General features: G+C 43.2%; 1 protein-coding gene and 1 long non-coding RNA gene across 10 annotated transcripts; both read left to right on the top strand.

Moving 5' to 3' along the window:
* Positions 1-51,103: 51,103 nt before the first annotated feature.
* Positions 51,104-128,575, top strand: LOC147464311 (SH3/FCH domain protein). 9 transcript variants are annotated; one of them, XM_086513907.1, is made up of 4 exons: positions 51,104-51,293; positions 51,366-51,445; positions 126,919-126,974; positions 128,339-128,575. In XM_086513907.1, exons 1-4 carry the CDS (start codon positions 51,277-51,279, stop codon positions 128,423-128,425), a joined length of 240 nt encoding a protein of 79 aa, XP_086370033.1. In that variant the 5' UTR covers positions 51,104-51,276; the 3' UTR covers positions 128,426-128,575. The 9 variants fall into 9 exon arrangements, with proteins under 9 accessions (XP_086370033.1, XP_086370058.1, XP_086370024.1 ...); XM_086513932.1 differs by having other exon boundaries at positions 127,876-128,575; XM_086513898.1 differs by having other exon boundaries at positions 51,353-51,445; positions 127,842-128,575.
* Positions 121,645-124,793, top strand: LOC147464312 (uncharacterized). The gene is made up of 2 exons (XR_015188319.1): positions 121,645-122,109; positions 122,261-124,793. It is a non-coding gene; the product is annotated as an uncharacterized LOC147464312 (long non-coding RNA).
* Positions 128,576-144,179: the final 15,604 nt, after the last annotated feature.

Here is a 144,179-nt window from a genome sequence, read left to right as displayed (position 1 = left end):
GTACCCAATCGACATTGTCTGACTCAGCCATTCCGGGTAGGATATCCATATAAGGAGAGTTCTCCCCAATATCCGTGTCGTCGTTACACGTGTAACAATACTGTAATGGAGTTGAGTAAATTTTTGTGTCTGATCGATTATCAATGATGAATTTATTTCCTAGAGGATACGTTCGACCACTTAAAAGATCAACTCGAATGACACAGTCTTGGAACTGTAAGTAGACGTGGTTTTTGGACCAGTCATGCACCATTTTTGCTTCCCTCATGAATGGACACCCTAAGATCATCTCAAATGACATAGGATGCTTGGAAAAATCCATAACAATGAAAGTCTGCCTTACCTTGTGTCCCAAGACCTTGATTCTGAGATCCTTTAGCATTCCAATAGGCGTAACAATAGATCCATTAGCCATTTTTACCACTACGCTTGTGGCTTCAAGGTGAGGTCGCCCCATAGACTCCCAACAACTCTTTGTCACCATGCTGACTCCCACACCACCGTCAAGGACCCCCTTTACAATTAATCCTTTAGTAGTGATTGGTAGAGTAGCATTAGATTCATCATCTTCAAAGTATTGCCCCAACTTGTTAACAGGTACTTCAATTACAGATTCATGTCCCGCTAGGTCAGATGGTGGTGCTAAATGTTCCTCATCATTCATTACCGAGTCAGGTTTGTTCAGATGTGCAAACTGTGGTAATCCGGCCTGTAATTTTCCATTGAGGAAGGCTCGAAGAGCTGAGACTAGCTCGGGGTCTTTATGTAGTTTGGACATGATGGTGGTTCTAACTTCTGAAGACATGAAATCCATCAATTTGGCAACATTTAATGGCATCTTGTGGGACATAGGACCCTAACAAGAGAATGGTGAAGATGGAATCTCCACTTCCTCAAGGGGGTCGGGCTCTCTAGTAGGAAAGGTGTGTGTCCACTTTCAGATGTCCCACCCTCACTCTCTTCCCGAATGATACTGGGTATAGCTAACGGCCTGTAGTTCTTGTGAGGTTGAACTTGTGTGGGAAACACTGTGTCCGACATCTGGATATGTTTGGGTTCAGGTTCTAATGTTCGTTGAGTTTCTTCCACCAAACCCCTCAGTTGTTGGACTTGTTCAATTTCCACTGTTGGGTTTGGATAGGTTCCAATCTTTCTCTTGCAATCCTCATTTATTGTCTCTCGTGGCTTATCTTGGGAGTTTGCAACTGGGTGGTTTAACTTTGAATACTCTTTTGGTGTTCGTTGTAATTCCCTCTCCTGATCCTCCTCACTGGCTTTTTGTTTTGTAGTAACAGTTTTGGTCTCCGTGGTCTCTATCGAATCTGAGTCATCCTCAGGGTCATTCATATGCACGGGATGCTCTCTTGTCCCTATGTTAGTCTTTGAACTAGGTTTTGAGCTAGAAGCATTAAGGGATTTCTTTCTTCGTGTTTTCTTCTTTCTCGCTCGGCCAATGGATGTAGCATCTCTCTCTTCGAGGATGTAATTTTGCTTTTGGAGCATCGACCGTGTGAGTGCATTCACTGGTGCTATGTTTATAGTTGGTGGTGTCCCATCAACAATCTCTATTAAGTTCAATGGTGTGATTTTCGGCGCGTTTGGATTGTTAGGACACTGTGCGATCAAATGATCTATGCCACAATGATTACAAGTGAGTATTGGCATTGCCAATGCACTCCCTTGACTTGTTTGCATTAGTGCAGCATTCTTTTGCATTCTAATGGGGCACTCAGCTACTCGATGTGGTCCACCACATTCGTAGCACTGAAAAGGTGGTCTCCTGGCAAAACTATAAATGTTTGGGCCTCTTGCTGCTAGCGCAGTAGCTTGATATACCATACAGTACATGGGACACTCCTCAAGCATGTCGACTCCATAGGTGATACTAGAGTCTATGTCCTCTTCGCAATCTACATAAGTACTAGATGACTCGCAACCTATTTGGTTCATAGGTGAAACTCTTGGATGAGGGGGTTGCGGTCCTAGCACTGGAGGTGGCAACGGTGTCGTTTGGACCACATTTTGGGTTCTAGGGACCATGTGCTGTAATGGCAATTGTTGCTCCATGGGTGGGGTAGGCATCAATGTAGGAACTCGAGGTGAGTCTGCCCAAGCTATAGGCAGTCTATTTTCCATGATGCGTTTAAGCATTAGGCAATCCTTCGCTTGATGGCCATACCTACCACACGCGTTACAAGTCCCATTAAACTTTATTCTGAAAGTAGAGCATTCACTCGTAGTATGTGCGCCCAAGCAAATTGAGCACCATTGTTGCTCCCTTCTTGGATACATATGAGTGTTTTGTGGAGCACGATTACCCCTAAGGCTTTCTTGGATGGCCTTGGTGAGATCTGCCAAAGTCATCTCAGATATCGTTTGCTCTTTCAGGATTTGATTTATCTTCATTGGCTCATGCCCTGACGCTTGCGAGCTACTAGACTTCGGCTCGGCGGACACTCTTTCTCCTGCAATCATTAAATTATCCTCCAATTGGATTGCATTCATGGTGACTGCTTCCCAAGTAGTGATACCTCTAATGACTAGGCCATTATAGATACTTTCATGTCGTAGTCCCCTAATGAATCTATCGAGCAATTGGTTGTTGTTGAATCGCTCGTTTGGATTGCATCGAGAATTCAAATTCTTTAGGCGACTAATGAAGTCTCTCACGGATTCACCTTCTTCTCGTTGGGCTTTCTGGAGCTGAGAGGCTACACCCCAAAGTACTCCCTCTCGTATGTATTCTTTTAAGAATAGTCTCCTAAGAGTAGAGTAGATCGTTTTCTCTTCTACTCTTAAGGTTCTATACCAATCTGCAGCCTTTCCGCTTAGGGTCAAACTCAAAGCCTTACACTTATGTAGCTCATTGTGCTCTTCCAAGGAATCGCACACATGTTCAAAGACTTCCATATGCTTTCTAGCATCTCCGTCTCCACTGAATTTCTGTGTGAGCTTAGCTACTTGAACTGCCTTGCTCCTAGGCTCTCTATCAGGTGCACTACGCATGTTTTCTGCAATAGAGTGACCGATAGTTTGAGAAAATGTTGCCAAATCTCCTATTTGAGCAGGTATAATGGGTGTATGTGCTCCTGGAACCACATGTGAGATGGGAGTTGGCCTTGGCCTTGGCATACGCGCGGCTCTTCGGTCCCATATTTTGTATGTGCTCCTGGAACCACATGTGAGATGGGAGTTGGCCTTGGCCTTGGCATACGCGCGGCTCTTCGGTCCCATATTTTGTATGGTGGTGTACCAGACGGTGGTCCAAAGTTTACAGGCATGGCCCTAGGCATAGGGGGTGCCTGATATGGCATGTTATTATTAAATGGCATGGCTCCACTTGTATAAGAGCTTGGATAATGCCATTGTGGATTATAAGCTCTTGGAATAATTGGAGGTGTAGGAGCTACATGAGGCTGAGGTACGACAGGTGCACACGATTGATACATACATATAGGTATAGTTGGGGGCACTGTGCTACTAGGCATCGGCGCAGTGTTAACAAATGAACTCCATGGTGTACTTCTTGTCATGCTCACCACTGGGATATGCATGGTAGCCGTAGTGTCATTAAGAGAAAGATGAGCTAGATCTGGGAAGGTAAAGCTGCCACTTGTGGGCTCATATTGTACTGAGGCTCCTCGCGAAACAACATATGGAGGATCAATGGGGCTCACTGAGGGAGTCTCCATTTGTGATAGGGTTGGTTGGGTGGCCTTTCCCGTATCCAAGAATCTCATTAGGCCTGTTGAAGGCATGTTGATCCCTGTGTTCTGTCTTTCTAACTCGACAATCCTATGGAGGACATCACAGACTTTCTGTTGTTGCTCATCTATGCTAGTAGCACCCGATGTGGATTGTAGAACATCTAACCAACCCACATGATAGGTGTGTCATGTGTGCGGATCAGTTAAAGCTTCTACTTGTAGGTCATACTCCCAATTTTTGTTTAGGAATATCCCATCTAGGCCTGGAGTGCTGGAGGTTTCCCTCGAAGTGGAAGCATTATTGCTCCCCATCGCTTGCCCCTCCGTGACTGCTACCTTGGGAGCACTCGGTTGCTCGGCTGGCATGATTGTTGTCATAGGAGCCTTTGCTTTCAGGGCTCGACTTTGTTCTAGCCTTCGTAGGTTCTCAATTTCCCTCTCCCTTGTTGCTTGCATATAGCGTTCGATCTCTTGTACTCCGGCAAGACTCCTACCATCGGGTAGTAAAACCTCAGAGGGAGATAGTCCTAAAGGATCAGGAGGTGCAGTGGATGGAACATTCACATGCACACTCTCAAGAAGCATAGGGTCTATTTTAGGCATAAATGACGAATTTACTTCCCCACTCCCTTCATTTATTTCATTAACCGCATGTTCGGAGCGAGTAGCTCTACTAAGGGTCTCTTTTAAGCGGCTAAACACGCTGGACCCGGGCCGTGGACCCATGGCATGCATGTCTTGACTTGAACTATCAGGGTTTGGTGTAGGATACCCCTCCATGACTTCGTAGTCAGAGGAAGAATCACTAGACGCGATATGAGGATCTTGGGTCGCGCTACCCATAGTCCCAGCCGAAGGTCCAGAACCTAGGGTGGAGGAATAATGGGTGCCCGCGTAAATGGAGGCACGACCAATATGCTCGTACTCTAACACTCGTCCAGAGCGTAGGTTCATATGTCTTGGATCCCCTAGAAGTGTCAGTGAGTGCCCGTGAAGGCTGCTCACCTAGTAATTTTGGGTGTTTTGCAACCCAAGACTTTTCTTATTTATTTATTTTTTGATTTTTTGGTCCTTTTTTTCTGACCCAGCTATAGAATAGAACGTATGATAGCTCAAAATGAGCGTCTCGGTCAGAGGGACGTGCCGTGCTTTACAGCCCTCCGTTTGGTCACTTTATGCCCTCGGAATCCCTAAAATCGTCAATTTCTAGTAGGGAACTAGGCCCAAATTAAAAAGTCTAAGGATTCAAGTGGGAAGAGAAGGGAGGAGAGTGGAGGACTTGCCCCACATGCTCTCATTCCCTCTTGAGGGGGTAGGGTATATATATAAGAGTGAGTCTAGTATATATCATAAGACTGAGGACTGAGGCCTGGGCTTGGGCTTGGGCTTGGGCCCGGGCTTGGGCTTGGGCTTGGGCAAATGATCCCGATCAAAATTTTAGTGTAGCCCCCCAGTCACTCACGCTTAAATATTTTCGATTTTTTTAAAAAAGGTTTTTTTAAAGGTTTTTTTTTTTTGAGGCGACGACCGCGCGCGGTTTAGGTGACCCTTTCTTGGCCACACACATTGTCAACACCTACCTAACCTCTCTGTCAACATGTTGCTCACAGCTCACAGACAGCTCACTACCTTATCTACTTACTAATAGTGCTGCTAACCCCTAACTAATCTACTAACTAATTTGTTAACCACTCTGCTAACTGCTTACTGATAGTGGGCTAACTGCCCACCTACTTCCTCTCTCACTACCTTACTGTGCAAAGACTGTGTGCAGGCAAACCTTGACAGAAAACTGTGTACAGACTGTGTGCAAACAGAAATTGCTAACTGTCTACCTACTTATTCATTCACTGCGAACAAGCTAATGACTACTAATTGTGCAAAGACTGTGTGCAAACAGAAAACACAACATTATGCAGAAATCACAGAACTTGCAGACAATACAGAAATTAACAACTTGCAGAAAAATAACTCATTCCTCTTCCTCTTCCTCTTCTTTCCTACTACAAACAACTCATAGGAGAAGCACAAAGTGCCTCTTGGGCTTAGTGCAGGGCGATTCCCCGGCAACGGTGCCAAAAATATGCGCTTCTTACCGCACTGTCGAAGCAAGGGACTTGCCTAACACTGTGTGCGAGCCACAGACGGCTCCAAGCACACAACTAGCTTAACTAGTAAGCTCAAAAGAGGGCAATGGTGTGTCACTCACCGTTCTATGCTGCTGCCGTGGAGGATTCCTCGCCGCGAAGAAGAAGGAGACACCGCTACGTCGCGCTCAACTGCTTCACCGCCGTCGTGCCGCCGCAATGCTCGATCGCACTCTCTCTCACACACACACACACACACACACACACATACACACACACACAAGGAGGTGAGGAAGAAGAAGATGGAGATGGAGATGGAGCAAGAGCACTCTTCTATTGCACAAATGAGAGAATGAGTGAATTTTAGGTTTAGTTGGCTTTTATATGAGCTCACCCCATTCACACTTGGGCGCCCATGCTTAGCCAACTAATCCCTTGAATGTCCCAGTTAGAGTGCGCCTCTCATCGGCGATCACTCTTACCCTTTTCCTATTGGACTGACAAGCCCGGTACGTGACTCTACCAAATAAATAATACAATGTCCACCGTAGGTTACAACGTCCGTCTCGTAGGTGATAGGGTGTCCATGAGCCGTGAGGGTTAATACCTTCGTACGGATCCTTTTCTTCTTTCCTTATTGAAGAGATGCCTATTTTGGACGTCTCACAAGGAGGCTTCCTAGATACTCTCTATTCTTTGGTGGGAGTTTGGAGAATCCCATGAGCACGTAGCTGCCGTTGCACTTCACTTTGGAGGGATGGATTTCCCATAGCTTGTTGAAGGCTAGTAACAAGGTAAATAACAAGCATAGGGGCATCATTAGTAGCATGTTCATTAGCAAAATCAAAGTTATCAACATTAATTTCACTCTCTTTACTATTGTCAGCCACTCTAACAACTGTTAGGTGTAAAACTTTTAAGCGTACTTTGGCACTTCAAGCCCTAGTTACTATTCCTCTTAACCCCTTTAGAAAAGCACTCAAGCTCCTGTACCCGTGGCTCGAATATCATTAATTGCAAGGAATAGAAGAGAGGGTCCACCAAAACAGCACCGGCTCCTGTCAAGCTTCTAATAGCCTTTGCTTTTCCAACTCAACGTATGGGTAACCTTTGTTCCTAAGTCTGGTTATTCAGAAGACGTTCCTCATAAGCTTTTATAAGTGTTTCTAGAGGTTCATTCACTTTTCAACTAGTACGCATCCTCCCAAACTTGCACTTTTAGGTTTTCCAACTATATTTAGCACTGGTGCTACCTCATGGGTCTCCTTTTCCTTGTTGGCTTCTCCTTCTAGTTTTCTCAGTTTTTCCTTGGTTTGTTTCAGCTCGTCTTCTTGTTCCTTCCTAGCTTTCATGTCTATGTTCCTAGCCTTCCAAGTGTTGCATTGACTTTTTCGTTCAATACTAGGCGCATTTGTTCTAGGTTGCTCAATTATTGGTTCTTCCATTTCTTTTTGAGCTTGCACTCTTGTGACAACCTGTATAGGTATCACCATTTCATTTTCAGAACCACTACCTGACGGGATTGCCTCTAATATGTTCAACGTTGTTTTCACCATTTTATTTGGGTTTTTCAAATAATCATTAATCAAATGAGAGATGCCACAATCTGGAAACTATACATTCACTCTAATGATCTCCATATGAGGACGATCTTTCATAAGGTGGTCACCACCACACTTGTAGCACGGTCCTAACGGCTGCCACGATGCTCTCAGAGCTACTCTCTATGGATAGGTAGGCCTTTGTCCTGCTAAGCCACCATTGGCTATGAGCAATAATGTTCTCTCATCTAAGATGTATCTGCCTTCTCCTACAGCGTGAGCTATTCTTGGTGGTCCAACATTCCCAATCATGCTCCAAGGTTCTAGTGCTTTCGGCTCTTCGGGTGGATAGTATGTTGAACGAGCCATATATCCACTCGGCTCTTTGTAATATGTGGGCACAGGCACTTATGCTTGTTCCTCCGGTTCTTTGACAATGGGTGCATACCTGATGCCTATTGTTCTTGCTCCTGTGAGACGTGGTTGTTGTCCCAAAACTGGTTGTGGTTATTCTATCCCTATTGGCCCTAGTAAATTTTCCATTGTATACCTAGGAATTGGTGGTAATTGAGGAGGTGCTACTTGGGCTAGTGGGGCATACTATTGCTCTCTCACATATCCCTTGTTGTAGTAACACTCTTCCGTCACATGATTTGTCCACTTTTGTTCGATGGCGTACCAGTAGGTTGCTTAGTGTGTAGTTCTTTTTCACTAGGTTTAGTTGTTAGCTGGCATAATAGATAGGAAAATCCATGGTTCCATCTCTTGGTTGGGCTAAGATGCAACCAATAGCAAAACTTGAAGCATCCACATGCACATGGAACATTTTGTTCTAGTCTGGAGCTTTCAATATTGATGATGTGGTCAAAGCATTTTTAAGCTTCTGGAATGATTTTTCACATTCATTTTTCCTTTCAAATTGGGTGATAAGGCTATAGATGGGTTTTGCTATGACTGCATACATGTAAATAAATCTACGGTAATAGTCACAATGTCCCATAAATGCCTGAACTTCCTTGATAGATGTTGGTCTAGCCATTTCAGCAATGACTGCCACCTTCTCCATGTATGTGGCTATACCAATTTTTTATACAATATTTTCAAGAATTTTGCCCTGTCTAACCATTAATACGTATTTTTCAGGATTTAAGAAAATCTAATATAGACGGCATTTCTCAAAGACGCACCGCAAATGTTTGCAATGACTCTCTCTTTTTGTGGAGTGTACACAAAGATCATCCATGTATACTTCTAGAAAATTCCGCAGATATTCCTTAAAAGCATGGCTCATTAGCCTTTGGAATGTTGCTGGTGCATTGGTCAAACCAAAAGGCATGACCCGATAAGAAAAAATTCCCCCATTCTGTGGTGAAAGCCGTTTTATGTTGATCTTTAGGATCTATGGTAAATTGGTTGTAACCCAAGAATCCATCCAAAAAACTATAAGCCTCCTTGCCATCTACTCGTTCTAGCACATGGTCTACGATAGGAAGAGGATAGTTATCTCATATAGTGGTGGCATTCACTTTCTTGAAATTTACACACACTCTGAGTTTGACATTCTTTTTTGGCACCACTACAATAGGTGATACCCAATCAATGTGATCTATTTTTTAGATAAACTCATCCTCCTTGAGTTTCTTGATCTCTTCCTTGATAGTTTTGGCAAATGTCTCGTTATAGGTGTATGATCTTTGTCTGCTCGGCTTAGCATCATCTCTCATTGGGACAGTGTGCTGGCATATTGCAAGATCCAACCCCTTGAGGTCTTTATATGACCAAGCAATGACATGCCTATACTGTTTCAATATATGAATGAGAATCTCTTCTTCTTCTTGCAATAGATCCGTGGCTATGTAGGTGAGTCTTGATTCTTATTCAGGCTCTGCAAGGTCAATTTGTTTGACGTTCTCTAGCCCTTCATAGGATTTCCTTGGTTCTTTTGGTCGTTGCAAGGGTTGCTCAACAATGATCCGTCAATCTTGCAAAGTGTATTTTTTATAATGAGATGGAACATTGATTGCTCTTGGTTTGTCACTATCCGACTCTATCTCTGTGGTCTAGACTTTTTTTAGGGTCCATATTAGCTCTTTGTATTTAGCTTTGCATTCGGTTTTGTCATAATTTAGATATTCTTTTCATTTGGTCTTATTCGGCTTGCACAACTTTTGTTTCATTTTTTTTATTGCTCTGAATGTTTTGTGTTTAGATATCTTCCCATTATCTTGTCTTTTATGCAGTCCGCTGTATCTACTTTCATCAAGAATTGAGTTTTGTTTTCTATTGCATTTTTTGTGTTCCTTTTTAGGTTATTGTCTCGTTTCCTACGATACCTCTATTGGCGTCTTTGATATTGGTTTGAAAACTCAAAAAGCCTTTCTTCTCCTCCCTTGAGTATAATTTTTTTCCTCATGTGCTCTTTTTTAGAGTCTCATTCCTCTGTTGTAATTGTTTCTTCTTCCAACTCATCCATGGCATCACAGTAGTGATTAGATAAGACATGTTGCTCCTCGATCATTTCAATAAATACCATCTGGATCGAGACTATATCATAGTCCTCCTCATTGCAAAAGTGTGTAGGTGTAGATTCATTAACACACACATCCATAGTGGCCAAAATCTAAGTCCACTCAAAAGGTATGAACTAATGTTCAGGGAATGGTTCAGGTATGTAATCTATATCATTTACTTCTCTATCTAAAATGCAGTCTTCTCTTCGTAAATTACCCGATTCAAAAGCCCCACACATCCATATTGTAGTGTCTTTGTGTATCTACCACGACAATTTAGTCTCTGCTAAAGTTTAGAATCCAATTCTAGTATAGATGTCCTCATCAAGACATCCTTGTAAGAATGGTCTTTCAAATTTACTCGGATAACCACTTGTTTTAGGTAGAGATAATTATTTCCCCAATCTTGAATCAATTGTATTTGTCTCATGAATGATCTTCCCAAGATGATTTTATAATTGAGTTTATTTCCAAAATCTACAATGGCAAAAGTGTGTTGGTAGTCAATTCCACATGAGTTGACTATCACGTTTTCTAGTAAGCCTATCGGTTTCTCAATGTGTCCATCTGCCAATTGCAATTTCATCCTTGTTTGTCTGATTGCTGGTTTTCCCCAAGCTTCCTAGACAGCTTTTGTTGTTATGGCTATGCCTGTCCCACTATTCAAAACACCCATGGTTGGTATGTCATTGTATTGTACTGGAAGGGTAGTGTTTCCCTCGTTCCCTTCACATTCCCCTCACATTACTCTTCTACTTTGTTCATGGGCACAAAGTAGACAAGTTTAGTCTGTGTCTCCTTGTTTTGTCAATTTTTTAAGGTATGTTTGGGATACTCCCTTTAATCCCATCTTCTCCATAGCGGTTTAAAAATCTCCCCATAAGGTGTGGTCGAAACTTCAGTAGCTCACCCAATGTGATTGTGCATTGAATTGGAGTTGACATAATGGATTGCAAATTTGTCACGTACAAGGTTTTTTTTGGTCTATTTAGTTTTCTCATTTTGCAGACCACTGATATCTCTTCATTCTCACCTAAGTATGAAGGTAGCATCCACAATGTTCTAGATTTTGTTAAGCCTGACTGCTCTGATCCCCAATCTCCATACAAAGACTTCTCATATAATTCCATGGGTGGTCTATCTAGCCATACCTCTTCAATTGGAGCCAATTTCAGAGTCAAAATCCCATCTTTTACTTCCCTAACTCATTCCCATAGGTGGTTTGGCCAATCTTCTTTGCCTATTGGTACTCTATCACATCCTTCCTCACTATCAAGAACTATCAAATTAGGTGAATGTGTGTCATCCTCTAAAGTTTTCAACTCTCCCTTCTCTTGTGTTTTTTCTATGATCATCTTAGTCTCAAGTTATGCTAGTTTCCCTATGGTTTTCAACTGAGGTTTCTGTTTTCCCAGCATGGATTGCGTTATTTGCACCAAGTTTTTGTACGTTTCTAATCTAGCTACTTTCATATCAGGTGTTGGATATTTTTTTCTTTTGGTTTCCAATGTTTGACCAGCTTTCAATCCAGCTTGGAAATCTTCCAAGGCTGTGTTGATTGGTCTATAAAATTTGTCGACCAATATCGATCCTGCCAATTTTGGTTCCGGTTCCTTAAAGTCTGATGACAAAGTCTGCATCTTTTCCTCTACCTTCTTTCTTCGACCCACTTTTATATTTTTTGTCTCTTGATCTCGTAATGTTTCCGTCGTTCTTTTCTGGAGCCTTTGGATGAATTGTTGGGTATGTCCAATCCACTTGTACTTTTCTATTTATTCCCCTTGGTATGTGCCCTTGTCATTATTTGAACTAGAATTGCGGGTTCTGATTCTAATGAATTGTGGTATAACTTGAATTATGTTTATGGCGGTCTTCCCTTTGTTTATTGGATTCCTAGGGTAGTCATCACAAAAGTGTCCAACCTTACGACCACACGCTCCACAATATGCCTCTATAGGTTTTGCATTCTTATATGGTTCAGGAAAATAATTTTTCCAATGGTCATCCACTTCACAGTAATGGCAGGTTTTGGTTTTCGGTTTAGGCATTGGCTTAATCATAGGTGGTCTAGCTCCTTGGTTTGCCATGAAGTAAATAGATATCGTATCCTAAGGTGATTGATACATTGGCTCTACAAAGATCAGAGTTGATTGATATACCATTCTTCTTCTACACCCATTGCTACAAAACTCGTTTCAGGCTATGGTGTAACGGGTACTAGAGCCTGTTCATCCACTTGTCCCTCAGGCAACATATACTTCACTAGTATAGCATTATTTCCTGGGAGTGGTGGTTGCTAGTCTAACATTGGTTGTGGTCTCTCTATATTCGTGGACAATATTTATATTGGTGCCACATTTGGCAGGTATCTATACATGGGGTATCCTTGTGTTCTCATTGGCACATACTGGACATTTCCATCATATTTAGGCTTGTAGTAGCACTCGTTTGTCTTATGGTTTGTCCATTTTACTTCAATGGCACACCATTTCAATGGTCTTTGTTATCCCATAGGTTGTCCTTGTGTTGGTCCCTATCCCGGGCCTCTCATTGGCATCCTTTGCATGTTGGTCATCATGTCGTTCATGCGTTTAAGCATGTCTTCTATAGCATTGGCAGGAACTGCAACAATGGGTCCTACTTGTGCTAGCACAGTGGATGTATTTTTCTTGCTCTATGAATCTTTAGTAGAGCTCTCCTCATTGAAGATCTTGCAATTATCACTCAAGTCAATTGCGTTTAGTTGCATACTTCCCACGTCATGTGTTTTTTCTATACAAAATAGCGTGTAATTTTTTGTTTAATAGTCCCTCTAGAAATAGTGAGACAAGCCTTTCCTTGGTTGGGATCTCCAACTCCAGACATCTATCTATATAATGTTGTAAGCAGGGGCTAACACATGCTACACCAATTATGCACCAAGCTAAGGATGTGCTATTGTGCATAATATTTCCTACTCATTGTATAAGGCCTTGGGCTCGGTTAGGAGTTCCAAATTTGTAAGCTTAGGCTAAAAGGGATAACTTTATCCCATTGTTGAAGGGCTTGAAGCCCAAAATTGTAAAAGAATCCTATGCTAAATAAGAAGTCATTCTTGGGTGAGCTCTCTTCTTTGTAGAGTGCATGGTCATCATGAGGCTCATGGGCTTTCCATGCCCATGTAGCTCTTGATTTCTAATAATCAATTGTAGTTTCTTTCTTATTAGTCTTCTTTGTTTCGATTATGTGAGTGAGATTGTATTTAGTGTGATGTTAAAACTCTAATCCCTTTTTTAAGTTAATCTCTTCTATCCACACCATTGGCCATGGTGTGTGAGGGCTATGCATTCCTTCTCTTTCTCTCTCTCTAGCATGTGTGCATACATAGTTTCATTGAGGAGATGGACCGGAATGGCCACACTAATGTGAAGTAATGTTAATTGCATTCTTGTGTAATTGTGTGATTAGGAGTTGTGATTAGGGTGACTGATGTGAGAGGTTAATTTCCATCACATGATTGTGTGCAACATCATTAGTATGTAGGATTGTGTGGTTGATTAGAGGAAGCCCCTTCCATGGCTTCTCTCTATGATGGGTGGAAGGATCCCTTGAATCCTCTATTTCAATGCATCCTATGATGCTTGTGCCTTCAAGCGCTAGCCAGGTTACCGATCCATGGATTTATGATTTTGTGTGGGTTGTGATTAGGTCATTGCTACAATGCCTCCCCACATTTGGCACCGCTATCGGGGATCAAAATCCTAAGCTAGTGAGGAGAGGATATTTAGAATAGAGTAATTTTGCTACTAATTTCATCGATTATTTTTTGTGTGTGTGTGTGTGTGTATCTCAAATTAGTGTGATTTGATGATGTATGCAAGTAATTTAAACTAATTTTTGAGTTATAAATACCCCAATTTCACTAGTTTCTCAGTAACCATTACTGATTTCGCTTCATTTTCATACTAATTGTACTAATTTCATACTAATTTTTGACTAACTTTGCTAACCTAACCACTAACCTTTGAAGTATAATGTATGTTCAATCCCCTTATAAGAGGTGGAATCAATACTTTATCAAGTTTCTTTGTACTGATCCATGCCTAATCTATTGATTTGAGTGGTTGATTTTTGGCCTACAATGGTCAATTTTTGGGCCAAAAATGGAAGATGCATACACTTGTGTCTGCAATGATGCATCTTCGCGTGGAGCAAAGGAATATCTTGGAGTGTGATTACGATGTAAGTGAACTCACTTGCTCATTTCTTCTTGATTGATTAATGTGGTTCATTGTGAGCTAAGCACTTTCTAAAATTAGGTGTGTAAATCAAGTCACCTACATTTTGTGCTTAATTTGAATGAATTGGAGTGAAATTTATCGTCAATTTTGACTAATGAACTTTGTGTATAACAAGATAATTCTTAAATGTCATCAAGAATTCATGTGTGTGCATAAAGATCATTGTGTGTGTAATGAACCAAAGAGGGAAAAAACTGCCATAAAATTCAAGTGTGTATGCACCTAATCTTGAGTGTGTGCATGCATAGAAATTGATGAAATTGATGATATATGAGTATGAAATCATGTAAATGACGTGTATGTTAGGCTAATTCAATCATTGAATAAGCTTAAATGTCAAAAAATTGAGCAAAATTGGAGTGTGTGTGCTCAATTGAAGACCACTTGATTCTATGATTGATGGTCAATTGGGGCACCCAAATGCTTTTTGATTGTGAAATCTGTATGAAATGTGTGTGCAAGCATTAGGGATAGACCTAATTGCATTGCCAATTGAGCCAAATTTGAGTTTTTGTGCTTAATTTTGGAAGTGTGTGTGCTGCTTGATTAGGTTATTTAAGATTATTTTTTGAGAAATTGAGAGTGTATGCATTCGCTTATGCTTGATCAAGCATGCAATTTTAGCGTTGCAAAGAGAATTTAATGGATTAATTACAATAGTTTTTGGTTTAAATTTGGGCGTCTGTGCCTACTCAATGGCATTGACCATTCAATTAGAGGATGAATGATTGGCATTTACCAATAATCATGATGATTGCAAGAACCAAAGATTGGTGTGTGTTGCATGTGGAAATCAGTATGGATGACTCAATTCATGCATGATAAGGAATGGTTGATGTGCAATTACATTGCAATGTATGCCAAGATTACTTTGATATGGTAATTTTTTGTTGAAAAAATTGATTCTGGGGACAAATGCAAGCTTAAATGAAAAACCTAATTAGGTTTGGATGATTATGCCTGTTGGATGTGAGCAATTATCAAGTGGCATTAAGGAGATTTTTGATGTTGGATTATATTAGTGTAATGTTAGATCTCTAATCCCTTTTTTCAGTTAATCTCTTCTAACCACACCATTGGCCATGGTGTGTGAGGGCTATGCCTTCCTTCTCTTTCTCTCTCTCTAGCATGTGTGTGATTAGTGTGTGTTCATACATACTTGCATTGAGGGGATGGACCGAAATGGCCACACTAATGCGAAGTAGGTATGTTAATTGCATGCTTGTGTAGTTGTGTGATTAGGAGTTGTGATTAGGGTGATTGATGCGAGAGGTTAATTTCAATCACATGATTGTGTGCAACATGATCAGTAAGTAGGATTGTGTGGTTGATTAGAGAAAACCCCTTCCATGGCTTCTCTCTATGATGGGTAGAAGGATCCTTTGAATCCTCTATTTCAATGCAGCCTATGATGCTCGTGCCTTCAAGTGCTACGGGTTACCGATCCATCAATTGATAATTTTGTGTGGGTTGCGATTAGGTTGTTGCTACAACACCTCCCTTCAAATGCTTCATCCAACGCACACTATCTCAGATAGTTTATCCTTATTTTTTTTTGAAATTGTAGATTTGAAACACCGTACTATGCTTGATTCCCATTTTTGAGCAAGCAGCAATAAATATAATTGCCAAAGTTGGTAATTCATTTGTTGATCTAGGAGGTATGGTCTAAAACCAAGTTACAGATTTTCCTTCTAACATCATTCAAACCCCTCAATTTGTGTATGGAAGTCGATTATGTGTTCAGCCCTCAAAACCTGTCTGTTGAAGCTTGCTAAGTGGTCATATGGATCCCTTGATCCACTGTATTTTTTGACCCATTTTTGGAAATTTGCTGGTCTGACTCTATGATTGTGTTCAACACCCATTCTCTCTCTTCTAGCTGGTGTTTCTCCCATTAAACCTTCAAACCAGCTGTTTGGAAAATCTAAATCATGTGGACCTCTCCTTGTCCTAGTGTTACTCATTCTTCCCCTCTTTCCATCACTGAGGTGACTTCCCCTAGCTATGCTTCCTGTCTAATTGACCATGCTCACATAGGCTCTATCATTTGGACCTACATTCTGTTTGGTTTCAGGTACCGTTTCGATAATCACTTCTCTGATCGAATATACCTAGTATTTGGTATGTTCAATCTCCTTCGTAGTCATCATAACAAAATTGTTGCTAATAACAATCCCTAAAGAGGTGGACATGTAGTTCTGCTAAACCCTTCTCCTTGATCTTGAAAATATACACTATCTTCAAGGGTGTCACTTGTCCTGGTTTGGCATGTGCAGTCCTGATTAGATCCGTGACAATGTTGGCTTCCCAACAATAGACTCCAAGAGTAGGTTGTCAGTGGGTATGCGCTTCACAGGTTTGGTATCTATCAAGTCATATTCTAATTCTAGCACATGTGGTCCTTCTTTCATAGCCTTATTAGGAATCAGAGTGTCAACCTTCAATCCCCATTTGTCTACTAAATCAAGATCTTGTATCTTGAGGTAGTGCACCCCATTTCGGTCCATATAAAAGTTGTCTTGTTTGTTCGCCCTAAATTCCTCCTCGAGCTTGATGGTATGGTCATCTACCCTTATGAAAAACTCCTCACTCAAATCCAAGCAAATCAAGGCTTTGTACTTGTTGGTTTTGAAGAAGGTGAAGGTATGCTTCACCTTGAGAGAGGTCTCAATACCTGATTGAGTTGAAAAAGAATACATCTCAAAGCTTGAATTGGAATGTTTGGCACTTCTTCCAAAATAGTGTGTAATGGTCTCCCTTGGTTTACACTCTCTTTTGTGGATGCTCTACTTCTATTCTCTCCTAAGGTACCAAAGTTTCTCAAAACTCTACCAGATCTTAAGTTCATATATGGGCTCACACAACTTAATTGAATAGATACTTCAAACTTGGAAAGTTGCCTTTGGTTCCAGATAGTGCTTCCGCTCCTTGTCTAGACCTTTTTTGAAAAAGTCTGATTCCTTGCACACCAACAGTTCAACCATATGTGATTTCACAATTGTCAATCTGAAGTCACAAAATATCTAACAATCCCCTCCGACCACTTGTTGACACTCACAATATGCCCTAGCTCTGAAATGTTTCACTGGCTATCTTGGGCGCGCCTAAGATGGATGCAACTCTATGTCGTAGAAAATTTCAGTTGGGTGGGGTCCCCACAGATCTCCTTGGTCTCAAATTCACAAAAAATGCCTTTTTTGGTGAAAGATTTATCTTCAACAAGCCTAAAATAAATCTTCTCTATTTCAACATATTTTTGCCAAAATGTGACTTGTGTAGGTTCCTATATGTGATTCAAGCTTGTCATATGAGTTTCACAAAGTTTAGACAATTTACTAGTGTTTTGTCACCCTTTTTGGTCCCGTTGTAAAGGTTTCCAGCTTTCATGGTGTTTTTTACCCTTGCACGGCTCCAAACTTGCTCAAGAGTTGTATAATGGTCTAATTAAGCCCCGTGAGTTGAAAATTTGGTAAAATACCCCATCTGGATGGAATTCTATCTTCGGCACGCCTAAGATAAAACTATACAAGAATTTGACCTTTTGCAATTTTTGCTTCACAAATTGATTTTGCCACAAGTTCTAGGATTTATCCATACCCTGGTTTCAAGATTTAGCCAGAATAAAATTTACTTTTATTAATTTTCTCAAAAGTTGGTGGTTTTTTCTAGATTTGGGTTCGACCAGTCTTTCAATGATCCAAATGTTTCCAAAATCAATGGAAATGGTCTAATCAGGTTGGTCTACCACCTTGCAAGTTCAGTTTCATGATGTCAGTCCCAGAAACCCCCTTTCTATCTTAGGCATGCCTAAGATAGATTTCACAATTTTTTGGTTTTCTTCAATATACCTTAGATTAGATGCAATCCTGATGGTTTTCTACTTAGCCTACTCCTACTGAACATGAAAAATAGAGTGCAAAAAGTGGAAAATTCAACTTTCGGTCTCAAATCTCTACTTCCTACTTAGGTGACACCCTCACCGACCACTAGCTAGCCTCAAGGACCCTTCACCTAGTCCATGAAGGAGTACGAGCGGAAGTGCGACGCGAGAGAGAGTGCGAGAAGAAGAGCACGACGATATGGTGAACTCGCTCTATTGTAATGTGTAGAACATAGTGAGTTCTTATTAGGTTTTTACAAAAGAATATGTGTACATACCTGGCAGCCCGCCCACTTACCTGGGCGACCACATTGGGCTTTATACCCCAAAAACCTCCCACTTAAAGTCCAATGTGGTACTTTAAGTGTGAGAGAAGCTACTATACAAGCTAATATACAAGAGATGTAGAGAAGTGATGTACTACCCTACACCTAACTGCTTGAGAAAATGCGCAAAGCTCTCTGAGGGAAGTCCTTTTGTAAGTAGATCAACAGGATTTTCTGTGGTGTGAACTTTGACAAGCTGAAGTTGCTTATCCTTGAGCATTTCCCTGATGAAATGATACTTCACATCCACATGCTTTGTCTTTGAGTGATAAACTAGATTGCGAGCCAATTTTATAGCACTTTGACTATCACAATATAACACATGCATCCCTTCTTTGATTCCCAAATCTGTTACTAGTCGATTAAGCCAAATTGATTCTTTGCATGCCTCTGATGCTGCAACATATTCAGCCTCTGTAGAAGACTGAGTAACACAATCTTGTAATCTAGAACGCCATGATACTGCTCCACCAACCAATGCAAAGACATACCCTGACGTAGACCTTCGGTTGTCTAAGTCACCTGCATATCTGAGTTTGTAAAACCCTTTACACTTAGCTCCTGACTCCCATAGCATATACGCATACTCTTTGTAGCTTTCAGGTATCTCAATATTCCTTTCACTGCCTCCCAATGTTTCTTGCCTGGGTTTGACATGTATCGACTTACTACTCCCACTGCAAATGCAATGTCTGGGCGAGTAGCAATCATTGCATACATCAAACTACCCACTACAGACGCATATGGAATCTTATCCATTTCAGCCTATTCTTCCTCACACACAGGACAATCTTGTTTGCTAAGTTTCACATATGGTGGCAATGGAACACTCAATGCCTTTCCCTTCTCCATATTGAAACGTTGCAAAACCTTGTCAATATAATCTGTTTGAGATAACCAAATCAACTTCTTTGATCTGTCTCTCTCAATGTGCATACCAAGTATATGACTTGCCTCACCCATGTCTTTCATGTCAAACGATTTTTCCACCTTTGACTTCAAAGCTGAAATTTCTTCCAAGTGTTTGCCAGCAATCAACATGTCATCCACATATAAAATAAGGATCATCCAACTGCCATCCTTAGCCTTCATTGTATATAGACAGTGATCAAACTCACTACGTTTGTAGCCTTAAGAAAGCATAAACTTGTGGAACTTATGGTACCATGCCCTCGGTGATCGTTTTAAGCCATAAAGACTCTTTAACAACTGGCATACCAAATCTTCCTTGCCTTTCTCAACAAACCCTTCTGGCTGCTGCATGTAAATTTCCACATCTAAATCACCATGCAAGAACATTGTCTTGACATCCATTTGGTGCAACACCAAATCTAATATGGCAACCAATGCAAGAAAGCATCTCAATGTAGTCATCTTGACCACCGGAGAGAAGACTTCATCAAAGTCAATGCCTTGTTCTTGCTTAAAGCCCTTGGCAACAAGCCTTGCTTTGTACTTTGGCTGACTAATGCAAGAAAGCATCTCAATGTAGTCATCTTGACCACCGGAGAGAAGACTTCATCAAAGTCAAGGCCTTGTTCTTGCTTAAAGCCCTTGGCAACCAGCCAATTGCCAATTCTCGGAGTCCTTTTGCACTGCTTCCTTGTAACATGAAGGCTCATTGCAATCAGTCAACATGACATAGTTCATAGATGGAACAAACCTATCAGAAGGTCGCGTGACACGTCCAGATCTACGCACAATAGGTGGCTCAGGCTCAGCCACAACCTGTGGTTCCAATCTATCCTGTCCTTTCTCCTCTTGAGCCCTGACATTTTGTCTTGCACATGCAGGTCCATCTTCTTGGAAGACAACTCTTCTAATCTCCTCAACCCTCTCTGGTTTAGAATGATATTTGGATTCATTAAAGTGAACATCATTGCTGCGGACAACCTTTCTGGATTCGGGATCCCAAAGTCTGTACCCCATCTCACCAAAATTACCATAGCCTAGAAAGATGCACTTTCTACTCTTTGGCTCAAGTTTGTTCCTAAATTCCTTTGGAACGTGAGTATATGCCTCACAGCCAAAGACTCTGAGATGCTTGTATGAGGGCATTTTTCCTGACCATACCATCTCTGGCACTGAATCCTTCTGCAAAACCTTGCTAGGAGATCTATTTACAAGATGAATAGATGTTGATACAGCTTCAGCCCAAAACCCATTTGGCAGTTGTGCATTAGACAACATACTTCTGACCTTCTCTTGTATGGTCCTATTCATCCTCTCAGCAACACCATTTTGAGGAGGATTGTAAGGAGCATTAAGTTCACGTTTTATACCTTTTGACTCACAAAAGTCCTAGAAGGCCTTTGAAACATACTCTCCACCATTGTCAGTGCGTAAGCATTTAAGCTTCTTGCCACTCTGATTCTCCACAAGTGTCAGAAACCTTTTGAAAACACTAAACGCTTCATCCTTGTGCTTGAGAAAGTAAACCCATACTTTCCTCGAGTAATCATCTATAAATGTCATAAAGTGACAAGCTCCCCCTAGAGATAGGTTAGGCATAGGTCCACACAAATCACTATGAACAAGTGCCAACTGTGTATCTCTTCTACTGCTTCTATGCTTATGTGGCTGCTATGTTTGCTTACCATACAGACAATGTTCACAGAATTCAAAATCATTAAATGAAAATCCAAGCAAATAACCAGAACGAGACAAGATTTCCATTCCCTGCTTGGACATATGTCCTAACCGGCTATGCCACAAAGAAACGTTCAGCTGCTCGGTTACATTGATTACATTTTTAGAGACATTTGATACATAAATCATGTAAAGTCCTCCAGACTTTACTCCATGTGCTACTGTCATAGAACCCTTGGATATCTTCCACATGTTCTGCCCAAAAGTGGTGACGTAGCCAACATCATCAAGTAAACCTGTGATGATCAAGCTCTTTGTAATTGCGGGAACATGTCTCACATTCTTCAGCGTGAAAGAAGAGCCATTCTGAAACTTCAATTGAACATCTCCAACACCTAAGATCTCACATGTCTACCCATTGCCTAGCCGAAAATGGCATGCACAGAGCTTTGTCGAAGCCGAACGGTGGCCGAGATGACTTCAGAATGAAATTCTGAGAACACCAAGCCCTTCCGACTTGCCCACAGGATTTGGGGCCGTGTCTTCGCCTGTCGAATCTCACTCCAATCTGAGCAGGTGACTCTGGTTTCCTACAAATGCTGCCCCGAGCCTTGATCTGAGCTCTGATACCAGTTGAAGGAGTATGAGCAGAAGTGCGACGCGAGAGAGAGTGTGAGAAGAAGAGCACGACGATATGGTGAACTCTCTCTACTGTAATGTGTAGAGCATAGTGAGTTCTTATTGGGTTTTTACAAAAGAATATGTGTACATACCTGGCGGCCCGCCCACTTACCTGGGCAACCACATTGGGCTTTATACCCCAACAGTCCATCCTACCAAACTAATGCTCTCAAAGTCCTTACCAAGTATCCCTACTCTCAAGCACCTCTCAATCGTGATAAAGTCAAAAAATATGTTACTCTAGCCAAAACTAGTGAAGTAATGGAAATTTAAGCGAATGCTTTGGGTTTTTCTCTTATTTAGGTTGCCTCATCCTCGGCAACAATGCCAAAATCACTACAAGAGGCTATTCATATGAGCGACGCTCACACAGCGACGCTCAAAAAAAAAATTCCCGGCGTCGCTATGAGCGTCACAAATATACAAGTAAATTTGCGACGCTCATAGCGACGCCGACTGGGCTAAAAAAATAACAGAGAGCGCCCAAAAACTCAGATCTCAGATCTGAGTTTTTCGGCGCCCTCAAGCAAGGAGCAAGTAACGCTCTCCCTCTCTCTCTCTCTCTCTCTCTCTCTCTCTCTCTCTTTCTTCTCCACACACACACACACACACACACACACACGAGGAGAGGAAGGAGAGCCAGGTATGCTCCTTCCCTGTCCTCACTCTCATGTTCCCTTCCCCTCTTTCTCTCTCCCTCTCTCTCTCTCTCTCTCACACACACATACACACACACACATAGTGTTTTTGAGAGAGAGAGAGAGAGAGAGAGAGAGAGAGAGAGAGAGAGAGTACAAACATAAACAAAAACGCACACACACATACATAAACAAAGAATGCACACACACATTGAGAGAGGAAAAGAGAGAGAGAGCATGCATAAACAAAAAACGCACACATTGAGAGAGGAAAAGAGAGAGAGAACATGCATAAACAAAAAACGCACACATTGAGAGAGGAAAAGAGAGAGAAAACATGCATAAACAAAAAAACGCACACACATTGAGAGAGAAAGAGAGAGAAACTAATTTAACGTCGTAGGAAACTAATTAAAATTAAAAGACCTAAAGATCTAGCCGACGAGGAGTTGAACTCAAGATCTATTATTCAAGAGGGAAATGGCATAACCAACCTATCATACTTGGCATGGGTGATAGAAAGGTTATACCATTTATCTCTTTTTATTGGCACACACATCCACACACGCGCACACACACAAGAAGAAGAGAGTTATAACGTCGTAGGAAACTATCCTAAAAGACGTTAAAGATTAGGTTAGATGTAGACTTACGTTAAATTAGATTTAGGTTTATTTAAGTTAAATTAGATTAGATTTAGGTTTATTTTTAATTAGATTTACGTTTATTTACGCTAGATTTAGATTTACGTTATATTAGATTAGATTTAGGTCTCCATAGACTGCGATGCCTGCATGAAGCGGGTGAAGAAAGCCCTCAATGGAATATAGGGTATTGCTGCCTTCACTCATGGTGGGCTCCGTCGATCCAAAAGTACTGGTGAAATGTCTTCAGAAGATAGGGAAGAAGGTGGATCTTCAGGGCGGCAAGAGTCACTACATCCCCGACACAATGACCGTCTAGACAACCTCTAGTCATTCAACAGCAACTTCAAAGTTAGTAACAAGAGCAAGAACGGTCTAAAGGGCCAATTGCTGTCGTCAGATGTGGATGGAGATGAGGTAGCGTCACCGCCGGAAGTTAACTCTCACATCTTTAGTGATGAGAATGCCAACTCTTGCCGAGTTATGTTAAAAATTATGTGTTAAATCAGTTTTAAGGTTCTTATAATCCCTGTTAGTTTAGTTCTTTGTTTTTAATATAACATAATTTACGTTAGATTTAGATTTATGTTATATTAGATTAGACTTAGGTTTATTTAGGTTTATTTAGGTTTACCCACACACACACACACACACACACACACACACACACACACACACAAGAAGAAGAGAGTTTTAACGTCGTAGGAAACTATCCCAAAAGACGTTAAAGATTAGGTTAGATGTAGACTTATGTTAAATTAGATTTAGGTTTATTTTTAGTTAGATTTACGTTTATTTAGATTTACGCTTATTTACGTTAGATCGAGTCCACGCAAGAATTACTTACGGTTTAGGGTTTAGAGTTAGACGAACAGTGAAAAGATCTACTGTGAAAAGATGTTAAGATGCTGTGAAGGGCAACAGCTAGAGAAGAGGCAAAGGGGTTTTGTCCACTACATGCAGTATCATGTACACGTGGGTCTGTAGATTTCTTGTACCCACAAATATAGGTATTGACCAATAAAGACAAGATTATAACCCGGTGGTTCTGATCTCCGTGCACCTCTAGACCGAGGTGTGCGGGGATTGGACATGACTAGAGAATGTGAGGTAAAGAGAGAGAGAGAGAGAGAGAGAGAGAGAGAGAGAGAGAGAGAGAGAGATAAGACGAAGAATGCCAATAGAATATTAAATTTGTTGTCCAGGTTATAAGATTTTTATCCTCACTATGAGTAGTGACGAGGATGTGGGACCGTCCAACCGAAACACCTATCTCTCAACGAGGGTCTTATGTCCTTGTAATCAATGCAAGCATGTTGTGCGACGGACAAGACGTGTTTCTTTGCAGCACGTTTGCGAATTTGGAGAGTTTGATCCATCTATTATAGATCGAGTTGTTGCCAATTATAACTCGTCGGACTCTGACGCTAGCCAACAAGCAGCAATCTTGCAACCCAATAGACGTGTTCGCAGGCGCTTTGGTCAAGCAGCATATGTGAGGCCACAAGATGTAGCCTCTGACAACTCGGGGGATGATCATGCAGAGCACATTCCCAACGAGGCAATGTTTGAGCCCGAGATTGATGAAATGATCGAGACGATCATGGATTTAGAAAGGCTTATCTATGATGATATGAAAAATGAAGCCGATACGCCATTGTATAATGGAGCACGTATGTCTAGATTGAAAGCACTCCTGGTTCTTCTCAACATGCACGCAAAGTTTGGATGGAGTGACACTAGCGTCACAGCACTTTTCAGGTGATCTATTACAATTAGTTTACTTTAATAAAACTCTAAATGTATAATGATCTGATAGATTTTTACACGACTGTATCGTATTTTTATGTTGTGTAGATTGCTTAAAGAGCACATACTACTAGCTGACAATGTGATGCCAGATTCCCGAGATGAAGCAAGAAAGATTTTGCGAAACTTGGGGATGGATTACAATTCTATCCACGCTTGTCCTAATGACTGCATTCTTTTCAAAGGGGAATACATAGACATGGAGAAGTGTCCGAAATGTGATTCCGAAAGATATCGAGTAGATCTCCACGGGACAAAAATTCCACAAAAGGTGTTGCGACATTTTCCTCTGCTTCCTCGCATCAAGCATTTCTTCGAATGTAAGTCCATGGCCGCCCTAGCCATGGCATGAGGAGAATAAATCTTCGGATGGTGTGCTACGAATTCCTGCAGATTGCGCAGCCTGGAAACATATAGATGGAACATGGTCGGATTTTGCCAGGGAAGCTCGAAATTTGCGCTTAGGCCTGGCTATGGATGGCGTAAATCCATTTGGTCAAAGATCAACATCTTACAGTGTATGGCCCGTTGTCATCGTCAACTACAACATTCCCCCGTGGTTGCCTACGAAGAAGGGGCACCTATGGCTAAGCTTGATTGTGCCAGGGCGATATAAAGTGGGGAATATGGATGTGTATCTTCGTCCACTATTGGAAGAGCTACAACAATTGTGGATTGGCATAGAGGTGGTGGATATGAGCCGACACACAGGACGACGGAATGCTTTGATCAGAGGCATTCTAATGTGGACCATGCATGACTATCCCGGGCTAACAAAATGCTCAGGTGATCTATTGACACTCCTCACTCAGACACTGTAAATCTTGTTTTTTCCCATAGTTGATCTATTATCATGTGTATACATACAGGGCTTCAAACAAGCGGATACAGAGCATGTGTCACATGTGGACCTAGACTGAATGCACGTAGGGCGCCCTCACTGAAGAAGCAAATCTACGAAGGTCATCAAGCGTATCTTCCAGAGAATCATGTGTTACGCGATGGATTTTTGGGAAGAGAGCCACCAAGGATGTTTGCACAAGCATGGTTAGAGCAAAAGGAGATGTGCGATGACGGATTGCCTCCAGGGATGAAGGGACTATCTCTATGGTACGAGTTACCATACTGGCCCCGACTCATGATCAATCACTTGCTCGATCCAATGCACATATTCAAGAATGTGGGTAATCTACTATGGGACCATCTGACCGGCAAGAAAGATACTTTGGGAGCCAGAGTTGACCTTAGAAATGTGGATCGTATGGAGCAATATTGGCCGCAAACAGCGTCTGATGGATCGATAAAACTCCCTAAAGCACCATGGATTTTCACAGGAGCCCAAGAACGCAAAGTAAAAGAGACCATTCGATCTTTGCGGACCCCCACTGGCGTAATGCACTCACTCCAAACGTGTTTTACTAAAGAAGGAAAGCTTACCGGTTTGAAGTCACACGATTGGCATAAAATGTGTCAGGTACGTTCATAGTGGACTTTAATATCATTGCATAAAATGTGGACTTTAATATCATTGCTGCACATACTTTACAGTTTATTTTACCGGTTGCCGTTGAGGGATGTTTGTCTCTCGACATCCGTAACACAATCTACAAACTTGCAAAGCTGGTGCAATGGATCTCACAAAAGGAGATCAACATAGACTCCATACCATTCGTCAAACTAAATGCTGCGGAGCTTGTGTGCATGTTTGAGAAACATTTTCCTACTACCATGCTAACCATTCAGGTGCATCTTCTTGTTCACATAGTTGATGAGGTGGAAATAGCTGGCACAGTTCATTCCAGATGGATGTTCTTCTTAGAACGTTTCATGAAAACGCTTAAGGGATATGTGCGTCAAAAGGCACGTCCGGAGGGTAGCATGGCAGAAGGTTGGTTGGTATCAGAGTCCCTAGTGTACATTGGAGAGTGGCTAGACGGATTTGATAAAGCCCGGGACACGCTATGGCAAACCATAGATAATGAGCGCATATCTGGGATTTTCATGTGCAATCTCGGTGTTGAGAAGAAGATGACGGAACATCTAGAGGCTAAAATCAACCGATTTTGCATGCTTCACAATCCAGTGATGCAAAAGTGGATTTCACAATATGAGGATGCAAAGCAAGAGCGACAAAGGGCACGAATCGAGTGGAGACGGGGAAGACAACCACCAATGCACTATCCGACGGTTCTGGAGAGCCTACCAACCTTCATGAGCTTAAGATGGTTGCACAACCAATTGAAAAGCGCACAACAATGCAGTGACGAAGTGACTGAGGAAGAGTGGGAGTACTCTCGGGGTTGCGCGACAAAGGTAAGTTTGCAATGTACGACTAGCTAGTGACTTTATTTCTAAACGTTTGAACGGCCACTCATAATCTTTGTTCGTTGTAGTATAAGTCATACACAGCAGCATGGTGTAAACGAATTTTAGGGTGGAACGAATCGACAAAAAGTTATGTGGCTCTGGCAGGTAATATTTCATCCTATAAAGTCTACATCAAACTGGTGGTACGTCATAGAGGTAGCCCCTCGTAGTGCAAGGACGTATGAAGGCTACCATGTGCCAATCACAACGGCATCAATGGAGGAGATCAGAGAAGATGCTCAATCAGAAGCCGCTGCGGTGGTGCCAGACGAGCATCAAGATGCTACTACTCTATATGGGGTGCATGCAGAGGAGCTACAAAATGAAACAGAGGATATGTGTTTAAACGGAGAGCTCTATATAGATATAGGAAGTTATGCTGAGTTATGCGAGGATGAGAGAGAGATCTCTTAAAGCCACAAATATTGTATTTGAACAATTTTGCTCCTTGTTGTAAAAGCTCTGGCTCTCTAAGTACCTTCCATGGTGTATAACGCTCTTTTCTACTCGCGCTCACATCTTTTGATTGAAAATTCTGAGTTTTCGACTTGCCTCTTCTATCACTCAATTCATTGCGTCATTGTATTTATATGCGTCATTACGTCATTGTATTTAATGGTCTTTGCGTCATTGTCTACTCTATTCATTCAATATTAAGTTTAAATATTCGTGTGTTTAATGCAGGTATGAATGATGAGGAGTTTCTTTCTTCTTTGTCACCGCAGCAGAGACAGTGGTACGTGGAGCGTCATCGCTCTGGCGCATCATCGCGCGTTCCTACTCCATCCGCATCTCCCTCTCTTTCGGAGCATTCGGCGCGCTCCGAAGCTTCGGCGTCGACGAGACGAGCTTCACACTCGTCTAGACACCAGCACTCTAGTGGTGGCGGTGGCGGTTGTTGTGGGGATTCCGCCACCGATGCCTCCACACCGCCTCGTGTTCGACAAGGCTCTTTACCCTCCCCTTCTTTGCCCGCCCCCACACGAGCCACAGCATCGCCATCTTTGCCAGGTTTTGCACGGCTGACTGTTCCTAGCAGCTACACACCTCTACCGACTCCGCCAGGAGCCACCCCACTCGACACTCCTCGCTTCGGGGCCCAGACGCCGGTGGAGACACCTGACGTCCGTACCCCCATCGACACGCCGCTAGAGACCCCTGCCGGGACACCCAGGTTCACACGTCACCGGCCAGAGGGCTTGCCTTACTCCGTCGACTTCAGCGGCGGCATCATCATGGATGATGACGGCAAGAAGGTGATCTCGCGCATGCGTGGTCTTTGCTCTCAGCTGTTTAGACACTACATACTAAACAAATGGAGTGAAGTACCAAGTGATTTAAAAAACAGAGTCATCAGCATACTTCATGATGAGTTTTCCGTTCCAACACGGGATCAGCGCTTCAATGAAGACCTGATGAAGATTCGAATGCGCGAATACTGCAAACACAAGCGTTCCGAAGTGCAAAAAGCAATCAAGCATGGGTGGAACAGGCCAGATTGGCTGGCCAAAGAAGATTGGAAGAATGCGAAGAAAGCAGCGCGCGAGAATCCCGACAAGTGGAAGCAACAAAAGGATGCAGCCAGAGCGCGAGTAGAGGCAGGGAGCTCGCACCACTTGGGGAGCGGTGGATGGGCATCATTTGAGGCCGATTTTGTAAGTGTTTTCGCATTGCTCTTTATGTTCGATAGTTTAGGGTTTATGAGTTTTTTAATTCTAGCATAATGAATTCTTTGTATGTTTTGACAGTGGTCGATGACAGGACGTGATCCCACACCGTACGAGCGCGAGTACGCAGGTAGGAAGGGCTTAAACGCCCTGATGGACATTCTCAGTTCTCACGGCGGCATGGTTAGTATTAGGGTTTACTCTTTTCTATTTTTTGTATTGTTTTATAAATGTCGTTATATGTTTATACTTATTGAAAGCTGTCTTATTGTCTTTTTTTGCAGAATCCGACAGATACACCGCTTGGATGCGATGAGACGTCTGACTAGACGACGTCAGTTTAGCCGTAGCTAGATAGCATTAGTTTAGGGTTTCTCATAGCTTATGTATCATGAGACGGATTTTATACGTCTTTTTGAACCATGTATATTATTACATTTGTCACCGCAGTTCATTTTGCCAATCAATTCTTTATGCCTATGATGTTGTACAATTGTCATTATTACATTTGCCAATCAATTCATTTTGCCTATGATGTGTACAATTGTCAATTTTACGCTTGTCAATTTTGCAAACAATGCGTCTTGTGGGTGACTATTTTGGGTCTATTATCTACCCTTGCACTTTTTTAAAAAAGTGAATCAAGTACAATATGGTTGATGGGTGGCAGGGCATTCAATGCCCTATCACCAAAAAAAAATTCTCTCGGGCGTCGCTATAATCGTCGCTATTTATGGCTCTAGAGCGTCGCTATAGACTTCTGTGTAAACGTCGCTATCACCGTCGCTATGTCCGTCGCTATAAGCGTCGCTATATAGCGACGCTTATAGCGACCGTCATAGTGACGGTGATAGCGACGCATATAGCGACGCTCTCGTAGCGACGGTTTTAGCGACACCGGGGGTTATAAAAACCCAGTGTATTTCCGTCGCTAACAGCGTCACAAGAGCACACAACCTCTTGTAGTGAATGCCAACCGACTACGAAGCCTCACTATATCGATGCTAGCAAAGCGAGAACCACAGGCATAAAATGTCAATCCGTGGGATGGAGCTGACCCGACTAGTGCATGTGAACTACAAGAGATAGCTAATCTCTCGGAAAACCCAAGTCCAATGTGCTCTTGCCTAGATTGGTCTCAGATGTGTGTCAAACATCAAAAGCAACTTTCCTTACCGCAAGCCTAACCCAATGAATTTGTATAGCTATGATGGTCCGAATGCAATTAAACTTGCAACCTAGAATATGCAGAGTATCCTCAGCATCCCCACATGCTCAAAAGTCATTTCTTACACTAAAAAAAAATCGCACCTAAGATAAACGTCCTATTTTGGTAGGTCAATTTCAAACTCCGAAGAACTCTATAGCTTTCTTAGGATGTGCTCTATCTATCCCTATGGTCAAAAATCAGTTTAGATGTGTGTATTGTGTGTAGGGAATGAAAATAGCTCATAGATGGGCATGCCTAAAAACATAACTTCATCGTGTAAAACTTACATAGAAAGAGAGATCTTTGTAAGCCCTTGGTCCCTTTATACTCTTACGATATTTCTCATTAATACATGAGGTTGTGATACAATCAATGGGAATAAAAATAAGAGTGATGTCCTTTTGATGCTTTCATTAGCCAAGCAGCTAACATCTGTATGGATTTGTTATTGTAGTCTTTCAATGCATGTATCATTGTCCGGTTGATGGCTAATCTTGATGCATGGTTTTTACCATGATGTTTGAAAAGAGTATGTGTGCTCTGATCTGGGTATATTTTTGTATTTGTATACGAATGTGCATGTGTATGAGTGCACATAAGTGGGACGAAATAGAGAGATACTTATCACGACAAAAGTTTGAATTATAAACCCTTAAAATTGGATTGTTGCAAATGAATCAAATGTAAGCCTCGTTGTCCGGTTTGTTGTTAAGCTTGTTGCTCGACATATATCATAACGTTTGAGAAGACTACATGTGCAATGTTTTGGGTGTATTTTTGTGCTTGTGTATGAGTGTACATGAGTGAGGTAGAGATAAACCTTGGTTGTAGCATTGTCCAGTAGGTGGTTGCTTTGTTGCTTGACATAGATTATGATGTTTGAAAGAGAGAGAGAGAGAGAGAGAGAGAGAGAGAGGAGAATTTGAATAAAGGAAACTATCACAAGAGATGCTAAAGCTATATCCGATGAGGAGAGTTGAACTCTAGACCAATTATTCAAGAGAGAAATGGCATAACCAATCTACCACACTTGGGTGATAGAAAATTTATTTCATTTTCCTCTTTTTTTAGCTCACATACACCCATCGCACAACACACACACACACACACACCCCTGAGAGAGAGAGAGAGAGAGAGAGAGAGAGAACATATATATATATATATATATATATATATATATATATATATATATATATATATATATATATATATATATATATATATATATATATATATATATAGGGAGAGAGGGAGGAGAGAAAGAGAGAGAGAGAATCTTTTTGAAATTTGCTCGTCGGATTCCAAAAAAGCGCTCGTCGAAAACTTCTTGGCAAAATTATTACGTCTAAGTACACGTGCGGGCGGCCGAACATGGTGAGTGGACGGACTCTAGGTAGGCACATAAGCCTTTACCCCAACAACTAGGGAATCTATTGAGGCATCATGTAGCAAGTGTAACGCATCCCATCTCTCAAACCACTTCTTTATCTCTTGCATCAATCTTGTGCTCAAGATCTTGCTTTTATACATCTTTTGAACTTTTTTACTTGCTTCCCATGTAGTTGTTGAAAGTTGATGTGAGGGGTTTTGATGCATCTTTATCATGTACTCCACAACCCTTTTCATGCCCATAACCTCAATCAAAAGAGATCTCGACTCATGAAGAAGAAGCACATACGATGTTGTGTCTAAACTTGGAAAAAATTTGTAAGAAAACGTTTTTGGACATTCGCAAATTCTTTCCAAGTAGACTTTGAGATGCTCCCACCCCACACTTCAACTCCTTAAAAAAGAACAGGTGTCACCAATGTGTCAGAAAGGTGCTTCTTGAGAACCCAACATTGGCATCCCCTGCATTACACATGTTCTCAAATGGATATCCAACTTCCAGACAACACATAGCACATTCATGCCACTTGTGATTGGCCGAAACATCAAGGCCAAGATACGTAAATCTCTCAATAACTTATAGTGTCTCATTGATGTACACAATGCATGGCTTCTCCTTATGGCTAGTTTTCACAAGCATAACCTTTGTTTTGGATTCATTCACAATTAGCTCACGATGCAAGCAAAAATTCCCTAGGAAAACCATAAGCTTTTGTGCATCCTCTAAACTGTGTGCTCTATAGAAGCATTACATCATCTACATACAATAAAGCATGATTATCGCATTGCAAATAGTAAACTCTTCAATGCATTCTTGTTGCATAAAGTCGAGTACCAATTTTCTAATTAATTGATGCATAGACCAAAGAGAGTTGGTAACAATAGAAATCCTTGTTTAACCCTAATAGTGCTTGTAAAAAGTTTTGAAATTCCTCTTTCCATGCGCAATTGATATATCACCTTCTCATAGATTCAAGAAACCACAAGCATAAACTCACTTGGCACTTGGAGTTATTCCATCCTTCTCTACAACTTGTTATGCTGAATCAGATCAAAGGTTTTCTAGAAGTCCATGAAGCAACAATACAATTGCTTGCCTTTCAACCGACTTTCCTCCATGAGAATGCAAAGAGTGACAAGATGGTCAATGGTGCTATGGATTCAACAAAAACCCGTTTGTCCTTTTTCATTCTTGCCATTCTTCCTAGCCCGTCACACACATCCTCAATATTAAAAAAAGAGGGCATACATGGGAGTGAACCATAAAATGGTATCTTTGCCTACAGTGCATGTACGTGTCCATAAGACTCAAGTCACCAAAACTCTCAGCCCGCTCGTCCTTCAAGTTTCTTAAAAATCTTCCATATGCATCTGCCTTTTCTTGGACTTGAAAAAATTGACGCTTTACTTCCCATGCTCTTCACTTCTCTTGAATCAATCCCTTGTATGCATGCAAATGACTTTGATAGTTATCTTTGTCCATAGTTGCATTTAGCTTTATCAAGAACTTTTGAGCATCTTCACACTTTTTATCAAACCATATTTTGTTGTTGATACCATTGGCATGCTTTATGGCAAAGCATTCTCTAGCACAAGAACAAATTACTTTCTTGAAAGCTTCCCATTTAGTTTTCAATGGTGTATCATATTGAAGCTTTGTCATCCATAACGTTTTCTCAATCATTTCAATATCAATTGGTCTCCATTTGAAATCCATACAAAGAGATAACTTCTCTTCCCTTTGGCTGAGATTATCATGCTTAGATGTTTCTCCTCTTGTAAGGTCAAGTCCAATGGTTTAATTGTGGGTTCCATTGACCAAGTGTAAAACTCTTTATTTGATACATGATGGCTTTGGAAAGTAGAATATAATTACACTATCTCCATTGTGTTTTTAACATATAAATCCATCAGCTTCACTCCATAAAGATATACCATTGGAAATAAGTATACCTGTACTATTGCACATGTGTAAAAGTAGCTTTTCGTAGTGATCCGGCTCTTTCTAATCCATTGAAGTACAATCATACAAGTAAGCTTCCTCCAACTCCCTTGAAATGTATGGCATATCAAATTGTTGTGTATCATATTGTAATGTTTTTATGCAGACATTCATATCCCCAAAGGTAATAAAATCACCATGGCCGTTAAAATATACAATGTCCTCCTCTAAATAAACAAACAACTGATCTCTATCCATGGAAACATAAAAGGGGGAATCATGAGGAGGATTGTAGCAACCCGCTACATAAATAAATGCTCGTTTTGGTGTCATAATTAAAAGCCATACATAATGTTAGGGGCTCACAACCCTAACAAAGATTCAGTAAGAGAGACATACAATGCAAGGGGGAAAAATGACAGTAGACTGCCGATTAAGTCACAAAACTGCAAAGCATATAAACAATAGACACTAGAGAGGGGAAAAGGGGAACACACCCAGAACACAACACAATGCCTCACTATAGCTCAGGGTTTACACAACCCCCCAATCCACTAGAGTTCACCTTCAAAACTCGACACTATTTGCAAGCAAACCATTGCCTACGCACAACCATATGCACACATGCTTTGCAATGCTCCAAATAGACCCAATCATCCCGCTCTGCCCAAATCACAGCCTTCCACATGCACACAGCCTCTCTCTATCTCGCTTTGCATGACAAATTTTGGGGGGGGCACACACACTGACACACGCCCAAAAACGCACGCACACAAGCAGAGAAGAGAAGGGGGAAGGGAGAATTGACGCCAAAAGACAGCAATGATGGCTTCCACTAACATCAACACGACCGTGTACAAAACCAATCCTGAGTCGATGCAATCCTTGGCCAGAAAGCATAATGGCAAAAAAGCCTAATGGCAAAAAGCCCTTTCCAAATCATGTACATCTACTTTTATAGGAGTTGGCTAAGTCCAAAAAAAGAAAAAAAGGAAGCTCCCCAGCTCATTCACTTCAAACTTGAGCTCCTTTTGGTATTTCTCATGGTTTCCACACATCTAGCACCCCACTTTGGTATTATTTTGCATGCTAGACACCTCGCATTGTTTTTTGTCCGCCCGGCTCGGCCCTTGGAATTGTCCAATTGCCCTTTGGGCCCTCTTTGCACATGGCACTCCCCTTGGGCTCTCTCTCTCTCTCTCTCTCTCTCTCTCTCTCTCTCTCTCTCTCTCTCTCTCTCTCTCTCTCTCTCTCTCTCTCTCTCTCTCTCTCTCTCTCTCTCTCTCTCTCTCTCTCTCTCTCTCTCACACACACAAATGTAGATTGTTGGGGGATACCTCCCCTAGCACTAGCGATATCGCTAGTGGGGGGGGGGGCTTTTGCTTTCAAAAAGTGGGCGGCCTCTTCACTGGCGCAGGAACCCAGCCCATTGCGGGCTTCTGCCATGTCATCAACCTGCACGGGACCGCCGCCCAATGAGCACCACCAACTGCCATCGCCGCCACCTTCACCGCCCAAAGGACCACCGGCATCACTGCCCTGCAGCGTGCGCATAGTGCCACCCATAGGCCCGCCATAGCCCACGCCAAGGGGGAGCTCCCCTCTCCCTTCTTCTCTTGCTAATCGCCCTCAAGGCTTGGCCTATAAAGACTCTGCCTGCTTGCTCCTTTTTTGCATGTGGGCTTAATGCCCTGCCATGTGGCACCCCCCGGGCATTCACCCCCAAACCTTTAGAAAATTCAAGCTTTTTTCCACAAAAAAAAACCCCTAGCATTGCAACTTTTTTGCTCCTTTTGACTTGCAGCATCTTCATGCTCACATGCTCAATGAGCAGTCTATAAAGCCAGGTGGGAAGACCTCCTTGCCGACTTTGAACCCCTCGGCCTTGCTACATCTTGATCGTCCCAAGACCGCAAACCAAGGTTGCTAAAAATCGAGAAAAACCATCTATTTGCACTCCACCGCCAAATGCTCCCAACTTCACCAGGCTGTAGCTCGGTGCTCGAGGCTCAGAATCAAGAGCCATTGATCCCTGTTGATCCATTACATCACATAGCACCTTCTCGAACTCTGTCAAGGCCCAAAAAAGCCAGTTGGCATGACTCCCCATGCTATCAGGTGGGCACCAACTCGGCCCCCCAGCAAGAATTCAAATGGCCATAACCTGCAATCCGATCTGCAATCCGAGATGGGTATGCTCCATAATTCAAGTGCTACATGTCTATACATTGACAGCCACTTGGGACACTTGTCATCAGCAGCCCTATCCTTTGAGGATCTGCAATGCACTACATCGTCAAACTCAAATATCTTGGGCTCCGTAGCTCTGTTTGATGAGGCATTTAGACTTGCTCCTTCAACACTTCAAGCTCTACATTTCTAGGCCCAAATATTGCACCTTGAACCTCCTTCATCTCCCACCCAAATTAGCCCCCTTTGGAGCCCTTCTTGGCCTATAAAACGCATCAGCCATAGACATCCGTTGCTATTGTCTACCCAAGATCTTTATAGCTGCTCTTACCCTTTACCATGCATTTGCAAGCCTGTACATACCTGCCGATGCCATCTTCTATGGTCGACCAAGTTTGGCTGCACCACCATTGCCCACCCCCTAGTTGAGCATTCATGCTCAACCAAAAAAGAGCTTTATTCCACTTCTAACTGTAAAACTTGGCACACACTATCAGAAAACCAAGACCATATATACATAGTCTTATTGTAGCCTACTGCCAAACCTTTAAGTGGGTTGCCCCACCCTTTGCATCACATAGCTTCCGCCTGAATCAAAAACCTGACACTGGTACCTTGTATAACCGCTTACCATAGTGCTACACGCCAGCACATAGACCATCATGTGTGTAGACCATCCATGGCATGCCTTCAACACTCCATGCATCCCTCCGCAAACTGCCCATTATATACCGAGCAACACCAAGCATGTACCTAACAACAAGCTCAAACACATGTCTGACCCTCACTCCCAACCAAGTAATGTGGAGGCCTCAACCATAGACCCATGTATCTGTTGAACCATCCACCTCACAACAGTATCTACAGCCATATCCATCAACCAAAGCTCACATACCTTCAGTGGAAGCAAAGCTACTGCCCGGGATTCTCCTTGATCTATCACCACTAGACATATTTGCTGCATCGAAATCTTCACAGTCTTTGGCAGCACAACCTCTTCTTTGGCAATACACTCGATTCCAGCATCATCAAGCCCTCCTGTTGCAACCAGCTACTTTTCAATGTCAATCAGCTCCACTTGCCTGTCAGTTTCAACTTCTTGTGCTTCAATCACCTCTTCTACCGCTGCATCATGCTCTACCAAGGTAGAGAGAAATTCTCCCCACACTGCATCCTCTTGTTCATCATCGCTGGATAGGGCCACTTTATCCCTTGTGACAAGAATCTGCACCATCTCCGTCTGCATGCCTCCATCGATGGGCATAGACTCCTCCACTTGGTCTCTATCAAGCATATCGGCTCGCTCTATTCCTTGCTCTTCTTGAACATGGGCTATTGCCATATCATTAAAAACATAACAAGGCAGATTTACCTTTACTAGTGCAGGTTCTTTAAAATCCGTTTCTTTGCCATAGGATGTGGATTCATCCGCTCTATCCTCCTCACTTGTCTCCCTGCAACTCAAGCTTGTATCTTCTCCCTCATCGGCATCATCATATACCGACTCCATGTCTGCATCTTCATCCGCCTGCTGCTCCACAAATGCTTGATCATCTTCATGACTTTGCTCACTTTCTCCACTTGCTTCTAAACCCTCTGTATCTGTACCCTGACTGCACTCTACTATCTTTTCATGCAAGCCTTCCACAAGAACGGGCTTTACCTCTTTAATCCGCTCTGGAATCTCAACATCTGCTACCGCTTTTGCACCTTGGTTCACCTTACATGGGGCTTCTCCTTGTTGACAAGCCTATCCACCCTCGGCACATGCACACCAAAAACCAAAAACCTCCAAGGAACATAACCAACCATGGGCCTTACCTCCATATGCTCTGCACTTCGAACAATTGGAACCACCTTTGGTCAGACCAAAGAACACTCTACTACCGCCACAACAGGCACATTCTGTCGGCTTCAACACGCCCAATTTGAGCTTCCCCTTTACCTTTCTACGCTTAATCTTGGCAAGATATACCATGTCTTCATATGTATCAACACCGTCTTCCACCTTTTCTCTAATACTCAAATGCAAGCACTCTAGTAGCTTTACTTACATTCTGGCATACCGCCTTCAGCTTTGCACCAGCTTCCTCTACAATAATCACTTCTCAAAACCGCTCCATAAACTGATTTTGCAGCTTCTGCTATGATCCTCGATCCCTGCTCTTTAAACCATCAAACCAAATCTTGGCTCGTCCGCACATCAACAACGGCATCGTCTGCAGCTTTTCTACATCCATCAACATGTGCATTGATAGTAGCCATAGCTTGAAATCTGCTAACCAATCCTTGAAATCTTCAACGCCCGTAAATATGGGGGGAACTTGGCTCCACCATCTCTGCCAGCTTCAAACTCAGCCACTGAACACTTTGACCATCAACCAACCGCTTTGTTGTCTACCAAACATTGCTTTAGACCTCAAATCGGAGCATCAGACAACTCCTCAGTGGGGGCACCAAAAGATGGAGAGGGGGACAGGGGAACACACCCAAAGCACAACACAATTCCTCACTATAGCCCAGGGTTTACACAACACCCCAATCCACTATAGTTCACCTTCAAAACTCGACACTATCCGCAAGCAAACCGCCATCTGCACACGACTATACGCACACACGCTTTGCAATGCTCCAAACATACCCAATCATCCCACTCTACCCAAATCACAACCTTCCACACGCACACAGCCTCTCTCTATCTCTCTTTGCACGACAAACTTTGGTGGGGGGCACACACCGACACATGCCCAAAAACGCACGTACACAAGCAGAGAAGAGAAGGGGGAAGGGAGAATTACCACCAACAGACAGCAATGATGGCTTCCACTAACATCAACACGACCGTGTACAAAACCAATCCTGAGCCGGCACAACCCTCGGCCAAAAAGCATAATGGCAAAAAAGCCTAATGACAAAAAGACCTTTCCAAATCACGTACATCTCCTTTTATAGGGGTTGGCTAAGTCCAAAAAAAGAAAAAAAGGGAGCTCCCTAGCTCGTGCAGTTCAACTTGAGCTCCTTTTTGTATTTCTCATGGTTTCCACACATCTAGCACCCCACTTTGGTATTATTTTGCATGATGGACACCTCGCATTGTTTTTTGTCCGCCCGGCTCGGCCCTTGGAATTGTCCAATTGCCCTTTGGGCCCTCTTTGCACATGGCACCCCCCTTGGGCTCTCTCTCTCTCTCTCTCTCTCACACACACAAATGTAGATTGTTGGGGGATACCTCCCCTAGCACTAGCGATATCGCTAGTGGGGGGGACCCTTTTGCTTTCAAAAAGTGGGCGGCCTCTTCACTAGTGCAGGAACCCAGCCCATTGCGGGCTTCTGCCATGTCATCAACCTGCACGAGACCGCCGCCCAATGAGCGCCACCAACTGCTCGCCGCCACCTTCACTGCCCAAAGGACCACCGGCATCACTGCCCTGCAGCGTGCGCATAGTGCCGCCCATAGGCCCGCCATAGCCCACGCCAAGGGGGAGCTCCCCTCTCCCTTCTTCTCTTGCTAATCGCCCTCACGGCTTGGCCTATAAAGACTCCACCTGGTTGCTCCTTTTTTGCATGTGGGCTTAAACGCCCTGCCATGTGGCGCCCCTAAGGCATTCACCCCCAAGCGTTCAAAAAATTCAAGTTTTTTCCCAAAAAGAAACCCCCCAGCATTGCAACTTTATGGCTCCTTTTGACTTGCACAATCTTCATGCTCACATGCTCAATGAGCAGTGTGTAAAGCCTGGTGGGAAGACCTCCTTGCCAGCTCTGAACCCCCTAGCCTTGCTACATCTTGATCCTCCCAAGTCCGCAAACCAAGGCCACTAAAAATCAAGAAAAACCATCTATTTGCACTCCACCGCCAAATGCTCCCAACTTCACTAGGCCGTAGCTCGGCGCTCGAGGCTTGGAATCAAGAACCGTTGATCCCTGTTGATCCAAGACATCATAGAGCACCTTCTCAAACTCTGTCGAGGCCCAAAACATGCCAGGTGGCACAAGAAGTTTACTTAACCATTGATGCCAGGGTGACGCCAGTTCTAGTGGGCTACTCTATCAGCGTACCAATTTTGCCAATTTACCGAGAGTCACTATCTGAGGGTGGACGTATCAATTTGCCAATTAGCCAAGAGTCACTATCTAAGAATGGACTTATCAATTTGCTTCCCACTAGGGAGGCACTGGGGAGGGGTTGCGTTGGGAGTTGGGAGACCAGGATAAATATGGGAGGAGATGTACACCTACAAAGCCATTGTAAAACAATGTAGTGAAATCAAGGAATTGGATTTCGCTCACAGATGGGGTATGATTTTAAAAAATTAAAAATAAAAGTCACGTGAGATTATTAGTAACTTATGCTAAGCTGCTTGGCAAAAGCAAACACCGAATGGGAAGAGAATTGAATGAGGGCGAGGCTTGGACAAGGGCGAAGGGTGAGACCTGGCGAGGCAGGGTGGGGGTTAATGGAGAGGTAGGTCCGAGGCAAGGACGAGATCTAATGGCAAGGCAGGGCTAAGGCGGGGTCTAATGGCAAGGCAGGTCCAAGGCGAGGGTAAGGTGAGAGGGGAGGGCGAGCGATTGTCCAGGCAAATGGCAAGTAACCAACTGAGGTGAACGGCGAGTGGTCATCAGTAAGGCGAGGGCAAGTGAATGGCCATTGAAGCAACCAGAAGGGCGGTGGACCAACAATTGAAGGGTGAGAAGGAGAGGCCACTTGCAACCACCCAAAATAGAAGATAATTTGAAAAGGAAACATCACACTCGGGAGGAGCTTGAGAAAGACAGGACATATCCACTCGTTAAGAACAGAACAACTTGCCAGAATTCAAACCGTGCAATAGGCTGATAGGTAAGTGCGATTGGTAGTTGAATTATGAATGCATTTCCATATTGAATTGTAAAAGAACCTTTTGAAAAGCACCACCATAAGCAACACCCACTCAGTGAGACAATCAAAGATGTAGTAGGTAATGAGGACATTTAGTGCCAAGAATGTTAAAGGAATAGCGTTAGAGAAGAGTGATATGGCAGAGTGACCCAGAATTAAGAATAGGTGAGGAAGATAAAGAGTATAACCAGATAGAAAAGAAACTATCGGAATTAAGAATATCATACACTTGCTTTGCACGAACTACATGAGGGAACAAAGAGGCTACCATCAAAACTTAAACCCATCAACACCAAATAGACCTACTCATATAAAACAGGTGAGGAAGCAATTATTGAATAGTGAGACTTGGCTCAAACCAACAGAGGGAGAAAGCCAATAGATATTTTTAAAGGGAGGAATGATAGCACTTAATCCGAGATCCATTGATTAGGGGTAGAGGGAGGCCTTCTAGGGTGGATAATTGGACAACCCCTTGGGGCAGAATCTCCTGCACTTTGTAAGGTCCTTGCCAAGTAGGGGTGAGCTTTTTGGACTTCCTTTGGTAGCGAGCCTGATAGAGTAGCACTAATGAGTCAGACTTGAATTTTGGTTGGCAAAGATGACGATCATGACACGCCTTACGACGGAGTTGTTCTGCTTGGAGTGTATTGGAGGCTAACAAGCGACTCTCTTCCAATTGGGAGAGATGAGAGATGTAGGTAGATCCCATACCCCAATCAACACGAAGACTGCCTACCCGAGGGGAGCCTGAGTTGAATTGAACGGAGCTATGGCTTCCAAACCAAAGGCTAGTTGGAAAGGGGTGTGAGTGGTTGTCTCTTTGAAGGAAGTGCGGTATGCCCAGAGGGTAACATGGATAGCTTGAGCCCATGATGTTGGATGGAGATGGCATGCTTTCCATAGAAGGGTGATTAGAATCTTGTTCATGATCTCTGCCTATCCATTGACTCTAGGGTAATAGGCACAAGATTTGGGATGAAAAATCTTGTAGTTGGAAAGCAAAGTCAAGATCGGCTCATTAACAAAGTGATCCCCCTGATCACTGGTGATCTCTAGGGGACATACAAACCTTATAATATGTTTTCGTACAAAAACTTTGCTACAGTATTGCTAGTGCAATTAGTTGTGGCTAGTACATGTGCCCACTTGGTAGAGTAATATGTAGCCACAAGCAGATACTTCCGATTACCTGGTTGAGCTAAGGGAGAAATTGGACCCACAAAGCCTAGCCCCCATCTCTCAAATGGTAGAGTAATATTAGTTGTGGCTAGTACATGTGCCCACTTGGTAGAGTAATATGTAGCCACAAGCAGATACTTCCGATTACCTAGTTGGGCTAAGGGAGAAATTGGACCCACAAAGTCTAGCCCCCATCTCTCAAATGGTAACACACCATCGAGACGTGTAGAGGACGGCTGGACTGCTTACTTGGTTTCATTCCACACCACTAACAAACATCACAAGCTTTGACATAAGCAATTGCATCCCTGAATACATAAGGCCACCATAGACCACTCTGTAGAATTTTTTGGGTGGTGATGTGACTAGGGTAAGTGCCACCAATGGAACCATTGTGGACATCCTCAAGAATATGCTCAACTTCATGGGGAGAGACACATGCCTCATAATACCATCCGGGCCCGACTTGTAGAACTAGCCTCCAATGAGAGTGAATAGTTGAGAGTTCAACAACAACCTACGATAAACCTTTAGGAGACACCACATGGCCTAAAAGTGTACCTTCAGTGACCAAAAAATGGCATTTGTTTGGATTGAGCTTTAGACGTACCTCCCTACACCTGAGGAAGATGGCAAAGAGTTGAGCAAGGTGCTCCTCTAGATTCTCCACTGGGGTTGAACATTGAGCACCCGAGAATGTTGAAAAATCATCCATGAATATGTGAAGATGATCTGTGAGCAAAGGAAAAATGATGAGATATATTGTGTGATTGAAAGATGGTGGAGCATTTTTCAGCTCAAAAGACATTCTGGTGTAAATAAAAATACCCCAGAGAGTCACAAAAGCCATTTTGAGCTGATCACCCGGATGGATGCCCAACTAATTGTAGCCACTGAACCCATCCATGAAACTGTAAAGTCCATGCCCTAACACATCTTCGAGCGCACACTCAGTGAAGGGTGTGGGGAAACCATATGGGATAGTTACCTTGTTCAGAGCGCGGTAGTCGATGCACACGTAGATTTTATTGAATTGCTTCTTACGTGCTATGACAATGGGTGATAACCATTCAGAGTGTTCCATTGGAAAATGATACCTACTTCTTGCATTTGACAGCTTTTGCATACTTACGGTTGAGCTTGTAAGCTCGGTCTCTGACTGGCTTAGCCCCTTCAAATAGAGAACTAGTATGGATGCCCAATTCTGGTCGGATTCCTTCCAAATCTTTGTAAGACCAAGCAAAAACATCTTTAAAGGAGTGCATAAAGGAGACTACATGATCGAGTAGTGTGGGATGATCCCATAACCAAGTGGCTAAGAGGATGTGCTCAGGGTCGTTAGGGTCACCCAGGTTGCTTCTCTGACCGGGCCAAGAGGTGTAGCTAGTGAGGGTGCATTAGAAGATGAAGATTGAGCCACCTCTTGGAGCTTTGAGACATCATGGGTTGGTGTCTGATCGATGTGATAATCAGCATACTCCTCTTGTAACAATCCTGGTGGAAGCTCCTCGAAGGGTGAGTCCTCAGACACAGCAGAGTGCTTTTGCATGGGCAAGGAGTAAGGGGAGAGGTGAGACGTTGTTGAACTCTTGCAAAGGAGATTTCTTCCCTCGTCTATGCTCTGTTATATGTTCACCAAGGCCAATGGATTCCATCACGGGGGCAACATAAGTACAATCCTCAATGACTGTCACACTTGCTTGTGGATGATGTAGCTCATTGGTCTCATCTAGAGGAGCAAGGAAAGAGGGTGGATCTTTAGGCAAGGGTTGAATAGAGACCACATAGCATGGGAGCAATGTGGTAGCCTCCAACCACTGCATTAGATCTTCATCGGACCCGTCAGGTGGGGTAGGTTGCTCCAGGTCGGGGTTGGACTCCACTGACAAAGAACTATGATGAACTACTCGATCCATACCTCCTTCGAGTTGAATTGGTTTCATTGGAGAGTCAAGAGTATGTATCCACATGACATCGTTTCCCCAATCATGAAGTGCTTTAGTGTGCCGCAACCATGGTCTACCAATGAGCAAAGGAAATCCTCCCTCAACCTTGGGGAGACGAACCACAACAAAATCCAAGCTAAAGGTGAAGTCTTGTACCTACAGAGGCACCTTGTCCACTATGCCCATTATTGGGTAAACGGTCCTATTGGTTGGCCAATGTAACTGTGAACTCCAATATCACATTGATGCCAAATCCACCATCGACGATGACATCGGAGAATTGGTGCCCAAGAATAGATATAGTAAAATGAGGACTCTTATCTTGGTGAGGGGAGCGATGAGATAGGAAATCATATAGGACTCTGAGAGCTATACGGGGAGGTGTTCACCACTAGGCCACCCTGCACCCGTGTATAGAAATTAAATGACTGTAAGGGTGTCACTTCTTAGATTTGCATTGAGCTTTAGCATGTTGTAAAGGGAAACTTGTTGAAAGGTGTCCTTCAGGATAGTATCTATTGTAGGCTTCTCACTTTTGGGCAAGGCGTGTTCTAGGACTTTGATCTGTTGCAAGTCAGCTACCACTTCCAAGAAGGCCCCATCAATATCAAATAGCATAGAGGTCGGTGGTTGATGGCACTAGGGGGTGGTTTGTTAGAGGTTGCAGACGGACTAGGTTGTTGAGGAGGAAATGGAAGAGCTGGACCTCAGGAAGACTAACGCCTAGGGCTGCTCATTGTGACCTAGTGAGGACACCAATCAGCTCCTCCACTTGCCGCACCCTATCCTTAGGGGTAACCACATGTGTAGCAAGTGAAGGTTGAGGAATGGTGCTTACCGCAATTAGGTTGATCTTTGAAAATGTGAACTCTTGTTGGTTTTGACTGAGGTTGGAAGATGTGGATGCCCTTTGCTTGAACATCTTTACTATAGTGATCCTTAGCCTTAGGGCAATGACAACAAGGCAGAGACCCTTCAGGCAAGGGATACTTTCTTTGGTAATGCCCATATTCTCCGCACTTGTAGCACAAAATACGGCAATTGGATGGACGAGGTGGGGGAGGAGGTGGTCTTTGCTCTTATTGCATGGGGGTGGAAGCTGAGGTGTCGAAGCTCTAACGACCTAAGGGGGCACTAGCATGATAAAAACTTTGAGATGGAAAGGCGGTTTGCACACCTTGCATAGTAAGAGGGGTTGTCAGCAGAGGGGCATGTGGTTTGGATGGCCATAGGGAGAAACCATATTGGCTGCAGGATCCAAGTTGTATTGAAGCATAGGGGTGAGGCTCTGTTGTAATTCCCGCAGTCCCTTCAGATAGTAGCACTCCTTGTCATCATGGCCGGACTTCTCACATAAATGATAGTAAGCTCAAAGCGGGCATTCCTGCGAAGGACGCTCGAGAGAACGGCAGGAACTACACCAAACCATAGCCTTAGAATCATGATGAGCCTTGAGCTCGTCTAGCTCCCGCTTGATTTGGTCCAAAGCTTCTTGATGTGGAGACTTCTCCTGTCAAAGAGATAATGACCTCTCCTCTTGAAGAGCTTGTTGTAGCTTCAGGGTTTCGAGCTCCCTGCATAAAGAAGTCAAAGGGTCAGAGGGACTTTCCAAAAATACTAAGGTGGTCTCTACCTGAGGGGGGTTGGTGAAAAGCTTCTTAGCCCCTTCTATCCTGGTAGCAGCCGTGACAAACTCCTCCAGAGTTGCTTCAATTGGAGACTCTCTCGAAGCTCTTGCTGAGAAGTCTTGGGAAGAGCCTTCTCCACCCATTTCTTGACCATAAGTTCTCCTGGTTGTTGGGAAAGCTTTGCGACTGGAGACTTTGTCCTTGTCATGAGTTCTACAAAAGTCTCATGCGACTGTAGCAGTAGGTAGGCATACTCATCCAGAACCTTCTCTTGGAAGTCCCCTGGTCTGAAAGCTTCACAGAATTGTTTTCATAATGTGGCGCAAGTTGTAAAATGGTTCTCATCAAACTGGTTGTACCATTTATTGGCTAAGCAATCCAATGTTGACGGGAAGAGCACAAGGTAGACGTCTTCTCTGTTGAGCCCACGACCCCTACAGAGAGAGACAAATCTCCTAGCTGATCATCTGCATCCTCTGTGGAGAGTCCTCTGAAAGTCAAAAACTTTATGTTCACCTTAGCTAGGATGCTTGTGAGCTCCTCCATGGCTTCATGTTGAGGAGCTTGTTGCTCAAGAGCTTGCTGTAACACAGTGTGCGAGAACTATACTGGGAATGGTGACCTAGGAGGTGAAGAACTAGAGGGAGTGGAGGTAGCCGCATGGGAAGGTAGGGGTAATGGGGTTGGACCCTTTGATACTTGAAAATTTGGATCATGATGACGCTATGCACCAAAAGCCTGTATGCAATAGAGGGTTGCCAGATGCAAAAGTGAAAGCAGTCAAGGTAGGCTAGAGATTCTGTGGATGGTCGAGGGCTAGGGGCATGAGCAACAGTGGTGCAGATCTAAGGGCTATATACTTGCCTTGCATAAGTTTGCACGCACATGATAGGTCTCTCTCTCTCTCTCTCTCTCTCTCTCTCTCTCTCTCTCTCTCTCTCTCTCTCTCTCTCTCTCTCTCTCTCTCTCTCTCTCTCTCTCTCTCTCTCTCTCTCTCTCCCCAAAGAAAAAAACAAATAGAGCAATACTCGCTCTAGAGCTCTCCACACAATAATTGTGGTGATGTGAGGTTTTGTGATGACTTGCATTGAGTTCCAATGCTTTGGTGGATATGTACGTCAAAGGTGGTGCCCTTACAAAAGCACATAAAGTTATTGATGTGGAGTACATCGATTGAAGGATATACTCACCATGACTCTTGCAAGGAAGCTTTGGGTTGTTTTAGTCCAATGTGAAGGGAAGGCCTCTTTTGCTCATGCTTGCACCTTCAAGGCATGTGGCCTTATGCAAGACCTTCACATGGGCGAGAGGATTCACATTGAGATTAGGAGGTCTTGGAGAAACACGCTATGATTCTTTGCCTGATATGTGTCTCAAATATGGTACTCTTACAAATGCACAAAAAGTTCTTGATTAACTTTTTGATCAAAATTTTATCTCTTGGGAACACGTCGACTACAAGATATACCCAAGATGGTTGTGGCAAGGAAGCATTTGGGCTATTTTAACTAATTTTGAAGGAAGGCATTTTGCCAAATTCAATCACCTATGCTTTCACCTTGAAGGAATGTGGCCTTATGCAATACTTTTGCATGGGTGAGAGGATTCATTGATGAGATTATGGCATGGTTGGGCAAGGAAGCTTTGACAATTTTAACCAACTGCAAAGGAAGGCCTTTTACCAAATGCAATCACCTATGCTTGCGCCTTGAAGGCATGCGGCATTATGCTAGACCTTCACATAAATGATGAATTCATGATGAGCACATGGGCTCTTGGAGAAACATGATGTGGAAATGCTTTGGTCGATATGTATGTTAAATGTGGTGCCTTTACTTGCATTGAGTTGCAGTGCTTTGATCGATGTGTACGTCAAAAGTGATGCCCTAACAAAAGCACATAAATTTCTTTGATGTGGAGTGCATGGATTGTAAAAAATGCTCATGATGAATATCGCAAGGAAGCTTTGGGCTGCTTTAATCCAACGTGAAGGGAAGGCCTTTTCCTTGATTCATTTGCCTATGCTTGCACCTTCAAGACATGTGGCCTTACACAAGACCTTCACATGGGTCAAGGGATTCACAATGAGATTATGGGCTATTGGAAGCCTTGGGTTGTGTCAAGGAAGCTTTCACCAAATGCAATCACCCATGCTTGCACCTTGAAGGCATGTAGCCTTATGCAAGACCTTCGAGTTATGATGAGATTAGGGGCTGTTGGAAAAACATGTTGTGCTTGGCAATGCTTGGTTGATATGTATGTCAAATGTGGTGCCCTTATGAAGCACATAAAGTTCTTGAGATAAGCTTTCCATTCAAAATCCCATCTCTTGGAAGACGTCGATTGCAAGATATGTCAAACATGGATGTGGCAAGGTAGCTTTGGGCTGTTTTAACCGAATGCAAAGGGAAGGCTTTTGGCAGATGCAATTGCCCATGCTTGCACGTTGAAGATATGTGGCCTTACACAAGGCCTTCACATAAATGAGAGAATTCAGGATGAGATTAGGGGTCTTTGCAAAAACATGCTATTCTTGGCAGTGTGTTAGTTGATATGTCCGTCAAATGTGGTGTCCTTACAAATGCACATAAAGTTCTTGAGGAGACTTCTATTTAAAATCTCATCCTTGGAATGTGTTGATTGTAGGGTATGACCAACATGGATATGGCACAAAAGCTTTGGGTTGTTCAACCCAAATGTAAAGAAAAGGCCTTTCACCTAATTCAATCACTATGCTTGCACCTTGAAGGCATGTGGACTTATGATAGAACTTTACATAAATGAGAGAATTCATAATGTGATTGATGGCTATTGGAGAAACATGATGTGCTTGGCAATGCTTTGGTCGATATGTATGTCAAATTGTTGGGGTAAGGCAATGTGCCTTTGCTCGGGACCAAACATCCGGTTTTCGACCGCCCCATTGGCCACTACCTTCCTCGTTCATGCACATATATACTGAATAAGGAACTCCTCACTTGGAGGTCGGCTCCACCCACAAAACACTCTCTTCCCCTTCTTCCCTTCTCGAATTTACACACATGCATCTGTGCACTCATCAACTAGTATCAGAGCTGCGGTCTTCCAACCCACTTCTTGACGTGCGCACGAGTGCTTCTTGGTGAGCTAAGGTTCAAGCTCTGGGAGCTTGGAGCGGAGTTGACAATGAATAGATTTAGGAGTTTAGACCAGAGTAGCAAAATCGAGCAAAGCACAAAATTTGGAGCAGGGAGATTTTGGGGGAGGTTGAAGCCAGTGACGAAGCAAACATCATTGCATTTTTTTTTGCTTCAGAGTGTCGTTGTGTGTGCTGACAAAGTCTCCCAAGATTTATTGCCATACTCTGGTTTCTTGATATCCACATAGTAGATATGTGTGATAGTTCAGAGTTGATAGTGACGACTCATGAGAGACGGCGGTCTTGTAGTTGTTGATATAAGCAATCTTGGCATTGTGGTCACACAGGGCACGTTAGGTGCCACTGTTTTAGATGTATGAGGTAGCAACAGAGATGTATGCGAGATGCAGATATGGTTTTGACACATGCTAGAGCAGTGGCTTCATGTGCCAATGACGGTGATGTCACATTCACCGTTAGCATTCCTCTTGCTTACATGTCTTTGAGAGGTGGAACTTCTCTTTGTTGATTGCTAGATGAGGATGCAGTTTTCCACGTCACACCACATTGTGAGAGTGGTTTAGCACTTTCTCTAGTGGTAGCTTTGGTCGTGTACACTTGGCCGATGGTTCGGTGTTTGACACTACAAGTGCACAAGATGTTTACTTGTCGTTACTTAGTGGTGCATCATATATGCTATGACATGAGCGCTATGTTCCTTAGCTGAGATATAGTTTGATCTTAGTGAGATAGTTAGTAGATTGTGTGTGTCAGATACTCCTTAGAGAGTAGTCTTTCCAGGTGCATTGCACATCGTTGGTGATTGCCTATGCACATATCCGAGGTATGAGATGGCATAGTCTTGGTTTTGTTGTTGCTGACATGCGTTGAGCGAGAGACGAGACACGTCTCCTTCATGAATGAGCTCCAATCTGCTCAACAGATAGAGCATGTAGCTATGTAGGACATGCTAGTAGACTCTGTAGAGGTAGAGGCAGAGGTAGAGCAACAGTGCTCTAGTGAGACACAACATGTGTCATTGGAGTCTATGTAGACAGAGGTAGAGCGGGCGGGTCTAGTCCTAGAGACACATGCAAAGATGGCGGACATGGATTTCTTTGAAATGATCATGCTAGAGGCTGATGAGTTGATGCTAGGACACACATTCGTGCCTATGGATGAGAGGGACAAAGTCATCCCATTGTCGACGATGACACATCCATATGTGCTTAGCCTTGATGATGCAGTGCATGCAGAAAACACTAAGGAGGCTAGTGCAACCAGGCTTGCATAGATTTTGTGAGCATTTGGGCATCTCATGTACAACCAACTAGTATCAAGACCCGACCTTGGAGCATTTTCAGTAGGGATTGTCAACTGACACTAGCACGATGCATTGTGGATCTATGTAGAACATACAGAGATGTCTGCGGGATTTGCATGTACGCTCTAACGTGGATACACATGCTCGCCTATCACTAGATAAGACTGCATGTAGATTGAGGGAGCAAGCCAGTGGGAATAGGTTGAGAGTCTCTCAATTGTTTTCTTGTACATGCTAGTAGTTTAACTAGAAGGATCTACTTATTGGCACATTCGCCTTTAAGTGCAAGGCTGTTGAGTAAAAGGCGACGTGCCTTTGCTTGAGGCCGGACATTCGGTGTCCAGCTGCCCACTGGCCACTATTCATGTACATCATTTTGAGGTTGACTCCACCCACGCATGGCTCTCTTCTCCTTCTTCCCTTCCTCGCACGCTTGCATTCTCTCATCCATGTACTCATCACAAATGTGGTGCCCTTACAAAGCACATAGAGCTCTTAAAGTTCTCGATGAGATTTCTTTTCAAAATTTCATCACTTGGAACGCGTCAATTGCAAGATATGCCCAACATGGATATGATAAGGGAGCTTTGGGACGTTTTAACCGAATGCGAAGGGAAGACCTTTGGTCAAATAAAATCACCTATACTTGCATTTTGAAGCTATGTGACCTTAAACCTTCATATAAATGAGAGAATTCACGATGATATCAGGTGCTATTTTGTTCTTGGCAATGCTTTGGTGGATATGTAGAGGAGGTTTCTACTCAAAATGTTGTCCCTTAGAATGCGTCGATTGTAAAGTATTGCCAACATGGTTATGTCAAAAAAGCTCTACATTGTTTCAACCGAATGTGAAGGGAAGGGCTTTTGCCAAATGCAATCTCTATGCTTGCAACTTGAGGGCATGTGGCCTTATGCAAGACCTTCACATAATGATAGAATTCACAAAGAGATGAGGGAATGTTGGAGAAACATGCTATGCTTGGCAATGCTTGATCGATATGGTACTCTTACGAAAGCACATAAGGTGAGCATAAGGTGCTTGATTCACTTTCTCATTCTAGATTCAACCTATTAGTTGTCTTCTCAATTTTTCTAGTCATAGGGGAGGGTTGAGTGTGGCGTTTCACTAAGCAGTCCTATTTAAAGATATGCAATTGTGGATTAGATGTGTAATGATATAATTTATATTCGACTTTAAACTTTTAAGTATGGTGTTTTTATATTGTTTTTGTAGAGAAATTCAAGTTCGTTATCTCGTTCTTGAATACCATGACTATGTAGTAGGAAACAGACTATGCGGCGGGGCATGATTTCCGTTTCTTATAAATTTTGGAGAGACATTGTGCCGACTTTCCACCATATGGCACTCACATAGACTATGCACTATCAACTTTTTGTTATTTTTGATAAATCTTCTTACTGCAAGAAGGTTAATCGTGTTGCTTTTCCTTTCGTAGCTTCTCAAAAACGAGTTTTTTTGATGTACAAATCTGTTCAAATGAAGAGATGGCATGTGCACATTACAGAAACAAGAGCTTTTGATTTTACAGATATGTTCGCAAAACCTTCTGTACATATTTTGAGGGATCTTTTTTGTTTAGGAAAAATTTATCCAGCAATTTTCCCATGATATTCTAGTTTTACTATTTGCACGTTTATACCAGTGCACACATTAACCCACCATGACAAGATCTTGATTGCTAACAAAGTTTGAGCGACACGTTTTGTTGAGGAGCGATGACTTCTTCTGAAGAGTTAGTACAATTGACTCGTTTTGCTGTGTCATACGTTGCCTCCTAACCAAGAAGCGTAGTGTATGTGTGCAGGCAGAGCTTTAAGCGAGAACCCAAGAAGCCTCCCTTCAAGTTCCTGGTACCCTTGATATATGCTCCAGTACTACCGCTTGGTAAGTTTTCCTTCTTACTCTCTGTATGCGCGTGCGTGTGCGAGTGTAACTGCGGCAGAGAACAAGAAAAAGATATTTTGACGTCGTCGAGTCTTGTATTTGGTAGCTACACACAGCCAGTGTGAGACGCATACTTCTTCTTCTTCTGCTGCAGCTTCTTAGGGTTTAGGCCTCTCGGCTTGGATATGTAGTTTGGCTCCGTTCTTCAATGGCTTGATATGTCAGTAGTTTGTGACACATTTAACTGTTGACACATTTGCATAGCAATTTGTGCTAACCTTGTTATGCCACCCTAACCTTCCCAGATTTACTCCTCTGATCATCCCAAAATTACCCGACTACTTCACGGGAGGCATTTTCTAGAATATGGCTTCAAAAGAACGACCGTGTGTGGTTTCTGAAGTACCACTATAGATTCCTACTGCACCCCTGTCCTATGTTCCCCCACCACCAAGTGCACCCACTTATGCAACGGATGGACACTATCACTATTATTATTATTACTCAGCACCTCTGTCGGCAAAATCAGGTCCAAAACCCTTCAAGGACGGTGGTGTCATGGTTAAATTTTCCACCTTCTCACTCAAGTTCTTACAACATCTTGATGTTTTGTTCAATAATGGAAATTTTACAGAAGAATCCAAGTTGCTACGAGTCAGATCTTTTCTTAAAGATAGTGCTTTGACGTGGTAGGCCGCCCTAACCAAGAAACCTGACAGTCCAAAGACCTGGCATGACTTGTCACGTGCACATCTAACCCTATGTGCATATGGACAAGCTACTTCAGGTCTAGGATTTAGGTCAGCTTAGGAAGTGTTCTGACACCTTTGTGAGTCTGTTCGCAAGCCGTGCACGTCCAAGCACTTAGAGTAGTTGCATATCCTCTGGTTGCAAATAGCACGATCATCAATATTATAGTAAGTAGCCATCATGAGCATTTTAAAGTGCACAGAATCCATTTTTCCTATTTTAGCCAGTTTTCACTTATTATTAATAAGTGAATTTGTTGGAAAACTGGGTAGGACAAATTGGCTAAGGTGATATACAAGAAAGCTAGTGCTAACACTTTTTGGTAGAAGAGGCAGCAGAAGTTCCAGTGACTTGCAATGCACCTTTTCAGCAAGACTGGCAGGAGGCCTAGCGTTTTCCAGCCAACAAGAACTGTCAACGTTTTTGGAATCTTCCTCCCCTAGCGTTTTCAACAGCAGATACAGCATAGCGTTTTTCATCCACGACAACTTTCATATGGCATTTTTGCAGTTGCAGACCTAGCTAGCGTTCTGCAGTTTTCGGCGACAGATCAGTCCCATTGCATCAGCGTTTTCAGTTTACAACACTTAGTTACTAATGATTCAGCCCCTAGCCTCGCAGGTCTCACCTACCCGTAGCAGATCCTCGTCGTACCGTCAGGTCAGACAGTGTTTTCAGATCCAGTCTGTTGTTCGTAGATTTCAGCATCTGCCTTTTCAGTGCATCGTCTTCGCGTCGTCGCCATTGCCGTCCTCGCCGACACTAGTGTCAGAATTCAACAGTTAGCAGATTTGTAGATTTCCGCCCTAGCATTTTCAGATTTCAGCTTATCCTCGTCGTCGTCATCATTGTCGTCGACATCATCGGCAAGTCCATTGCATCTAGGCAGTTGTACCAGATTTGTGCAATCAATAGCATAGATCTCTCTCGCCATAGAGAGGGGGACCCTTGGAGGAGGGTTTGAGAACCGTCTAGTGTCGTATTCTTCTCTCTCTCTCTCAGTCACAGCACCTTCATTCACAGTGTCATTCACTTTGTTTGTGATCATTGCACTCTCTCTAAAGAAACGGAAGGCTATCCCTTCCGTAAGTAAAAGGAACCCTTGAGTATAGTTCAGAGCACTCATCTTGAGCAAAGTTCAACATTCATTTCCGCTGCACCTTACATTGGGATCAGAGCTTTGGCAGTATTTTGTATCACTCAAGGAAAGAATTTTTTTTGCTTGTTACGGTACTTGGGCGTGTCGATTCCTAATCGTGTTTTTGAAGAGTGACAGGAAATCCAAGAAAGAAGGGCTTGTTCGGCCTTTTCGAGTTCCTCTTTTCACTCATTGAGAGCGGGCCGTGCACTTGCTTCCGGCCAATCAACGTGAGGTGGGAAAAAGCAACCTTAGTGTGAGCGCAAGGTCGCCAAGGGGTGCGCCCGTAGGGAAGAGTAGAGCTAGGGTAAGAGAAGATTCTTCTCTAACACAGATTACAAGCTAAAGAAAGACCTGAAGAACTCAAGAACCCAAGTTTCTCGTGAACTTAAGAATCCAAGATCTCAGTGTATGGTTACCACCTGAAGCGAAATAGATACGTTGCGTAAAGGTGATGAGCATGGAGGTGGTGAAGAAGAATTTTCTTCACCAGGAGGTTTTTCTGTAAAGTGCAGCAGATGTGAAATTTGAATGTTAAACTTTGCTAAAGATGAGTGCTCCGAATTGTGCTCAAGGGTTCCTTTTACTTACGGAAGGGAGAGCCTTTCGTTCTTTTAGTGTGAGAGTGCAAATGATCACAAACAAAGTGATGCAAAAACCCTATGGTAACTGTTGTGTATCTGCTACCGCCGGCTGATCTGCAATTGCAAAACGCTGGGGTTGATCTTTGATGAAAACGCTAGTTGTGTTGCTGCAGAAAACGCTATGGATGTCTGCTGCTAAAAGCTAGGCTGGTCTTGTTGGGGTCTTGCTGAGAAGATGCCTGTCAGTCGCTGGGTCTTTGCTGCCTCTTTTGCCAGACAATGCTAGCGCTTGGATTTTCTTATATACTGGCTTGGGTAAATTGTCCTTCCTAGTGTCCCAACAAAAGTCCCTTAATAATAATATGTGAAAAATGGCTAAAATAGGAAAAATAGGTCTATGCACTGTAAAAATGCTCTTGATGGGTTCTGACTGTAATCTGATGATCATGCTGTGTGCAACCAGAGGATATGCATCTACTATAAGTGCTTGGACACGCACGGTCTGCGAACAAACTTGCTAAAACACTTCCTTAGACTGAAGAGCAATACGGTGAAGTACTAGGCTGGACAAGACCCTTTTCTAAGAGGTCTTTCACTTGGTTCATAATCTCTTCGTTCTGGGCTGGGCTCACACGGTAAGGTGGCCGGTTTGGTGGTGTGCTTCCAGGTATCAGCAGATCAATGGTATGATCCTCAGGACGGGCTGGTGGTAACTCGCCCGGCAGACCCTCTGAAAAGCAATCCGCATGAGTGTGGAGAAAATCTTGGCGTTCTTTATCAAGTTCAGACATATTTGTCCTATTCTCATCATTCAATCTTTCTAAAAGATCGAGTAAACAAACATATTGGATTTCATTAATTTGAAAACGATCGAAGCCGATACAATAGAGACAGACTCGCCCTTAAGTTTCACATTAAGTACAATGGTTCGGCCCTTCTCTGAAGTCAAAGTCGCTTTTCTCGCCCGATAGTCGACCACGGCGTTGTTCTTATGGTACCAGGGAATTCCCAAGAGGACATCACAACCTTCCAAGGGCATTATGTAGAAGTCCTCGTGTCCCAAATACCCCTGACAATGCAACCGAAGTTTGCCAATGACATGTGTAATGGCTACGTCCCTGTTGGGTGCCGCTAGAACTGCCTCTGCTAGTGGTCCTATCCGATCAGGTGTGATCTCGAGCCGCGCCGCCAATTCACGTGAAATGAAGTTGGCCTTGGCTCCTCCATCAAAGAAAATCAGAGCTTTTTGGTCTTTCGCTTTGCCCCAAGCTCGACAAAGTTCTGTACTCTCGTCAATCGTGCTTGGGTCAGTACCCATGCAGTCAGGAACCAGTCCTGCTTTCATCTTGCCTTTTCGTCCATGTTCCTCAGCTGCTTTTGAACCCTCAGGCCTCTCTTCATCTTTGTTGTTCTGTTCTTTCGGTGCCTTTTTAGGGCACTTCGCGAAGATGTGCCCCGTTTCTCCGCATCCAAAGCACTTCCCCTCTTTGATGTAGAGAGCTCTCTTTCGAAGAGTGAGCTTGAGTCGTGCATCCTTTTCTTTCTTTTCTGGGTTGCTCTTCTTCTTTCTACTTTCATTGTTCGAAGTGTGTTCGGTCCTTTGCGTCATGATTTCATATGTGGGGTAGGTCAACTGCCTGAAATGAATGGCAAAACCCCGTTTCGCATGACTCATCAGTTCTTGGATGGAATCTGACTTTTGCTCTAAGCAGTGATCTCGGATCTCTGTAGGAAGTCCCAAGGTAAACCGCTCAATCTGTTCTTTGAACGAGATCTTCTCAAATGAAGAAGCTGGTAGAAAAGAGCTCCAAAATCTCTCGCAATATGCGTCCAATGAATCTTTCTTGGTCATCCGAAGATGGTTCCAAGCAGTTCGTATGTCGCGTTTGTACTCTCGAGTCAACCAAGAAGAAATAAAAAGCCTTTTAAATTTCAACCATTTAACTGACGCTTTCTTATTCAACAGAAGAGTGGACCACCAAATTCGAGCATTTCCCTTGGAGTAAGAGGTAGCCCTCCGAATCTTGGAGTGCTCTGAGTAATGTCCTCTAGAGAAAGCTATGTCAAACTGTTGTATGAAGGCCAAAGCCTCCGAAGCAACCAAGAAGAAATAAAAAGCCTTTTAAATTTCAGCCATTTAACTGACGCTTTCGTGTTCAACAGAAGAGTGGACCACCAAATTCGAGCATTTCCCTTGAAGTAAGAGGTAGCCCTCCGAATCTTGGAGTGCTCTGAGTAATGTCCTCTAGAGAAAGCTATGTCAAACTGTTGTATGAAGGCCAAAGCCTTCGAAGCATCTCGAAATCTAGAAAACGTGTAAAATTTATTTGATTGTCCACCTTCTTTAAACTCTCGGACTTTCTTGCTTTTATCCTCCAGAAAGTCATACTGGTTGGCTTTATAGAAGTTCTTCTTTGCATAGAATTTGTGATCATCGGAGTCCAAACTGTCTGAAAACGAGTCCTCTGTAGAACTGTCAGAAACTGGGCGAAATTAGGCTTCTTTGTCTTTTTCTTGCCCTTTTCCTAGCTTTGCTTTTTGCTTCGTTTTTTCCCTTTTTTGTCTTCTTCGCTCGAGTCAGAAGAGCTAGAAGAACTGTCAGAAGAAGAAGAACTGGATACTTCTTCAAATCTGACATGCTTTTTTTGCTTTCTTGCCAAGGCAAAAGCAGATTGATGCTCAAATAACCTGGGAAGTCAGTTTGTCACCAGGAGGTGTATTTTTCTTGTTGCCTTTCGTAAATAAGTACTAGATATTTTGTAATGGAATTTGCCTATTCAATTTGAGAGTAGCGGAATTTAATGAGAGTACTTTCAAGAAATGATTTTGTGAGCATAGCGGGTAGACATAATTGAAGATAGCAACATAATTATAGCAATTAGTTAACTTGGCATGGACAATAATTTTGCAAGAGAGAGAATTTAGAGAACATGACAACAGTTGAGGACCGGATTTATGTGGAGCCGGTCCCCCCTCCAATAGGCATTTGTATTATGATTTCTCCCATCAAGAGAGACTTGTTACAATACATTCTTTGTGTTCCTTGTGACCTAGGTGAAGCAATGAAGATGGAAAGCTTCATGCATCACCATCATAGCATAACCTAAACTTGAAGAAAGCTTTAACTATACCAAGCCTCAGTCCCAAGACCTCCAACACCTTCGAAGGTGGAGAGAGCTAGCAGGGAATGAGGGTAGGGAAGAGGAAGAAGAAACATTTCATACGAGAAAGAGCTAGTTCCTCACTTATCATAACTCTTGTGCTAGCATACATAATAGCATAGTAATGAAGAAGAAATAGATGGCAAGCTCAAGCATTGAAGCATGGCTCTTGGATGGATTTGCACTCCATAGCCAAGAGTGTTGGTGTAGGCTCTCAACCTCTACTTGCTTGGAGAAGGAGAGGGTGCTCTTGCACTTTGCATAGTACACAATGAGAGTGTTTGTGAGTGTGTGTGGGTGAGTATACCCCCTAAGCACCCCCCTAGCTTGCTTGGGTCGACCCCCCCTTGTAGCTCATGCTTGAAGCTCATTGGACCTCTCCAGGCCTAGCCAATCACAAGCAGGAGCCATTACAAGCAACATGGGTAGCCTTGGGACAAGTGTCCCCCTTTCCTCTTTGAGAGAGAGGACTTGATAAATGCAAAATCAATTAATTAAATATCCTAAATTATCATTGGACCCCTTGGGTGGCCAACCAATAGGCTTCAGGCACACCATGAGGGCAACATGGGAAGGAACTTGACAAGTGTCCTTGCTGCCTCTTCAAGCTGGGGCTTCCTTTGTGTGTGTGTGTGTGTGTTCTCTCTCATCCCCCCCCCCCCCCTTGTAGGCTCGCCCCCCTCCTTGTAGGGATATTTTTGACTTTGGATGAGCAAGCCCCTTAGTCATCAAGCATGACTAAGCATTTGAAGTAGGGGGTGTTCCCACAAGCATCTCAGGCAAGCTTCTCAAGGCACCTCAAGCACCTTAATCATGCACCAAGTCAAGCACCTCAAGCATCTTAATCAAGCACCTCAAGCACGACAAGCACCTCGAGCTTGGGCCGGGTTCCCACCTCAAGCTCAGCCCTAGCTTACCTAAGGTCAAAGGACTTTTACACACATTATTGGAGGTCTTCAATGAAGCTAACCCTAAGGTCTTATGCTCCATTGGTTAGCCTTGCTCTTGATAGACCATCTCCCATTTGGGCCCCTTTACTATTGGCCCCGTGTTGAGATAGATCTATAAGCACATATCTATATCTTAACACTTGTTCCCATTTATTCTCCCACATTAAGTGATCAATTTAATATGAGAAAATCATTTGGGTTGGTTAGATATTAGAGTTTATGACATTACCTCTCTCTTGAAATCATAGTCGTCCTCGACTATGAGGTAGAAGAGATAAAGCCTTAGTCATTAGTCAATCGTACTTAGCGGGTAGAGGATCCCTTTTTTACCCTACGACATCTTTCCAAGATGGATGACTAATCCATTTGGTGCTTGGGAGACATAGCTGCCGCAAGCATGTCTGCTCTTTAGTCTATTTCATTCTCCCAAAGTAGAGTGACAAATTCTACTTGGTGTTTGAGAGACGTCGTCATCACAAACATGATTCTAAGCATGCATACTAGTTAAATTTGTGCACAATTAAAAAGAGGATTAGTCTTATAAGACAAAAACATGAGTCATTTAAAAGAGAGTTGTACATTTGCTTACTCTAATGTAGCATTGTAAGCATTGACAAGGTTCATACTATCCTTAAGTTGTACTCCTTGCATCCATTTAGCATTTTCAAAAGGATAATTTTTGAACTTAATAAGATACCGTCGGATTATCTTACCATGTCGTAGTACCTTGTCTTCATGCCGAAGGACAGCTTCGGGTTGTAGCACCTCTTCTTGGTCTTCAACTTCGGGAGGGTCTTCAATAATTGGTTCAGTTGGTGGCTCTCCTTTATAGGGCTTAAGTAGGCTTACATGAAAGGCATTGTGTATAAGCCAATGGTTGGGCAACTTGAGTTGATAAGTGATGGGCTTCAAGATTTGGAAAGGACCATAGTATCTTTTTGCTAGTTTAGCATAATACTTTTGATGGCCCGTAGGATTTTTGCCCGTCGTTTGCCTTAATCGAGCCTTAGGAAACTTGAGTAAGACCCAATCATTTTCTTTGAACATTAAGGCTCTTCTGTGCTTATCAGCAGCAGCTTTTTGCCTTTGTTGAGAGATGGCTATAGCCTCCCTAATCTTTTGAAAAGATTCTTGTAGGTCACGGCTATACTCATCGGCGGCGAAGATCTTTCCATGTACTTTGAGTAGCAAGGGACTTTTAGGTCTTCCCTCTATGATCTCGAAAGGTGCTTTCCCCGTAGAAGTATGTACAGTATTATTGTAGGCATACTCTACTAGAGGTAAATACTTTTCCCATTGTGAGCGTTGATCTACTTCGGTTACATAAGTCTTGAGTAGATCGAGTATCGTAAGATTGGCTATCTCACTTTGGCCATCCGTTTGTGGGTGATATGCCGAAGAGAAATTCAATCTTGTTCCTAGATTTTCAAAGAGACCTTTCCAGAAATTACTGGTCATTCTAGGATCTCTATCTGACACCATGGATGTGGGTAATCCATGGTGCTTGAAAATCTGAGATATGAAGAGAGTTGCCATTTGATGTGCCTTAATAGTCTTTTTGACAGGAATAAAATGTGCTTGCTTGCTAAACCTGTCGACTATTGTCCATATTCCTGTATTCCCATGGATAGACTTGGGTAATCCAAAGATAAAATCCATGGATATACTCTCCCATGGTGAATTTGGAATAGGCAATGGCTGGAGTAATCCAGGTTGCTTCCCTCTATCATACTTGGTCTTTTGGCATACTACACATTTTGAAACATACTCTTGTATGTCCACTTTCATGGTAGGCCAATAGAAATACGTCTCTACTCCTCGGAGAGTAGGTTGAATACCTCTATGCCCTGCATATGGAGGAGCATGGGATTCATACATAACCTTCTCACGAAGGGAATGGGTAACACATAGCCTATTGCCGTGGAGAAGATAACCATCCTGCAAGGTGAATGGTTCCTCTTTCTTCCCCAAAGCAAGGGCTGACATTATGTCTCTAAAGTCAGGGTCAGTAGCATACTCATCTATCATAGAGGATAGATCATTGTGAGTAGCTATAGACACCGCATTAACTTTTGGTCTTCGTGAAAGTGCATCGGCAACTTGATTGTGCTTACCAGCTATGTGAGCAATATGGAAATTAAATTGCGAAAGAAAATTTGCCCACCTCATTTGTTTGTCGGAAAGTTTGGTTTGCGTCATGAAATACTTGAGACTTTGGTGGTCGGTTCGTAGGATAAATGGAGTCCCCAATAGGTAGTGCTTCCATGTATCTAGGGCATGTAGAACAGCTAAAAGCTCTTTCTCATAAATGCCCAAGACTCATTCATCACTATTGAGCCTTCGGCTCTCATATGCTATGGCATGCCCTTCTTGAAGCAAAACCGCTCCAAGGCAATCACCACAAGCATCACATTGGACCTCAAATGGTTTTGAGAGATTCGGAAGCACGAGGACTGGTTGGGAAGTAAGCTTCTCTTTGAGTTTTTCAAAAGTATTTTGCTCCTTAGCAGTCCATACAAACTTAACGTTCTTCTTTGTTAAGTCGTGTAGTGGTCCTGCTACTTGAGAGAATTTTGCTATGAAGCGTCTATAGTATGCACTCATATCAATAAAGCTTCTTAGCTCATGTAGATTCCTTGGGTTAGGCCATGATTTTATTACCTCTAACTTTGATGGATCCATACGAATACCATCGTGAGAGATAATATGACCTAGATATTGAATCTCTTGAAGGAAGAATTCACTTTTCTTTTGGTTGAGAAAAAGTTTGTTTTCCCTCAAAGCTTGAAAAATCACTTAGAGATGTTGCTTATGTTCCTCCAAAGATTTGGAGTAGATGATGATATCATCAAAGAACACTCCAGTGAATTTACGATATGGTCTAAAAATTTTCTCCATGAGACGATTGAAAGTAGCTGGTGCATTAGTCAAGCCAAAAGGCATGACTAGATATTCATAAAGACCAAATGTTGTGCGAAATGCGGTCTTTAGGATATCTTCATCCACTATCCTTATTTGATGATATCCACTCTTAAGGTCAATCCTACTGAAGTAGGTAGAGCCTTGTAGCTTATCAAACAGATCTTCTACCCGAGGCACGGGAAATCTGTTTTTGATAGTGATATGGTTTAGTGCTCGATAGTCCACACACATACGATATGTACCATCTTTCTTTTGCACTAAAAGGACTGGAGAACAAAAGGGAGAGGAACTAGGCCTCACTATCCCTTTGTCTACCAATTCCTGTACTTGCCTCATAATCTCCTCTTGTTGAGCTTGTGAGACTCGATAAGGAGGTTTGTTAGGCGGTGAGCTTCCTGGAAGGAGCTCAATACGATGGTCATCATCCCCTCGTTTTGGAGGTAGGTCCATAGGGATATCATCGATGAACACATCTTGGAATCCTTTTAGAAAAGTAGACAAGTCTAACTCTTCTTGATTCCTATCATTTTCATTTGATGAAACATTATTAGCTTTTAGAGACTCTTTGACATAAATCATGTACGCAGAAACTGAGCTCTTCATTGATTTATCAAAAGAAAGAGGATTTACAAGTGGAATAGTGCGACCACGCTCACTAGCATCTATATACATGTTCTTTCCCCTGTAGGTGAAGTAAATTCTCCTTTCAGAGAACTTCATGTTGGCAGTCATGCGATCAAACCATGGTGCCCCTAGGATAACATTCTGATGTTGGAGAGGAGAGATGAAGTCTTCTTTGTCGACATAGCTTTGGACATGAAACCTCAACTTCCCAATCAAGGGAGTAACGGAGGCTTGTTGTCCCTTGAAAGCTGCATCAACTGTTACTATATCTCCCATCTCAAAAGCTTGAATGCCCAACTTGGTGGCCAACTCTATTGATATGAAGTTGAGAGTAGAGCCAGGGTCAAACAAGATGAAGGCATCATGCTCTCTTACCTTTCCCCAAGCATAGGAGAGTGATGATCCTTTGCAATGAGCATCCTCTTTTGGAGCTTCGATGGTGGAAGCCCTAGGAGTCTCATTGCGAGTATTCTTCTTGGGGCAAGAACGATAGCCATGTCCTTGCTCCCCACACTTGAAACACTTATGTTCCTTGCGAAAAGCTTCAAGCTCTTCAGGAGAGGGTTTGTTTTTACCTTTGTAAACTCCCTTCTCCTTGGACCGATTGTTGTTGTTGTTATTGTTGTTGTTGGAAGTGCCTTGGGAATTATTTTGTGCATTGGATTTCCCCTTTGCATCATTTTTATCTTTGTTTTCCATGGGCTTGACATTACGTTTAGCCCCTTGATGGAAATTGATGTGTGAAGCAACCATGGTGTGATGGATTACTTCGTTAATAGTACCAGGCCGTTGAGAGTTGATGTATTCGGCCATCTCTTCAGGTAATCCCGCACAGAATTGCTGTCTTTGCTCGGTAAAGTCTATCTTTTGAAAGACAGTAGCTTTGAGATGTAAATCCCAAAACTTGTCTACATACTTGTTGATAGACTCATGAGAGAGAAGCTTCAAGCCGCGCCATTCGGTAAGAAATTTATCTTTAGTATCACTTGGAAGAAATTGCTTCATGATGGAAACTCGTAGAGTTTTCCATGTCTTTGGGGCTTCTTCATTGCCACGAAGGCTAGCCCACCATTGACGAGCTGATTTTTGGAAGTGCATAGCTACATGGCGTAGCTTGGAGGACTCTGTGAAGCCCTCGTCCCCAAAGGCCGCATCAAATTGTTGGATGAAGGCCAACACTTTGTCGGTAGCACCAAAGGTGCCATCGTAGGTGAGAAAAGAGATACTCTTTCCTCCCTCTTTGAACTTCTTTAGCTTTTGTGACCTTCGCCATGCAGGAAATGATTTGCGATGTCCTCCCCTCTTGTATTCTCTAGGAGAATAGCCATAACTTTCATCGGAAGAGGAGGAAAGTGAAGAAGAAGGAGAAGAGGGTGACCTCTTTCTAGCCCTTTTCTTCCTTTGTTTCCTCTCTTGCCTTTCAGAGTGATGAGGAGAAGGACTATAGGTTGCTCTTTTCCTCTTGGGAGAAGTAGGCGATCGTCTAGACCGCCGTCTTCGTGGAGCCACCTCTTCAGAAGAACTTAGACTTTCATTGCTTTCTTTCTCTTTGGATTCCTCCTCTCGAATGGGAGAGAGTCTTCTTGTGGGGGTCTCTTCAAGAGGCCTCCTAAGCTCTCTCTCCTCTGGGAGAGGAAGGGAAATTCCATAAGCACGAAGTTGTTGAGTAACTTCGGCTTGCAAAGTAGGGTTGCCCATAGCTTGCTGCAACCTAGCGACGAGATAATTCACAAACATGGGAGCATCATCATTAGCACCTTCATGTGCAAAATCAAAGCTATCAATGTTCATTCTACTCTCTTGATTATTGTCAGCCATGTTAACAAAATTTATGTTTATACTTAGTGTATGCTTTGGCAGTTCAAAACCTTAGTTGCTACTCCTCTTAGCCTTTGAAAATCGGCTCTTAAGTATCTACGCCCACGGCTCAAAGTGGTTAATTATAGAGAGTAGAGGAGTAGGTCTAACATAGCAGAGTTGCCAAGGGCTAGCTCCTTTCGGACTTCTTATGGCTCAATAATGGTAAAGTCGTAGGTAAGTCTAAAAAGACTCCATTATTAAGTCCAAAGCTCTCGAGGTGTGCACCATCCCCCACATAGTGGGCTTAACAAAACCGATATTAGATCCCAGTTCCACTTACTCTATTATAATTAACAACATCAACCATTTATAGGCTACTTAAGGACCTCTCTTCTTAAGCAAGAAAAGAGAAACCAAATGCTCTGATACCAATGTAATGGAATTTGCCTATTCAATTTGAGAGTAGCGGAATTTAATGAGAGTACTTTCAAGAAATGATTTTGTGAGCATAGCGGGTAGACATAATTGAAGATAGCAACATAATTATAGCAATTAGTTAACTTGGCATGGACAATACTTTTGCAAGAGAGAGAATTTAGAGAACATGACAATAGTTGAGGACCGGATTTATGTGGAGCCGGTCCCCCCTCCAATAGGCATTTGTATTATGATTTCTCCCATCAAGAGAGACTTGTTACAATACATTCTTTGTGTTCCTTGTGACCTAGGTGAAGCAATGAAGATGGAAAGCTTCATGCATCACCATCATAGCATAACCTAAACTTGAAGAAAGCTTTAACTATACCAAGCCTCAATCCCAAGACCTCAAACACCTTCGAAGGTGGAGAGAGCTAGCAGGGAATGAGGGTAGGGAAGAGGAAGAAGAAACATTTCATACGAGAAAGAGCTAGTTCCTCACTTATCATAACTCTTGTGCTAGCATACATAATAGCATAGTAATGAAGAAGAAATAGATGGCAAGCTCAAGCATTGAAGCATGGCTCTTGGATGGATTTGCACTCCATAGCCAAGAGTGTTGGTGTAGGCTCTCAACCTCTACTTGCTTGGAGAAGGAGAGGGTGCTCTTGCACTTTGCATAGTACACAATGAGAGTGTTTGTGAGTGTGTGTGGGTGAGTATACCCCCTAAGCACCCCCCTAGCTTGCTTGGGTCGACCCCCCCTTGTAGCTCATGCTTGAAGCTCATTGGACCCCTCCAGGCCTAGCCAATCACAAGCAGGAGCCATTACAAGCAACATGGGTAGCCTTGGGACAAGTGTCCCCCTTTCCTCTTTGAGAGAGAGGACTTGATAAATGCAAAATCAATTAATTAAATATCCTAAATTATCATTGGACCCCTTGGGTGGCCAACCAATAGGCTTCAGGCACACCATGAGGGCAACATGGGAAGGAACTTGACAAGTGTCCTTGCTGCCTCTTCAAGCTGGGGCTTCCTTTGTGTGTGTGTGTGTGTGTTCTCTCTCATCCCCCCCCCCTTGTAGGCTCGCCCCCCTCCTTGTAGGGATATTTTTGACTTTGGATGAGCAAGCCCCTTAGTCATCAAGCATGACTAAGCATTTGAAGTAGGGGGTGTTCCCACAAGCATCTCAGGCAAGCTTCTCAAGGCACCTCAAGCACCTTAATCATGCACCAAGTCAAGCACCTCAAGCATGGAGCCAGTCAAGCACCTCAAGCATCTTAATCAAGCACCTCAAGCATGACGAGCACCTCAAGCAGGACAAGCACCTCAAGCACGACAAGCACCTCGAGCTTGGGCCGGGTTCCCACCTCAAGCTCAGCCCTAGCTTACCTAAGGTCAAAGGACTTTTACACACATTATTGGAGGTCTTCAATGAAGCTAACCCTAAGCTCTTATGCTCCATTGGTTAGCTTTGCTCTTGATAGACCATCTCCCATTTGGGCCCCTTTACTATTGGCCCCGTGTTGAGATAGATCTATAAGTTTTTTGTTTTTGTTTTTTTGTTTTTTTAGGGGCATCTTGCCATTGGGCAATGGATTAAAGTTTATTGTATCATATAGTGTATTCCCATTTTTCTGTCTTTTTGATGGTAGAGTTAAGTACGGATAACATTTGAAGCAGATAAATCTTTTTGCGGATAACATTTGAAGCAAAAAGACTAATAACATTTTTTTGTCTTTTTCTAAGAGTTAAGTACGGATAACATTTGAAGCAGTATCTAATGGACATTGAAGCAGTATCTAATGGATGTTTGAAGTAGTATCTATGTCTAGACTCTATGTAGTTCCTAGTATGTATAGGCTGAAAAAGGCTAAAGTCACTATTCTTTTTGTTGTTACAAATGTTACGTATTGGTCACGTACCTTAAAGGCCGATCCGCACAGAAGTACGTACCTTACGTATTGATTACGTACCGTACACTCCGTACCTTTCCACCTTGATACTATGCATGATGGAGCTGATGGTTATATTGTCTTGTGGGTGACTACCATAGGTCTATACCTTGCACTTTCCTTTAAGGGTGAATCTGGGCTTATCGTGGATTCATCTAGGTATATTTTTTAGTCGTATAGCGGACATGCAGACTTCACATTGTGAAGTTTTCGTCCGAGTTACGACCAGTTGATATTGTGCTAATTTTTTCTATCTTTTGTGGTGCGTATGCCCTATCAACTACCTCATTTTTGTGCTAATTTTTTCGATTTATCGCTTCTTTTAGTGCTAGGCTTCATTATGGCTGAGTCTGCCCTTGACCTCCGGAGTCATGACCGAAACTCAGTACGTTGAACTTTGTGTTGATGTATGCTCATGTGCGTGTGCGTGTGGTGTGTGTTGTGTTTGGGAGCATATGTTAGTACCTAGTTCTACACCCACTATTGGGCACTGACGACGTTAGTGGGGATGTCGTGGTATTTAGTCAATACTATGCATGATGGAGGTGATGGTTATATTGTCTTGTGGGTGACTATCATGGGTCTATACCTTGCACTTTCCTTTAAGGGTGAATCTGGGCTTATCCTGGATTCATCTAGGTATATTGTTTTTCCCTGAACCCTTGAAAAGGTGCAAGTTGGACATTGCATGGCCAGTGTGAAACGGCTGTGGCCGAATAGGTTTCTCACATCGAGAGTCTGAGTCGGTCAGTCTGGGACCAATCGGGCCAATTAGCATTGAATTCTGATGAGTATGGAAGCCTGTGTGTGCCAAATGAAGTCTGGGCCACTCGGAAAGTCACTTATAACTTAATAAGTCAGTGGAAACTAGGGAATTAACTCAAAGGGGCAAACTGGGCACTTGGCAGGAGGAGAGCAGCCTGCAGGACACCTCAGCAAGAGGAGGCGCCCAAGAGAGAGAGGGGGACTGATTTTTCACTGATAAGTGACCTACAATGTGTGTGAGTAGTGGGTGCAGGTCTACAGCTTTAATGGAAAGCTTGCCTTCTCCTCTGTCTCATGTAGCGCGATGATTTGCTCTCGTGCATCTCTCTCTCCCCTTTGGCACATAGTGTAATGCCCCACTAGTTGGGCTACTCAGATGAACATGTACAGTTCTGGGGGTTTATGCGCGTTTGCCAAGGCAAGAGCCTTCTGAACAGGAATCGGATTAGCTAATGGCTAATCCCCCACAGGTATGTACAGTTCCATCGCGAAAGATTGCGAGTTTGGAGAGTTTTCTCGCGCGAAAACTCGTCCAATTCACAGGGGAATTGTCCCATTGTGTGCGGGAGCCCTTGGGACACGCGTGGGCGTGTTTGCTCCGCTAAAAACGATCCCAAACAGGGAATTACAGCCTACTGTGTTTTTCTGCAGGTTTAGGGTTTCGCACCTAAATTGCAAGGGAACACTGGGGGCGCCTCGTAAGAGCCTTGGGATGCGTGTACAGGCTTTTGGGCATCCGACAATGAAAAACAGAGAATTACAGCCCCGTGAATTTCTGTGACAGCTCACTAGAAAGCTTCCTGATAGTACTTCCCCTCTTTGATGTAGAGAGCTCTCTTTCGAAGAGTGAGCTTGAGTCGTGCATCCTTTTCTTTCTTTTCTGGGTTTCTCTTCTTCTTTCTACTTTCATTGTTCGAAGTGTGTTCGGTCCTTTGCGTCATGATTTCATATGTGGGGTAGGTCAACTGCCTGAAATGAATGGCAAAACCCCGTTTCGCATGACTCATCAGTTCTTGGATGGAATCTGACTTTTGCTCTAAGCAGTGATCTCGGATCTCTGTAGGAAGTCCCAAGGTAAACCGCTCAATCTGTTCTTTGAACGAGATCTTCTCAAATGAAGAAGCTGGTAAAAAAGAGCTCCAAAATCTCTCGCAATATGCGTCCAATGAATCTTTCTTGGTCATCCGAAGATGGTTCCAAGGAGTTCGTATGTCGCGTTTGTACTCTCGAGTCAACCAAGAAGAAATAAAAAGCCTTCTAAATTTCAACCATTTAACTGACGCCTTCTTGTTCAACAGAAGAGTGGACCACCAAATACGAGCATTTCCCTTGGAGTAAGAGGTAGCCCTCCGAATCTTGGAGTGCTCTGAGTAATGTCCTCTAGAGAAAGCTATGTCAAACTGTTGTATGAAGGCCAAAGACTCCGAAGCAACCAAGAAGAAATAAAAAGCCTTTTAAATTTCAACCATTTAACTGACGCTTTCGTGTTCAACAGAAGAGTGGACCACCAAATTCGAGCATTTCCCTTGAAGTAAGAGGTAGCCCTCCGAATCTTGGAGTGCTCTGAGTAATGTCCTCTAGAGAAAGCTATGTCAAACTGTTGTATGAAGGCCAAAGCCTTCGAAGCATCTCGAAATCCAGAAAACGTGTAAAATTTATTTGACTGTCCACCTTCTTTAAACTCTCGGACTTTCTTGCTTTTATCCTCCAGAAAGTCATACTGGTTGGCTTTATAGAAGTTCTTCTTTGCATAGAATTTGTGATCATCGGAGTCCAAACTGTCTGAAAACGAGTCCTCTGTAGAACTGTCAGAAACTGGGCGAAATTAGGCTTCTTTGTCTTTTTCTTGCCCTTTTCCTAGCTTTGCTTTTTGCTTCGTTTTTTCCCTTTTTTGTCTTCTTCGCTCGAGTCAGAAGAGCTAGAAGAACTGTCAGAAGAAGAAGAACTGGATACTTCTTCAAATCTGACATGCTTTTTTTGCTTTCTTGCCAAGGCAAAAGCAGATTGATGCTCAAATAACCTGGGAAGTCAGTTTGTCACCAGGAGGTGTATTTTTCTTGTTGCCTTTCGTAAATAAGTACTAGATATTTTTATTTATTTTAGTTAGTGGAGATGTTGTGGTATTTAGTCAATACTATGCAAGGTTGCATCCGTACCTACGTACTGATCCATACAGTACCGTACAGCCGTACGGTACGGTTTCATACGTACGGCTAGGTAGTGTACTCGTTTTTTTTTTTTTTTCACAAAATTTTTTGTTTTTGTTTTTTTGTTTTTTTAGGGGCATCTTGCCATTGGGCAATGGATTAAAGTTTATTGTATCATATAGTGTATTTCCATTTTTCTGTCTTTTTGATGGTAGAGTTAAGTACGGATAACATTTGAAGCAGATAAATCTTTTTGCGGATAACATTTGAAGCAAAAAGACTAATAACATTTTTTTGTCTTTTTCTAAGAGTTAAGTACGGATAACATTTGAAGCAGTATCTAATGGACATTGAAGCAGTATCTAATGGATGTTTGAAGTAGTATCTATGTGTAGACTCTATGTAGTTCCTAGTATGTATAGGCTGAAAAAGGCTAAAGTCACTATTCTTTTTGTTGTTACAAATGTTACGTATTGGTCACGTACCTTAAAGGCCGATCCGTACAGAAGTACGTACCTTACGTATTGATTACGTACCGTACACTCCGTACCTTTCCATCTTGATACTATGTATGATGGAGCTGATGGTTATATTGTCTTGTGGGTGACTACCATGGGTCTATACCTTGCACTTTCCTTTAAGGGTGAATCTGGGCTTATCCTGGATTCATCTAGGTATATTTTTTAGTCGTATAGCGGACATGCAGACTTCACATTGTGAAGTTTTCGTCCAAGTTACGACCAGTTGATATTGTGCTAATTTTTTCTGTCTTTTGTGGTGCGTATGCCCTATCAACTACCTCATTTTTGTGCTAATTTTTTCGATTTATCGCTTCTTTTAGTGCTAGGCTTCATTATGGCTGAGTCTGCCCTTGATCTCCGGAGTCATGACCGAAACTCAGTACGCTGAACTTTGTGTTGATGTATGCTCATGTGCGTGTGCGTGTGGTGTGTGTTGTGTTTGGGAGCATATGTTAGTACCTAGTTCTACACCCACTATTGGGCACTGACGACGTTAGTGGGGATGTCGTGGTATTTAGTCAATACTATGCATGATGGAGCTGATGGTTATATTGTCTTGTGGGTGACTACCATGGGTCTATACCTTGTACTTTCCTTTAAGGGTGAATCTAGGCTTATCCTGGATTCCTCTAGGTATATTGTTTTTCCCTGAACCCTTGAAAAGGTGCAAGTTGGACATTGCATGGCCAGTGTGAAACGGCTGTGGCCGAATAGGTTTCTCACATCGGGAGTCTGAGTCGGTCAGTCTGGGACCAGTCGGGCCAATTAGCATTGAATTCTGATGAGTATGGAAGCGTGTGTGCGCGAAATGAAGTTTGGGCCACTCGGAAAGTCACTTATAACTTTATAAGTCAGTGGGAACTAGGGAATTAACTCAAAGGGGCAAACTGGGCACTTGGCAGGAGGAGAGCAGCCTGCAGGACACCTCAGCAAGAGGAGGCGCCCAAGAGAGAGAGAGGGGGACTGATTTTTCACTGATAAGTGACCTACAGTGTGTGTGAGTAGTGGGTGCAGGTCTACAGCTTTAATGGAAAGCTTGCCTTCTCCTCTATCTCATGTAGCGCGATGATTTGCTCTCGTGCATCTCTCTCTCCCCTTTGGCACATAGGGTAATGCCCCACTAGTTGGGCTACTCAGATGAACATGTACAGTTCTGGGGGTTTATGCGCGTTTGCCAAGGCAAGAGCCTTCTGAACAGGAATCGGATTAGCTAATGGCTAATCGCCCACAGGTATGCACAGTTCCATCGCGAAAGATTGCGAGTTTGGAGAGTTTTCTCGCGCGAAAACTCGTCCAATTCACAGGGGAACTGTCCCATTGTGTGCGGGAGCCCTTGGGACACGCGTAGGCGTGTTTGCTCCGCTAAAAACGATCCCAAACAGGGAATTACAGCCTGCTGTGTTTTTCTGCAGGTTTAGGGTTTTGCACCTAAATTGCAAGGGAACACCGGGGGAGCCTCGTGAGAGCCTGGGGATGCGTGTACAGGCTTTTGGACACTTGGCAGTGAAAAACAGAGAATTACAGCCCGCTGAATTTCTGTGACAGCTCACGAGAAAGCTTCTAGATAGCGAGGGAATTCGTCCTAAACAGGTGCTTTTGACCTAGAGGGGTTTTTGCGCCGTTATGTTGCCGAAATCAGGTCGAAAAACTGCGTTTTCAGCCCTTGCCAGGTTTGTACATCTTTGTGAAAGCTTGTACTAAGTGGTCGGATCGTCTACCTTAATTTGAATAAAGAAATACCGAAAGGGGCGCCAATCTTTGGGGCTTACAGGGTGTCGGTCTTGTGTGCGGAATGACATTCTAGTCGCTTGACGCAAGTGTGTTCTCTTCCCTTCTCAGTGCTCTGTGTAAAGTTAACAGGTAATTGAAATAATACTGCCCTCTACGTTGTATAGGCCGGTTATATGGTTCCAGCGACCGGATAGTCACTTTTTCTTCAAAAAGTGTACCGTGGATTATTGTGGGTGAAAGCAACATAGAGCTTGTTGTTATGGTAGAGAAGAGAGACCATGTACCTGAAGAGGGATCTTCCTCACATGGCACAGAGAAAATTCCTTCAACCCTTCAAGAAGAGGATAGGTTGTTTAGAACTCAATTGCGTAGCTGCATGGACATGTTTCAGCAGTTGGCTAGCAATCCAAGGATGCAGGAGTTCTTATAGGCTCCGACATAGGGTTTTCAGCCTCCTACATAGGGCATGACTGAGCCGTTGCAGGAAAAGGATATTTCCAATGTGTAGAGGACTCATTATGCTCGAGGGAAAGCCCATGTGGTTGAGCAACTAGCAGTGTCCAATGGTCCAAAGCAACTTTGCTTTAGCTGGACAGGAACCGTTTGTGAATGGTCAAGGGAGTAATGAACAGGCTATGCGTCAGATCCTTCCATTACTTAATACTTATCCTGGTTATTTTGGAGGTGGTTCAGTGTTTCAAGCTATGGCTGGACCTTGCACAGGTTATATGCCAGGGAATGTGTTCGGGACAATGCAAACATGCATGGGTAACCCTATGTATGCGAACATGGGTGTCCAATCAGGTTTTCAGGGTGCCTATGGCCAGTTTCGAGTGCCTGGAACACAATTTGGTATGGCTGGTTTTTCGCAGCCATACATACAAAATGCAGATATGACAGGTAAAATAGTTGATTGCGAGTGCTGGAATGAACAATCATGGAGCACCACTGTTACAGGCACCTGTTTATGATAATGTGGCTCCTTTGAGTCAGCGTAAGGATTACAAGGAAGGTGGGCAGGGAGTGAAGTTTGAAACTTTCAGAGGAGCCGAGGACCAATTGAAGGCTTTGACCTTCATACAACAGTTCGATGCAGCTTATGTTGGAGGAAACTTCACGGAATCTTCAAAGATATGCAAGGCTGCCAGGGAATGCGCTTCAATGGTAGACGGCATTGTTGAACTAGGGTCAAGCCCCAACAACGTGGGTCCAATTCACACAGCATTTTGCGCCTGCATCGCTGACAAACACTTTTGAAGTGGATGTGATGACAGAATGGCACGAGTTGAATGCTAAACAGTGTGCGAATCTGGAAGAGTACAATAAATAGTTTTGGGCCGCACTGTTGCCAGTTACCTCTTACAGGTTTGTGCCATTGTCAGAACAAATTGAGAAGTACTGTTGCGGATTGCCCAAGAAAATTAGGGACTACTGCACAAGGACTATTGTCATGAATATGTTTCAGTTGATTGAGAATGCAAGAGTGGCCATGTAACAGACTTGGACACTCCAAGTCAAGAATCAATCGCGACACCACAAAATAACCACTTCAAAACAAGTCACAGATCACAATAGATGTACACTGGCCCGGCGGAGTTCCGTGCCTAGAGATATTGGCCCCAAAGACTGGCGTCCCTTTCGGTATTTCTTTTTGTATTAATCAATCATCAAAGTACAAGAGAGCGGTTAGGGTTTCACTCTCAGACTCTGCGTCCAGATGCTCTGAGAAGTGAGACCCTCACCACTTATTTAAAGGTTACAAGGGATGCTCAAAAGTAGAGCCCCAAAATCTTTTAAAAATAAAAAGCATCAGTTCTCTCTCTCTTCTCTCTCTCTCTCTCTCTCTCTCTCTCTTAGAGAGTCTCCTAAAAAAAAAAAAAGCAAGTTCTCTCTCTTTCTCATGGCATGGAGAAAAAGCAAGATTCGCGTCGCTCATCATTTTAATTAAAAAAAGAAAAAAAGAGTCTCCGCGATTTTCGGAAATTAGGGTTTTTGGCAGAAATTAGGGTTTTTGCTGTCCGCCACGTCATCACTTTGTGACATACCCCCCTCTTGAAAGCATTGTAATCGACCGCGATTACGCCTGCAAAACCAATAAAAGCCATAAACCGTCTTAATAGACACTGACTGTTAGTACCTACGTACTAGGAACACACATCTAGCACATGTACAAAATCGAGTCACATCACACGACATCACAGGACATCACCAGACATCACATGACATTCAACATTCATTCGGATCTTAGACCATGATTTATCGGCAATGTAGCTAGCAATCACATCTAGGTCCAATCGGGACCTCATCGATGTCCGATTGACTAACCCCTATTGCAACCATGTCTATTCAAGATCAATAAGACCAAAATGCTGCAGTCATTTCGTCTGTCAGTTCCTGCACTCACAAGAAGTGAAGAACAAATCAGTATCATTATCAGGAATTCCATTGCATAAAGTCATCCAGCAGAATACTATCAGCTCTCAGTATCCCTGAAGCTCAAAGAGACATCGGTGACTTTAGTATCAAAATCAAGGTATCTGTTGACAAAGGAGCGGAGTAACTCCCCTCTTGTGCATCCCACTGCACCAGATCTTCGACCAAGTTGAATTTCTGGGTTCCGTTTGGAGTAGACTATGCTAAACCAAAACATCGAGGTAAAGTTTCACAATCCGAGGAGTATCTGCTAGGTCCTCCTCCTCCATCCACTTCGCATCAAATGCAGGAAAGTTCTTGAACTTAACGAAGAACCGCCTTCGGACTTTACCTTTCTTCGTATCATTATGTGCCAAAATCTGTTTAGGAACAAGGATCTCCTCGTTTTCTTCCACTTCGGGTTGCTCATCAGGCTCCCCATCATCAGGCACATCACCCTTAACAGGTTTCAAGAGACTCACATGCAATGCATTGTGAATCCTCCAAGTATCTGGCAATTTCAATCGGAAGGAGACATCATTTATCTTGTCAGTGATCTGGAAAGGTCTGTAGTATCGCATACTAAGCTTTGGAAAAAGCCTCTCCTTTCCCTTTTTCTTTCGTAGGCGTGCCTTCTCAGAACGTAAGAGCACCCAATCATCCTCCTTCAATTTCATGTCGCGACGATGGCGATCCGCTGCCTTTTTCTGTCGTTCTTGAGACTCCTGCGAAGTCTCGCGAACCTTGGCAAAAGCCGTATCCAAATCTCGCGAATATTCATCCGCTTCAAATATCTAATCTTTCGTGCTTAGGAAGGATGGAACCTTCGCAGGACTTTCAACAATCTCACATGGCGTCTTCTCCGTCGAAGAGTGTATCGTGTTATTGTAGGCAAATTCCACCAAAGGTAAGTTCTTTTCCCATTGAGTCTTTTGATCCGAGATACAAGACTTCAATAAACCTAAAATCACTGAATTGGCAATCTCAAATTGCCCGTCACTCTGCAAGTGGAATGATGATGAGAACTGCAACGGCGTGCCAATGTTCTTCCAAATTGCCTTCCAAAACAAACTCATAAATCTGGGGTCTCTGTCGGAGACAATCGTCTCAGACGTGCCATGTAATTTGAAAATCATCGTGATCATTCTGTGTAATCGGGATATAAAAAATGAAATCCATTTCAATACTTTCCCAGGGGCGGGTGGGTATGGGTAAAGGGTGTAACAATCCCTGTGCCTTATGCCTGTCAAACTTGACCTTCTGGCATATTGCGCACAACTCTTCCACGTCCTTTTTGAGTCACGGCCAAAAGAAGTATCTCTCTACTCCTTTCATGGTGGTAGCAATGCCGCGGTGACCCGTAAAAGGTGGACAGTGGCATTCAGTCATAATCTTTTCCCTCAACGGCTGTGTAACGCACAACATAGTTTTTCTCATCAAGTAGCCTTCCCGAAGGGAGTATTGAGCTACTGTCTCCCTATCCCGTATCCGTGTGAACAATATCTGCAAAATCTGTATCTGTGGCATACTGATCGATCATATCCTCGAAGCTCCTATGATGTATCGCGGAAATAGCCAGAACCAACGGTTTCCGAGACAAAGCATCTGCCACCACATTCTTCTGTCCTTGCACATGGACAATCTGGAAGTGGAACTGTGACAAGATGTTCGCCCACCGCATCTGGTTTTCTGAAAGCTGCTTCTGTGACAAGAAGTAGCGCAAACTCTGATGGTCTGTAAAGACAGTAAAATCCGCTCCGAGTAGGTAATGCTGCCACCGAGTAAGAGCATGGATAACCGCCAAAATCTCTCTCATATATCTGTGCTGTTAGCTTCGGCCTAGAGAACAATCGAATCTCATAAGCTATGACATGGACTTCTTGAATCAAGACCGTACCCAGACTACGACCACAAGCATCACAATATACTTCAAATGACTTCTGCAAGTCCGGCAAAGTCAAAATAGGTCCTGTAGTCAATTTCTCTTTCAAGGTCTGAAAGGCAGTCACCTCTGTGGATCCCCACGAGAAAGGTACTCCTTTCTATGTCAAGATATGCAAAGGGGAAGCAACCTCTGCAAACTTTCGTATGAACCGCCTGTAGTACGAACACAGTCCCAAGAAGCTTCTCAAATCGGGCCAATCACGGATAGTCTCTATCTTGGCCGGGTCCATTTGCACTCCTGCTGCTGACACAATGTGTCCCAAAAAAGTGTATCTCTGGTAGAAAAAAATTCACTTTTCTTTGCATTAATCACTAACGTGTGATCTCGTAATGCCTGAAAGACTTGCAGCAGATGATCTCTGTGTTCTGCCTCATTCTTGGAGAAAACAATGATGTTGTCAAAGAAAGTGTCAACAAATAGCCTGTGCTCTCGAAAAATCCTGTCCATCATCCGGTTAAATGTCGCAGGAGCATTGGTTAAGCCAAAAGGCATCACCAAAATAACCCAAAAGTCGTCCGAAAAGCTATCTTGTAGACGTCTCCCGGCGCGATTCGGATATGATGATATCCACTCTTCAAACCAATCCTGCTAAAGCACGAGGATCCCTGTAATCTGTCGAGTATATCATCGATCCTAGGAATCGGAAATCTGTTCTTGATGGTGATTTTGTTGAGAGCGCTATAATCGATGCACATTCTCCAAGATCTGTCTTTCTTCAAATCCAACAACAGTGGAGAGCAATACGGTGAAGTACTATGCTGGACAAGACCCTTTTCCAAGAGGTCTTTCACTGGGTTCATAATCTTTTCATTCTGTACTGGCTCACACGGTAAGGTGGTCGGTTCGGTGGCGTGCTTCCAGGTATCAGATCAATGGTATGATCTTCAGGCCCTCTAAAAAGCAATCGGCATGAGTGTGGAGAAAAATCTTGGCGTTCTTTTGTTCAGGTCAAAACATATTCAACCTTTATCCATCGTTCAGGTCTCTCCCATAAGAATGAGTAAAGAAAACTGAACTTCATCAAGTACAATCTCTGAGCCCTTCATTTGTCAAAGTCGCTTTCTCGGCACGGTCGTCAACCACGGCGTAGTTCTTGTGGTACCAAGGGATCCTGAGTAGAACGTCACTCGCGTGCCCTGAACACCCCTGTCATTGCAAATGAAGTTTGCCAATGCTCAGTGTAATGGCAACATCCCATCCGGGTGCCAGTCGAACTACCTCCGCCTGTGGCGTCAGTTTGTCGGGCGTAATTCCAAATCGAGCCGCCAATTCCAAGTGAAAAGAAGTTGGCCTTGACTCCTTCAAAAGAGCTTCCTGATCCTTCACTTTGCCCCAAAAGCGGCAAAGTTTGTACTTTCATTCATTAGATTCGGTGTAGGTCCCACGCCATGTGGTACCAGTCTTGTAGACGTCTCCCGGCGCGATTCGGATATGATGATATCCACTCTTCAAGTCAATCCTGCAAAAGCACGAGGATCCCTGTAACCTGTCGAGTATATCATCGATCCTAGGAATCGGAAATCTGTTCATGATGGTGATTTTGTTGAGAGCGCTATAATCGATGCACATTCTCCAAGATCTGTCTTTCTTCAAATCCAACAACAGTGGAGAGCAATACGGTGAAGTACTATGCTGGACAAGACCCTTTTCCAAGAGGTCTTTCACTGGGTTCATAATCTTTTCATTCTGTACTGGCTCACACGGTAAGGTGGTCGGTTCGGTGGCGTGCTTCCAGGTATCAGATCAATGGTATGATCTTCAGGCCCTCTAAAAAGCAATCGGCATGAGTGTGGAGAAAAATCTTGGCGTTCTTTTGTTCAGGTCAAAACATATTCAACCTTTATCCATCGTTCAGGTCTCTCCCATAAGAATGAGTAAAGAAAACTGAACTTCATCAAGTACAATCTCTGAGCCCTTCATTTGTCAAAGTCGCTTTCTCGGCACGGTCGTCAACCACGGCGTAGTTCTTGTGGTACCAAGGGATCCTGAGTAGAACGTCACTCGCGTGCCCTGAACACCCCTGTCATTGCAAATGAAGTTTGCCAATGCTCAGTGTAATGGCAACATCCCATCCGGGTGCCAGTCGAACTACCTCCGCCTGTGGCGTCAGTTTGTCGGGCGTAATTTCAAATCGAGCCGCCAATTCCAAGTGAAAAGAAGTTGGCCTTGACTCCTTCAAAAGAGCTTCCTGATCCTTCACTTTGCCCCAAAAGCGGCAAAGTTTGTACTTTCATTCATTAGATTCGGTGTAGGTCCCACGCCATGTGGTACCAGTCTTGTAGACGTCTCCCGGCGCGATTCGGATCTGATGATATCCACTCTTCAAGTCAATCCTGCAAAAGCACGAGGATCCCTGTAACCTGTCGAGTATATCATCGATCCTAGGAATCGGAAATCTGTTCATGATGGTGATTTTGTTGAGAGCTCTATAATCGATGCACATTCTCCAAGATCTGTCTTTCTTCAAATCCAACAACAGTGGAGAGCAATACGGTGAAGTACTATGCTGGACAAGACCCTTTTCCAAGAGGTCTTTCACTGGGTTCATAATCTTTTCATTCTGTACTGGCTCACACGGTAAGGTGGTCGGTTCGGTGGCGTGCTTCCAGGTATCAGATCAATGGTATGATCTTCAGGCCCTCTAAAAAGCAATCGGCATGAGTGTGGAGAAAAATCTTGGCGTTCTTTTGTTCAGGTCAAAACATATTCAACCTTTATCCATCGTTCAGGTCTCTCCCATAAGAATGAGTAAAGAAAACTGAACTTCATCAAGTACAATCTCTGAGCCCTTCATTTGTCAAAGTCGCTTTCTCGGCACGGTAGTCAACCACGGCGTAGTTCTTGTGGTACCAAGGGATCCTGAGTAGAACGTCACTCGCGTGCCCTGAACACCCCTGCCATTGCAAACGAAGTTGCCAATGCTCGGTGTAATGGCAACATCCCATCCGGGTGCCAGTCGAAGTACCTCCACCTGTGGCGTCAGTCTGTCGGGCGTAATTCCAAATCGAGCCGCCAATTCCAAGTGAAAAGAAGTTGGCCTTGGCTCCTTCAAAAGAGCTTTCTGATCCTTCATTTTGCCCCAAGAGCGGCAAAGTTTGTACTTTCATTCATTAGATTCGGTGCAGATCCCACGCCATGTGGTACCAGTTCTGCTTTTCTATCTGCCTTTTCTGCCACGTTCCTCAGCTGCTCTTGAACTCTCAGGCCTGTCGTCGTCTTTATCATCTGTCCTTTCTGTGCCTTTTTAGGGCACTTCGCGGAGATATGTCCCTGTTCCCCGCATCCAAAACACTTCCCCTCTCTAATGAAGCGAGCTCGCTCCTCAGGAGTAAGCTTGGGTCGTGCATCCTTTTTCTCTGGGTTGCTCTTTTTCTTTCTACTTCCATTCCCAGAAGTTTGTTCGGCTCGTTGTGTCATGTTCTCATCTGTGGGGTAGGTCAGACTGCCAGAGTGAATGGCAAAGCCCCGCTTTTCATGACTCATCAACTCCTGAATAGAAGCTGACTTCTGCTCCAACCAGTGATCTCGGATCTTTGTAGGTAGACCCAAGGTAAACCGCTCAATTTGTTCTCTGAACGAGATCTTCTTGAATGAAGAGGCGGGTAGAAAAGAGCTCCAGAATCTTTCATAGTAAGCATTGATTGTATCTTTCTTGGTCATCCGAAGATGGTTCCAAGCAGCTCGTATATCTCGTTCATATTCTTGCGTCAACCAAGAAGAAATAAAAAGCTTCTTAAATTTCAGCCATTTAACTGGCGCAGTCTTGTTTAAAAGAAGCGTGGACCACCAAGTACGAGCATTCCTGTTAAAGTAAGAGGCAGCTCTCTGAATTTTGGAGTACTCTGAATAGCGTCCTCCCGCGAAAGCGATGTCAAACTGCTGTATAAAAGACAAAGCTTTCAAAGCATCTGAGTATCCTGAAAAAGTATCAAACTTGATCGAGTGGCCACCTTCCTTAAACTCTCGGACTTTCTTGCTTTTATCTTCGAGAAAGGCATATTGGTTGGCTTTGTAAAAATTCTTCTTGTTCGCATAAAAGTTTCTGTTGTAGAGTCTGAACTGGGCGAGACTTAGACTTCCTTGCCTTTTTCGTGCCCTTTCTGAAGCGTTGTTTCTTGCTTCGCTTTTTGCTTTTCCTGTCTTCTTCGCTCGAGTCTGAAGAGCTAGAAGAACTGTCAGAAGAAGAAGAAGAAGAACTGGGTAGGTCTTCAAACTTGACGCGCTTGTTCAATTTCTTTGCCTTGTCAAATGTCAACCGACGACCCAAATATCTCGGGAAGTCAGTGCCTTTCTTCTGCTTTTTGCCCTGCTTTTTGCGTTTCGTTTGCACGTCGAAAAGCTGAGCAATCCGTGCATCAACCACGTTCTCTAGTTCCTTCTCCGTATATTTCTTGGAGGCAGAAGGTTTCTTGAGAGCAGGTTTCGGGAGTGGTGTTGTGGTTCTCTGCCACTCCATCTGTACCTCTTCCAAAGAGGTCTAGTTCATATATTTTGCCATCTGCGGGTCCTTGGCAAAATTGAGCATCATCTTTGTTGCATCGCCAGTCAATTGACGACGCTCCATCTCTTGCTGCTCCGCCTGAGTAGGCCTAGGCGGGCCATACTCCGTGCCGGAATCTTCGTTGTGATCCCTGCCCACATCTCTAGATGCAGAGGGAGTCGACTGATCATTGCCGGAAGCCATAGGTGCCGCGGAAAAAAAATTGGGGATCGATTTCCCGTAGAAGAGAAATCGGCCGTGCTCTGATACCACTGTAACAGACTTGGACACTCCAAGTCAAGAATCAACCGCGACAGCACCAAATAACCACTTCAAAACAAGTTACAGATCACAATAGATGTACACTGGCCCGACGGAGTTCCGTGCCTAGAGATATTGGCCCCAAAGACTGGCCCCCCTTTCGGTATTTCTTTTTGTATTAATCAATGATCAAAGTACAAGAGAGCGGTTAGGGTTTCACTCTCAGACTCTGCGTCCAGATGCTCTGAGAAGTGAGACCCTCTCCACTTATTTAAAGGTTACAAGGGATGCTCAAAAGCAGAGCCCCAAAAGCTTTTAAAAATAAAAAAGCATCAGTTCTCTCTCTCTCTCTCTCTCTCTCTCTCTCTCTCTCTCTCTCTCTCTCTCTCTCTCTTAGAGAGTCTCCTTTAAAAAAAAAAGAGCAAGTTCTCTCTCTTTCTCATGGCATGGAGAAAAAGCAAGATTCGCGTCGCTCATCATTTAAAAAAAAAAAAAAATTCATTTTATTTTTTGGAAGCCTCCGCGATTTTTGGAAATTAGGGTTTTGGCAAAAATTAGGGTTTGTAGGAATTTTAGGGTTTCTGGCAGAAATTAGGGTTTTTGTTGTCCGCCACGTCATCACGTTGTGACAGGCCAGCAATCTGTCGAAGGGAGATTCCGATGGATTTTGTAGCCATAAGAAAGGGTCCCAGGGCAAACAGTTTTCAGCCAAGGGCAATGTTGCAGCACAGCCTTCTGAGCCTCCCATAAGGAAGTCCTCCACTGAAGAAGGTGATACGTCCAAGAAGCAGTCTAAGTCTTCTTCGGGACAAGGACAAGGACAAAAAAGGCATTTTTCTGGCAAAACTTTTGAAGAAAGGAAAGCTCTTAGGGAGGCCAAGAAATGCTATATTTGTGAACAGGAAGGACATTATGCAAATGAATGCCCACAGAAGAAGTCACAGGATAAGGATGACAAGTCAGACCATAAAGGGAAGAAGCCAAAGCCGAGTGCAGGACTTGTTCGAGATTTGGTTGGAGACCAGCCAAACACAGATGCCACGGAGCTGTGCAAAGCTTGGGGCAAAGTTAGAGACCAGCAGTGCTCGTTTTCTTTGATCTAGGAGCCCGTGCAAATTTCATATCACCAGAATTGGCATCAAAGTTGGGCATTCGTGTAGAGGAGATGGGTATGACAGGGGAAGCAGGTTTGGCATGCCCAGGTCATTCAGAGCCTGTTACTCCCATTTTGGGAAAGCTTCATTTTGCTAAATTGGCTCTATCTGACATAAAAATAATTCTAAATGAATTATTGGATTTATAAGTGAGAGGGTTTTCTCGCTTGGAACACCAAGAAAATAATTCTAAATGAATTATTGGAATTTTAAGTGAGAGGGTTTTTCTCATTGGAGACATCCAAGTACAGAGTATCCCTAGTGCGTCATTCAAAATAATGACAGGAGCACTGTGAAAGGGAATATCTGTAAGGCCACCAGGAACGGGCACTTCTGATGTGTCACAACGGATGGGTGACAGAGAGCATCAATAAAGAAGTATCTGACCATCCGTGAACGGACATCTCTGATGCGTCATAGGATGGGTGACATAGGGCATCGTGAAGGGGATTGTACCGTAAGTTCGGTAGGAGACGACTAGGTGATGGGTATTCCTGATGCGTCACAAGGTGGGTGACGGGTGCATCGGAAAGGGGATATCCATAGTCGAGAGGAAATCCGAACTGGAAAAGAGGAATACGTGTAAAGACGCAAGCACAAGAATAAAGACGGGTTCTGAGAAGCTTTTCTTAAAAAGCGGAATATTTTAACGAGTTTTTCGGGAAGAGCAGACGCTTTCCCGCGAGGAATCTATGTTTGCATTGCATTCGTGCATGTGGTTGCATCCAGGGACGCCTGGGAAGTGTTGTGAAAGGCATTGTTTTTAACTTATAAGGTTTTATTGAGTTTTTGGGCAGGTTCAGACCAATTGTAAAATATGCAGGCCGCCCACTTCATAAGTGGACAGCCACTTAGAAAATAAAGCAACAAAACCAGCCAGCGAATTCTCTCTCCCTATTTCGGGTAGAACAGAAAAAAGAAAAAAAAAAACGGGCGCGATCTCTACGCAAGCAGCTATTCGTGCCGTGGTCAAGGAGCTATAAAAGCACCACATGCCCTCACTGAAAAGAGGTTACCAACGTCAGCAAGAGAAGACTCTACCGCTAGATAACGCAAGAGATCGCGAGACTACGAAGCACGGAAGTCGCTTCTCCCGCGCAAGAGCGACAGGTATCTATTGTGGATTCGCCATACGAATTGTTGTCGCATGTTTGTGTGTGTGTTTGCAGGTACTTCATCGCGAAGGAGAAGCGAGAAGGCTTTGGCCTACGCTTGGGAATTCCGAGAACGGAATTCGGAAATTGTCTGCGGAGTCTCGACTCCGAGTACTGACGGAAAAAGGATTGAGAGCTCGTCTCTCGGATTTCCCTTACGGGAAGGAACGACCATTGAGTCAGAGATTTAGAACGGAGGGGTTTTCTCCGGTTCTTGTGCTTGTAAAAAAGATTCTCCCTAATAAAGGATTCTCTTTAAGGGGGGGGACCAACCCATCTTCTGGTCCCCAGTACTGTGTCGATCTTCTCACTCTCTCTCTCTCTCTCTATCTATTTCTCTCTATATCCTCTGGCTTCAATATTAAGTGATAAATTTTATTTATCCGAGTATATTTTATATTTTATGTTTGTGACAGTGGTATCAGAGCATGGTCTCCTCTCTTTCTCTGTAAAGGAGGACTACTCTGGGAAGATACGGGAAGAAGCCATGACAAGCCAAGAGAGAAGTAAGTAGCGGAAACCTAAGTCCTGAAAGAAAAGCTCGCAGAGTTGGAAAAAAAAATCTCTCTCTGCAAGAAATCGACACAAGACTTGGGATTCTCTGAGAAGGCGACAAGAGCATGATGCTCAAGAACCTAGAGAATCCAAGGAGCGGAATGCTCGAGACCTTCAGAATCCAGAAGATATCCATGAACATCAATTCAGAACCATAGCCAAGAAATCCCGTCATCTTGGGAAGGATATGAAGAAGGTCTCTAGACCTAGGAACACTCCAGTCAAGTTTGATACTTTTGATGGAAGGGAAGGTTTCCTGAAAGCTACTGCTCTCATTTGACAGTTTGAAGTTGCCTTTGCAAACGTTAATTTCTAAAAAAGCGTTGAAAATGAGGCATGTGACCAAACACCTCAAGGGGAATTGCAAGTACTTGGTGGTATACCAAAGCTTTGCAAGGAACTTACAACAAGACTTGGATTCAATTCAAGGTTGAATTTTCCGACAAATTTTTTTCCTCTACGCTTTGAGGAAGGCATCCAAGAAGATTGGGATCGGTTTGCCCAATAGGAACACGAGTGTGTCAAAGCAAGTAGTGGTTCACTCTTGCCAAGGTAGCTCCACTCTCGACCCTCTTTGAGGGAGGAAAGATGAAGAAATTCAACAAAGGATTTTTGTCCGAATTTTGTAGATGCATCTGCAAAATATTTTGCAGCAGATGGTAGAGTCAGCAATAAAAGCTGAAAGTGTACACCTTAGTGTACATAGAATCCAATCCCCGTAGTGGGACGGGAACCATTGAACATAGAAAGTTTGGAGTAAGGGAATTCAATCTAACTCCTGAGTTTTTGATTAGAAGACCCTCAAACTCTAAGTGAGAGGGCATGTCTTTGATCTAAGTTAAATCTTTGAGGAACTCATCAACTGCGTATTGCTTTTATGCACGAGATATGCACGTGTCTAACCAGGACAATCACTCTCGAGTGTTTATGAGAGTAAGGTTGAGTCAGAACATTGCTTTATACGATGAACTGCTTTGCTTAACCATCTGGAAGGTCCATGATTGATCTGGTATCCGGTAGTTCTCCAACAAATTTCTTGCTATTGTGGGTAGAAAATTATGAAGAAACCATTCGAGCTTTCCAGCAAAGAAAAGCTTTCATTAAGCTTGAATACTCTTTAAGCTCACACCCCCTACCCGGTAAAGGAAGATATGATAGTGCTTTACGCACAAGTGAATGAACACTCTTTATGAGGGAAGGAACAAGCGACGACTACGACCTATGCTCGAGGAATCCAAGGATTGAAATCCTAGATTATTTGATGAGCGGGTTTTGCTCTAAGATTGAGCCAAAAGATCATCAAGTTGAGCGTCTTCGCTCTAAGGATCTTACGAAGGAAAGGAAATTTCCCAGGTTCACCGAAACTCTAACATAGCTTAAGAGTTATGTACACCTTTGAGTACATGGATAACACATGACGATACGGACCTATGCAAAGGAACTGGATGAGAGTTTGTTATACTCTCTTGAGCGCCTTTTTGTGCGCAAGGATATTCCAACACAAGAATCTCTATTTGAGATGTGTTCGGTAGAAGGAATTTGAGTTTCTCTACGGAGAAGAGGTTTTCTGATTTTCGTTGATCATTGAGTACGCTATGTGCTTTTACCATTACGTATGTTCAGAAAATGATATGGCTAGAATCCTATTTGCCTGAGATTTTCCAAGTCGTCATTGAAGCTTGCAAGGTGAATCATTTTTGATGATTTTCTAGGAAAGAGACGCTAATGGGCGTCGGGAAAACATTGCTGGCTGTAATAACTCGTAGGAGGAAAAGATTGAAAGGAAGTGTCAGCGTGCACAAGGAATCTTCGGATTGGAACCGTCCGCCTACGTTGAGTGACGGCCCCAAACAAGAACTTTCTTTAAGGTGATCGCAAACGTTGTTTGTGAAAGAAAGACATCGAGCTTAATACTCTTATGATTTGGGCATTTCCTATGTGGGAGGACATAAGAGGTTTAATACCCTCTGCACTAACAGCGCAGGATTATGCGCAAGGACAGATACCTAGATTGATTTCTAGGAGGATTATTCTTCTCGGGATTGAGAAGGTGGAATTGAGTTAACAGATTCTCGGATGAGGAAACTTCCAATCTGTTAGAAAGACGGGAATGACGAGTTCTTACATGGCTCGTATGTTTGATGAATGGTGAAGGATATCCTCGAGGTACTAGAGGAAGGACATGAACCGGTAAGGTAAGTATTGAATTCTTGAATTTTTGTTTAATTTAATTTTTAAGTTCCCTTTTTTAGAAAGGACTAGCTCAACTCACCTTTGAGCAAGATTTGAAATTTTCCGGCTTCTCCCTGGCAAGTCAGTTGGACCTCTACAGTTGAGGACAACTGTTTATAAGTGAGAGGGATGTTGCTAAATTGGCTCTATTTGACATAAAATAATTCTAAATGAATTATTGGATTTATAAGTGAGAGGGTTTTCTCGCTTGGAACACCAAGAAAATAATTCTAAATGAATTATTGGAATTTTAAGTGAGAGGGTTTTTCTCACTGGAGACATCCAAGTACAGAGTATCCCTAGTGCGTCATTCAAAATAATGACAGGAGCACTGTGAAAGGGAATATCTGTAAGGCCACTAGGAACGGGCACTTCTGATGCGTCACAACGGATGGGTGACAGGGAGCATCAGTAAAGAAGTATCCGACTATCCGTGAACAGACATCTCTGATGCGTCATAGGATGGGTGACATAGGGCATCGTGAAGGGGATTGTACCTTAAGTTCGGTAGGAGAGGACTAGGTGATGGGTATTCCTGATGCGTCACAAGGTGGGTGACGGATGCATCGGAAAGGGGATATCCATAGTCGAGAGGAAATCCGAACTGGAAAAGAGGAATACGCGTTAAGACGCAAGCACAAGAATAAAGATGGGTTCGGAGAAGCTTTTCTTAAAAAGCGGAATATTTTAACGAGTTTTCCGGGAAGAGCAGACGCTTTCCCGCGAGGAATCTATGTTTGTATTGCATTCGTGCATGTGATTGCATCCAGGGACGCCTGGGAAGTGTTGTGAAAGGCATTGTTTTTAACTTATAAGGTTTTATGGAGTTTTTGGGCAGGTTCAGACCAATTGTAAAATATGCAGGCCGCCCACTTAATAAGTGGACAGCCACTTAGAAAATAAAGCAACAAAACCAGCCAGCGAATTCTCTCTCCCTATTTCGGGTAGAAAAAAAAAAAGAAAAAAAAAAAAACGGGCCCGATCTCTACGCGAGCAGCTACTCGTGCCGTGGTCAAGGAGCTATAAAAGCACCACATGCCCTCACTGAAAAGAGGTTACCAACGTCAGCAAGAGAAGACTCTACCGCCAGATAACGCAAGAGATCGCGAGACTACGAAGCACGGAAGTCGCTTTTCTTGCGCAAGAGCGACAGGTATCTATTGTGGATTCGCCATACGAATTGTTGTCGCATGTTTGTGTGTGTTTGCAGGTACCTCATCGCGAAGGAGAAGCGAGAAGGCTTCGGCCTACGCTTGGGAATTCCGGGAACGGAATTCGGAATTGTCTACGGAGTCTCGACTCTGAGTACAGATGGAAAAAGGATTGAGAGCTCGTCTCTCGGATTTCCCTTACGGGAAGGAACGACCATTTAGTCAGAGATTTAGAACGGAGGGGTTTTCTCCGGTTCTTGTGCTTGTAAAAAATATTCTCCCTAATAAAGGATTCTCTTTAAGGGGGGGGACCAGCCCATCTTCTGGTCCCCAGTATTGTGTCGATCTTCTCACTCTATCTCTCTCTCTCTCTCTCTCTCTCTCTATCTATTTCTCTCTATATCCTCTGGCCTCAATATTAAGTGATAAATTTTATTTATCCGAGTATATTTTATATTGCTATGCGCTCCCGTTTGTGACACTTCGTCTGCACATTCAGATCTATGATGTGTTACTGGGTATCCCATGGTGTTACAGGTTGCATGCTATGATGGATACTTGCAACAAAAAGATTACCCTTGTACATAGAGGAAAGACTCATGTCCTTGATGTAAAGCTTAAAGGCGAGTCTGTTCCAGTTGTTTCTGCTTCTGCTATTTCATATGTAATAAAGAATCATCTTTCTGCGTACTTGATCTTTGCAAAAGAAGTACCTGAAGTTGTATCTAATTTGTCTACCTTAGATAAAGACATGTCAACTTTTTTGAGTGGTTTTAGTGATTGTTTTTCGGACTCTTTGCCTGGGGAGTTACCTCCTGAGAGACCTGAGGATCATACTATAGATCTTGTGCCAGGTTCTAGTCCACCGAATAGACCACCATACAGGGTTAGTGCAGTGTTAGGTGCAGCGGAATGAATGTTTGCGCTTTGCTCAAGATGAGTGCTCCGAACTGTGCTCAAGGTTCCTTTTGTTCTTATGGAAGGGAGAGCCTTCCGTTCTTAATGAGAGAATGCTATGATCACAAACAAAGTGAATGGACACTGTGCGTGCAAGTGTATGAGACTGAGAGATAGAGAGAGAAGAGAGATACGACACTAGAGACGAAAACCCTCCTCCAAAGGCCCCACTCTCGTCTGCGAGAGTGGTCTATTATTGATTGCACAAATGGGTACAATGATGATGCATAAAAGCTGATGCAGATCTAGGCTATGTCGACGACGACAACCGGGATGGCGACGGCGACAATGGGGGCTGAATTGGGGGTGGATCTAACTGCTGTCCAAAGACACTATCTGCTGAAAATCTGCTGAACTTTGGGGCTGTTTTGGGCGGCTGAAAACGCAGGTTTGGCTGCGTTTTTCTGGAGGCTGAAATGACTTAACAAACGCTGGAGTTTGCACGGTGTTAGGGCTGAAAAAACGCAGGTCTACCTGCTGCAAAAACGCTGGTTTTACCTGCTGTCCCTAGGGCTGAAAACGCTATCAAAACTGCCGCCTTCTGATGGTGATAAAGTCGCTAGTTGCAAGGGAACACTGCGGACCGGATCGGGCTGAAAACACCAAGGCAAGAGATGGCTGGTGATGCTACAAACGCTAGGGGCTGAAGTGCTGGCGATGAGGCTGGGATCAAAAACGCCAGGCTACTGAAGATGCCAAACGCTAGGCGATGGGTGCTTGAGGGGTTCTTGCTGAGAGAGGGGAGTACCTGCTGCCAAAGGCCTGTTGTGCTCCTTGCTCATCTGCCAAAGAGTGCTAGCTTTGGTTTGCTTATATATTTTCTTACCCAAATTGCCCTACCTACTTTTGTTGGAAAGTCACTTAAATTAATAATTAAAAAATGCCAAAAATAGGTAAAATAGGCTAAATGCATTGGAAAATTCCCCGATGGAATCTGATGGATTTTGGTGGGAATGCTTATGATCATGGTGTGTGCAACCAGAGGATATGCATCTATACTAAGTGACTGGGCATGCACGGTCTACGAAGAGACTCACAAAAGTGCCAAATCACTTCTAAACTAGACTGACTGGACTGACTGAACCCTGATCATGCTGTAGCTTGTCCATGGACACATAGGGTTGGATGTGTCACATGACATGCAGCCCAACAGAAAGAGATTATGAGTCAGGTCAACGAGCTTTTAGAGAAGGGGTTGATTCAGCCTAGTTCGTCCCCTTTTTGTTTGCCTGTACTCTAAGTGCAGAAGAAGGATGGTTCATGGTGCATGTGCATTGACTATCGCGCCTTGAATAAGAATACCATCAAGAACAGGTTTCCCATACCGAGGATAGATGACATTCTTGATCGGCTTGAGGGAGCGTCATTGTTTACAAGGATAGACCTAAAGAGTGGTTACCATCAGATACGCATTAGGCCAGAAGATGTCCATAAGAGTGCGTTCAGGACAACATGTGGTCTTTATGAGTTTTTGGTCATGCCAGTTGGTCTCACAAATGCTCGTGCCACGTTTAATAGAATTATGGACAGAATTTTTAGACCACATAGAAACTTTGTGGGTACCTTCTTTGATGACATGATTGTCTACTCAAAGTCCGAAGAGGAGCATACGGATCACTTGACCGCAGTTTTCAATGAGTTACATAAGAACAGGCTACTCATTAATGGCAAGAAAAGTGAATTCTTTCTGAAAGAGATTCACTTCCTTGGGCACATTGTTTCAAAGGATGGGGTACGCATGGATCCCGCCAAAGTGGAAGCAATTAGGTCATGGCCAGACTTGAAGTACGTACATGACATTCGAAGCTTTCTAGGCTTATGTTCCTACTACAGGAGGCTCATCCGAAATTTTGTTGAGATTGCTTCTCCACTCCATGCACTGCAAGAAAAAGGAGTTAATTTCAAGTGGACAGCCAAAGAAATTTTGGCTTCAAACACTTAAAAAGAGAAGCTGACTTCAGATCCAGTAATCATTTTGCCAAATCTTTCGAAACCTTTTGTGGTTCAGGTGATGCATGTGGCCATAGTTTTGGTGCAGTTCTAATGCAGAATGGCCGAGTAGTCGCATATAAGAGCATAATTCTTTTGAAGACTGAAAGAAATTTGCAAGACTATGAGAAAAATTGTTGGCAGTAATTCATGCTCTCACTAGTTGGAAACACTATCTACTAGGGGCTGATTTTGTTGTCCAAACGGATCATCAAACCTTGCGATATTTTCTCACACAGGCGAAGTTGTCTAAGAAGCACATGCGATGGGCAAACATCTTGTCAATGTTCCATTTTCAGATTGTGCATGTGCAAGGGGAAAAAAACGTGGTGGCTGATGCGTTGTCACGAAAGCCCCAAATTTCAGCAGTGTCAATTCCGTACCATTGTGAACTAGACGAAATGAAGACACAATATGCTGAAGATTTAGATTTTGCAAGGATTTATGACCAGCTTGTTGATGGGCAACGTCATGAGCACTATATGCTTAAGAATGACTTTCTCATGATGCATTGAAAGTTATGCGTTACTAAACAGTTACGGCCAAAGATTTTGATGGAAAGTCACGCTCCACCTTATGTTGGACATCGTGGAATTGATGCAACAGTGAAAGGGGTTGAGGCATTCTTCTATTGGCCAGCTATGCGTCAAGATGTTGACACATTTGTAAGATCATGCTTAGTTTGCCAAAAAGTCAAATTTGACAGGCAAAAGCAATCGGGATTGTTACAACCATTGCCGATCCTTGATAGGCCATGGGAAAGCATAGCAATGGACTTTATCTTTGATCTTCCAAGGACGCAAACAGTCACTGATGGGATTTGGACTATCATTTGTAGGTTCAGTAAGCAGGTCCATTTCATTCCTGTGAGGAAGAAGATAAAGCCAGAACATATGGTCAAGATATTCATGAGCAATATCTTTAAATACCACGGGATGCCTCAGTTAATTCTCATTGACAAGGATCCCCTTATGACGAGTCTTTTCTGGAAGGCATTGTTTGAGAACATGGGCACTACGCTAAAGTTCTCTTCTTCGTTTCACCTGCAAACTGATGGACAGTCAGAAGAGGCAAATTCTACTGTCCTGGATCTGCTCAAATGTTACGTGTCAGAGCATAAGGCAACCATCTCCCATTGGTTGAATATGCTTACAATAACACTGTGCATACGTCAACAGGCAAGGCACCATTTGAGATAGTGGAAGGAGGGAAGAAAGTCCCGCCCATTTTACAGACTGAGGACAAGATATTTGAGGCTGACAAGTATGTACAAGATGTGGATGAAACTTACAGGAAGATAAAGATTGCTCTTGAGAAGACTCTGGCTGAGCAAAAGAAAGCTGCCGATCGTCAGCGTCGTGAACTTGTATTTTCACTAGGTGATTGGGTGCTTTCAAGGCAAGGGACGTTTGTTTCCTAAGCTCAGTATGCGATATTATGGTCCTTTTCAGATTTCAGAAAAAATCAGTGATGTAGCTTACAGGTTGAAGCTACCAGAAGGCTAGAAAATACATAATGCTTTTCATGTCATCCTTCTAAGACCCTTTGTTGGTGATGTGCCAGAGAATATGCTTGATGAGGAACAACCCGAAGTGCACATAAAGAAAGAAAGGTTATAGGAAAGGTTGCAAGACGCTATTTTGTGAAGTTCAAGAACTATCCATCGTTGGATGCCAAATGGATGGAAGAGTTTAAATTGGTCGATTCACCTCAGCTATTGCAATTGTATCTTGAAGCCTTTCAGATGGAACCCACAATGACTTGATGTACCCTTTTTGGAGCAAGGCAAGAGCATGGTTCATGATGCTCAAGAGAGTAGTTAAGCAATTGTATCTACTCTTTCCATACAGAATTTAGCTAGATAAGTTTGTGCTCGAGCGTACACTAGAAGACTTCTATGCTTGATATGTGTTGTAGCCAGGTTGGTGGGATTGTTTAATCGTCCAACGCTACATTTCCGGAAGCATGTATATCTTGGATTCCCATCATAGAATATATGTGATATCAGGAGATATTCGCATGTATTATTGGCATGCAAGCGAGGTCGCTTGCAGTATTTCAAGGGTGGGGTGTGTCACCAGGAGGTGTATTTTTCCTATTGCCTTTCGTAAATAAGTACTAGATATTTTTATTTATTTTTATTTCTACTTGTTTTCCCCGAAACCCTTGAAAAGGTGCAAGTGGACATTGCATGGCCAGTGTGAAATGGCTGTGGCCGAATAGGTTTCTCACATCGAGAGTCTGAGTTGGTCAGTCTGGGACTGGTCGGGCCAATTAGCACTGAATTCTGATGAGTATGGAAGCCTGTGTGCGCCAAATGAAGTCTCGGCCACTCGGAAAGTCACTTATAACTTTATAAGTCAGTGGGAACTAGGGAACTAACTCAAAGGGGCAAACTGGACACTTGGCAGGAGGAGAGCAGCCTGCAGGACACCTTAGCAAGAGGAGGTGCCCAAGAGAGAGAGGGGGCTGATTTTTCACTGATAAGTGACCTACAGAGTGTGTGTGAGTAGTGGGCGCAGGTCTACAGCTTTAATGGAAAGCTTGCCTTCTCCTTTGTCTCATGTAGCGCGATGATTTGCTCTCGTGCATCTCTCTCTCCCCTTTGGCACATATGGTAATGCCCCACTAGTTGGGCTACTCGGATGAACATGTACAGTTCTAGGGGTTTATGTGCATTTGCCAAGGCAAGAGCCTTCTGAACAGGAATCGGATTAGCTAATGGCTAATCCCCCACAGGTATGCACAGTTCCATCGCGAAAGATTGCGAGTTTGGAGAGTTTTCTCGCGCGAAAACTCGTCCAATTCACAGGGGAACTGTCCCATTGTGTGCGGGAGCCCTTGGGATACGTGTAGGCGTGTTTGCTCCGCTAAAAACGATCCCAAACAGGGAATTACAGCCTACTGTGTTTTTCTGCAGGTTTAGGGTTTCGCACCTAAATTGCAAGGGAACACTTGGGGCGCCTCGTGAGAGCCTTGGGATGCGTGTACAGGCTTTCGGGCACCCGACAATGAAAAACAGAGAATTACAGCCCGCTGAATTTCTGTGACAGCTCACCAGAAAGCTTCCTGATAGCGAGGGAATTCGTCCTAAACAGGTGCTTTTGACCTATAGGGGTTTTTGCATCGTTATGTTGCCGAAATCAGGTCAAAAACCTGCGTTTTAAGCCCTCGCCAGGTTTGGACAGCTTTGTGAAAGCTTGTACTAAGTGGTCGGATCGTCTACCTTAATTTAAATAAAGAAATACCGAAAGGGGCGCCAGTCTTTGGGGCCTACAGGGTGTCGGTCTCGTGTGCGCAGTGACATGCTAGTAGCTGGACGCAACTGTGTTCTCTTCCCTTCTCAGTGCTCTTTGTAAAGTTAACATGTAATTGAAATAGTACCGCCCTCTACGTTGTATAGGTCGGTTATACAATTCCTTTCTGCTTTTTGTCGTGCTTTTCAGCTTTGTTCTGTGCGTCAAAAAGTTGAGAAATCCGTGTATCAACCACCTCTTCTAATTCTTGCTCTGTAAACATCCTTGGAGTAGGAGGTTTCTTGAGTGCCGGTTTGAGGGGTGGTTCTGTGGTTTGCCGCCACTGTGAGTGCACCTCGTCGAAGGAGGTCTGGGTTTGCAAATGTCGGGTCCTTCGCAATATTTATCATCATGTTTGTTGCATCGTCAATCAATCGTCGACGCTCCATCTCTTCAATCTCCGCCTGAGTAGGCCGAGGCGGGCCATACTCCTCGTGAGAATCTTCTTCGTGATCTCTTTCTGCATCTCCAGATGTCACAAAGTGATGACGTGGCTAAGGACAACAGAAACCCTAATTTCTGCTAGAAACCCTAAAATTCCTGCAAACCCTAATTTCTGCCAAAAACCCTAATTTTCGGAAATCGCGGAGGTGGATTTTGTTTTTTTGGAAATTTTTGAGCGACGCAAATCTTAGCTTTTGCTCTCATTGAGAGAGAGAGAGAATTTGCTTTTGCTTTCAGAATCTCTCTGTGAGAGAGGAAAAAGAGCTTTTGCTTTCAAGCTTTTGGGGCTCTGCTTTTGGCATCCCTTGTAAACCTTTAAATAAGTGGCTTGGGCCCTCACTTCTCAGAGCATCTAGACGTAGAGTCTGAGAGTGAACCTGACCCACTCTCTTGTACTTTGAACTGATTAATACAAAAAGAAATACTGAAAGGGGCGCTAGTCTTTGGGGCCAATATCTCTAGGTACGGAACTCCGTCGGGCCAGTGCAAATCTATTGTGATCTGTGAATTGTTTTGAAGTGGTTATTTGGTGTTGTCGCGATTGATTCTTGACTTGGAGTGTCCAAGTCTGTTACAGTGGTATCAGAGCACGATCGATTTCTCTTCTACGGGAAATCCGATCCCCAAATTTTTTTCCGCGGCACCTATGGCTTCACGCAAGGATTAGTCGACTCCCTCTGCATCTGGGGATGCGGGCAGGGATCACAACGAAGATTCAGACAGAGAGTATGGCCCGTCTCGGCCTACTCAGGCGGAGCGAAGAGAGATGAAGCGTCGTCAATTGATCACAACGAAGATTCAGACAGAGAGTATGGCCCGTCTCGGCCTACTCAAGCGGAGCGAAGAGAGATGAAGCGTCGTCAATTGATCGGCGATGCAACAAAGATGATGCTCAGTTTTGCGAAGGATTCAAAATTGGCAAAATATATGAGCGAGACTTCTTTTCAGGAAGTGCATGCACAGTGGCAAAAAACCACTACACCAACCCTGAAACCCGCTCTCAAGAAACCTTCTAATTACAAACAGTATACAGAGAAGGAATTACAAGAGGTGGTTGATGCACAGATTGCTTAGCTTTTTGACGTGCAAAAGAAAGCCAAGAAGCACGGCAAAAAGTAGAAGAAAGGCACTGACTTCCCAGGATATTTGGGTTGTCGGTTGACTGTTGACAAGGCAAAGAAACGGAAGAAGCGTGTTCGATTTGAAGGAGTACCCACTTCTTCTTCTTCTTCTTCTTCTTCTTCTTCTTCTTCTTCTTCTTCTTCTTCTGACAGTTCTTCTAGCTCTTCAGATTTGAGCGAAGCAGACAGAAAAGGTTAAAAGCGAAGCAAGAAACAAAGCTTCGGAAGGGGCAAGAAAAAGGCAAAGAAGGCTAAATCTCGCCCAGAGACTGACAGTTCTACTGAGGACTTGTCTACAGACAGCTCAAATTCTGATGATGGAAACTTCTATGCGAACAAGAAGAATTTTTACAAAGCCAACCAATATGACTTTCTCGAAGATAAAAGCAAGAAAGTCCGAGAGTTTAAGGAAGGTGCCCACTTGATCAAGTTTGACACTTTTTCAGGATACTCAGATGCTTTGAAAGCTTTGTCTTTTATACAGCAGTTTGACATCGCTTTCGCGGGAGGACGCTATTCAGAGTACTCCAAAATTCAGAGAGCTGCCTCTTACTTTAACAGGAATGCTCGTACTTGGTGGTCCACGCTTCTTTTAAACAAGACTGCGCCAGTTAAATGGCTGAAATTTAAGAAGCTTTTTATTTCTTCTCGGTTGACGCAAGAATATGAACGAGATATACGAGCTGCTTGGAACCATCTTCGGATGACCAAGAAAGATACAATCAATGCTTACTATGAAAGATTCTGGAGCTCTTTTCTACCCACCTCTTCATTCAAGAAGATCTCGTTCAGAGAACAGATTGAGCGGTTTACCTTGGGTCTACCTACAAAGATCCGAGATCACTGGTTGGAGCAGAAGTCAGCTTCTATTCAGGAGTTGATGAGTCATGAAAAGCGGGGCTTTGCCATTCACTCTGGCAGTCTGACCTACCCCACAGATGAGAACATGACACAACGAGCCGAACAAACTTCTGGGAATGGAAGTAGAAAGAAAAAGAGCAACCCAGAGAAAAAGGATGCACGACCCAAGCTTACTCCTGAGGAGCGAGCTCCCTTCATTAGAGAGGGGAAGTGTTTTGGATGCGGGGAACAGGGACATATCTCCGCGAAGTGCCCTAAAAAGGCACAGAAAGGACAGATGATAAAGACGACCACAGGCCTGAGAGTTCGAGAGCAGCTGAGGAACGTGGCAGAAAAGGCAGATAGAAAAGCAGAACTGGTACCACATGGCGTGGGATCTGCACCGAATCTAATGAATGAAAGTACAAACTTTGCCGCTTTTGGGACAAAATGAAGGATCAGAAAGCTCTTTTGAAGGAGCCAAGGCCAACTTCTTTTCACTTGGAATTGGCGGCTCGATTTGGAATTACGCCCGACAGACTGACGCCACAGGCGGAGGTACTTCGACTGGCACCCGGATGGGATGTTGCCATTACACCGAGCATTGGCAAACTTCGTTTGCAATGGCAGGGGTGTTCAGGGCACGCGAGTGACGTTCTACTCAGGATCCCTTGGTACCACAAGAACTACGCCGTGGTTGACTACCGTGCCGAGAAAGCGACTTTGACAAATGAAGGGCTCAGAGATTGTACTTGATGAAGTTCAGTTTTCTTTACTCATTCTTATGGGAGAGACCTGAACGATGGATAAAGGTTGAATATGTTTTGACCTGAACAAAAGAACGCCAAGATTTTTCTCCACACTCATGCCGATTGCTCTTTAGAGGGCCTGAAGATCATACCATTGATCTGATACCTGGAAGCACGCCACCGAACCGGCCACCTTGCCGTGTGAGCCGAGTACAGAATCAAAAGATTATGAACCCAGTGAAAGACCTCTTGGAAAAGGGTCTTGTCCAGCATAGTACTTCACCGTATTGCTCTCCACTGTTGTTGGATTTGAAGAAAGACGGATCTTGGAGAATGTGCATCGATTATAGCGCTCTCAACAAAATCACCATCAAGAACAGATTTTCGATTCCTAGGATCGATGATATACTTGACAGGTTACAGGGATCCTCGTGCTTTAGCAGGATTGACTTGAAGAGTGGATATCATCAGATCCGAATCGCGCCGGGAGACGTCTACAAGACAGCCTTTCGGACGACTTTTGGGTTATTTGAGTTTTTGGTGATGCCTTTTGGCTTAACCAATGCTCCTGCGGCATTTAACCGGATGATGGACATGATTTTTCAAGAGTACAGGCAATTTGTTGGCACTTTCTTTGATGATATCATTGTTTTCTCCAAGAATGAAGCAGAACACAGAGATCATATGCTCTAGAGATACATTTTTTTTGGGACACTTTGTCTTTGCAACAGGAGTGCAAATGGATCCAGCCAAGATAGACACTATCCGTGATTGGCCCGATTTGAAGAATGTCCATGAAGTTGAAAGCTTCTTGGGACTGTGTTCGTACTATAGACGGTTCATTCGAAAGTTTGCAGAGGTTGCTTCACCTTTGCATATCTTGATACAGAAAGGAGTCCCTTTCTCGTGGGGATCCACAGAGGTGACTGCCTTTCAGACATCGAAAGAGAAATTGACTACAGGACCGGATTTGACTTTGCCGGTAAGAAGGCCATGTCATTGCTTACGAGAGGCGATTGTTCTCTAGGCCAGAGATGACAGCACAGATTTATGAGAAAGAGCTTTTGGTGGTTATCCATGCTCTTACTTAGTGGCATTATTACCTACTCAGAGCGGATTTTACTGTCTTTACAAACCATCAGAGTTTGCTCTACTTCTTGCCACAGAAGCAGCTTTCAAAAAAGCAGATGCGGTGGGCGAACATCTTGTCACAGTTTCACTTCCAGATTGTCCATGTGCAGGGAGAAAAGAATGTGGTGGCAGATGCTTTGTCTCGGAAGCCGTTGGTTCTGGCTATTTCCGCGATACCTCATAGGAGCTTGGAGGATATGGTCGTTCAGTATGCCACAGATACAGATTTTGCAGATATTTTCACACGGATATGGGATGGGGAGACAGTAGCTGGATACTCCTTTCGGGAAGGCTAGTTGATGAGAAAGACTATGTTGTGCGTTACACAGCGGTTGCGGGAAAAGGTTATGACTGAATGCCACTGTCCACCTTTTACGGGTCACCGCGGCATTGCTACCACCATGAAGGAGGTAGAGAGATACTTCTTTTGGCGGAGACTCAAAAAGGATGTGGAAGAGTTTGTGCGCAGTTGCTTAGTATGCCAGAAGGTCAAGTTTGATAGGCATAAGGCACAGGAATTGTTACAGCCGCCCCTGGGAAAATATTGAAATGGATTTCATTTTTGATCTCCCGAGAACACAGAATGACCACGATGATTTTCCGATTACATGGCACGTCTGAGACGATTGTCTCCGACAGAGACCTCAGATTTATGAGTTTGTTTTGGAAGGCAATTTGGGAGAACATTGGCACGCGGTTGCAGTTCTCGTCATCGTTCCACTTGCAGACTGATGGGCAATCTGAGATTGCCAATTCAATGGTTTTAGATTTATTGAAGTCTTGTATCTCGAATCAGAAGACTCAATGGGAAAAGAACTTACCTTTGGTGGAATTTTCCTACAATAACAAGATACACTCTTCGACGGGGAAGACGCTATTTGAGATTGTTGAAAGTGCTGCGAAGGTTCCATCCTTCCTGAGTACGAAAGATTAGATATTTGAAGCGGATGAATATTCGCGAGATTTTGATATGGCTTTAACCAAGGTTCGCGAGACTTTGCAGAAGTCCATATGCAGAGGAAGTCGACTAATCTCTGTCTGAATCCATAAGTGTCGCTAGAAAAAGGATCAGATTTCCCAGTAGAAGAGAAATCGGCTGTGCTCTGATACCATTGTAACAGACTTGGACACTCCAAGTCAAGATTCTACCGCGACACGGCAGGAATTCATTTCAAAACAGTTCATAGTTCACAATTGATTCGACACTACCCGATATAGTTCCGTGCCTAGAGATATTAGCCCCAAAGACTGGCGCCCCTTTCGGTATTTCTTTTTGTATTAATCTGCAACTCAAAGTACAAGGGAGTGGGAGGGTCTCACTCTCAAACTCTGTGTCACGTGACACATCCAACCCTATGTATCTATGGACAAGCTACAGCATGACCAGGGTTCAGTTCCGTCAAGTCGGTCTAGAATAGGAAGTGATCTGGCACTTTTGTGAGTCTGTTCGCAGACTGTGCATGAACAGTCACTTAGATTAGATGCATATCCTCCGGTTGCACACAACATAATCATCAGCATTCCCATCAGAATCCATTAGGGGAATTTTCCAGTACATTAAACCTATGTTTCCTATTTTTGACATTTTTCACTTATTTATTAAGTGACTTTTGTTGGAAAGTAGGTAGGGCAATTTTGCTAAGTTTGTATATAAGGAAACCTAGCGCTAGCACTTTCTGGCAGAAGAGGCAACAAGAGCACTTGCTCAACAGGCATCACAGCAGAAGGCTGTCGTTTTTGGACCAGATCAGCCAGTGTTTTTGCTCTTGTAGATTTCTGGCAATAACAGACCAAGCAGACTCCCCAGCGTTAGCAGATTCTCCACAACAAGACCGTTTTCAGCCCTAGCGTTTTTGCATCTGCAAGGCACTTCAACGTTTTTGCAGATCTTCGCGACGGAATTCCCACAAGCATCAGCGTTTTCAGTTTTCAGCTGTCAGGCTCCACAGTAGAACCCCGAAACTCGCAGATCTCACCTTCCCGCTACAGTTCCTCGCCGTACGGTCAGATTCCGCAAGGTTTATAGATTCAGCCCGGAATACACAAATTTCAGCATCTGCGTTTTCAGCGCGTCGTTGTTGCATCGTCGTCATCGCCGTCATCATCGACATAGAGCCAGAATTCAGCAGATAAAGATTTGCAGATTTCAGCCCTTAGCATTTTGAGAATTCAGCCGTCTCGTCGCCGTCCTCATCGTCGCCGACATCGTCGGCAAGTCCAAGCATTGTAGAGATTTGTGCAATCATAAGTAGACCGCTCTCGCCATCGAGAGTGGGGCCTTCGGAAGAGGGTTTGACAACATTCTGGTGTCGTATTCTCTTCTCTCTCTATCTCTCAGTCTCATGCACTTCCATTCACAGTGTCCATTCACTTTGTTTGTGTCCATTGCAGTCTCTCACTAAAGGAACGGAAGGCTCTCCCTTCCCTAAGTAAAAGGAACCTTGAGCACAGTTCGGAGCATCATCTTGAGCAAAGTTTAACATTCATTCCGTTGCACCTTACATTGGTATCAGAGCTTTGGAAGTGTTCTGTATCATTCAAGGAAAGAACCACATAATTTTTTTTGCTTGTTGAGGTCGCACGTAACCCAAGACCTCTTTGGCGTGTCGATTCCTAATCGTGTTTTTGAAGAGTGACAGGAAACCCAAGAAAGAAGGGCGTGTCCAGCCTCCCCTTGTGCCTCTTTTCACTCATTGAGAGCGGACCGTGCACTTATTAGCGGCCGGCCAATTGACGTGAGGTGGGAAAAAGCAACCTTGGTGTGAGCGCAAGGCCGCCAAGGGGTGCGCCCGCGGAAAAGAGCAGAACTCGGGTGAAGAGAAGATCCTTCTCTAACACAGATTGCAAGCAAAAGAAGAACCTCAAGAACTCAAGAACCCCAGGAACCAAGACCCACAAGAACCAAGACCCACAAGAACCAAAGTTCCTCGTGAACTTAAGAACCAAAGATCACACACAGTGCATGATCATCACTCGAAGCGGAATGGATACTTTGCTTGGAGGTGATGCGCATGAGAGAGGTGAAGAAGAATTTTCCCCACCAGGAGGTTTTTTCGACCCTCTCCCTTCCCCATCTACGCAAAGGAATGCACTAACTGCTATGGAGGCTTTTGACATGATGATGATGGACAGGAAGTTAGAACGCGAAGCAAGAAGAGCAGAAAGAATGGCAGAATTTGATCGTGAATGCGTAGAAAGAAACGCAGAAATGGATTGCGAGAACAAAGCAAGAAAAGCCATGAACGACCGACACATGAGAGAGATGTTGCGACTCTTTGCTCAAGTGCAGGCACAGATGCAAGAGATTCGGGAAAAGGAAACTCTCTTAGTCTCTTCTTCTCCAAAGCAAGACACACAGGATTTGCATGATGATAAGCATGAAGAATTGCATGACAATGACAAGCATGATGATTTGGATGACAATGACAAGCATGATGATTTGCATGATGATCAAGATGTGATTTCTCACGGGCATGATGATTTGCATGAAGAAGTTGTGATTATTCACAAGGATGATGTGTTAGTAGATACTTTTTCTAGCGAAGCTAACCTCATTGCAGATTCGATTAATCATGAAGAATCGATCTTGGCTTCGAGTCGAGGTCCACAGCTCTCCCCCAGGCAGATTCGATCAAACACGACGAACCGATCTTGGCTCTAGAGCCTAGGTCCAAAGAACCCTTACAGGAAGTACCGTGTGTTCGAATGATTTGTCAGCACGCATTGTACGAGTGTTTCATTCGTGATCGTTTCCTGTATTTTAGTCAGCGTCTTTATGTGATCCCTTTTCCTAGGCATGACATCTTGTACGTTGAGCACGATTCACTCATGAATGAGCACGGATGTATGCGGATAATTCATAAAAAGCGGAAATGTTTGCATTCAAGGAAGTCACATTCCATGTCTCTTCCTTGGCACGCACAATCGTAGAAAGAGCACAAGGATTGAGCATCAAGCATCGGCATTTCCATTATATTTTGCCACAGTTGATTGATTTAAATCAGAAAGACATGATTTGATCTCATTGTTTGCGTGTGTGTGGTGAACGGTTTGGCACTCCGTCTATTTGTTCATGTACATTGCATGCACAGCCTTTAGCGAAGACTAGATTTTTTCCAGTCACTTTACATGGAATGGGTATGTTCATGTTTTTGTGCTGAAAGTGGTTTCAGGAATTTTCAGACATTAAGATTCTTGAAGAAGGTAGACGCATGACTATAGACGAAGTTGAAGCATTGAAGGAGCTACAGAAGACTTTGTGTCGCTTTCAACGCGGCCCAAAGAAGCGTTGCAGACCTTTCTGAAGTTCAAGTATCGCATGACCCACACATCAGAGTGGGCTGGCGAAGAGTCCTTTTGAGGATTCCGGATGTTATTGGCGATCTCCCTTGACGCCATACAGTTCGGTACCAGTACCTCACTTTGAAAAGGAGGGGATGTCATGTGATACATCCAACCCTGTGTGTCCGTGGACAAGCTACAGCATGACCAGGGTTCAGTTCCGTCAAGTCAGTCTAGAATAGGAAGTGATCTAGCACTTTTGTGAGTTTGATTGCAAACCGTGCATGACCAGTCACATAGATTAGATGCATATCCTCCGGTTGCACACATCATGATCATTAGCATTCCCATTAGAATCCATCGGGGGAATTTTCTAGTGCATTAAACCTATTTTTCCTATTTTTGACATTTTTCACTTATTTATTAAGTGACTTTTGTTGGAAAGTAGGTAGGGCAATTTTGCTAAGTTTCTATATAAGCAAACCTAGCGCTAGCACTTTCTGGCAGAAGAGGCAAGAGGAGCACTCGCTCAACAGGCAACTTCTCAGCAGAACCCCCAAGAGGCCTAGCGTTTTTGCATCACAGTAGAAGGCTTGCGTTTTTGGACCAGATCAGCCAACATTCATGCTCTTGCAGATTTTTGGCGATAGCAGACCAAGCAGACTTCCCAGGGCTAGCAGATTCTCCACAGCAAGACCATTTTCAGCCCTAGCGTTTTTGCATCTGCAAGGCACTTCAACGTTTTTGCAGATCTTTGCGACAGAATCCCCACAAGCATCAGCCTTTTCAGTTTTCAGCAGTCAGACTCCACAGTAGAACCCCGAACCTCGCAGATCTCACCTTCCCGCAACAGTTTCTCGCCGCATAGTCAGATTCCGCAAGGTTTACAGATTCAGCCCGGAAAACGCAGATTTTAGCATGTGCGTTTTCAGCGCGTCGTCATTGCATCGTCATCATCGACATAGAGTCAAAATTCAGCAGATAAAGATTTGCAGATTTCAGCCCTTAGCATTTTCAGAATTCAGCCGTCTCGTCGTCGTCTTCATCGTCGTCGACATTGTCGGCAAGTCCAAGCATTGTAGAGATTTGTGTAATCATAAGTAGACCGCTCTCGCTATCGAGAGTGGGGCCTTCGGAGGAGGGTTTGACAACATTCGGGTGTCGTATTCTCTTCTCTCTCTATCTCTCAGTCTCATGCACTTCCATTCACAGTGTCCATTCACTTTGTTTGTGTCCATTTTACTCTCTCACTAAAGGAACGGAAGGCTCTCCCTTCACTAAGTAAAAGGAACCTTGAGCACAGTTCGGAGCACTCATCTTGAGCAAAGTTCAACATTCATTCCGCTGCGCCTTACACTCTGCGTCGAGATGCTCTGCAGAGTGGGAGCCCTGCCCACACTTATAAAGGTTTACAAGAAGGGATGCTAAACACAAAGCTCCAAAAGCTGAAAATCAAAAGCTCCATGAAAATAAAGCAGTGTAACAGACTTGGACACTCTTAAGTTCAAGAATTATCATGCACTTGATGCGAAGTGGATGGAGGAGGAGGACCTAGCAGATACTCCTCAGATTGTGAAACTTTACCTAGATGCTTTTGGTTTAGCGTAGTCTACTCCAAATGGAACCTAGAATTCAGCTTGGCCGGAGATCTGGTGCAGTGGGATGCACAAGAGGGGAGTCACTCCACTCCTTTGTCAACAGATGCCTTGATTTGGATACTAGAGTCACTGATGTCTCTTTGAGCTTCAGGGATACTAAGAGCTGACAGTATTCTACGTCACTCCACTCCTTGCTTTTTGCTATGATTTGGGAGAAAGAGAGAGAAAAAGAGAACTTGCTTTTTACTGACTCTCATTGAGAGAGAGAGAGAATCTGCTTTTGCTTTCAAGCTTTTGGGGCTCTGCTTTTGGGCATCCCTTGTAATCTTTAAATTAGTGGTGAGGGCCTTATTTCTCAGAGCATTTGGACGCAGAGTCTGAGAGTGAAACCCTAGCCACTCTCTTGTACTTTGATCTGATTAATATAAAAAGAAATACCGAAAGGGGCGCCAGTCTTTGGGGCCAATATCTCTAGGGACAGAACTCCGCCGGGCCAGTGCAAATCTATTGTGATCTGTGAATTGTTTTGAAGTGGTTATTTGGTGCTATCGCGGTTGATTCTTGACTTGGAGTGTCCAAGTCTGTTACAAGCAGTACATCTCAAAAGGCTTGCTTGAATAAAGCAACTCCAAAATAAAGCACACTCTCTCTCTCTTATGCTTTGCATCGCCAAAAACTGCCAAAAAATCAACGTAGCCAAAAGCTACCAATTTTCGTACAGCCAGACACGTTGTCAGGTTCCGCTTTTTTGCTCCGTGAATCGCGGAGATCCGTACGGCAGTGCCACGTCAGCATTCAACGGATTTTCCGGGAATGTCTGCCAGTCGGGGAAGGTGTTTGTGTGCTCTGTTGCCCCAATGTCCAGGGCCATGACATGCCACGTCACCGATTTGTGACAAGAACCGTCTGGGGTCGTATTTCTCTCTCTCTCTCTCTCTCAGTCATAGCACCTTCATTCACAGTGTCATTCACTTTGTTTGTGATCATTGCACTCTCTCACTAAAGGAACGGAAGGCTCTTCCTTTCGTAAGTAAAAGGAACCCTTGAGCGCACTTCGGAGCTTCATCTTGAGCAAAGTTCAACATTCATTTCCGCTGCACCTTACATGACTTCAAGCTTTCTCTCTACCCAAGCTTCCTTGATGAGACATTTGAAGTGGATGTAATTGCAGCATGGTGTTGCTTCAGAATGTACCATCAAACACCTTTCAAATTACAACCAAAGATTTTGGAATGCCTACCTACCAATTTCCACCTTTTGAGACATTACTTTTGCGGAACAGATTGAAAAGTACATGGTGGGCCTACCTTTCCCAGTGCAAGATTATTGTATAGGAAAAGTGGTATCAAATATGCGGCAGCATATGTCACATGCAAGAGTAGGCTATCACATTATGAAGAAAGAATTGGTGTTCACAGACATTGCCGCTCCTTCCCACAAGAGAAACCCAAATCCTCGATTCTCTGTCCAAGATCCCTCACAACTGCGAATTAACACAGTAGTCGACACATCTACTCGACGGCTAACTCTTGAAGAGATGACACAGTATCGAACAAAAGAAAGGTGTTACAAATGTGGCTTTCACGATCATATTGCTCGGGACTGCCTAGACGATCCCAATAACAAAAGATCCTCCACGAATGAAAGCACAAGAAATAAGAGGTCCCGACCTTCAGTTGGATTGATTTTTGACTTGATAGGTGTTCCTAACATTGATGCATCCAATGAACCATGTAAAGCTATGGGAAAAGTCAAAGATCAAGATGCCCTTATCCTCTTCGACTTAGGCTCTATGCAAGATTTTATCTCCCCAGAATTAGTTGCAAGATTAGGTATTGAAGAATATGCCAAAGCGACACAAGTTGAAGCACAAATGGCTACTGGAACCTACACATCATGTCACGTGACACATCCAACCCTATGTGTCTGTGGACAAGCTACAACATGACAAGGGTTCAGTTCAGTCAAGTCTGTCTAGAATAGGAAGTGATCTGGCACTTTTGTGAGTCTGTTCGCAGACCGTGCATGTCCAGACACTTAGATTAGATGCGTATCCTCTGGTCGCACACAGCATGACCATCAGATTCCCATCAGATCCCATCAAGAGCATTTTTATAGTGCATAGACCTATTTTCCCTATTTATGGCATTTTCACTTATTATTTTTAAGTGACTTGAGTTGGAAACTGGGTAGGGCAAATTTACTACACTTAGATTAGATGCGTATCCTCTGGTTGCACACAGCATGACCATCAGATTCCCATCAGATCCCATCAAGAGCATTTTTATAGTGCATAGACCTATTTTTCCTATTTTTGACATTTTTCACTTATTATTTCTAAGTGACTTTTGTTGGAAATTGGGTAGGGCAAATTTACTAAGTTGTATATAAGCAAACCTAGCGCTAGCACTTTCTGGCAGAAGAGGCAGCTGGAGTACTCGCTTAACAGGCAACTTCTCGGCAGAACCCTCAACAAGCCCTAGCATTTTTGCATCACAGCAGAAGGCTAGCGTTTTTGGACCAGATCAGCCAGCGTTTTTGCATTGGCAACGGCTTGGCGACAGCAGCAAGAAGCAGAAGCAGAAGACTCCCAGCATTAGCAGATTCTCCACAACAAGACCATCTTCAGCCCTAGCGTTTTTGCATCTGCAAGACACGTCAGCGTTTTTGCAGACCTTCGCGACAGAACCTCCATTAGACCAACGTTTTCAATTTTCAGCAGTCAGACTCCGCAGTAGAACCTCCGAACCTCGTAGATCTTACCTTCCCGCAGCAGATCCTCGCCGTACTGTCAGATCCCGCGTAGTTTGCAGATTCAGCCCGGAAAACGCAGGTTTCAGCATCTACGTTTTCAGCGCGTCGTCGTCGCATTGTTGCCATCGACATCGTCACCGACATAGAGTCAGAATTCAGCAGATAGAAGATTTGCAGATTTCAGCCATTAGCAGTTTCGATTTCAGCCCGTCTCGTCGTCGTCCTCATTGTCGTCGCCATCGTCAGCAAATCCAAGCATTGTAGAGATTTGTGCAATCATAAGTAGACCGCTCTCGCCATAGGGAGTGGAGCCTTCGGAGGAGGGTTTGACAACATTCTGGTGTCGTATTCTCTTCTCTCTCTATCTCTCAGTCTCATGTACCTTCATTCATAGTGTCCATTCACTTTGTTTGTGTCCATTGCACTCTCTCACTAAAGGAAGGGAAGGCTCTCCCTTCCATAAGTAAAAGGAACCCTTGAGCACAGTTTGGAACACTCATCTTGAGCAAAGTTCAACATTCACTTCTGCTGCTCTTACATTGGTATCAGAACTTTGGCAGTGTTCTGTATCACTCAAGGAAAGAACCACATAATTTTTTTTGCTTGTTGCGGTCGCACGTAACCCAAGATTCCTTGCGCGTGTCGATTACTAATCGTGTTTTTGAAGAGTGACAGGAATCCCAAGAAAGAAGGGTTTGTCTAGCCTCCCCTTGTGCCTCTTTTCACTCATTGAGAGCGGACTGTGCACTTAGCGGCCGGTCAATCGACGTGAGGTGGGAAAAAGCAACCTTGGTGTGAGCGCAAGGTCGCCAAGGGGTGCGCCCGCGGAAAAGAGCAGAACTCGGGTGAAGAGAAGATCCTTCTCTAACACAGATTGCAAGCGAAAGAAGAACCTTAAGAACCCAAGAACCTCAAGACCCCCAAGAACCTCAAGACCCACAAGAACCCAAGTTCCTCGTGAACTCAAGAACCCAAGACCACAAGAACCCACAAGAACCCAAGACTTCAGTGAATGGTCATCACTCGAAGCAGAATGGATACTTTGCTTGGAGGTGATGAGCTGTAAGGTGCAGCGGAATGAATGTTGAACTTTGCTCAAGATGAGTGCTCCGAATTGTGCTCAAGGTTCCTTTTACTTATGGAAGGGAGAGCCTTTCGTTCTTAATGAGAGAGTGCAATGAACACAACAAAAGTGAATGGACACTATGCGTGAAGGTGTATGAGACTGAGAGATAGAGAGAGAAGAGAATACGACACCAAAGACGTTGTAAAACCCTCCTCCGAAGGCCCCACTCTAAAACCATTTCCAACACAAAACCATGAACATACTCATTCCATGTAAAGTGAGTGGAAAAAATCTTGTCTTCCTCAAAGAGTGTGCATGCAATGTAGATGAACAAAGAGACGGAATGCTAAACCGTTCACCACACACACACAAACAATGAGATCGAATCTTGTCATTCTGATCCAAATCAATCAACTCTGGCAATTCACAACAGAAATGCCCATGCTTGGTGCTCATACTTTCTTGTGCTCGTTCTACGAATGTGTCATGCCAAGGAAGAGACATGGAATGTGATTTCCTTGAATGCATACCTTTCAGCTTTTCATGAACAATCTGCATACATTCGTGCTCATTCATGAGTGAAACGTGCTCAACGTACAATATGTCCTGCCTAGGAAAAGGGATCACATAAAGACGCTGACTAAAATACAGGAATCGATCACGAATGAAACACTCGTACAATGCGTGCGTATCAATGATGCGAACACATAATACTTCCTATGTGGGTTCTTGAGACCTGGATTCGAGGACCAAGATCGGTTCTTCTTGAGGGGGTTCTTGGGACCTAGGCTCGAGAGCCAAGATCGGTTCTTCGTGATTGATCGAATCCGCAACAAGGTTAGCTTCGCTAGAAAAAGCATCCACTAACACATCATCCTTGTGAACAATCACATCATCCTCATGAAAATCCTCATGCTTGTGAGAAATCAAATCTTGATCATCATGGAAATCATCATGCTTGTGAGAAATCACATCTTGATCATGCAAATCATCATGCTTATCATTATCATTCAATTCATCATGCTTCTCATAATCATGCAAATCCTGTGTGTCATGCTTTGCAGAAGAAGAGACTGAGAGAGTCCCTTCTCCCGATTCTGTGCAAAGTACGCCTGCACTTGAGAAAAAAGTCGCCACAACTGTTGGTCGCCTTTCTCTTGTCTTGCTTTGTTCTCGCAATCATATTCTGCTTGTCTTTCATTGTTCTCGCAATCAAATTTTGCTTGTCTTTCTTTGGCTTCTGAGCATGCTTGCTCGTGCTCATGCTCTATGGCTGCCCTTCGTTCTTCGTAGGCCTTCCTTTCTGCTTTTCTTTCTTCGTGTTCTAACTGTCTTTCCATAAACAATTGCTCCAACTCCTCCATAGGAGTTAGTGCAATCCTTGGCGTAGATGGGGAAGGGGGAGGGTCGGAAAAGCCTCCTGGTGGGGAAAATTCTTCTTCGCCTCTCTCATGCTCATCACCTCCAAGCGAAGTATCCATTCCGCTTCGAGTGATGACCATTCTGAAGTCGTGGGTTCTTGTGGTCTTGGGTTCTTGAGTTCACGAGGAACTTGGGTTCTTAAGTTCACGAGGAACTTGGGTTCTTGAGGGTTTTGGGATCTTGGGTTCTTGAGGGTCTTGAGGTTCTTAAGGTTTTCTTTCGCTTGCAACCTGTGTTTGAGAAGGATCTTCTCTTCATCCGAGTTTTTTTCTTTTTCGCGGGCGCACCCCTTGGCGGCCTTGCGCTCACACCAAGGTTGCTTTTTCCCACCTCACGTCGATTGGCCGGCCGCTAAGTGCACGGTCCCCTCTCAATGAGTGAAAAGAGGCACAAGGGGAGGCTGGACAAGCCCTTCTTTCTTGGGATTCCTGTCGCTCTTCAAAAACACTCGACACGCCCAAGCTCGCGCGACTGCAACAAGCAAAAAAAGAAAAATTCTGTGGTTCTTTCCTTGAGTGATACAGAACACTGCCAAGGCTTTGATACCGATGTTAGGTGCAAGGAATGAATGTTTGAACTTTGCTCAAGATGAGTGCTCCGAACTGTGCTCAAGGTTCCTTTTTGTTCTTATGGAAGGTAGAGCCTTCCGTTCTTAATGAGAGAGTGAAATGATCATAACAAAGTGAATGGACACTTTGTGTGCAAGTGTATGAGACTGAGAGATAGAGAGAGAAGAGAAATACGACACTAGAGACGACGTAAAATCCTCCTCCGAAGGCCCCACTCTCGTCGGCGAGAGTGGTCTACTATTGATTGCACAAATTGGTACAAACTGCATGCATGTGACCTATGCAAGTCTAGGCTATGTCGGCAATGACGACGGGGATGGCGAAACCGACCTAAGGGCTGAAATTTGTAACCTTTTATCTGCTGTCCAAAAACGCTATGGGCTGAAATCTGCTGCGGCAGAAAAACGCTGATTTGCCTTGTTGAAAACGCTGATTTCTGCTGGTCTTTATGGCTGAAAACTGTACTTCTTGTAGGCTGAAAACTGATGGTCTTTATGGTTGAACTGAGGTTGCTTCATTGTTGAAAAACGCCAGCCAGAAGGGAGGGCGATCTAGGCTTTTTATTAAGGCTAGGGCTGAGGAGTCCTTGCGGTGAGGATCTGCTGAAAATGCCAAGGTCTGGAGTCTGTTGGGCGATGATGTCCAAAAACGTCAGGCTTGCTTGTTGGAGAAAACGCTAGGTTGATGCATCTTCTTGCTTGGAGGGGGGACCACCAAGGGGGTCTTGCTTGAGAAGTTGCCTGTTGAGCGGTGGAGCTCCTGCTGCCTCTTCTGCCATTTAGTGCTAGCCTTAGGTTTGCTTATATACAAACTTACTCAATTTGCCCTACCTACTTTCCAACAAAAGTCACTTAAAAATAATAAGTGAGAAATGTCAAAAATAGGTAAAATAGGCTAAATGCATTGGAAAATTCCCCTGAAGGATTTTGATGGATTCTGATGGGAATGCTTATGATCATGCTGTGTGCAACCAGAGGATATGCATCTACACTAAGTGTCTGGACATGCACGGTCTGCAAATAGACTCACAAAAGTGCCAGATCACTTCTAAATCTAGACTGACTAGACTGACTGAACCCTTGTCGTGCTGTAGCTTGTCCACGGACACATAGGGTTGGATGTGTCACGTGACATCGGAGGAGGGTTTGACAACATTTTGGTGTCGTATTCTCTTCTCTCTCTATCTCTCAGTCTCATGTACCTTCATTCACAGTGTCCATTCACTTTGTTTGTGTCCATTGCACTCTCTCACTAAAGGAACGGAAGGCTCTCCCTTCCGTAAGTAAAAGGAACCCTTGAGCACAGTTCGGAACACTCATCTTGAGCAAAGTTTAACATTCACTTCCGCTGCACCTACACATCATCGACACCGTTGATTGGATCACTTTGACTACAAGTTCAATCATTTACAGATCCGGTTGACATACATTGTGGATTTGAGAGGATGTGATGTTCTATTGGGCATGCCATGGTTTTACAAGTATCATGTCCGATTTGATGCCAGAAAAGGAACTATCCACAAGAACAAAGAGTTGGTGTTGAATTTCAGTAATCATGCTACTCAAGGAGCGACGGCTCAATAAGGAAAGAACTATGATTATAGATTAAGATGGACTTGGAATTACATTGTACGAATTTATGATTAATAACGATTATGATTATGGCTAAGATTACGATTTTGGGTGTGTGCACGCACCACAAACAGGATCCAATGACCTTTTATAGGCATTGGCTAAGATCTTGGGTGTGATCGACATATAAGCACAATCCAATGACCTTTTACAGGGTTTGTCTAAGATACCGGCCATCATGACACAACAATGCATGACTAAATGATCAATTGTTAAAAAGTAGCTTGAGCATTTGTTACCTGCAATCGAGGACGATTGCTTTGATTTTAGAAGGCAATATGTGACAGGTTTTAGGGTTAGGGTTTTTGTGCCAAGGTCATAGATGCATTGATCCAATGCATTCGTTTGGCTTGCTTTAGACTAAAAAGACCAATCTCTTAGTCAAAGCCAGAATCCTCTGCGTGTGAACAATTCTCTCTATGTGGCATTGCATCTGTGATCATTTGCATGGCTGTCACGTGACACATCTAACGCTATGTGTCCGTGGACAAGCTACAGCACGATCAAGGTTCAGTCAGTCAAATCAGTCTAGATTTAGGAGTGATCTGGCACTTTGTGAGTCTATTCGCAGACCGTGCATGCGCAGACACTTAGTATAGATGCATATTCTCTGGTTGCACACAACATGATCATCAGTATTCCCATCAGAATCCATCAGATTCCTTCAGGGAAATTTTCCAGTGCATTTAGCCTATTTTCCCTATTTTTGATATTTTTCACTTATTACTTTTAAGTGACTTTCCAACAAAAGTAGGTAGGGCAATTTGGGTAAGAAAATATATAAGCAAACCAAAGTTAGCACTAAATGGCAGAAGAGGCAACAGGAGCCATGCTCAGCAGGTAACTTCTCAGCAAGACCAAGCCTTGGTGGTTCCCTCCAAGCAGCAGATCCCTCCCCATTGCGTAGCGTTTTCAACAAGAACCATTGCCAGCCATCCTCAGCATTGGCGTTTTGCATCAACAAGGAATTGCCAGCAGAAAGCCAACTAACCTAGCGTTTTGCCATCAGCTTTCCTAGCGTTTTTGGACCTCAACACATGCAAAATTTCAGCGATTTTCAGCAATAGAAGAGTAGCAGATTCAGCCCATAAAGAAGCAACAGATTCAGCCGGAAGGACTCTCAGATTTCAGCCTTAAGAACCTCAGTTTTCAGCCCTTAAGAATCCCTGTTTTCAGCCCTAAACCTGCAGATTTTCAGCGTCAAAGACCTACCGAAAACAGCCCCAAATCAGCGTTTTTGGACTAGTCGAAGATTTCAGCCCATAGCGGTTTTGGACAGCAGTAGCAAGATTGCAGATTTCAGCCCTTAGGTCGACTTCGTCATCACCGTCGTCATTGTCGACATAGCCTAGACTTGCATCAGTCTCATGCATACCATTTGTACCAGATTGTGCAGTCATAAGTAGACCACTCTCGCCGACAAGAGTGGGGCCTTCGGAGGAGGGTTTTACAATGTCTCTGGTGTCGTATCTCTCTTCTCTCTCTATCTCTCAGTCTCATACACTTGCACGCAGAGTGTCCATTCATTTTGTTATGATCATTGCACTCTCATTAAGAACGGAAGGCTCTACCTTCCATAAGAACGAAAAAGGAACCTTGAGCACAATTCGGAGCACTCATCTTGAGCAAAGCGCAAACATTCATTCCGCTGCACCTAACATTGGTATCAGAGCTTTGGCAGTGTTTTGTATCACTCAAGGAAAGAACCACAATAATTTTTTTTTGCTTGTTGAGGTCGCACGAACCCAAGTTCGCTTGGGCGTGTCAATTCCTAGTCGTGTTTTTGAAGAGTGACAGGAATCCCAGGAAAAAAGGGCTTGTCCAGCCTCCCCTTGTGCCTCTTTTCACTCATTAAGAGTGGACCGTGCACTTTGCGGCCGGCCAATCGACGTGAGGTGGGAAAAAGCAACCTTGGTGTGAACGCAAGGCCGCCAAGGGGTGCGCCCGCGGAAAAGAGTAGAACTCGGGTGAAGAGAAGATCCTTCTCAAACGCGGTTTGCAAGAGAAAGAAAACCTCAAGAACCTCAAGACCCTCATGAACCTTAAGAACCCAAGACCCCCAAGACCCCAAGTTCCTCGTGAACTTAAGAACCCAAGACCACAAGAACCCACAAGAACCAACGACTTCAGGATGGTCATCACTCGAAGCGGAATGGATACTTCGCTTGGAAGTGATGAGCATGAGAGAGGCGAAGAAGAATTTTTCCCACTAGGAGGTTTTTCCGACCCTCCCCCTTCCCCATCTACATCAAGGATTACACTAACTCTTATGGAGGCTTTGAAGCTGATGTTTATGGAAAGGAGTTTAGAACGCGAAGCAAGAAATGCAGAAAGAATGACATAAATGAAACGTAGACACGCAGAAGACAAAGCAGAAAGAAAGGCAAGACAAGAACAGTGCGAGCGACACATGCAAGAGTTCTTGCGATTCTTTTCTGCATTGCCGGCACAGATGCAAGAGATGCAGGAGACGAAGACCCTCTCAGTCTCTTCTTCTCCCAAGCATGACACATAGGATTTGCATGACAATGATAAGTATGATGATTTGATTGACAATGATAAGCATGATGATTTGGATGTTAATGATGAGCATGATGAAGATGCGATTTCTCAGAGGCATGATGAGTTGCATGAAGATGATGTGATTGTTCACAAGGATGATGTGTTAGTGGATGCTTTTTCTAGCGAAGCTAATCTCGTTGTAGATTCGATCAATCACGAAGAACCGATCTTGCCTTTCGAGTCGAGGTCCAAAGAACCCCCACAGGACGATTCGATCATTCAGGAAGAACCGATCTTGGCTCTCGAGCCTAAGTCCAAAGACCCCTCACAGGAAGTATTATGTGTTCGCATGATTAGTACGCACGCATTGTACGAGTGTTTCATTCGTGATCATTTTCTGTATTTTAGTCATCGTGTTTATGTAATCCCTTTTCCTAGGCATGACATATTGTACGTTGAGCACGTTTCACTCATGGATGAGCACGAATGTATGCGGATTTTAATGAAGAGCTAAAAAGTATGCATACAAGGAAGTCACATTCCCTGTCTCTTCCTCGGCATGACACGTTTGAAGAAAGAGCACATAAAAGTATAAGCACCAAACATGGGCATTTCCGTTGTGAATTGCCACAGTTGCTTGCTCTGGATCATAAGAGAAAGATTCGATCTCATTGTTTGCGTGTATGTGGTGAACGGTTTAGCACTCCGTCTCTTTGTTCATCTACATTGCATGCACAGTCTTTGAGGAAGACAAGATTTTTTCCACTTACTTTACATGGAATAGGTATGTTCATGGTTTTGTGTTGGAAATGGATTCATGAATTTTTAGCCATGGAGATTCTTGAAGAAGAAAGAAGCATGACACTCGACGAAGTTGAAGCATCGAAGAAGCCACAGAAGACTTTGTGTCGCTTTCGGCGCAGCCCAAAGAAGCAAGTGTTGCAACATTTATGAAGTTCAAGTACTGTACGACCCACACATCAAGGTAGGCCGGCGAAGAGTCCCTTCCAAGATTCCGGATGCTATTGGCGATCTCCCTCGACGCCATATAGGTCGGTACTAGTACCTCACTTTGAAAAGGAGGGGATGTCACGTGACACATCCAACCCTATGTGTCCGTGGACAAGCTACAACATGATCAGGGTTCAGTCAGTCAAGTCACTCTAGGTTTAGAAGTGATCTGGCACTTTTGTGAGTCTATTCGTAGACTGTGCATGCCCAGACACTTAGTATAGATGCATATCCTCTGGTTGCACACAGCATGATCATCAGTATTCCCATCAGAATCCATCAGATTCCTTCAGGGGAATTTTCCAGTGCATTTACCCTGTTTTTCCTATTTTTGACATTTTTCACTTATTATTTTTAAGTGACTTTCCAACAAAAGTAGGTAGGGCAATTTGGGTAAGAAAATATATAAGCAAACCAAAGTTAGCACTTAATGGCAAAAGAGGCAACAGGAGCCAAGCTCAGCAGGCAACTTCTCAGCAAGACCAAGCCTTGGTGGTTCCCTCCAAGTAGCAGATCCCCCCCCATTGCCTAGCGTTTTCAACAAGAACCATTGCTAGCCATCCTCATTATTGGCGTTTTGCATCAACAAGGAATCGCCAGCAGAAAACCAACTGACCTAGCGTTTTGCCATCAGCTTCCCTAGCGTTTTTGGACCTCAGCACATGCAGAATTTCAGCAATTTTCAGCAATAGAAGAGTAGCAGATTCAGCCCATAAAGAAGCAACAGATTCAGCTGGAAGGACCCTCAGATTTCAGCCTTAAGAACCTCAGTTTTCAGACCTTAAGAATCCCTGTTTTCAGCCCTAAACCTGCAGATTTTCAGCGTCAAAGACCTACGAAAACAGCCCCAAATCAGCGTTTTTGGACTAGTCGCAGATTTCAGCCCATAGCGTTTTTGGACAGCAGTAGCAAGATTGCAGATTTCAGCCCTTAGGTTAACTTCGTCATCACCGTCGCATCGTTGACATAGCCTCGACTTACATCAGTCTCATGCATACCATTTGTACCAGGTTGTGCAATCATAAGTAGACCACTCTCGCCGACGAGAGTGGGTCCTTTGGAGGAGGGTTTTGTATCTCTCTTCTCTCTCTATCTCTCAGTCTCATACACTTGCACACACAGTGTCCATTCATTTTGTTATGATCATTGCACTCTCTCATTAAGAACGGAAGGCTCTACCTTCCATAGGAACCTTGAGCACAGTTCGGAGCACTCATCTTGAGCAAAGCGCAAACATGCATTCCGCTGTACCTAACAATGGCACTAGGACATCTGAGTACTAACTTGGTTGTGTTTTGCAGATTCTGGTTGAGGGGCCTAAGCCCTAGAGAAAAGATTTACCAACTTATGGTTTCCGCCGAGGCGCCTAAGTTATTAATAGACCATAATAGAAGAGGAAATTGAAGTTTATCAACTTATAAAGTTTGCTAACGGGGCCTAATTATTAGAAGGGCCCCCCTAGTAACCTAACAATGATGACGCAGCTGGCTGTACTGATTTCTCCGCGTTCTGCGCTGACACATGGCAGCTGAATGGATGTCCGCAAATTGCGCTGGCTGTTGACGTGGCACTGTTGTACGGATTTCCGCTTTTTACGCTGGCTGATTTCAGCAGCTCTGAGTGCTAGCTTTTTGAAGCAATCACTTTAGGATCAAGTGCTTTAAGGCCTGATGCGTTCGGGGCTCTGCTTTTAGTATCCCTTGTACTCTAATATAAGTGTCTTAGAGCCATTCTTTCAGGCATCCGGACGCGGAGCTGGAAGATCTAGATCCAACGGGGTAATAATAACAAAAAGTACCCAGATACGATATTAGTGTTAGGTGTAGCGGAATGAATGTTGTATTTTCTCAAGATTAGTGATCTTTATTGCTCAAGGTTCCTTTTAGTTCTTAGGGAAAGAGAGAGCTTTCTGTCTTGTAGAGTTCTGTGGTCACGAACAAAGTGAGTGGATGTTGTGCGTGCAAATGAATGAGACTGTGAGAAGGAGAGAGAAGAGATACGACACCGAGAGGTTTGTAAAACCCTCCTCTGAAGGCCCCACTCTCGTCGGCGAGAGTGGTCTACTTTGATTGCACAAAGGTGTACAATGCGTATGCAATGGATTGATGCAATGGGACTATGCCGATGACGACGACGGAGATGACGATGGCGACTTGGGCTGAAATCTGAGACCTTCTAGATGCTGAATTTCTTGGACTGTTTCAAGGCTGAAATGGACTGTTTTGGCTGCGTTTTCTTGGGCTAAACTTGGGGGATCATTTGCAACCGAATGGGGGAATCTGCTTATGTTCTGCTGCTGAAAACCTGCGCTTTTATCACTGCTGAAAACTGATGATCAAAACACTGATTGCTGGGACTAAAAACGCTGAGATCTATTGCAGGTTGCTGGCGTTTTTGGATGAAAAACGCTGGCTGAAGGGCTGAGTAAAAATGCTGATGTTCCAAGGTAAAAACGCTGGCCTTTTTCTGCTTGCTGGCGATTCTTGCAGGGGAGGAAACGCTAGGGCAGCCCAGGGGATGGAGAGGGCAGATCTTGGAAACGCCTGGGAGGGAGACGTCGTCTATGGCGATGGGGTCATGAGGGGGGGTACTGCTGAGAAGTTACCTGTTGAGCGGGAAGCTCCTGCTGCCTCTTCTGCCAGAAAGTGTGAACTTTGGTTTGCTTATATATTAACTTAGCAAAATTGCCCTACCTACTTTTGTAGGAAAGTCACTTAAAAATAATAAGTGAAAATCCCAATAAATAGGAAAATAGTCTAAATGCACTGGAAAATTCCCCTAACTGATGCGAATGGATTCTGATGGGAATTCCGATGATCATGCTGTGTGAAATCGGAGGATATGCATCTATGCTAAGTGACTGGGCATGCACGGTCTACGAATAGACTCACAAAAGTGCCAGATCACTGCTAAATCTAGACTTGAATGAACTGACTGAACCCTGCTGTGGTGTAGCTTGTCCACGGACACATAGGGTTGGGATGTGTCACGTGACATCCTCTCCTTTTCAAAGTGAGGTACTGGTACCGAACTATATGGCGTTGAGGGAGATCGCCAACAACATCCGGAATCCTAGAAGGGACTGTTCGCCGGCCCACTCTGATGTGTGGGTCGTGCGGTACTTGAACTTCATAAAGGTCTGCAACGCTTGCTTCTTTGGGCCGCGCCGAAAGCGACTCAAAGTCTTCTGTGGCTCCTTTGATGCTTCAACTTCGTCTAGAGTCCTGCTTCTTTCGTCTTCAAGAATCTCCATGGCTGAAAATTCGTGAAACCATCCCCAACACAAAACCATGAACATACCTATTCCATGTAAAGTGAAGGAAAAATATCTTGTCTTCTCTAAAGATTGTGTATGCAATGTCGATGAACATAGAGACGGAGTGGCAACCCGTTCATCAAACACATGCAAACAATGCGATCGAATCTTTTCTGCTTGATCAAAATCAATCAACTGTGGCAAATCCCAATGGAAATGCCCATGCTTGGTGCTCATACAATCATGTGCTCATTCGTAAACTGTGTCATGCCACGGAAGAGACATGGAATGTGACTTCCTGACATACAAACTTTTCAACTTTTCATGAACAATCCGCATACATCCGTGCTCATTCATGAGAGAAACGTGCTCAACATACAATATGTCATGCCTAGGAAAAGGGATCACATAACGATGCTGACTAAAGTACAGGAAACGTTCACGAATGAAACACTCGAACAATGCGCGCATATCAATCATGCGAAAACACAATACTTCCTGTGATGGTTCTTTGGACCAAGGCTCGAGAGCCAAGATCGCTTCTTTGGAATCTATCGAATCTTCTTGTGGGGGATCTGTGGACCTCGACTCGAAAGCCAAGATCGATTCTTGGTGATTGATCGAATCTACAATGAGGTTAGCTTCGCTAGAAAAAGCATCTACTAACACATTATCCTTGTGAACAATCACATCTTCTTCATGCAATTCATCATGCTTGTCTTTTTCATCCAAATCATCATGCAAATCATGGTCAATCAAATCATCATCATGCTTCACACAATCATGCAAATCTTGTGTATCATGCTGTGGAGAAAAAGAGACTGAGAGAATCTCCTTATCCCGAATCCTTTCTATCTTGTCCTGCATATTAGCAATGAGAGATGGAGAAGGAACAATGTCCTCTCCATGAAAGATAGTAGGAGAATCACTTTTGGCATTGATAGTTAAAGTGCTAGCCTCCCAATCAACGAGAGGATTGATTTCACGAAACCATTTTCATGCCTAAAATCATCACATCCTGAGAGAGGAGAAACAATAAATCTTCTAGTGAAGGCAGTCTGTTGAATTGCAAACAACACATCAACGCACTCCTTCGTGATGAGAGCGTCCATACCAGATGAAAGCCAGAGACCTCGAGAGGACATCTCGAACTAACTTCGAGGCGGGCTCTCTCAACAAGAGAGGGGCTGATCACATCATGCATACTACCTGGGTCAAACAATATAACAAAACGGTGCCCCGACGTACGACCATAACATTTAATGAGAGAATCATCAATGGGAGGGTCTTGAGAAACTGTGGGCACAATCGTATTATCATTCATTGCATTGACAGATGTAGTGGGTGTTGTGGGTTCTTTAGATTCATTCGATTCAAGCTTAGGACATGTTCTTTTAATGTGACCCTTAATGTGACAATGAAAACAACGACCTTCTTTAGAATAAGTGCTTTGTTCTTCCGAAGTGATGTAACCTCCTACAATTCCTTGTGCTACCTTTTCATATGGAGTAAGCTTAGGTTTAGCAGTTGTGTTAGCCTCACTCTTAGATTCATTGGAAGAATTCTTTGATGAGGGACTGTTGGTAGATTGGTTAGTAGAGTTATCATTCTTACCAGTCTTACCGTTCTTACCGTTCTGAGGAGTCTGCGAGGTACTTGTGGAAGTCTTGTTCTCCTTAGGCTTTCCCTTGTTGTGCTTCATCTCCTGTGCGAGAGCAATCGCTACCACCTTGTTGAGATCGATTGGATCGAATACCTCGACATCGTACTTGATATACTCGTCCAATCAAAGAGAAAAGCCTCTTTGCGCTCATCATCCGACATGCGTAATTGGGTACCTAGCTGCAAAACACGATTAGAAAAAGACATGACCGGCATACCATTTTGCTTGAGAGCTCGCAAATCGTCCTTCAATCGTGCAAGGTACTGAGGTGGCATAAACCGCGCCTTCAGCTTGTCTTGGAAATCAGCCCAACTAAAAGAGAGGGGCATGAAATCGTCGGCTGCCTCTAGGTGCACGGCTAGCTGTGCCTCTTGCCATGCGTGGTACCAATTGATGGCATCACCGGCAAGGTACATAGCTGCCGTCAATACTTTGCTATTCCGTGTCTTCTTAGTTGTCGCAAAATAAGCATTAAATTGATGCAACCAAGAATGAATCACTGTAGCATCCATCTTACCGTCATACTTACTGAAAGTCAACTTTTCTGTAACTGGATGGTTGGAATCCGCGTCTTGGCTTGCGCCACTTGACGAACTTCCACGATCTTTGGGTGGTTCGGTCTTCAAGGATAGAATGTGGGAAAGAAATTCTTGATGACGAATCTCCCTTTTTGCCTCTCGTTCATCGCGCTCGCGTTCGAAAGCAAGTCGATTTTCTTCTTGTTTTGCGGCAAGAGCAATGCGCTCACATTCTTGAGCAAGGCGATTTTCATCGCGCTTGCGGTCCTTGGCTTCTTGTGCTTTTGCTTTGCTTGCGAGTTGTGCCAATGCAACTCGATTCGTTTCTTGTTGTTGTGCCATCATGTCCAACATCGACTTGACCATCACCTCCATAGGAGTGAGTGCAACTCGTGGCGTAGATGGCGAAGGGGGAGGGTCGAAAAAGTCTCCTGGTGGGGAAAAATCTTCGCCGCCTCTCTCATGCTCATCACCTATATGCGAAGTATCCATTCCGCTTCGGGTGATGACCATGCACTATGATCTTGGGGTCTTAAGCTCTCGAGGAACTTGGGTTCTTGAGGGTCTTGAGGGTCTTGGGGTTCTTGAGGTTTTCTTTCGCTTGCAAATCGCGTTGAGAAGGATCTTCTCTTCACCCGAGTTCTACCCTTTTCTGCGGGCGCACCCCTTGGCGGCCTTGCGCTCACACCAAGGTTGCTTTTTCCCACCTCATGTCGATTGGCCGGCCGCTAAGTGCACGGTCCGCTCTCAATGAGTGAAAAGAGACACAAGGGGAGACTGGACAAGCCCTTCTTTCTTGGGATTCCTGTCACTCTTCAACAAAACACGATTAGGAATCGCCACGCCCAAGTAAACTTGGGTTCGTGCGATCGCAACAAGCAAAAAAAAAATCTTGTGGTTCTTTCCTTGAGTAATGCAGAACACTTCCAAAGCTTTGATACCAATGTTAGGTGCAACGGAATGAATGTTGTATTTCTCAAGATTAGTGATCTTTATTGCTCAAGGTTCCTTTTAGTTCTTAGGGAAAGAGAGAGCTTTCCGTCTTGTAGAGTTCTATGGTCACGAACAAAGTGAGTGGATGTTGTGTGTGCAAATGAATGAGACTGAGAGAAGGAGAGAGAAGAGATACGACACCGAGAGGTTTGTAAAACCCTCCTCTGAAGGCCCCACTCTCGTCGGCGAGAGTGGTCTACTTTGATTGCACAAAGGTGTACAATGCGTATGCAATGGACTGATGCAATGGGACTATGCCGATGACGACGACGGAGATGACGATGGTGACTTGGGCTGAAATCTGAGACCTTCTAGATGCTGAATTTCTTGGACTGTTTCAAGGCTGAAAATGGACTGTTTTGGCTGCGTTTTCTTGGGCTAAACTTGGGGGATCATCTGCAACCGAATGGGGGAATCTGCTAATGTTCTGCTGCTGAAAACCTGCGCTTTTATCACTGCTGAAAACTGATGATCAAAACGCTGATTGCTGGGACTAAAAACGCTGAGATCTGCTGCAGGTTGTTGGCGTTTTTGGATGAAAAACGCTGGCTGAAGGGCTGAGTAAAAACGCTGATGTTCCAAGGTAAAAACGCTGGCCTTTTTCTGCTTGCTGGCGATTCTTGCAAGGGAGGAAACGCTAGGGCAGCCCAGGGGATGGAGAGGGCAAATCTTGGAAACGCCAGGGAGGGAGAGGTCGTCTATGGCGATGGGGTCATGAGGGGGGGTACTGCTGAGAAGTTGCCTGTTGAGCAGGAAGCTCCTGCTGCCTCTTCTGCCAGAAAGTGTGAACTTTGGTTTGCTTATATATTAACTTAGCAAAATTGCCCTACCTACTTTTGTAGGAAAGTCACTTAAAAATAATAAGTGAAAATCCCAATAAATAGGAAAATAGGCTAAATGCACTGGAAAATTCCCCTAATTGATGCGAATGGATTCTGATGGGAATTCCGATGATCATGCTGTGTGCAATCGGAGGATATGCATCTATGCTAAGTGACTGGGCATGCACGGTCTACGAATAGACTCACAAAAGTGCCAGATCATTGCTAAATCTAGGTGAATGAACTGATTGAACCTCCTGTGGTGTAGCTTGTCCACGGACACATAGGGTTGGGATGTGTCACATGACAATTAGATTCACGAGTTTGTAACGGATTGGTCTCATAGGTCATTTTGGCCTTTTGAAGGCGTTAATATATTATTTCATCTCTCTCTCTCTCTCTCTCTCTCTCTCTCTCTCTCTCTCTATGTGCTTGTAAATGAATTCCCTTAAATTAATTTGAATTAATGTTCGAAAGGGGGGAAGGGGAGGGGGGACAAACACATCTCCCGGTCCTAGTCTTAGCACAAGGATAGATAGCACAACTTTATTTTTATTTTTCTTTTAGATTAGTAGGATAGGTAAAGAGAGGTTATTTAAATTTTTGTCTTTACCTAATAGGTTTTGTTTTCTCTTGCTATTTTTCTTTGAGCTGATAGTTTGTGTGTCTTGGGTAACAGCTAGAATAGGGCTCAGGCATAAACCAGTCCTCAGAGATCGTGTCTTTACAGTGGTTTTGGGAGCAGCATTGGTTCACGGAATTTATTTGGTGTATCCTCTCTTTCAGCATTTGTGTAAAAAGTTTTGAGATTGGTGTAATAGTGTGTGTGTGTGGGAGAGAGAGAGAGAGAGAGAGAGAGAGAGAGAGAGAGAGAGAGAGAGAGAGAGAGAGAGAGAGAGAGAGAGAGAGAGAGAGAGAGAATGAATGGGGGCCATACAGTGGCTTCATACAAAGGACAATTACTGTTTTCTAGTTGGTTCTATGTGTTGACCATACTATTCCGACTCCTCACACCATGCGAGTATGGTGAGAGTTGTTAGATGCTAGCACACTGTGATGCTCTTTAGACTAATTTGGCTCTCGGTCCTTTGTTCTAGGACAACTCCTCCGACCTCTACCACATGATAAGGAAGCTCCTCCATTAGCTCTTGTTCCACGGATTCGACGAGGATCAAGAGGGCTCGGCATTGCTTTGCAGTCTTGTGGCCGTTGACACGGTTGATGTATTCCTTTGAGGTTTCAGGTTCATCATGGTTTGTCATATGGATTTGCATATTTTCATTTGGAATGTCAACGGATTGCATCACACTAGCATCAGTGGTCTAAGACAGAATTTGCTTCGTAGAGATTTACACTCTCATGTTGATTGAGATGTGGGTATATTTCTTATGCAGGAGCACAAGCTATGTATGGACATTTTACCGTAGATATAGCAAGTGGTACTCGGGGATTCTCATACATCTTGGGAAAGTACGATAGGCCAACAATATTCTAGCAGTGGTGTATGCATTTCTATGGGACCCCGTTAGCAACATTGTGTCACCTTGGTAGAGCGATGTGGATTAATCTAGGTGTGATGTGTACGCCAAAGCATGTATTGGTGGTCCAAAAAGTGGTGTCTTGGACACTACTTTGATAGCAACTTACGAATCCCAATTTCATGTGTCCCGTATGAACATACCAACCATGTTGTATATCATCGGAAAGCTTTTGACAAGGAGAATCCAAAACTGCAATGTCCGCAAAATTTTGATAAGATTTGCAAAAATTTACCGTGCTCTACTTTTTGCTAAGCCAACCAACAAAAAATGAAATAGTGGTACACCAATACATGCTTTTACACGTCACATATCTATGGCCCCACTTCACCTTAAGAGAGAGGTGAGTTTTGGTAGAAGATTGTGGATGTATTGTCAACTGTGGGTTCGTGGATTATTGGAGGCGATTTCTGTCACGCCATGTGCCAACGGAAAAGAACAGATTGAAAAGACTTTTAGCACTTCAATAACAACTGAACTGAAAGAGTTAGACGACACAGGGAGTCGCGGAGTTCCACCCCGAGAGAGCACTGGCCACAAACCTTGGCGCTCCTTTTAATATTTCTTTATATTACTTGAACTCGGTACAATGCCAGTACTCACGCTCTGCACCTTCATTGAGAAGAGTGCCAGAGAATGAGCCCTCTGCACATATTTAAAGGCCCTTGGCCTTGAAAAGCAGTTACACGAAAGCATTCAAACTCAAAAGCATGTGCTGCTCAAAAGTTGTCAGCCCGCAAAACGTGGAAATCCGTACAAGCTTCCTTGTGGCAGCTGTCAGTGCAAATTGTAGAAATCTGTCACGTCAGCAGGTCAACACAAATTGCGGAAATCCATACTCCTCTGCCACGTCATCAGTTGGTTACTTTTTGTGTGTGTGTGTGTGTGTGTGCCGACTTTACTTTAATGCCTTCAGTCACTTGGACCCCATCGGACAGGGTCCCATAAGTTGGTGGGAACTCGTTTTTAAAAATAGGCCACTCGGCAAGACTTTGCAAGTTGGTAAAACTTCTTCTGCTGCTTCTAGGGTTTAGGCCCCTCGGCCGGGGATCTGCAGGTTGGCTCCATTCTTCAGTGGCTTGACACGTCAACAATTTGCGACAATTTCAACAATGGAGACTTTTGAGGATTGGTGTGCAATTCAGCTGCCTTTTGCCATTTATTGTGCCAAGTGAGAGATGCTTGGGACATATTCCTTTTTGCAGTTTCTGGTACAAATGCCTGCAAGGCATGTTCCATCCTTGACTCGCCACAGTCATTACTGTTTTTGTGGGGTTGCAGGAGGCAGTCAGGTCGCTTATTGGAACGATTGGATAGAGTTTACATTTGGCGCTACAGTGCTCTCCCATCATGCCCTAGTTTCTTTGCAGAGATTTGAGACTTGCCCTATATCTAGACGAGGATCGCGCATCGCCGACTCGGTGTTACAGGATGTTCCATTGTCTCAGACGATTCAGAATGTTTGGTCACACATTAGTTATGCAGATCCAACGACCTTTTTGGCTACTGCATCACAACGTCTTCTGAGAGACTGCTGTAGAGAGACGACGAGCTCTATTCCGTAGGGAACGAGAGCTATAGGATTGTTTGGGATGCATACGTCGGCAGCTTGAGAAGTTTCGAGGAGATGAGTTTCTAGGTGAGCGCAAGTTTGACACCAGAGAGACTCTTATTCACATTTAGATCGAGAAATTTGAATTCTCCTATCATGCTTGACATGGATATCCAAAGTGGATAGGATGAACAAGGATTTCTTTGCACATAGTCCCAAGGGGACTTCTATTAGGGCCTCGTGAGATTCTGCAGATAGGTTGCACACAGATCCTGATGAGGTCCTTGACACAGCTTCCGATTATTTTGAGCATGCAGGTTAGTTGACTGATAGTGTTTTGCATGTCAGAGAGGAGGTCTAATGTTCAGCTTGTGGTTACGGAGGTTATGTGTCATAGGTTACTGGCCCCTTTCACTTTGCGGGAGATGCGTGATGCAGTGGTTGGTCTTGATGTTGTATCTTGTCCTGGAGAGGATGGGTTGACTCGGCAGTTTTTCTTGTAGATACTGCTTCCAATGCTGTCACGATTAGAGGCCACATTGGCTGCAATTTTCCTCTATCTCGTTCAGTCCAGTAGGGATGTCCCTTATCAGCTTACTTCTATGCTGTGGCCATGCCACTCTTCTTGTGCTGCAAGACACCAAAATTGCGAGGCCTTGCTATGCCTTTGGATGGCTCGCTAGATTTGTTGGATCAGGAGTATGCAGACACTATGTCAGCAATGTGCTTTCTTAGAGAGAGAGAGAGAGAGAGAGAGAGAGAGAGAGAGAGAGAGAGAGAGAGAGAGAGAGAGAGAGAGAGAGAGAGAGAGAGAGAGAGAGAGAGAGAGAGAGAGAGTCTGTATTACATGGTTTTTCCTTGACAAATTGCATTTCAGAACTGATCTATATGATGCTGAAAGCAAATAATCGTCTTACCGAGCGAACATTTTTTAAACATTACGATTTTTTTGTGGACAACTGAAGCACACATACTTTATGAATATGTAGTGACTTTGACATATGTTGGGTTTTGAATTCATACAGTGTATGTGATTGAGAGGGTATCAATACATTTTTCTTCTAGTGATAGTAGCAGCTTCTGTAAGATAGTTATGGTGCAGCTTATGTGTGCGATTACATCCGCATTCCTCACATTTCTGAGAACATCTCTCTTTTAGCTAAGTATGGTGTCATTTGCTCTCAACTATTTAGATTTTCTCGTCTTTGTTCTAGTAAATTTGCTTTTGTTGTCTAGTTGTGCCATCTTATTTCTTTACTCGTTGAGAAAGGATACTCATTCAAAAGAATCAAGAAAAAACGTTAGTTCATTTTTGCATTGTAGTAATTTTATTTTCAATGTTTCTTCCTTTGGAATGTTCAAAATAATCAGTAGTAAATTCAGGGAGCTTAAAAGCCTACTTTCTGTTTTACTTAGTAACATACTATTTGGATTTTTGATCTGTAGCACTTCTAGTAATTTTGCTCTAGCTTGACAAATGCTAGCCTTTATCATGGCTAAGTATGCCCATCACCTTTGGAGGGTGATAGAAACTCAGCTCGTTGGTTTTATAGAGTACGTTCAAAGGATGAACGACCTCTATAAAAACCTGCACCTACTCTTGGGCACTGACGACGTGAGTAGGGATGTCATAGATAATCTTGTTTGGACAAGCAGCGAAGTTGAGGTCACATATTGTCAAGTTTGGATCTTTGTACTTCTTTGGTTATTTTTAGCCTCTTCTTTGTAGGTTTGTAGTAGTATTCATTTCTAGTATTTAGCTTACATTAGGTCTTAAGAATTTGTTCCTTTAGAAGTTGTCCCCATGTGCCCTACCCTCCTCAATGATGGCTCTGAGTGTGAGAATATGGTCAAGAGTCAAGAAGCCTCTCTTGAAACCGGCCTGTCCCGCTGGCCGTATGCCCTTACTCTCTGCCTGGAGCACATACATCCACATGAACAATTTCATATGCATGCACACACATAGGCGCGTATGCGAGCACACACCGCTTGCACAATTGTTTCTTCTATGCCTACACACGAGGAGAGTACTTACGACGAGGTGACAAAACTCTCAATAAGCTTGAAGCTCTTGGATATTGATTTGAAGGGGCGTCTACCCTTGTTATTATCGGAAAGATGATCCAACGTACATCCAGAATAAGAAGGTAATAGCTAGATTTTTCTCTTAGTAGGACTATTGAAGGCTCTTCCCAAAGGATAGGGGAAGATAGATGCCTGGTTGACATAATGTGGTGTAGTTTGGATTATTTGTATTCTAAAGATCAAAGGTGAAATGTCGAAGGTCAAAGCTAGAGACAACGTAACTAGTGGAATGCTCAAATACAATTGTACAAGTATGGTTCATCTATGAGGGGATTGTCAAAAACACCCCTCCCCCCTTGCTCTTCTTAATAGGACCACCCATTTTCCCTCTTGGGATATCTAACTTCGGAGCTCCCAAGCCTTTAAGTAGTTGCCCCCAGGTGAACAGGCAGCTACTTCTCTACCCGACAGCTCTTGCTTTCATTATTTGCATTATTTGCATTCTTGGCTTCATTAGAAGGTGCCAGTCTGTAAGTAACTTCTAGTTGGGGCAAATGCTTCTGCTTGGAATTCCCCTGCTACCTTGGAGGTGGTCTACAGGTAGGCCCCGAGCCTACTTAGAACTTATTTTATCACTGGTTTGGAAGGCAGGAGCTGTCTTATGTGTGAATGCACCATTGCACCATACTCGCTAGATAGACATGATGAACATTTTAATCTGTGTTGTTGATTAGGCCTTGGTTGTTGTCCTGAACTCAATTGAGACTTAAGCTATTGGTTGTTGATTTCCTTGATGGATGGAGTGGTTCACATTATGGGTACCTTTGGGTGGTCTAATTTGGAAAATTTTGTCTGAACTCCTTGATGATATTGAAGGTGGTTTCCTCAAATGAGGGGATAACTTAAGAGCATATTTTGTTCTTGTATTGGATGGCAGGAGTCTTTTGCTCTGTGAAGGTATTCTTTTCAGCAGTACATTGTTTTTTCAAAGAGGTAAGGTATGAAAAAAATGTATTTAATTTGCCCTACTGAATACCTCTCTGCTTATGTTGAGTTACTAGAAGTCGTTCGAATGTAGGATTTGATGGATTTAGGGCTTATAAATTTGGGCTTTCTGATTACCTCTTTGGTTGTCTTTCTGAGTACCTCTTTGGGTATAGAGGTGGTTGGGGGTTTATGATTTGATGAGTTATTCACTCCTTAACCTGGCCCGACGGTTTTGGATATTGCCTTAGTCAATAGCTGTGTAGCTGTAAATTGGAATCCTTACTGTGGTTCTGGCATTGAATAAGGTCTCTAATCACTGAATATTTGGTGGTATGATGTAGATACCTTTTCCTGTCGCATGGCTAGATTTGCTTCCTCTATAGAAATAGGTTGGCTATGTTATCGGACTGTTGTGGGAATTCTAACCTTGTTAACTCTCAAAATTTGTAGTTTTGGCTTAGTATAACTGCCAGAAGCATGCTGTACTTGAGGATTGAATGGCTAATCTCGAATTGCCATGCCTTAATTTTATAAAAGATCTTGTCACTCTAGCTAGGGATACTTGACCTATATACTGATTGCTCTTGGTTATAGTCTTTTGGATGAAGATGCCTGAGGTTCTTCTGGTTTTCATTAGACTGGATTTTTACTTCCTACAGACCAAGTACCTGTGGACCAATTTCCCCTCTTGCTACTGACTAAATGCTGATTTGATCTGGTGAATACAAAATTTTTAGTACGTTGGGTAATTGCTGAATATACCTGTTACATCGACATGTGCTCTGGCTTATTTAGTTTCTTTGTCAGTTTTACGAGGACTAAGGAATTACCTGATTCAATTCTGACACTCAAAAGGTTCTGTTGGTACTTCAGATATTACCTTATTGTGGTCCAACATTTAATGCAGTTGTTCCCTACTGGGTGGCTTCTGATGAGCTGTTTAGGGAGACAATGCTGAGTCTCTGTTCTACTGTTGGAGGAGGGAGTTGAACAGGACCAAAACGGCTAAAATACTCAGTAATGTGATTATCTGAGGTTGTCTTGATGATGTCTTATGGACAGCAGTTCATAGGGATGTTTTTGGGCTGATGGCCTTGAATAAACCAGCCACCCATTGGAATTCCTTCAAACTTACAGTGGTTTCTAGTTTCTTCTACTCTCGTGGGCAATGCAACGACTTTTTTAGCTGAAGACTGACTTTTGACCAAATGTCCAATAGACACTAATTGCTGATGGGGAAACTTAGCAAAAATTCATGATAATAATTGCTATCCTCAGTTGTTCTAGTAGCAACAAAATATTAGACGTGTGCTTATAAATTGTGAAGTACTTATTTGGACTTGTAATATGTACTAGTGGTACTTGACCAGGGGGAGGTGATGGTAGAGAGCGGCAATTGGTGCTCCCAATACTTAGATTTGGACTCGTGTGTCGGAGTTCAGTTCATTGGTGTTTGAATCTGTGCGTCGGAGTCCCAAGGCACATTGAATTTGGCAAGGAACCACCACGATATATACAAAACACTATGGATGTACACACAATCCATTGTTGTTGGTTGGATTTTGAACATGGTATATTCTGAAGTTCATTCCTTGGAAAATCTTGGACGTGATGTGTGCACAATTTACGAATGGGGATTCTTGGATGTAGTGCAACTCAACTTTCTATAAAGCAACCGATGCTCAAGATGGCATTCTTTTCGAGTGACAGGTTGGTGGTAGCATATCCAAAGTGTATCTAGATGTCCATGGTACCTTTGTAGTCGACTTGGTCTTCCTTTATGTCTACTACGAGCTACAGAGAGGGTATTAAACTCGAGTGAGTGCCCAATGTGATCCTTGTCTTTTAGGTATTTATTTTACTTATTTGACATGATACTGAGTAGGGAAAATCCTACTCGAGAGGACTTGGGGCACTTCAGATCGTGGAGTTAATTGCACCTCTGCCTCCATTGTATAATCATCTAATTCTTTGCCACTCTACGCTTCCACATCGCCAACTTTGATAGGTATATATCAAGCTCTCCTACGAAAATTTTGTAGTGCTCTTCTTCACAAATATGTAACTTCTTAAATCCATGATTAAAGTGGAAGAGCAAATAAGATATATAGAATGCCACATAATTGGAACAAAAAAGCACTCTGAAGTGATTGTATAGAATTGTTGGTAAAGGTAAAGCAACTCTCTCTCTCTCTCTCGCACACACACATACGCACACTTTTTAGACAAAAAAACCTTGCGTTATTGGTGGGTAGGCTTGCATTAGCGAAACACAATCTTGCACTTAGACCATGAAGAAGAGGACCTAAGGCAATCAACAACTAAATGCAATCAAAGAACAACCCTAAGTTATGTTGATAGATGTTCTGAATGGTGAACAAGACGTGTAGTGACTATCGAAGAGACATGAAAAGAATGGGAAAGGATTTCTTGGAGGTTTTAGGAACAAGATGTCATTCCTAAATCACAAAGCCCTACGACGAGACCAAGTGGAAAATTTGGTATCATCATAGAATGAAGAACCATTGCCTCAAGTGCAGATAGGGAATCCACATAGAGAATCTGCAAAGGCAATATCCTAAAAGAAGGACAACCAAGAAAAATGCGTATGAGGCCTCTCTATATGTTGACATGGACATTGTGCATTTGAAATTTTTTGATTAGCAAGTGATTTACTAAAAGCACTGCAATAAGGCATCACGAAGGGAACAAACTTTTCTAGGGAGAAAAACAACTTTTTCATATGCGTGTGACACAAATGTGTGTGACACATTTGTGTCACTCTTTTACATATCCACCGAACAACTAGATGCCTTAGGAACCCAAGAATGTGATTGCCATTTTGGATATATGTGTTGAGCTAAAATTTGAGGGAAGAGAAACAAAAGTGCCAGTTTGTCAATCTTTCTTGGGCATTCGAAGGAGAAATTAGTATAAAGGATTGAAGCCATCACATAATGATACAAAACGATTGTGATTTCTTAGAGCAAAATAATGTCAAACAATGCAAAATGAAATACATTGCCCATTGTCATCTAGAAAATTATCCAATGTATTAACCCTCTTTTAGTGTAAGAAATATGCTTTTCAAAGTGCAAGATTGGTTAATGTAATTGAAAAAGACACGCTTCAATGTAAATTTTTCATATAAGAAGAATTATCTAGAAAATTATCAAATGTATTAACCCTCTTTTAGTGTAAGAAATATGCTTGTTGAAGTGCAAAATTAGTTAAGCTGCATGTAAATTTTTCATATAAGAATTACCAACTAAATCAAGGATGCTAGGAAAAGTGACAATTGAAATTTTCTCGGTCACAACAAGTTGAGAAACATATGGATAGTGAAATTTGTGGCCAAAAAGCTGACCAAAAACCACATCCCAAAAGGAGTCATGTCTTGACAAAGGTGATGGAACACGATTCATCACACACAAATGCTAACATCCAAGGTATCCTTTGAGCAATAAAATAAATCAATAACGTAGCCTTGTGAGAAAACACATAAATTTAGATATTCAAAACTATTCCAAAACTCTTAGGAGAGCACAAGTGTTTTATAGAGAGAAAGTACAAAAGATTTTCGATTTGAAAGCATCAATAAAGCTAGATTTAACGGCACAGAGAACTAAACAAGCAATCAAAATAGATTGCACAATCCGCAAACCAACTTCTAGAGGCAAGTGGAAAGTTTTCAATAATGCAGTTGACAATGTACATCTTGAAGCATCCACTCCACTTGTTGAGAGAAGTGAAACACCATGTCAAAGAATGTTCCAAATGGCAAGCATTGTTAGTAGGTTGCTGCATAATTTGATCAAGCCTCAAGGAAGCATGCCAATTCTCAATACTCAAGGTAATTCTCAACATTCAAGATAAGAATCTTCTATTTACTAAAATTAATACGCAAGCCAACCACAAGAGTATACAAATCTAAAGCGCTTATAGTCGTCCGTACATTGGAGGGGTTATTACAAGACAAAAATAAAGTCATCATCATAGGCAGGAGCATAGACTTGTCACACCAATGAAAGTCAAAAAGTAAAGGTAAAAACAATAACATGTAATGTATAGGGTCAAATCATCAATCTAAAGTTAAAGTGGATGGGGTTCAATTGCATACAAATAGTGCACTCTGAGGATAACCTTGATGCACCGAACATCTAAGAGGCCAAGGACCAATAAAATCACCATCAATAATGCCTAATAAACTATGATCATACAACCAATAAACCATATTTTCCATATATGGATCAAATCCTAGCTTGAACATGTTTCCGCAATAAAATCCCGATGGACAAAATCAATGGCTTTTTCAATGTGAACTTTTATAACAAGAATATTTTGATTTGTGTATTTTACATATCCCATTCCCATAAAGACATTGGTTATATTATCTGTGATATGCCAATAGGGTATAAAATTGTATCAAAATGGATGCAAGCTATCATATAAAACTCCCTAGATATAATTGACTAATAGCTTAACCAAATCCTTATATCAATGATGGACATAAGAGTGATCAACTCAAAATGGCTATGTGGTTAAGACTTTCAAAAGCTGCTCTTTCCCAAAAAGGAACAAAAATTGTGTTTTCCAAGCTTTGTCTTTCATGTACAAGAAAGAATCTTTCAATAAATCCCAAAATTGTATAAAAAACTAAACTGTTAACATGTTCCACCAGGGGCTCTCCAATTATCCCTCGGGGGGTTCACTGTTCAGTACCCCCCTATATAACGTGCGTTTGCGGAGTAATTAAAAAACCCCTATTTTAACATGTTTGAATGAATAAAATGACCCCTTATTTTAGGTATGTTTTCCAAAATTGAATATAAAAACCCCTTACTTTAATGTATCTCAATTAAATCACCTAACTTTTTTGCATTTTAAAACCCCTCTTGCTAAACTCACGTGGTACATTAACATGAATATATAGTGCATCCCTTGACAATTATCCACATTAGTTTTATCGAACTCTTCAACGGTAAAAGACAGTCCGAAAGAAGATGAAAAAACATCATTAAGAATAGGACTATACAAGAAGCTGAGTGCTAGCATTCAACACATGAGAATCACATAACGGAGTAGAGGAATTTTTTCAAAAAAAGATGTCATGAAAAGGAACAAAATTTACTTTGAATAAGTCTTAAGAGGTTTCTCCTCGTCACACATACTTGAAACAACCAAACATAACAATCTACTGCAAAGAAGTATGATGAGAACCCAAACGAGTACGACTAGAAAAGGTGCATCCAATTTGTAGTCACACAAATTGTACACTAGCCATTTTGGCATACTTCTACCTTCCTCATTTTTAGATCTATTCTCATCAAGTGTAACATTCACATCTGCATCAAAAATAGAATAATTTGGGATATGACTTGGAACCTATGTAGACTAAATGTTTACCTCATCTTGATTGACATTTTTATTCCCACCATTTAGAAGAGGCAACAAGGTATCAAAAATGTCTTGTGAGCTTGCACTTGTCTCTTTAGCACATGACAACAGGGGATAAGGTGCATCTTCCACAAAACCATCTTGAGAAGTCAAGATACTTTTGACTATGGATGATATAACTTGTAAGCTTTTTTCTTAGCACTGTAACCATAAAAAATGCATTTGATAGCCTCGTCATTTAATTCTCTGTGTTGTTGTTGTGGCACTAAGCATAAGCCAAGCAACAAAAAATCCGCAAGTGGGCAAATAGATGGCTTCTTATCATGCAATACCTCATATGGAGTCTTAGAATGCAAGGTTTTAGTGGGACACTTGTTAAGTACATAGGTAGTTACACATGATGGCCACCGTTTTTTTGGAGGTGTATAAGGAAATTCACATTGATGTTTTATCCTACGAACAACTAGGAATGCATCAAATTATTTTGACATATACTCACCTCTTCGATCAGAACAACCAAGTACATTTTCAATCAACAACAAAAACTATTTGAAGCACATAAACACTTTGGACTTAGCCTTAGCACATATGCTCATGCATGCCATGCATAATTATCAATGAAATTCATGAAGAAAAAATGATTACCAAAAGAATGAGTATGCATCATGCTACAAATATAACTATCAACAAACTACATTTTTGGAGTAGACCGCATTGAACTATCTTTTGGAAACCTAGAATGTTACATTTTCCCCAAAATATCGACTTCACAAACATGCTTAGATGGTGCCTTCAAAGGGGGAAATGAGACAAACATATTAGATTTCTTCAAATGCATCAAAGTAGAAAGTTTAGATATCCAAAATGTGCATGCCATAGTTTTGTATCTAAAACATCTTTAGAATCTGTTATAGTGGTTGCAAAGTTTTTTCACACACTTTTCATAATAGTTGAGCTTGTATAGCCCACAAAACAAGGTATGTGATGCCACACTGAACTAAGATCGTGAAAAATGCATCTATCATCCACAAACTTTAGAACGAGACCAAGTCTTGGTAATGCATAAACAGACAAAAAATCATTAATGATGCTAGGCACAAAAGGTACATTAGAAAGTGTGAAGTAATTACCATCAACTGTAGTGGCACAATCTTTCTAACTCTTTGAACTGGATATGAGGCATTGTTGGCACAAGAGACACTATTCCATTAGGGACAACATCAAGAGAAAGAACAAGTCATGATAAGATAGAATGTACTTTGTAGCATCACTAAAATATCACACATGTGAATGGTTTTGCAACCGTCATTTTCTTAATCTATTTGCAATCAGGCAAGATTTATCAGAATAGAAACCTGAGTATTAATGACCAATCAAACCATATCTCTACAAAGGGAAGTGTAAATCAAGGGACCTTGCCGACCTTAGAGCCAATTTTGGATGAAAATCTTTCTGCTGATGCTTCTTCAAGGAGATCATATACCTATATGGCTGAGGGATCCAAAAGTGTGAGTTTCAAGGAAGAAACCAACCAAGCATGCAACTTTTGCACCTGCAATACTAATTGAACAGGTGCTAAAATCTATATAGATGATATGGATCGCGCCTGCGTAAAAAATGAAGAGAGGCCTAGAGAGCTTAAGCTCATATTGCCCATGGATTATAGTGGTAATTGATATTTTCATGAAGAGGGAAACATGTATGTAGTTGTGCTTTATCCATTTATTGTGGATAAATGGAGATTAATAGGCATTATGGAAAAGGTTGACGTAGAGCCAGAGGAGAAACCACCAAAGCTAGACATTCCTAATACTAGGCTTAGACGAATAAATGTTTCTACTCATGTAAACACCGAAAATACATGAGTGGGCTTATATATGTATGAAAACGGAGAGAAAATGTAGGCTTACACATGTAAACACCGAAAATACACATGTGGGCTTATATATGTATGAAAACGGAGAGAAAATGCTCTATTACAGGTGTGAGGAGCCCAATGTGAGGGAGTTAGAGGAGCAAAAATACTTGTATATATTTTCGTTTGAAGTGGAGAGAGATATGCAGATAGTCATGCTAGACAAGTATTGGCGGATATATCAAGCGGTGAGCTGTAACGAGCTTGAGGGATATACATACTTTGGGGGACCACTCCATCACTACTATGTCACCTCTAGCATGCACGTACCTACTGTCTAAAAAACAACACGATAAAAAACAATGAGAGTGAGTCCTCTGAAATCTCATGTGGGAGACTCTTTCAATAGACCATATCTCTCTGAATCAAAACCGATGGAATCCTTGGCTTCCCGGGTTCCTATGTCTACACATCAAGGTAGTGATATCCTAGACACGATTTTCAACACAAAGGTGCCGAATATCAGAACCGAAAGTCGGGATGTAAGACCGAAGGAAAGGGTGACTGATCGAATCCCTTTCATAGCACCTGTCAATGGTTATGAGATGAGAGATGTAATGGTAGGAGAACCAAGAATGATGAGAATGGTAGGAAAAACTCAAAAAATGCAACCTTCTCAAGTAGCTAAGTGTGTGTCAAAGAAGTACAACGGATCGAGGGATCCATGCGCGCATGTTTTCTTTTTTAAGCAAGTCTTAAGGGTAGAACAAGTGCGATTTCCATACGCAATATGAAAGCTTTGGGTTGAGATTGGAAGGGACGGTGTTGACTTGGTTCCAACCACTAAATAATAGAGACTTTATAAACGTTGATCAACTCTTGCAAGAGTTTTCCGAGGAATTCTCTAAGAGGGGAACCAATAACAACAAGGTTTCTCAAATCTATGCTTTTAAACAAAAGGAAAATGAAAAGGTGAAAGAAGCTCCACTTCGCTTCAAGAAGTATATTGGAAGATGTCTTGTGCAAGAGCTACCAAGAAACAAAACTCTCAAAAAGGACTTACACTTGAAGGCATGCACAACATTCGAGCAAGTCACTAGGAAGCATTGTACTTGGTTGACAATTGCAAAACATACGGGGAGGTAATGAAGGATGTAGGGACAAACACCTGTAGTGACTCTTCTACAACCAATGATTCAACTGCAAAATGTAGTGCTCCTGCTTCAATGTGGATCAACTAGTCGAAGAAGTGGTTCGCAGGATGAATCAAACCTTGTGCGCTCCTTGCCGCACTGTCGAAGCAAGGGACTTGCCAATACACCGTGTGCGAGCCGCAGACGGCTCCAAGCACACAACAAGCCTAAACTAGCAAGCTCAAGAGAGCAAAGGGTGTGTCACTCACCGCTCTACGCTCGCCTTCGTGGTGGATTCCTCGCCGCGATGAAGAAGAAGCTGCAGTCGTGCCGCGCTCAACCGCCTCGCCGCCGCCGTGCCTTCGTAATGCTCGATCGCACACACACTCTCCCTCTCTCTCTCTCTCTCACACACACACACACACACACACACAAGGAGGTGAAGAAGAAGAAGATGGAGATGGAGATGGAGCAAGAGCACTCTTCTATTGCACAAATGAGAGAATGAGTAAAAATTAGGTTTAGTTGGCTTTTATATGAGCTCACCCCATTCACACTTGGGCGCCCATGCTTAGCCAACTAATCCCTTGAATGTCCCAGTTAGAGTGCGCCTCTCATCGGCGATCACTCTTACCCTTTTCCTATTGGTCCGACAAGCCCGGTACCTGACTCTACCAAATACATAATACACGTCCGTCGTAGGTGATGGGGTGTCCGTGAGCCGTGAGGGTTAACATGACCCCCTTCCTGATGTAGATTCCGTCCTCGGAAGCTATTGAGTTGAAGTTGGTTCGTCGAGGTGGAAGAGCATTTGAGATGAATGTCCTTAGCCTTCTTCAGTCACTGCAAAATCAAACAACATTGGCACAGTAATTGCATTCTCTTAAAAAGCATATGCACTTTTAGGTAGACAAATTGATTGGTAAAAGAATTTCAAACAATTTGTTAGCAATGAACATTAAATTGCAATGTAATCAAATGCATAAACAGATGTAAAGGTAAAAAATTAAACAAGTTTGGGGTTGCTAATTTGACGGTCGAAAGGCACTAGAGATCGAATATTAATACCATGGGTAAGCTTCTTAATTATCTGTGGTCAATTAAGTTGTTTAATCGCGAGAGCCAAGTATTCATGTTCGAGGGCTGACTAGAGGCTATATCTAGAAAACCTTGTAGTTAAGCTACCATAAAAGGAATTTCTCATGAAATCATCGCCTGACTGATTACCTTTCCTTTGACCCCCCAAAGTCTTTTCACATTGATTCAATTATGATGTGCGTGCTTATTTTGTATGCCTTGGGTTTTTTGCTTTTCAAGGAAAAGCGCCCACACTGGGAACCTCTAGGGCTCTAGTACCATAGGCGATACATGTGAGTGAAGTACCAATTTAAGCAGGGATTTCTCTTCCAGCTTAAAATTTTACATTGTGGCACTTTGATTTTTTGTTTGTTCATTTTCAGCATTTTAATTTTGTAACTTTGGGGGGTCATATAACACTGTTACCCTCCCCAGGCTCATCACATTAGTAAACTCCCTTTATAATACTTAAGCTAAAGGTCAATAGGGTTAAGCCCACTAGAAAGCCCTAGTACATTTCATACAATGCTGCCTAAATCGGATTAAGAACCTAAGTAACCATTGCTTATTAGGAAGGCATTCCCCATGGTATTAAGAGAAGATTTCTAATACCTAGCTTGGTCAAACTAGCTTAGTCGGACTGCTTGATTTTTACACCTAAACAAGTGATTATGACAAAACATTACATTGAATTAAATGTTTGATACTAAGCCAATGCGCTGAATATTATGCTACCAATCACAATCAAAGCAGACAAAACATGGATGCAAAAAGATAAGGGCAATGCTAATGGACAAGAAACACCTGTTTGTGTTGATGGTCGCGCTTGATTTGAAGTGTGAACGAGAGAAAGGTTCCATGAAGGTCCAAATCCTATCAATAGCAACACGCTCCTGTACACACTAGGAAACAAAAGGTATACCTCCAGGAGGCACATTAGTGGGAAAAGATAACTTCGCTAATCTCTCAACTCTAAAACAGAAACACTCCTATCGTACTAATCTTACCTACCCTCCATCACTCAAGTGATGAGGATCAAAGGTGTTTTATGGCATAGGTTTCTGTTTCACTGTACCAATTGTGACATGTGTAGGTCTGAGTCAATGTTTTGACTTTTAATGTGCATACTCGTTTGCTAATTGCTCTTGCTCTTTTTTTTTTTTTTGGTGAGTATAAAGCTTTATATGTACATTCCCTAAGATTGGTGATTGAGAGGTCAGGGAAAAAGGTTGAGAGGGAAACAAATGAATGATGACTGTCAGGAAACACTCCCCCCTTCCTTGGGTAGATCATACCGTTTGAAATGAGCTTGTCACCCTTTGAAACCAATTGTTCCAGTTGGTAATAGGTGAGGATTTTTGCCATTAGTTTTCTATTACCCTAGGTGCCTCGTCAAGTTGCAAGGGTGGTAAGGTACTCTCCCAGGATCGAACTTGAAGTGGTACATCAGGTGATTCTTGAACACTGGGAGGTGTGGATTCTTTTGTAGCTTCATGGAGGTCCACTACTATAGATGGAGGCTGTGTAGAAGCTTTTAACTCTATGGATGTATTACATGAGGAGCTAGAAGCTTCATGGGACTCCCCCCTTCCTGAGCTAGGTGGAACAAATCGTTCTTTCTTTGGTACCCAAACTATCTCGGGAGCGGGTGTGTAGCATTCTGTGATTTTTTTCTTTCCACGATCATTGATTCGTTTTGGAGCTACGGGATTGGGCTCACTTGGGTCAGGTGATATGTAAGAGCACAATCTACGTTTTGTTAAGTATGGAGCCTGATTTACCCTTGTTATTTTCTGTGGTAAAAGCGCACATTTGTAAGGCCCCCATTATGAGGAGAAGCCATCGTGCGTGAAGGAAAATCACTCACCGGAAACCAAAATTTTCACGGACAAGAATCAGGGGCAACTTTAAAGGCCTTGGGGGCGAAGGCCCCCGAGTCTTTTTTTCGCCGGAATATTATGGCCGGACGGCGGCCGGAAAGTGGTCGGAAAACAACCGGTCGGTTGGCCGGTGGCCGGTAGTCAATGGCCGATGGCCGATGGTCGGAAGTCAATGGCCGGTGGCCGGTGGTCGGAAGTCAATGGCCAGTGGCCGGTGGCCGAATTCAAAAGCGGACTTGTCTTCTCAAGGGCGGCCACACATGGGCGGATTGGAGGGTCCGATTTGGACTTATTCGCACAAGGGCGGCTACACATGGCTGTCTCTCATAAGAGAGGGCAGCCCTTTTGGCCTATAAAAGGAGGCCATTTCTACACACATTTCATAGTGTGAAGTTGATGTAACAAGGTGAGTGTGAGGTGGTGAGAGTGAAGCAAGGCGGGAGCTCCATTAAGGGTATAATCCCTTTGTAAACTACTTCTTGTTTTGAAGTACTAAAGCCATTAAGTGGCTGCTTTCTCGTGGACATAGCCCACATTGGGTGAACCACGTATATCGTGTGTACTCTCTCTCTCTCTCTACTCTATAATCTCGTGTATATAAATCTGTCTCTCTCCATTAAGTAATCTACTCAATTATCTATTTAGCTACGTCTTATTTCCTAACAACTGGTATCAGAGCAAGGTTTGCTCGTAGCTAAATTATCTCAAGGAAAGGATTCCTTGAATTGAGTGGGAGTTATGGCGGAGGAAGGGAAGCTCAAGATTGAGAAGTTCAACGGCAAAAACTACCAACATTGGAAGATGCAGATTGAAGACTATCTCTACCAGAAGGACCTCTATTTGCCACTAGGCGGTCTTGCGAAGAAGCCCGCAACAATGGCAGATGAAGCATGGATTGTCCTTGATCGAAAGGCACTGGGAACAATCCGGTTAAGCTTGGCGTCAACGGTGGCCTTCAATGTTTCGGAGATGAAGACCACGGAGGACTTGATGAAGTCACTTGATGACTTCTACGAGAAACCATCGGCATCCAATAAGGTATTTCTTATGAAGCGCTTGTTCAATCTAAAGATGGCAGAGAATGGTTCAGTTGCAGAACACCTAAATGACTTTAATACAAACATAAGTCAACTTCGATCAGTAAAAATCAATTTCGATGACGAAGTGCGAGCTCTCCTTATACTATCATCTCTACCGGATAGTTGGGACAGCCTTGTGATGGCTGTAAGTAATTCTATCTCTGGCACAAATACTCTTAAGTTTGATGATGTTGTGGGTATTCTCCTAAGCGAGGAAATGCGAAGGAGAAGCACAGGAGAATCATCAAGTGCTGCACTATCAGTGGAAACAAGAGGAAGGCTTAAGGAGAGGTTCAAAAACCAAAAGGGTCGTGATCGCTCAAGGCGGAGCAAGTCACGCACAAAGTCAGTTCTTGAATGTTGGAACTGCGGCAAGAAGGGCCACGTCAAGAAGGATTGCTGGTCCAAGAAGAAGAAGGAGACAGAGTCTCAAGACAACAAGCCAACATCGGAGGCCAATGTGGGAGGTAAAGTAGAGCAAGATGCTCTAATTCTCTCATTAGACAATGTGTCTAATTCCTGGATAGTAGATTCCGGGGCTTCATTCCATGCAACACCACACAAGCAACATTTCCAAGACTACACCAAAGGTAATTTTGGGTATGTATACTTGGGAGATGATGAAGCTTGTGAGATTGTCGGCAAAGGTACAGTTTCTATCAAAACTGCTAACGGAAATGAATGGAAGCTTAAAGATGTTAGGCATGTTCCTTCTCTTCGCAAAAATTGATCTCTACAGGACAATTGGACGATGAAGGTCACAACATTGCATTCGGAAACAAACGGTGGAAGATCTCAAAGGGATCTTTGGTGGTTGCCAAGGGTGAAAAAGTCGGTACACTTTACTTGTGTACTGTTAGCACGCAACCTTCAGCTTGTGCAGCAACTACAGAAGTTGACAGTGTAGTGTGGCACTACTGACCTGGGCATATGAGTGCCAAAGGAATGCAAATCCTTCAAACAAAGAAGCTTCTACCAAGTTTGAAAGAAGTGGACTTAGAGTTCTGTGAAGATTGTTTTATGGTAAACAAAAGAGGGTAAAATTTCAAAAATCAGGAAATGAAAGAAAAAATAAAAAACTTGAGTTGGTTCATTCTGATGTTTGGGGTCCTGCAAGTACACCATCACTTGGTGGCTCATTGTACTATGTAACATTCATAGACGATGCGACTAGAAAAACATGGGTTTATGTTATGAAGAATAAATCCGATGTATTTTCCATATTTCAAAGGTGGAAAGCCTTTGTGGAGAATGAAACAGGTACCAAGGTTAAATGCCTCAGATCCAACAATGGAGGCGAATATTGTAGCCAAGCTTTTGAAAGATTTTGTGCTAGCAATGGCATTCGGAGGCAAAGGACAACCCCAAGGACACCTCAACAAAATGGGATTTCGGAAAGGATGAACAGGACAATCATGGAACGAGCACGAAGCATGCGGCTACATGCAGGCCTACCGCTTGAGCTTTGGGCGGAAGCTGTAAGTACGTCTGTGTACTTAATCAATCGGTCACCCTCAACGGCATTGGATGGGGGAGTTCCAGAAGAGGCATGGACAGGTAAACCGGTGAATTATGCATTTCTCAAAGTGTTTGGGTGTGAGGCTTTTATGCACATAGATAGAAGCCTAAGATCAAAGCTAGATGCAAAGTCCAAAAAGTGTTTCTTCATTGGCTATGGAGAAGGAGACTTTGGGTATCGCCTATGGAATCCTGAAGATGGTAAAATCTTAAGGAGTAGGGATGTAATTTTTAACGAACAAAATATGTACAAAGATTACTTGGAAAGAAAACAAACAAAAGAAACAGGTGATGAGTACATGGAGCTTGAGGACGGTGAAGACTCAAGGACTGCAAACGGTGACAATGTGCAACAACGTCAACCAAATGAGGAGCCTCAACCTATTCCCCGAAGATCTACAAGAGCAAGTAGACCTCCAGAAAGGTTTGTTCCTTCCTTCAACCATCTCTTGATCTCAGATTCTGGAGAGCCGGAATCATATGAAGAAGCTATGCAACATGAATCCAAAGAAGAATGGACGAAGAGCATGCAAGTGGAGATGGACTCACTACATCGCAACCAAACATGGGAGTTGGTTGAGTTGCCTAAAGGTAAGCGGGCACTTCAAAACAAATGGGTGTACAAGCTAAAGGAAGAAGAAGGTGGGAAGAAAAGGTACAAGTCTAGGATTGTGGTAAAAGGTTTTTCTCAAAAGAAAGGTATTGACTTCAATGAAATATTTTCTCCTGTTGTAAAAATGAACTCAATTAGGCTTGTCTTAAGCCTTGTGGTTGCTCATGATCTAAATCTCGAGCAAATGGATGTAAATACGGCATTCCCTCACGGTGACTTAGAGGAGGAAATCTACATGCTTCAACCAAAGGGGTATGAAGTAAAAGGTAAGGAGAAAATGGTTTGCAGATTAAAGAAGAGCTTGTATGGTTTAAAGCAAGCATCAAGACAATGGTACTTGAAGTTTGATCGATGGATGTTGGATCATGGATTCACAAGATGCAACTCGGATCACTGCGTCTACACGAAGAATTTGGGAGATGGGAAATTCATCATCCTAATGTTGTATGTTGATGACATGTTGATTGCAAGTGCTAACATGCAGGACATCAAAGACCTAAAAGAGGAGCTGTCCAAATCTTTTTCAATGAAAGATTTAGGTGTTGCAAAGAGGATACTTGGTATGAAAATATCAAGGGACAGGACGAAGAAGACAATAAAGCTATCTCAAGAAGATTACATCAAGAAGGTACTAGAAAGGTTTGCAATGCAAAATGCAAAACCAGTTTCTACACCTTTGGTTGGTCATTTTAAACTAACGAAGGATATGTGTCCAAAGACACAAGAGGAGATAGCCTATATGTCTAAAGTTCCATATGCTGCAGCGGTAGGTTCTCTAATGTATGCTATGATATGGACAAGGCCAGACATTGCACATGCAGTGGGAGTTGTGAGTAGGTTCATGGACAACCCAGGTAAAGAGCATTGGCAAGCTGTGAAGTGGATACTTAGGTATCTAAAAGGGACAACAACAAATGCTTTGTATTTTGGAGGAACTGATATTTTTCTAGAAGGGTATGCTGATGCAGATATGGCAGGTGACAAAGATACTCGAAGGAGCACTACTGGCTATGTGTTCACGGTTGGAGGCACAGCAGTAAGCTGGGCTTCAAAGCTGCAGAAAGTGGTTTCACTTTCTACCACGGAAGCAGAGTATGTAGCAATGACGGAGGCAAGCAAAGAAATTATGTGGCTTCACAGATTCTTAGAAGAGCTTGGATTCAAACAAGACAATTGTGTCTTGTACAGTGATAGCCAAAGCGCTATCCATCTTGCGAAGAACTCAGCCTTTCATTCAAGGACAAAGCACATTGAGGTGAGATATCACTTCATACGCACTCTTTTGGAAGAGGGACAACTAAAGCTACGAAAGGTGCATACAAGTGAAAATCCTGCAGACATGTTTACAAAGGTGGTCAACAAGGAGAAGTTGAGCTTTTGCTCATCTTCAATCGGCATTCAAGGATAAGAAGCTAGAATGGAAAGCAATCACAGGTTTGGTTTGGAGATCAGTCTCCAAGTGGGAGATTGTTAAGTATGGAACCTTATTTACCCTTGTAATTTTCTGTGGTAAAAGCGCACATTTGTAAGGCCCCCATTATGAGGAGAAGCCATCGTGTGTGAAGGAAAATCCACTTCCCCACCCCCTTCGTGTGCTTCATTTGCATCAGGTTTCGAGCGAGTAGCTCTACCTAATGTTTCCATGAAACGGCTAAACATACTAGTACTAGGCTGTGGAGCTTCGGGAGGTGCATGGCCTTCTCTCTCAGTGTTTTGGGTAGGGTATGCTTCCATGATTTCTGAGTCGGAGGAGGAATCACTAGCGGCTATTTTAGGGTCTTGGGTGGTGCTACCTTGTGTCCCTGCTGAGGGTCTAGAGCTTATCGTGGATGGGTAATGGGTGTCCGTATGAACAGAGGCACTACCAATGTGATCGTGCTCTAACACTCGTCCAGAGCGTAGGTTCATATGACTTGATCCCCTAGAAGTGTCAGTGAGTGCCCGTGAAGGCTGCTCACCTAGTATTTTTGGGTATTTTGCAACCCAAGTCTTTCCTTAATTTGACTTTTTGGTCCTTTTTTTCTGACCCGGCTATAGAATAGAGCGTATGATAGCTCAAAACGAGCGTCTCGGTCAGAGGGTCGTGCCGTGCTTTACAGCCCTCCGTTTGGTCACTCTATGCCCTCGGAATCCCTAAAACTGTCAATTTCCAGTAGGGAACTAGGCCCAAACTAGAAAGTCTAAGGGTGCAAGTGGGAAGAGAAGGGAGGAGAGTGGAGGACTTGTCCCACATGCTCTCATTCTCTCTTGAGGGAGTAGGGTATATATATAAGAGTGAGTCTAGTATATATCAGAAGACTGGGGGCTTGGGCTTGGGCTTGGGGAAATGATCCCGATCCCGATCTATCTTTTATACAAACCAACCCGTCCGTTTTTATACTCACGTTTTTTATTTTCGAAAAATTTATCCTCCCCCTCACTCGCGTTTTTATTTTCCGAATTTTTTTATTTTTTTTTAAAAAAATTTCAATTTTTTTTTTCTTTGATGCAGAAAATGCAGAAATTGAAAACGCAGAAATGTAGAAATTGCAGAAATTGAAAAAACGCAAGAAATGCAGAAAATTGAAAAAACACAGAAAATGCAGAAAAATGCAGAAATTGAAACTTGACAGAACCAGAAAATGCAGAAGATGCAAAATCGCAAGAAATGCTAACTGTG

The sequence above is a fragment of the Adiantum capillus-veneris genome, chromosome 1, assembly GCF_014529385.1.
Source record: "Adiantum capillus-veneris isolate H3 chromosome 1, ASM1452938v2, whole genome shotgun sequence".
Lineage (NCBI taxonomy): Eukaryota > Viridiplantae > Streptophyta > Polypodiopsida > Polypodiales > Pteridaceae > Adiantum > Adiantum capillus-veneris.
Note: the sequence above shows the minus strand (reverse complement) of the source record. Positions and strands in the feature narration are given on the sequence as shown.

Excerpts from the sequence above, each read along its gene's own strand:
- LOC147464311 (XM_086513894.1), top strand. Across the intron at positions 51,446-126,918 it reads TGCTCCAGTACTACCGCTTG|GAGTCTTTTGCTCTGTGAAG; the intron begins GTAAGTTTTCCT and ends ATTGGATGGCAG. Across the intron at positions 126,975-127,841 it reads TACATTGTTTTTTCAAAGAG|ATATTACCTTATTGTGGTCC; the intron begins GTAAGGTATGAA and ends TTGGTACTTCAG.